This window comes from Clarias gariepinus, chromosome 24, assembly GCF_024256425.1.
Source record: "Clarias gariepinus isolate MV-2021 ecotype Netherlands chromosome 24, CGAR_prim_01v2, whole genome shotgun sequence".
In the NCBI taxonomy this organism is placed as follows: domain Eukaryota; kingdom Metazoa; phylum Chordata; class Actinopteri; order Siluriformes; family Clariidae; genus Clarias; species Clarias gariepinus.
The window spans coordinates 17,521,061-17,657,500 of NC_071123.1; the positions used below are offsets into that span (position 1 = coordinate 17,521,061).

General features: G+C 39.0%; 3 protein-coding genes across 11 annotated transcripts; 2 read left to right on the forward strand and 1 right to left on the reverse strand.

The window, feature by feature from the left end:
- The first annotated feature begins 45,177 nt into the window (after positions 1–45,177).
- Positions 45,178–52,484, forward strand: lhx1b (LIM homeobox 1b). Its single transcript, XM_053485718.1, has 5 exons — positions 45,178–45,760; positions 47,473–47,696; positions 48,204–48,478; positions 51,003–51,171; positions 51,526–52,484. The coding sequence occupies exons 1-5, from the start codon at positions 45,591–45,593 to the stop codon at positions 51,876–51,878; spliced, it is 1,191 nt and encodes a 396-aa protein (XP_053341693.1). The 5' UTR covers positions 45,178–45,590; the 3' UTR covers positions 51,879–52,484.
- Positions 52,485–54,212: 1,728 nt separating this feature from the next.
- Positions 54,213–69,431, forward strand: aatf (apoptosis antagonizing transcription factor). The gene is made up of 12 exons (XM_053485809.1): positions 54,213–54,315; positions 54,901–55,074; positions 55,810–56,196; positions 56,478–56,615; positions 60,060–60,177; positions 60,274–60,505; positions 61,660–61,824; positions 61,921–62,004; positions 62,241–62,308; positions 62,648–62,728; positions 63,388–63,459; positions 69,162–69,431. The coding sequence occupies exons 1-12, from the start codon at positions 54,231–54,233 to the stop codon at positions 69,205–69,207; spliced, it is 1,650 nt and encodes a 549-aa protein (XP_053341784.1). The 5' UTR covers positions 54,213–54,230; the 3' UTR covers positions 69,208–69,431.
- A 541-nt stretch (positions 69,432–69,972) lies between these two features.
- acaca (acetyl-CoA carboxylase alpha) lies at positions 69,973–112,088 on the reverse strand. Of its 9 annotated transcripts, none has more exons than XM_053485801.1 (55): positions 111,956–112,088; positions 109,208–109,439; positions 103,148–103,280; positions 102,797–102,935; positions 102,340–102,449; positions 102,145–102,226; positions 101,961–102,059; positions 100,766–100,872; positions 100,553–100,663; positions 100,004–100,213; positions 99,711–99,881; positions 99,097–99,258; positions 98,785–98,948; positions 98,538–98,688; positions 98,347–98,450; positions 97,386–97,613; positions 97,087–97,237; positions 96,601–96,735; positions 96,247–96,393; positions 95,883–96,071; positions 95,601–95,701; positions 95,408–95,496; positions 95,091–95,215; positions 94,874–94,987; positions 94,674–94,787; positions 94,219–94,308; positions 94,008–94,126; positions 93,234–93,257; positions 90,944–91,081; positions 90,299–90,442; positions 90,071–90,173; positions 88,535–88,642; positions 88,390–88,446; positions 88,135–88,179; positions 87,905–87,946; positions 85,952–86,167; positions 85,653–85,808; positions 85,362–85,565; positions 83,311–83,466; positions 82,795–82,941; positions 82,430–82,699; positions 82,208–82,305; positions 82,001–82,121; positions 81,810–81,920; positions 77,964–78,107; positions 77,736–77,856; positions 76,673–76,769; positions 76,179–76,275; positions 75,952–76,087; positions 75,685–75,862; positions 75,481–75,593; positions 74,334–74,488; positions 74,079–74,249; positions 72,660–72,796; positions 69,973–72,158 (listed from the first exon to the last, which is right to left on the reverse strand). In XM_053485801.1, exons 2-55 carry the CDS (start codon positions 109,408–109,410, stop codon positions 72,032–72,034), a joined length of 7,164 nt encoding a protein of 2,387 aa, XP_053341776.1. In that variant the 5' UTR covers positions 109,411–109,439; positions 111,956–112,088; the 3' UTR covers positions 69,973–72,031. The 9 variants fall into 9 exon arrangements, with proteins under 9 accessions (XP_053341776.1, XP_053341775.1, XP_053341780.1 ...); XM_053485800.1 differs by having other exon boundaries at positions 85,341–85,565; XM_053485805.1 differs by lacking the exon at positions 90,944–91,081.
- Between the last annotated feature and the right edge of the window lie 24,352 nt (positions 112,089–136,440).

A 136,440-nucleotide genomic window follows, 5' to 3' on the forward strand; every position in this document is an offset into this window, starting at 1 on the left:
TGAGACCAGAGCTTGGCCTAAATACAAAACTCTATATGTGGTGGAAAACTGACACTGTGCATGGCACAGCGGTGATGCTTTTCTTTACAGGGAATGGTTTGGATTAAAGCATATTCATGTGTTCGAATGGCCCAGTCAAAGTCCAGACCTAAATCCAATTAAGAATCTGTGGCAAGACTTAAAAATTACTTTTCACAGATGCTGGGGTGGACAAAGATTTCACGTCCTAGATGGTGAAAGCTGGTAGAGATGTACCTCAAAAGACTTGCAGCTGTAATTAAAGCGACAGGTGCTTCTACAGAGTATTGACTTAGGGGGGCTGAATACAAATGCACGCCACACTTTTCTGATTTTTATTTGTAAATATCATTTATCATCTTTCCCCTTCCACTTTACAATTATGTGCTACTTTGTGTTGTTCTATCACGTAAAATCCTAAATATACAGTGGAAGTTTATAATACATCATTCCAATGTTTGTTCAGTAATGTTGCAGTGCACTGTACCTCATAGTCTGGGATAAATATCTTTACCATGTACACAATTCATAAGGCGGTATAACACACACCACAGGTTTGACGTATTGTATTCAAATTGTATTAACCTTACTATAAATTACCTATAATACAGAATTTTGCTAGAATATTACATAATAATACATTATAAAGTCATATATTTGTGATTTATAATGCATTGTGCATTTACCTATAACTACCCATCTTACAGTATATCAGGAACTGTAACCCATTTCAAGGCAGGAAAATATGATAGTGTATATAACATCTAAATTCGTCTTGAATGTAATCTGCCAGTGCGTTATTATGCTGCATCTTTTGGCACTGACCTCAGTGTGTCCTTCAGGAGGAGGGCTGTCACGGGCCAGGGGTCACATGACTTCACCAGGAAATATGGCTGTCCTCAGCGGCAAAAGCTGTGCAGAAGAGTTATGAGCGCTTTCATGGGATGCAGAGATGAAGGCAGAGGTCAGGGATATTGATGGAAGCCAGTCTGCGCTCCTCATCCCTCTGAGGCAGGGAGCAGGGTGACAAGGGCTCTCTGTCAAACTCTTTGGCATGCAGGTTAATGTATTAATTGTCTAGTAAACAGGGCCTTGGAAGACCGAGACTTTCAAAGACGAACAGTGAACTGGAGGAAGAGACAGTATGGTGAAAGCGCAACTAGTTCTTCTCTGTGTCTTGGGTATAACACCGAGATTAGAGAAGATAATGAAGGCAAGGTTTTTAAAGAGGTTTTGAAATGTTGAAAAGTTGTATAGAGGAAGGATATTCTTATACTCTAGGATACAAACTTTAAAGGCCAAAAGCATGAACTGTTTTACTTCAGTGGCTTGAAAGATATATAAAACTGGATCGTCATTGATATTGAAATAATTCATCTAAAGCTGAGTGATTTATTCATCAAGTTTCATCAAGGTCTCCTAAACCACAGCACTACAAACATCTCAATTCTTTTAGGACAGAATTAATTTTTTTGTAAGTACTTCTGGCTGTGCTCTTTCAAACTTTTATATAATCTATAATAAGGCTGTACTGAACGTAATGGGCATAAGCTTTTTTGGTAGAAGAGCTATTTTCCTATACAAAGGTACTACTCAACATACAGTAGTCATCATAAGAGATGCATCGAGGAGGGAATTAAACCCAGACCCTGAAGGTGCAAGGCAACAGTCCTAACCACTAAGCCACCATACCACCCAGTCAAATCATCCTTCAAAATCCCATTTCTCACAATTGATGGCTTCCCACTGCATGACGTTTGTCTTTGTCTTCAATGCTGGTTTCCCCATGTTCAAACGTCTTCATCTATCTGTGCACATTGCTCTCGTCAGTGGTGTCATCTCAAGAATAATTCTGAGGCATAGTTGAAGACCATCAACTGCAACAAAGTAGATTTTTCCATTGCATTTTTGTATAATGTTCAGTCCAGCTCTTGTACGATGTCTTATAAGGCTGATTATCCATATCATTTTAAATCAATTGTAAACCTTGTTTCTCAGATGTGAGCTTTCAGTCAGCTCCAAAACAGTCAGCTCTCTGTCCATAAAACTAAGAACCATGCACCTACAGTACACTGTTATTGTAACAGTATACGACCTACTAAACTAACAATAAAATCAGAATTCAGCCCACTAAACACAATGGCAAAACACTAACACATAAATTTTTATTGAACACACAACAACAATAAAAACAAACAAAATATGAGCTCACCAGTGCTGTTTTCTTGAAAGCAAGGTCTCTCCTTCTTTCCGAATAAATAGAACAATAAGCCAGTCATACAGGAGATCCTTGGATATTATAAATCCAGCAGCATGTACACTTATTTCAGAAATGGTTGATTGTTCGGGAATTTCACCAATAACCATCTCTAGTTTCTTAAATCCAAGAAGAAAAAATGTATCGACAGATTTTCTTCCTATAGCCATCCAGAACTTGTAAACTCTCACGCCTGATCACATCAGCTACATCTACGCATTTGGCAGACGCACTTATCCAGAGCGACTTACATTTTTTATCTCATTGTACATCTGAGCAATTAAGGGTTAAGGGCCTTGCTCAAGGGCCCAACAGTGGTAACTTGGTGGTTGTGGGGTTTGAACCTGGGATCTTCTGAACCGTAGTCCAATGCCTTAACCACTGAGCTACCCCTGGCCCCAGCTAACTAACTTGGAAAACTCCCATGATGCAACTGTAATTTCACGATAGACTGGACCTCATAGTTAGATGGCAATCTCTGAAAGAATACTCATACTCGTCCAAAATAAATACATTTTTCAACTCCATAAAAAACTCCATTTAGTTAAATGGCAGGAGCCTTGCAGGAACCTCAGAGAAAGCCTCTAGTGATGAGCAACCACATATATATTGCCTGAATTATTCCTCGCACCCTCAGGTCCTGAAGACAAAGAAAAGGGGAAAAGGCTTGTAGGAACAGAAATGTTTGTAATACAGAAATAAACATGTGATAAGGATTTTATTTTTTTTATTTATTTGAGAAATCTCAAAAAAAGTCTTTGATGGCATAAAGGTGTCACCAGTGTCTAAGACTAAATAAATAAAGTGGTACGCAGTGTTGCCTTGCCTTGCACCTCCAGGTCCTGGGTTGGATTCCCACATGGGGTCTGTGTGCATGGAGTTTGCATGTTCTCCTGTGCTTGGTGGGTTTCCCACCGGGTTCTCTGGTTTCTTCTCACAGTCCAAACACATGCATATTAGGCTAATTGGTATTTCCAAATTGCATGTTTAAATGTTGACCAAAATCTGATCACGGACGTACAAATGGGAATAAATACAAAGGTCACCATTGGCCTCCACAGCAGTCCCTAGTTGGACTACAGAGGTTCCTAGATGGGAACTAATTGCTGTTTCCAAATTGCCTATAGTGAGTGATTGTGCGCCCCACAATAGATTGAGACCCCATCCACAGTGTACTCTGTCTCATGCCTTGAGTCTACCGTAATAGGATCCAGGCCTCCTGTGACCATTTTGTGGAAGGAGTCTACAGTCTTAATGCCAAGCTTTCCAGTTTCTTAGTGTGGACTGAACATGATGAGACTTAAAAAGCTCTTGTATGGTTGCTCATTAAAAACATTCTCTGAGTATTAAAATTAAAGAGGCAGAAGAAAAAAAAAGAAGGAGAAATTGTTGACGTGCTGTCTTGGTGCAAGTAATAATGTGCCATAAAATGAATGTTTCAGCTCCTGAGATTGTATTGGCAGGCACATCTAATCAATCTGCTTCTGCGCAGTGTGTAACTCAATTGGATTTCTCCACGAGGCAGAGCAACGCTTCCCTAAAATTCAATTATTGTTTCGCATTATGTTGCTCGTTTCTACTTATGAGTAACCAGCTTTGGTGTAAATACATGGACAAAGTGTCATGATTTATTTTCTGCAAAGTGTTTTTGGATTTTTTTCCTCCTTTTTCCGTTTTTCAGATTCTGTTAGAATAAAGCCTCGATTTTAAAACGAAGCGTTATCAAGATCTCCTCCATTACATTTATAATTTAAATTGCAATCGATTGCACATTATAAGGAGTTATTATAAAGAATAACTGAAGTTTGTGAAAAAGACCACACCTGATGATTCATGTTTGTTTTTTTAATTAACTTCCAGTAAATTCTCATCTTCTTCTACTGTCATCTTTTTTGACCCAAAACTTTCGCCAACGGACGTTATTAGCGTTCTTCTTTCTGTAACATTTAGTTAAAGCATGGCCTTCTGTCAATCAACAGCTTCGTTTTCAGGCACTACAATGACGTCCACATTTTGGTCAACGCATACATTCATAAAGAATTAACAGCATGATGCTAAACCTAAGCCAGCCTCTGTCCTTCCTGTCGTACCATTGAGCTAAGTATCTCTCAAAAGCGCTACTCTGTTCTGAGTACCATCAGCCATGTGTAATTGCCTTAATTGTGATAAGTTTGTATCAGTTTGAGTGGCATCAGCATGTCAATGAGGCGTCTCTCTCTCTCTATTGGAGAGCTCTTCCTGTTAATTAGGCAGAATTGATTCGAAAGAGTGATGCTGATACTCCTTAATCTACTAATTAATCACAGGTGCATGGGTAAATTAAGAGCCGTGCCATTTTGACTTCATCGAAAGCAGTCAATGCCGATAGCTTGACAAGACAGGATGCGGGGGGAAAAAATACTATTCACAAAACTAGAAAACTACAAAACATTATCTGCAATGGTCAGCATTAAAACTAAACAAGGGTTAAAACCAGTCGATTCGCACTGAAGCAAAACAAAATGTTTTTTTTGAAGAACCAATATGGAGCAGGAAAACCACCGTGTAAGTGCACTAACAAGGCAGCAAACTGCCGCAAATTGCCTGCCATTCACAATAACAGAATAGGAGGCTGTTTGCTGTTAGCAAATGGCGAGGTGATTACAATAGATTGCTACTTCTGTTCCACGCGCTTCCTCTTCACCTGTACCTTCGCCACCACGTGATGCACGGTTCGGATGGCCTCCTTTGGAATAATGAGTGTTTACACAGCCATGTCCCACCACTATGCGTTACCAACATCCCATCATCCACAATTATGCCACTTATCGATTGTGCCACGTTCTAAACAGCACTGACACACACCGCTGGTCATTTAAGCTGTTGAACGGCGGAAATTTTTTTGGGAATTGTCCCCGCCTAAATGGCACTTGCTGTGCGTTCCTTAAACTATAATGCATCCCATAAAGAAGGAAGACGTACGACGGTAATTTTCCCTGCAACAAAGACCAGGCAGATACAAAAAGTGAACAAAACAAGTGAGCAACTCTGGAGAGGAAATCAGCGGAGTCTATAGGATTTAAGTGGCCAATTTGGGGGGGCTGTTCTGGGAAAGTAGGCAAAGGTGTTGTAACCTGAGGCTTGTCGTATTTATGTCTTTGTATTTTACAGAAGGTTTTACTGAAGCAGTGATTGGAAAACTGGGTAAAGACCTGTTTTGCCAACATGTTTGAATGAATTACAGACAGCTTTGTTTTTATTTTGCACTGTAGTGGTTAGCTCTGTCCATACACGCATCTCTACTCTTGAAGCTTGCTGGGGTTCTTCATATGGTTGTGTGATGTATTCACTGTTCTGTGGGAACCTTTAAGTCTTCCATGTAGAACCTTCCAAAAATTCTTTCTTTTACCTTAAATTGCATGTTCTTTCCAGAAATGAACTTGAATTTGGTACAAGAATGCCTTCTTTTGGATGAAAACCCAGCATTAGTGCAAGCATCTCTAAGGATCTGCTGGAAAATTTTGTAATCTCTGGTTGTGGTTGCAGAAGACTTGGCTGAACTTGTTTGCTGCCCCCAGCAGGACAAGCAGATAGCAATATAAGCTGCCCCTCCTGAAATCAAGGTTACATGCTTGGAAATTACTAAATCTAGAACCCTAAATGGTTACTAAAACTTCTTAATGTAGAATCCTACAACATACTGTATGGGTATCTCCAAGGAGAACCTGGAGAACCTAAAATCAGTTAAAACCATCAAGTCTCCTTCAAAATTTGAGGTGGGGCAGGCTCCAGAGAATAATGCCCTGCTTAGATCCCCATAGAGCCACATCTACAGTGCCATGAAAAAATATTTGCCCCTTTCTGATTTTACCTTTTTTAAAAAAAAAAAAAAAAAACTTTTTTAGCCATTGCCACTTAAATAACTTAGCTCATCAAACAAATTTTAATATTACACAAAGATAACCTGAGTAAATAGAAAATGCAGTTTTAAATGATGATTTCATTTATTAAGGGAAAAAGCTTTTTGAACCTACCTGGACATAAATGATTTCACAGCGCTGTGGAGGAATTTTGGCCCACTGTTCTTTGCGGAATATTTTAATTCAGCCATATTAGATGTTGTTATGGGTTCTTTTATAAGCTCCTGGATTAGTCGTCATTGTGCTAATTTTTGTAGGCCAGCCATTCCTGGGAAGGATCCAAGTTTTCTCCATTTGTGGATAATGGCTCTCACTGTGGTTTGCTGGAGTCCCAAAACCTTAAAAATGGCTTGGTAACCCTCCATAGACATGTCAATTCCTTTGTTTTTATATTTGGTCTTAAATTTCTTTAAACCCTTTTGCTTTTTTTAGATCTTTTAGCAGGCTTCACTTTGTCAGACAGGTTCTATTTAAGCGATTTCTTGATTCAACAGGACTGGGTGTGACAAGTAAAATTTTACTCAGCTTCCCAATAAATGTGGGTAATCACAGTTTATTTATGATTTAGCAAGGGAGCAATGACTTTTTATGTACGGCTAGGTAGGTTTGGGCTTCCTTTCCATAAATAAATGAAATCATCATTTAAAAACTGCATTTTGTATTCACCTGAATGAAGAACATGGGGAATATTGAGACTCTAATAGAGTGTTTATACTGTATCACGCAGTTGGTTTGGGAAGATTTAGGGATACTCCTGAAGTAGCTTGCATTGAGGCTTGGATTGGCTAACTCAAATGCCAAGTCTAGTTTCACAGTGACTTTACAAATACTCCAAACCCAATAGGCTACAACATCACAGACTTCTTATTTCTATCCCCTCTGATGAAACATTTATACCTGTACAACAAGTCAAGGGAAGAGAGTGCATCATGAGCACTATTCACAATGTGCGAAGTTTCCACTCTAATAACAGAGACACAAGCAAGTGCCACCACTGTGATGTGTATCATTATTTTACAATTTAATTACACTTTAATGGCATGCACTGTGTGTCTGAGAGTGTGTGTATTTAAACCCTGGTAGGGGTGATTTTACTCCAGGCACAGAATGTTACTGTAAATAAAGAGTATGGGAAAAAAAGCAGGAGTGTGTCTAAATGTATAGTATAGTATAGTATAGTATAGTATAGTATAGTATAGTATAGTATAGTATAGTATAGTTATTAACAGAAATATGCAGTATATCATTTGTCTGGATCAGAATATTTTTTTTTAAAATATACGTATATTGATATTGTGATGTTTTCCGTTAAGGGATAATGGAAGGAGTCTCCAGTCTCAGCAGTGTTTTTTTTTTGGAAGAAGTTCCTTTTTCTTAAATATGTGTGTTCTTTAATAAATGAAGCATTCTCCATATTGTACCAGGTATTAGAGGTCTGATTATTTTAGTGGCTAGCACTGTCGCCTTGCACCTCAGGGTTCTGGGATCGATTCCTGCCTTGGGTCTGTGTGCATGGAGTTTGTTTGTCCTTGTTTCCTCTGGGTACTCCGGTTTTCTCCCACAGTCCAAAGACATGCAGCTTAGGTTGATTGGGGTTCCAAAAATGCCCGTAGATTTGCACCCCGTCTATGGTGTACCCCATCTTGTGCCCTAAGTTCGTGGGATAGGATCCAGGCCCGCGTGACCCTGTATACAGGAAAAAGCTGCATAGAAGATGAGTGAGTAAGTGAGTAAGTCAGTACATCCTGCTGTGATTTATTCCAATTTTTTTGAACAATTGTCAAAGGGCGCACAAGGAACAGGAACCTGAGATTGGTGATAAAGACAGATAAAATTTCAGCTGCCATACCACCCATTTCGCATGCACCTAATGCTTTTTGTTGCATAAGAGATGACCTTGTGAGGTAACATTGTTCTCCAAGCATACTGATTGTGAACAGAGCTTGATAAACCAGTGACATGCCGAGACTCGGACAATAGCATCTGTATGCATCGTCCCACTTGGCATTTAGAGAGCGTAGGCTCTGTGGCATTGACATGTGCATTGGGTTATTAGGCTAGAATGCAAGCAACCCTGGGGAGAGATGGTACACAGTGGGGAAACGGATAATATCATATCTTTATGCTTAATCGAAGCCAACGCATTGTTATTATGAAGTACATTAGAGGGTTAAGGGTTTGGAGCGGCTCCCCAGAGTGCTCAGTCAGAACTGTCAAATATAAATATGAATTCTGTTTAGAAAATAATAAACACACTGGGTCATATTTCACTCAGACGCTGTAGCGTGCACATGTGTGAGAAAATGAATTCTGTGCTATATAGCACATAACATTGGCACAGACAGCTTTCGTAACGTTGTTCACGACAACGACATTAATACAGCGGCATTAAAGATAAACCAACATATACACAGATTTCTCTCACAGTCAGAGCTGGCAACGCTGCCATCAAGACCTTAACACAAGCCACTAATCCCTGTTGATGCGTCTCCACTGGAGCCTGTTTGGGATGAGAGTCAACGCCAACCAGTTCAGCACTTCCTAGACCCTGTGTACATCTTGACCGTATATCCTGATATGACTTATCCTTGGAATTCCCTGCACTCATCAGTGGGTGCTTACACTCCTTACTCTTGAATCTACATTTCCTTATCAATTTCACTACAGTTACATAAAAAAAAGTTTTGAACTAAATAATAAATACCTGAAATGAGAGTCTATATCTCATAATACCCATTTGCAGAAAAAAATGAGCAATTCCTCCCACTGTTGCAATTATTGATATTGCATAGTAAACTATTAAGTTTTTTTTTTTTTATTAAAATACAGAGGAGGTTGTTTAATATAGTACTCTTAATGGAAGGAGCCACCAGTTTCAGTGCCTATTAATGGACCAAACTTAATTTTTTGTTGCAATTTCAGATTTTTCGGTAAAATCAAGTTTTATTGTCTTTTAGTCTTTAGTTTATAACAGTAAAATCAGCTTTTTATAATATAAGCTTTTTTGGCGTATCTATGTAAATATGTGGAAAATTATGTCATTCTTTAATAACTAGAAAACTGTAGATTTTGAAAATTCCTGTGGTATAAGTTGCACAAACCAGTGATTTTCTTTTTTGCTTGCAGATAATCAGCTGTTGGTTATACATAAGTTTGGCGACATCGTTGCTTAGTACTTAAGATTCTCGCTTTGGACCTGGGTTTGATTCCGGCCTTGGGTCTGTGTGCCTGGAGTTCTCCAGTTCTCCTCATTGTGGGTTTCCTCCGGGTACTGGGTTTTCGTCCCAAAGACATGCAAATTAGTCTAATTAGCGTTCCCAAATTGCCTGTAGTGCAACATATTTTTCTTGAGTGGAAATTCAGCTTTTAAATTAAGTATGTTAATACAACAAAATACATTTTGATTGCTACCACACCTGCTGTTAACAAATACAGTAAATATTGTTACATTATGTACTGTATATGATTTACATCTTCTAAAAATTGTAAAAATGGTAGAATATGCTAGAGATCTTTGAATATTTGAATAATCATGTGATGCCACATTTAATTAAAAAGCTTATAATTCCAGCCTCTCTTTGTTGCATTCTAGCGCACATTCCCTCGAATCTATTTTGTCTTACTTACTAAATGGCAAAAAACATTATGATCACAGTCATTTCAGGAGCAGAGTTGAAATCCCCTTGCTTGACATCGCCACGTTTGTGATCTTTCTTCACCCGGCCTCTGTTCGGCAACAGGATTATGCCTCAAAGTCATTTTCCCTGCTTTTGTATCTTAATAAAAAGCTCTTGTGGCATTTAAGTCTCTTTTAGCTTGTTCTCATGATCCCTATTTGCATACAGCCAAGGAAGGTGCCGTACCAACAGGTCGGTTTACAATAGCACGAGCCGAGTGTTGCCATGCCGACAGGGACCTCTGTTGAGACCCCCAGGGAGGGCCTCCAGAGGGTGTAGGGATCGCCCGGATTCTCCTTCTTTGAATCGGGATTAACCCGATACACCCGGCCACAATAGTAACACATGTCCTTGAATCTGCTGCCGGCCCATTCAGACCTGCATTACTGTGTTTTGTAATAAGGATTACCCATAATGAGCCGTAAGGAGTTAAGCTTGAATGAAGACTGTCTTAAGTGGGTGCCCCCATTGCATCCTGGGCCCTTGTGTGTTTGAACACAAGGTGTAATCCTTTTCAAACTCAAAGGTGGGCCAGTGGTATGAATATAGATCTGCCAAGCGCATTGTGGAGAGCTCTCGCAGCCATCTGCCGGCCTGCTTTTCACCTGCTCCCATCCCTCTCTCTCACTCTCTCACTTTCTCTTTTTCTCTTCTGTCCCCTTTCTCATTTTTTTCTTTCTTCCTTTTTTTACATTGTGTAGGAAGCTTTTGATGCAAATCTGATCATGATCGCTATAGCATATGCTGTATTGAGATTGTCTCAGTATAGTACAGATTCCCAACAGCCAGCTCATATTTAAACATTAAGCATTTTTGGTTAATGAGGAATATAAAGTTTGTGTTAGTCGTGGGTTGTTTCCTTTTACAGTGAAGGTGCCAGGTCAATGTAACATTGCTTACTGCAAGGGACCCAAAAGGGCTTTCTGATCGACCAATAAGAACTAATAAGAAAACTGCAATTTAACATGATAAAGAAATGTATATAAATTAGTACCTTAAACATTACATAATAAAAAATGATGTTTAAGTCAAAGCCGGGCTTTGATTGTGCAGAATAACAGAGAGCAGTTATGACAGTAAAAACTCCATTTATTCCTCTATATATTCTCCTGCTACACTAATGCACTTATCCCAATGTTTCACTAGTGCTTGGACACCTTCAAGGTAAAAAGATTTCTCAGTATGCCACGGGGGTGTGTAATGTGCATGTGATGTTGGTAAATGATTATATGCACAGTTCCCACAGACAGATGTGTCGCTTCCACAAGTTCACTGAATGTTCATAGGAATGACTACAGTGGCAGTGGCGGCCGGTCAATAAGGCATGCTGAGGTGCTGCCCCCTTAAAGTTAGGCAGAGAAGAATGCTACTTTAACATGTAATTATTTACCATAGGAATGATTTATTTTAATAATGTAATAAAATCATTTAGTCACAATATTTCTTAATATAATTTATTTACAATAAAAAAAAATCTATAATTTATGTTCGTGTACGCAGGGCGTCAAACAAACGAGTGTCTATGTAGGGACGTAAAATTTTGAAAAGCATGTGATTTGAGGCTGAGCTCTAATTGGCTTGATCAAATCATCCTTGGGGTGCAGCACTGTGCTTCCTGAACCCTCCCACTTTTGTTCTTAGCCAATCAATATTGCTTGGGCTTATGTGATTGGACCATTCTCAACCAGTCTTATTAACGGTCAGCAGATTGTTAGTTATTGTATTGAATAGTGATTGATGTGGAAGCCCACTAAATATGAATTACCAAGGAATTTCATCACAAGTTCCAGTTTGACTTGACTATAAATGGACATGAATGCAGATGGATAGAGAGATCAAAAATGTGAAAGTAAAATATAGGTCGAATGTACTGTATATGCTACATCCACTTCGCACTAATATTGTTCCCACTTTCCAGACGTTAGTTTGTCTGAAATTTGCCTGCATCAATAAATTTCAGTCGCTTTTGTTCAGTTTTCCCTGCGATTTCTTTCACCTCACGTCTCCGATGCTTCATTCAACCTCTCACACACTGATGGCATCGGACATCCCAAGTGTCTGCCTTCCTGCTGACCCGCTTCATTTTAATATCACTGTTCATCCTGACGCCTGTCTCCCTCCTCTCCAATTACCCCGGACTTCAGAAGACATTTATTGGAAGATGGAGATTGGAGACGATTGGTATGCCATTAGCCTGCTCTTCACTCTGTCCTGCCCTCTCCTTAAAGCCAGAGACAAGAGAGACACGAGTGTTTGTAAACCTGAAAAATGTATTATTTATCAGATTTACAAAAAATATATATTCTATGAAGTAACATTTATGTATATTTTTTTTATATAATCAAACCTAATAATCAGTTGAAAGATGTAACAAGATGGCATCAGTCCATCACTAATATAAGCTAAAAGAATTTATTCTTATTGGCTAAAAGCTACATGGCTTATAAATCTGTTTTCCCCCTTAAATTTCTCAAATAGCAAAAATATATATCTGCCTTTATCTCTAATAATGGTTGCTCAAGTGTTTTATTTTTCTTCCTTTCTTTTTTATTTTACATAAATCACAACAATAGCTGAAGATAACACCAAACCAAACTAGCATGAATCAGCATAAGTAGCATAGCATTAAGCAACATAAAGTCACCAAACAACATGGAAATGAAACAAAACTATTAGAAACATCAGCATTTTACTTAGATGTGATAGTAAATAATGAAAAATAAACTATTTGTAACTAGATGAACAATGAAAATACACTTAGCCTCAACAGCTAACCATGAAACCTAAAATCTTCAGACAGTATCAGCCGCACATAGCTTTAGCATCACTTTATTGTCGCAGTCCAAATTAGTGACTAGTCTAGAAGATGGATCTTCATCTGACCCCCCCCAGTTGTGTAATAACTGGAGAATTTCAGTGCACTTTCCGAACGTGTCTGCTTTACTCTTCCACGTCACCAAGTGAAGGAGAACTCGAGCGTGGCCTTGACTCGGACTCTAGTAGACGCGTGCGATGTGGGTTAATCCCCCGAAATCAGATAGCGTCCTACAGCTGTGTTCGTCTGATAAAACGTATCACAGTGTCAATCTAAGTGCTAATTTTTTGAAAGGCCCGAGCAGGTGCATTAGCTTTAGCTGTTAGCAAGAGCGCACTAGGTATTGCATTTAGGCTTATAGTTTTAGTTTTGTATCATGTTGAAATTCCCAATATAAACCTGAATTTATTGCAAATTGTAGTACTGTTTATAGTAAAATAATTAACCTTTTTTGGCGGGGTATATCTTCTGGAGTACTAAAGATCATATGGGATATATTCTGAGACTTCTTAAAAAAAAAATTATGTTGCTAAAGTTATTTTAAGGTCCCATATTTTATTTTACTATACTTATATAATATACTATACTTTATTTTACTTACTTATTAACTTAAATAAGTTAGCATGGGTAAAAGATATCCCCTAAAGACAAATATTTTAATGGAGAATCATCTGCCTATCTGAAAATAATCTAAAAAAGAATTTTACATAATAGATCCCTTTAAAAAAAATTATAAATAATGTTTTTAAGAGATCTATTATGTAACTCATACAAACACCAATTAGCCTAATCTGCATATTTTTGGACTGTAGGAGGAAACCCACCATGTTGGGGAGAACATACAAACTCCATGCACCAGAGACAGGAATCAAGCCTGGTCGGGAATCGAACCAGAACCCTGGAGGTGCAAGGCGACAGTGCTGACCACTACACCACCGTGCCACCATGAGATAACCAGTTTTCTTACATTTTTTTGTGAACGGCTGACCATATTTCTTCTCAATTCAAAATCTAACTATTGAGTTATTTAACTATTGAGTATTGGGTAAGAAATCTCCAGTGCCAGTGCTTTATAGAACTATATTTTCCTCCACAGGAATATTTTTCAAGACAGAACAATTTTTGCTTCCCAGTTTCTTGATAACGTGACAAACTGCGTTTTGCGCCGTCAAACTCGATTCTTTACTTAGCGCATTTCCAAAACAAATAATACCAGATTAACAATTAACTGAACACACATGGCGCATCTACATCTGTCTGGTTTTATTTGGCTCCAACCCCGGGCACTGTTTATGTATACAGACATTCCACCTCCTCCACGAGCGTTTAAGAAATCCTCAGATGTCTGTGTCAGACGTCGTCCTCATCCGATGACTCCCCCCTCGCCCCGCGATCGGCCATAATATCCTATTAATGAACACTCTAAATTCAAAGTCAGCTGCTCATTTTGCAGGCACTTGCCGAGTTAAGGGGAGGAATTGGCCTGTCTTTATTAATACACAGATGAATGAGAAGAGCCGCCGGCCAAGGGCAGGCCACCGCTTTTAACTACCCTGGCTTTTATGTATGATTGTGGATCGGGACGTTACCGAGATCGTCTCCGTGCATCAGGAACCCATGGGTTGCTTCTGTCACTTTTCTTAAGTAATGAAGTTGAGCAGGCAAGGCCGTTTGCATCACGCTAGACACACTAGCTATCTGCTCTGCCCTCTCTCTCTCCTTGAGTGCTGCCTGGTCTATTACGCCTTGTCAAATCGGCTCGAGATGGACATTCTCCCGTGGCGCTTTTAATCAGAGGTGATAATGGGCACGTTATAGACCGCAGGCCCATTATTGATTGATTGAGACGCAGGAAGCTTACCATGATGTCTACATATGATGTCTACGAAGGTGCAAGCTGCCATGAAAAGAGGTGACACCGCTGTATGTTGTGCGGTGATGCTAAATAATACTGTATATAGTAGTCATGCATGTTATATTGATAAATCAATAAGTTATTTTACAGATTTAAGAAAGCAAAAACACAAATGTCATTTTGTAAAAAAGGACCAGATGGTTTCTCCCTCACTTTGTAGCGTAAAAGGTTGAACATGATGTATTTCCGAGTTCCGTCTTAACCCGAGTGCAGAATCACTCGTCAACGTGTAGCTGCTGATTTTTTTACACTGTAATTTGGACCAAGGCTTCTAAACCAACACTCATGCACACACACACACACACACAATGATTCGCTATTCAGCTTTGTCCCTGCTGCTCTCAGGGGAGCCGTGGTGTGAAGAGACAACAGCAGTCCCCTTATCTGGGGAATCTCCAGAGTGTAGTATCAGCCCTGTGCAGCACATACACACACACACACACACACACTCACACACACAGAAACAAACACACACGGCGTCCTCCTGCCAGTCAGCATGAGCTCATGACACAATCTGTGTTTGGTGAATCAGCTCTCGCGCATCACCTCACACACAATCCATCTTTCTCTCTTTCTCACTCTTTCGCTTTCCGTCAGGAAGTCCTGAGGCGCTCAGGCTCCCCTCCAGACGTAGACCTACAGCTAATCAATGCGCCGCAAATAGTTTTATTGACAAGACAAATGTTACATCTGCATCGCCAGGCGAGGTTTGAACAAACTGTGTATACAGAGCGAAACGACTGGACTGCATGAATAACAGTATAACAAGGAAAGGGCAAAAAACAGTACATGATGAGAAGAAAATTATTATTATTATTATTTTATTTTGAAAAAAAATTTGCAATTGGAACAATCTTTAAACCCAAGATTTTACAGAAGATGTAAACACAGTTGGCATATTTCTTCTACATTATTGGTGCTAAAAAGTGTCTCACCTACAGTCGATCATTTTCTAATAGGATCATATAACTCTATTTTTCATAATACTTAATGCTTCTTATCTGTCAGTCCATGCTTTGTTTTTTTTTTATTAATATGCATAGACATAATTTTTTTTATCAGGAAATTATCAGAAATTTTAAATACAATTTCATGCTCCTTTATGTAGTGTCCGTAACCTTTTCAAATTAAAATCTTTTAATGATCAATGATCATAATACTTAATGCTTCTTATCTGTCAGTCCATGCTTTGTTTTTTTTTTTTTTATTAATATGCATAGACATACTTTTTTATCAGGAAATTATCAGAAATTTTAAATACAATTTCATGCTCCTTTATGTAGTGTCCGTAACCTTTTCAAATTAAAATCTTTTAATGATCAATGATCCTAATTGTCTTTCAGATGAAAATAAAAAATACATTAGATTTTACATGAAAAGACAAAAACCTGAAAAAGTGTATTATTCTAAAATGCAAAATTTTTAAGAAATTGCAACATAAATTTGACATGATTACAGTCATTACAGATTTCTTTTTTTTTAATTAAAAAATCCAAAATTTTGCACAGAATGCTTTAATTCAAGCATATTTTCTATGTTATATGTAAAACATAAAAAGATAAAATCAGCACCAATACTGTTTTTTCGCCGTGTGCCTTAGATGTACTGTATATGAGGGTGAAAAGGGGGCGTGGCCTTTACAAAGATGTGTAAATAAGAACATATGACTAGGAGCTTGAATTAACGCAGCTGAAGCTGATTCACACTGTGCGTCCATCACCACTTACATGATGATTCTATGATTCCCATGGATTCAGATTTGATTCAGATTCACTCGAATCTTCGAAGTCTTGAACGAAGATCCGCCATCAGTGAAGAACTTGAGGTGGTTTTGACGCAGGTATTAAGAGATTTTAAAAGTGAGACCATGGAAAAACTAATCCTAGGCCCTGAACATGTCTTGGCATTAATGTTCCAAGTTGAGTTTTTGCTCAGCAGCGTGTTGTGGAGTCTCTCTGAAGCAGAGATACTGGAGTGAAGTGCTGTTATCGGAGCTCCTCCATCCCTCAGTGTGGGAGTGTGAAACTGCAGAGCTGTCAGTGTGTTTGGTGCTCAGCTGCAGAGATGCCCTATGAGCCTTCATTTCCTTCTCTATTATGTGCGTATGTGTGTGTGTGTGTGCACATACACGTTTGTGTGTGCCGAGCGCTAGAGTTCGACAGGGAGGCTTAAAGCTCACACCTGCTGAAGGAGAGTAATGAATGTAATATTCAGAGTTGGGGTGAGTTTTTATTTTCCTGGAATGATTTCTCTTGATCATCTTCTGAAGGAAAAGAGAGAGAGAGAGAGAGAGAGAGATGTTTTTTCTTTCCAAATCTCTGTCAGATTTTACATGCTAACACTAATGTTTTTTGTGTGTTTGTTAATCCATGACGTATTTCCTCCAGACATTATACATAAAAAAAATAATAATTATTATTATTTTTAACCATTTTTTGTGTGTACTTGTGTGTATTTGTGAAAGGTGTATTTATGCTTGATTTTTCTTCGATACAGTAGATATTCCACCTTGTTCATGTTTACACACTCTGTATTTAACATACATAAATCGAAAATATAGACTAGAAAGGAATCAGTCCTACCCTTACTACCTTTATATAAATTTGTCGTTTTTTATTATTGGATGCAAATCCAATTATCCCTTGCTGCAAATGGGAAGGTTTAGAGGGTAGAGTCAGACGATAGCCGTCTCCTCCTGCCTGATCAGGGTTGAAACCAAAGTCCATCCGTGTGTTTTTCGGAATGGATGCACGAGGGACGTTCAAGTCAAACCGGGACTTGTGATGAACTTTCTCGTGAAATAAAGGTGTAAAACTGTTTGACGTGTACAGAAGACAATACAGTACTCTTGGCCTCAGTAAAACACTTCAATGTTGCAGGCATTTTAAAGAAGAGCGAGCACATCTGCGAAAGAGACGTAGGACCTCTATGCACAATCATGCAGACGGTTATTTCCACATGTTTTAGACGTTAAAGGAGTTCCTGGGAGGCCAGTGTTTTACATATGAGGCAGGCAGTCTGCTCATCAGAAAACGTTCTACCTCGATGGTTTCCAAGCAGGAGTGAAATGCTGTGATAAGTGCATTAGTGTAGCAGGGGATTATATAGAGAAATAAAGGTGTTTTTACTCTAATAACTGTGTTCTGTTATCTTTCACATTTCAAAGTCCCTGTTTGATTTGAACATCCTTCATATTTGTGAAGCCAATAATTGTGCTGTAGAGTGGAACCGCAATTCTTCAACACACAATCTCAAATAAGGAAATATTTGTTACCAGCAAATATGTTGATGTTGATGATTAAAATGATGCGTTAATGTTAGTTGATTCTTAAAAGATGGGGAAGGAATGGCAAAGTCATGCGACAAGGACTTCTTTTTAAATTAACATTACAAAAAAAAAATGATGGGATCTTCTTTAAGACCCTAATATATAAGAGGGGAGGGTGCTATCACATTTTACACCAAGTCTGATCCGTCGGCAGTCATATCTGTTAGATATACGGTCATATCCATTACTCCTCATCTTTCACCTTCCGAACGCTCTCTGATGGTCTGGAATAATTCAATTAACAAATGACCATCTATATTTGATTAAGGCTTTAATAATCGCCGGCCCCGGCCAGATAACTTTTGATAACGGCCCTGCGGAAGATAATTCACTTTTTAAAGTAATTACGTGGCTCTATTAAGGCTCCGGTGATGGACTTCTACCATTCATTTGTAAGCAATTTGTAGCCTCTTTAACACCAAGTTACTTTAGCTTGTGGGATTAAGCTTCAATTCCACCGACTTAATGGACTTTTAATTAAGACCATATTAACGTCATGCTTCAGGTCGTTAATATATTTATGTGAATGTTGGCATAGTTATATTGTGGAGAAGCTCATAATTAGGCTATGCTAAAAGAATACACCAGAAATAAGAGACTAAATAAAAGTTTAATGCGATAAAAAAAAAAAAAATTTAAAAACAGAGCAGTTTGTCCTTTCAGCTAGTGGACAATTTTCTCCAAATGTCTCACTTTAAACATGTAGTAAAACTTTATACAACTAATCTGTATGGTGGTAAAAGCTTCTTTTTACAGCATTGTGCCCAAGCATAGGTAGTCACCACATTAAACCAATGAATAAATCATTTTTAAATGTCCAATATATATATATATATATATATATTATAGCGCACTCAATTGAGGCATGCATGGCAAATTTATCATTTTAAAATATTTTTTTATGTTTATTTATCAATTAGGTGTCACAGTGGCTTAGTGGTTAGCATTGAGCTTTCACCTCTATGGCAATGGGTTCGATTCCCGCCTCTGGTCTGTGTTCATGGAGTTTGCATGTTCTCCTCATGCTTGGTGGGTTTCCTCCCACAATCCAAAGACATGCATATTAGGCTACTTGGCTTTCCCAAATCGCCCTTAGTGTGTGTGAATGTTGACTGGAGGCTCAATCACGGTCGTAAAAATGGGAATAAATCCAATGATCACCATTGGCCTCCAATGTCCATAATTGGAATACAAAGGTTCCTAGATGGTTGAATGAATGGATGGATGAATGGATGGATGGATGGAATTAGCATTTAAGGAAGGAGTCTCCAGTGCCAGTGGTTTTTAACAGGTTTTTCCACCACTGGATGGAACGCTTTGCTGATTACAAGATGACTTTTAAAAAGAGACACCACTGAAAGTCATAGTATTTATAGCCGCTATGACATAAGTGATCCTTATCTCATAGACATTATGCATTGGTAAAGGTACATAACTATAAATTTATATATATAAAAAAAAAAAAGCATGAGGTTTTGTTCAGTAAGAAATGAACTTTTAGTCAGTGGTGAATTGTTGTGATGGAAGACGAGTCAATGATTTTCAAAGCATGATTCTAGTGAAAGCCGGGCTTGGTTAGAGTATAATCTAAATAATACAATGTACAGAAAAAAATCAAAAAAGTCTTTTATTTTCTAAACACATTTCAAAAAACATACTGTAAACCACAGAAGAAGAAAAAAACAGATGTGTGTGAATCAAATTTTAAACCATTTCTTTAACCATTTTTCGTGGCGAAGACTTAAATGACTTAATTGCGGATGGAGAGTAAAAGGCGTTCTGTGGGGAACCTCGTACGGGAGGAGGAGTGTGTAAAATAGGGGGATGCGGTGCTCTGGATGTGCCCTGCTGGGTGATGCATTGAGGGCTTGAATGAGAGGCCTGGAGGCTCGGCAGGCTCTGGAGGACCCTCAGGCTGGATCGGTGCAGCCAGGTTTCATCAGACACATATGTCTCTGTCCCAAGCTATAGAGAATGAAGATCCCAAATGGAAAAAAAAAGAAAGAAAAAAATTATTCTGAGGTCAGGGTAGAGGATCTGCTGTTTCATTAACATGCTTTTAAACCGTGGGTTAGTCACCACATGCACGGTGTCACGTACTCTGTATAACAGGTGGATCCTGAGACATTGTTCTCCATCTGTTTGGTCAATAGGGTTGAACAATTTTTATGTAAGACTTGTTAATAACAATAAGCAAGGATGAGGAGGTGTGAAGTGTTTTATTCTCCTTAAAGCACAGCAGTGATTTAATTTCTATATGTATTAGACTGGCACATTGAACCTTTTATCCAGTTATAGTTATGTATGATGTTGTGGAACGCCCACCAAATGAATTAAGTCCTGTTATCACTTGGGCCTATGCCGTAAGAAATGTTACCATGGTAGTCCTAATTGAATAAATACCACAGTACAGTGCAAATGGTACTTATTTGCTGTATAAAAATAGAGAGTTCACTATGGTTCGGAAGGTCCCAGGTTCAAACTCACACGACCACAAAGATATCACTGTTGGGCTCTTGATCAAGGCCCTGAACCCTCAACTGCTCAGCTGTATAATGAGATTTTTGTTAAAAAATGTAAGTCGCTCTGGATAAGGGTGTCTGCCAAATGAATAAATGTACATGAACTGTAGTTTGGTATGATTGAACACATAACAGGATACTGTCAAAAAATATGTCATGCATGTTTATGTACCACCATGATAATATGGCACAATTTAACCTGTTTCGGTACCGTCCAAAAATCAATACACAATACTTTGATGAATACCATAATATTAAGTGAGTACCACAGTGGCTATATATCTGTTTATTTAGCAGTTAGATTTACAGACACAGGCTTTAGTGGTTAGCACTGTCACCTTGCCCCTCCAGGATGTGGTTCCAATTCCTACCCATTGTTGTGCCCCAATACTTGCCATGGTGTTCATCAAACTACAGTGATACACACCACATACTACCACAGTACCCACTGAGGTGCCATAGTACCAATGCTGGTACGCCATCAAGTCCTACAGTATGGTGCCTACTGTACCATGGTAAAATCTGTAAAGTACCTTGGTAATACTATGGTATATTATGGTATGTACAGTACTATAGTTTACCCTACATGCCATAGTAATATGAGACAGCATTTACAATCAATTGATGGTGTTATAAGGAAAGCACTTACATTCAAAAATCCTTCAAAGCTTTAAATAAAGGTCAACTTTTTCAATGGAAAACGTCATCATACCAGTAATTCTGCATGCTTGTTTGTTAAGACCAATCAGATGTTGCAATTCAACAGTAGACAATTTATATCAGCCAATTCAATTTTCTTTTTGTTTCGCCTATCTTTATTAAAAATAAGTAAATTAGGTAACATTTAATGCTAGTGAACTATAATACATATTTACTGTAAATTATTATAATATCGTACATACTGTAATATAACATAACATTAATCCAGTGCATGGGCTCATTTGGGTGATGCTTTAAAACAAATCAGCATTGAGGTAGAATAGAACTGAGATGAAGGTTAAGGGTCTTTCTTAAGGACACAACCATGGCAACCAGGCAGTGCTGGGATTTGAAGAGTGCGAGTTCAGTGGTGGAAGTGGCTGGATCGATGTAAGCGAGTTGAATCACAGATGAGGACTCACCACCACCAAACTGCAATGAGTGTGTCCTTGAGCAGGACGCTTCACCTTCTGCTCAGTTGCATCAACTGCAAGTATTTTCCTGTAAATGTGTTTACACTTATGTAATTTTTTCACATTTTTTTTTTATTAGCAACCCTGTTTCTGTCAATTGTGTATTATGTTGAAAAAGTTTTCCATTTTTCCTTTTCATACATCATTTGATTTATTTCATGGAATTAAATAATGTGTATTCCATTTGAATAAATATTCATACCTTGGTTTGACATTGCCTTGCTGTCCTCATTTGATGCTGTCGCATTTTCTTCCCACTTCATTTTATGCACCGTACTCTGCAAAGGTCTTAGGCACATGCATATAATGGTGTAGACCAATTAATTTTGATGCACTAAAAAAACAGTAAAAAAAGAACAGAAACAAAGTCAGTATTTGATGTAACAATTCTTTGAGGATCCTTTAGTGTCATCATCTATACCGTTTTATTCTGTGTACTGAGTCACGGGAAGGCCTGGAGCCTATACCAGGATGCTTAGGGCACGAGGCAGGGTACACCTTGGACAGGGTGCCAATCCGTCACAGGGCACACACTCATTGACACACTACAGACAATTTGGGAACGCCAATTAACATAATCTGGATGTCTTTAGACTGTGGGAGGAAACCAGAGAATCCGGAGAAAACCCACTAAGCATGGGGAGAACATGCAAACTCCATGCACACAGACCCGAGGTGGGAATCAAACACGGACCCTGGAGGTACAAGGTGACAGTGCTAACCACTAACCCACCATGCTGCCAAGGATCCTTTAGTCCCAGGTACACATTTGTGCAATTTTCTAAGGAAATACTAAAAAGCTACTGTTACTGAGCATCCTGCAGAACCAGCAACAGTTTACTGTTGTACCTGCTTCCTTTTTGCATGCAAATTACATTAGCTTCCCTTTTGTTGTTTGTTTGAAAAGTTGTTGCTTATATAATGTACTGCTTTTTTTCCGGCATTCAAATATTTTTCTGAACCATTTAATTTTGTGGTGGAATATTGATGTTTTGATGAAAATCTTTTTTGTAAAAATGTTTTTTTGTAATACCTCAATAGTAAAGACATAAAATTTTAAAGAAATTACAACGAAGTTTGTACAAAAAAAATGCAGAGTGCATCAGAATTTTGTACAGTACTGTAAGATCCTTATGATAACCATCCGCTAGATCTCATCCTGTTTGAAGACACTGATCAACTTCAATTGGTCAGAAAAAGAAACATTACGGAGAATTGGGGAGGGGAGAGGCAGGTATCATCAGGATTTGGGTCTGAAAAGGTTCAATTAATAAATGATTGGATAAATTGAAGGATAAATCAAGGAACCCAACATACTGTAGAAATGCTTTTTTCTTTTTCTTAGGCTGGTGGTTAAGTTTAGATTCAGACATGCACCTTAACCCATTAGGCTTAATCGTTGTGTTCATCATCTCCAATAATTTCCTATTCACACTGGCATGTTTTGAGCATCATGTCTGCGAATAGCCTTCAGTGCTCACGTGAAGACCTCCAGCTCCTGCGAGATTAAAAGCCGATAACGGCGGCCGTGTTGACATTCCCATTCTAACTGTGACCAATTAATGACGGGCCGGCTAAAAGAGCATTTCATTAGGGTGTTTGCGCCCTTGGCCATGCCGCTCAACTGCGAACACTCAGCAGAAAATAGATTAAGACATTAACGCCTGAGAAGCCGGAGGCACTGAGGAGACGAAGCCCGAAGGCTCGGTGCGCCATCGTTCATCACACGGCTGCTTTAAAGGGCTGATTTATTTGCTCATGTTTTCGAAAGGGATGGTGCAGGAAACTTGGATTTTCTCGAGATGCTGAGAAAAAGGAAGTTAAAAGCCATGAGTGGGGGTCTATTGCTTCTCTGTCTAACTTTGCAGAACATTTGATTGCCCACTTTTCTTTAGATACACATCTAATGCGTGTATAGCCGAACTACACTGAAACTGAATGACTGTAATAAAGAAACAGCCTAGTATGGACATTTTACAGGATCTCAGAGATGAGTTGCTGTAAGGTGGTGATGTGAAAAAAACAAACCTGGCTGAAACCTACTGCCAAAAAAATAATAACTATCATGACTGGTGTTTCGAGTCAGAGCGTGTCATCTTCTTCCGTCTCCTCGTCTCAGACGCTGACGTTTCCCACATTCTTATTCACTGTGTTGACCCATGAGAGAGGAAATAAATAGAAAAGAAAGGAGTAAAAGAATAAAGAGAGAGAGACAGAGAGAGAGAGAGAGAGAGAGAAGATGGACAGAATGATTAACAGGGAGAGGGCAGATGCAGGGATAGAGAGTGATAAAGAGTCCATCACGGGCAGATAAAGAGGAAATGAGAGAGATAGACAGGGACACATATGTAGAAAAATTGTTACAAGGGCAGAGAGAGAGAGAGAGATATGGTCTGATAAAAAGGAAGATAGGAAGGACAGACAGAGATAGAGAAAATCAAAAAGGGAAGAGGGGCATGAAGAGGTAGACTTGACATGGACCTACCAATGGAAAATGAAAGAGAGAGAGAGAGAGAGGCACAGGGATAGGAATATGAAAAAGTGAAAAAAAAAAGATATGAGATCAGAGAGAGAGAGAGAGAGAGAGAGAGAGAGAGAGATACGGTGTGATAAAAAAGAAGGAAGGAAGGAAGGACAGACAGAGATAGAGAAAAGAAAACTGAGGAGAGGGGGAAAGAGGTAGATTTGACATGGACCTACAAACGGAAAATGAAAGACTGGTTGAGAGAGAGAGAGAGAGAGAGAGAGAGAGAGAGAGAGAGAGAGAGAGAGAATAATGGAAACATAAAGAGAAATAGACAGGCACAGGGTTAGAAATATGTGAAAGTGAAAAATATATAAGAATGTAAGAACAGAAAGAAAGAGAGAGAGAGAGAGAGAGAGAGAGAGAGAGAGAGAGAGAGAAATAAATATCTTAAACTGGACGGTGTTGTGGAGGACAGACAGGTATGTGCAAAAATAGAAAAAGACAGAGAGGAAATGTTGACAGACAAAAAGATGGAGAGACCAACCAAGGCAACCAAGGGAGGAAAAGAGAAGCAAACAGAGAGACGGAAAAAAAAAACAGACACATGCACAGGGGTAGGAAAAAACAGACAGGATCAGGAAGAGACAGGAGACAGAAAGAGACAGAGAGCTCGACAGGTAGAGAGAGTGAGAGGGAGAGAGAGAAAGAGAGAGAGAGAGAGGTGTCCAGAGTGTGATAAAGCTGCTGATGAATTAACGTCTCACACTGAGAAGATGAGGCGGCAGTAGAGATTGTGCAGAATGTGTGTGTATATGTGTGCGTGTGTGTGTTAGTATATGTCTGTTAATGCAATCAAATGGAATACAAAAGCTATACCTCATTGGAGTAATCTGGAGGAACACAATAATATATAAAATCAATATTATATAATAAAATATTTGAATATTTCAGAGTGTGATTGTGAGAGACAGAGAGTGAGAGAGAGAGAGTGCTTATGCAGGTGCGGGTATGCCTATCCATATGCATGTGTGTAAGAGTGCATGGGAGAGTGTGTGTGTGTGTGCCTGTGCATGTCAGGGTGAGTTTATGTTAATGATCAGTGAGAGGGCATGCTCTGTGTGTGTGTGTGTGTGTGTGTGTGTAAGAGAGAGACTCATGGCTTTTTGAATGAGATAAATAGCTTACAGATGGCCCACTCAATATATTGAAACGAGACATGCAAATGAGGGGGCGGGGCTTTCTCAAGAAGGGGGCCGTCCAAGCAGATGGGCACCTGTCTGTCTCTTGTCAAGAGAGACATGGAAGTGTGTTTACATTTACGCTTGGCCTAATGACGGACCTCTTCACACACACACACACACACACACACACACACACACACAAAAAAAAAAAAAAAAAAAACATAATAGACGTATAGACAGCAATTAACATGTGGCTTGCTTTGATTAGGACAAAAAAAAATAACATAATACTTGATGACAAATGTCGAATTCTTGATTTTGATGTTGATTAACTTCCTGATTTGTTACTGTTTCTATAGTAACAGCATACACAAAGGGACTTTGTATGTTAAAAAGATATATATGTATATATATATATATATATATATATATATATATATACCTATATATATATATATATATATATATATATATATATATAAAAATCCTCTTCTGTGGAAACTCAAGACCACTTCGGTGATTCGATCCAGCTGATCACCTCCCTGAGGTGAAAGGTCAACAAGGGGGCAAGGTACGAGCCAGCCTGCTCCGTATCCTTTGAGAGGACTCGCTTAGCAATTGGATAGTGTGAGAATAGGGGGCGTGAACTGCAGCTGATTCCACCGTCTGTGTGTATTGTTGTCCTGATTACCGACAAACTCTGCCCTCCTTCTGTTTCTCTCACTTTTATCTCTCTTGATCTAATCATCTCTTTATCTCGTTTTTCCGCCTCGGTTCATCCATCGCCGTCTGGGGATTGATCCTGATCGCAATATTTCTCTACTGAAATGTGATTTGAGAATTGTTGAGTTTGTGAATTGTATACATACAGTACCACTCTAGGTTATAGATCAATCAGTGCAATAATATTACCGTGGATGTAAAATCAGATTTCTGAAAAAAATAAAATAAAGACTGCGTTTATTGATTATTAAAAGGGTGTGCTGTACAATAATGGGTTTGCTATATTATTTCTATAGACCTCATTGTGGATAAGGGTCGATTATAGGAGAAGGACAACCACAACCAGACCAGTGAACATCATAGGACCAGATATTGACTGATAATGTTTTAAGGCTACAGATATCTTGGTGGCTGGCTTGGCAATTAGAAAGTCAACAAGGAGGCGGATGAACAGACACTGAGAAAGCTCAGGACGGCAAGTCCTCCTTGCACTTTTCTTTGCAACAATGTGCTACTGTAGTAATGGCAGTGTTAAAGTACGTAAGGCATGGAAGTTCAACCAAAAAAAATAAGGCTGTCCCTGTCCTGAGATGGCCCAGGACGGTGTTGATGTGGTTAAACCAACTACAGTTCAATGGATCCAATCTGGGCAGTGTATCACATCCTCTCCATGATATATTATTTTGATAAATACTGGTGCACCAGATTCATCCAGCTAGAGCAAGGTCTTGTTTATGAGTAGCTCACCTTTGTGCAAGAACATTATAAGCTTTGTGTTCAATAGCCTTCTTGACAAGTGCTGGTCTGCTGGTTAATTCAGAAAAAAACTTTGTCTAACTGTAAACTGATTAGTTTTTGGTCCAAATGGCCAATGTGTTTATTTCCAGATATTTTCCTTGGTGTTTCTTACATAACAAACACTAACTGGTTTCTATTTGAAGGTGTTTTATGATTGCCTTTCAGTCCCCGAGTGGTGCAGCGCTAGCGAGCTCGCCCTATCATCCGGAGATTGCGAATCTGAATTCCAGCTGGGAGTCTAAAGAGAGCTGATTGACTGAGCTCTCTCAGAGGAGAGGTATGGGAGGCGGGTCCCAACAGTGCACGAGTGAGCAGTTTGACAAAATGTGGTCGGTCGGCGCTAAGTAGAAAACAGATGATAGTCTTCACCCCCCCTGGTTGGGAGTTGTAGTTGGGAGAAATCCCAAGAAAATGTATAAAAATAAAATAGAATCGCCTTTGGTCTTACATTCTATTGCTATTATTAGTACAATACCAGGGTCACCTTTGATTACAACCCACATTGTGATGTCCAGTTCATGTGTGAAAGTAGTGTTTCTCATTTATGTGTTACTCATGCTCCCACTAACGCTCTTTCACAATCCGCCCTAGAATATGCCTGTGGATGAAAAACTCCATAGATGTGATAACCTGATCATTCAGTACATTCAGGTGGTCAGCTGACTTCATTTTATTACCACATAACGTTGCTGAGACTAGAACTGACCAACTGAAGCAACCTCAGATCATAACACCGTCTCCAGAAGCTTGTACAGTGGACGCCATGCACAATTGCTTCATGCGCTTCTCTTTTTACCCTAATGCACCCATCACTCCGGAATAGGGTCAATCAGGACTCATCAGACCACATGACCTTTTTCCATCGCTCTACAGTCCAATCATTATGCTCCCTAGCAAAGTGAAGCCTTTTTTTCTGATTTGTCTCACTAAGAAGTGGATTTCTTATGTCCACACAGCCGTTGAGTCTCAATCCAGTGAGTTCTCATGACATTGTGTGTGTATGGAAATGCTCTTACTTTCACTATTAAAACATGGCTATGGTTTTACCTTTAGATTTTTTTACCATGCACCTCATAAAGTCTTTAAGTGATGCCCATAGGTGATTATGTTTTTTCTCATTTCTGAACGTTCAGCGCAGCCCTTACAGGTTTTGTTAATGTGTTGACCAGTTCTTAACCCAATTCCAGTCATTTCAGATCCCATTAATTGTTTTCGGTGCTTAATACAGGCCAATTATTTGACCTGAATTAGTGACTTTATTTTCAGCCTGGCAGTGCATAATTAGCATTCCAGTCTAAAACTGCCATACCTCCATTATTAAAAGCGATTCAGGTTGATGGTCTTTTATGAACCTTTTCAGACAAGCAAAAGTTTCATCTATGTTTGTCCAAAATTCTCAAAAAAGCCTTTTTTTTTTATAAGTCTGTATCTCACTCACTCACTCACTCTTAGTCTATACCACTTTATTCTGGATTCAGGGTTGCGGGGGTGGGTGGGGTGGGGGGGGGCGGGTGGCTGCAGCCTATTCCAGGAGACTTATGACATGAGATGGCAATCCATCGCAGAGCACACACATACACACACACTGTGGGCGATTTAAGAACGCCAGTTAGCCTAACCTGCATGTCTTTGGACTGTAGGAGGAAACCAGGGTACCCGGAGGAAACCCACCAAGCACGGAGAGAACATGCAAACTCCATGCACACAAACCTGAGGTGAGAATCGAACCATACATACATGTTTCCATAATTTTCTTTTGATTGTGTAAAGCTGCTTTGCGACAATGACAATAGTTAAAAGCGTTCTACAAATAAAATTGAATTGAATTGAATTAACCACTAATCCACCGTGTTGTCTAATATTAAACCTATTTTTATGTGTTGTTGAATGTCTGATCACCGGGTCCTGCCACAACTACAGTACGAATCCCTCGTGTTAAAGGCCAAAAAACAGAACATTTCAGTAATGCAAAAGAATCTAAGTGTCTGCATAACTTTATACTAAATACCCCCAACTTTCACTCTTCTCTTTTTAATTTAGGTGTCAGATCTAAATGAGCAGATTTGTATACGGCCCACTGAGCATACAATTCTTTAATGACTTTGGCTCTTTGACTTTAGGTTTGAGAAACGTGATGTAGTAATCCATTCCATAAAAACGAGAAAAAAATATATATATATATTTGGTCATATAATAAAAATATAATCGGATATATTAGAAATTCCATCCCCATGAGCGGAATAACCTCAGTGATGACTGTGAGTAATGTTAACACGTCTGATATTCAATCGGTGTAGATTATATTTACCCAAAAAGATCCGGGATCTCCATTCACGGGAGGAGTAAAAAATTCCCAAATGTGATTATGGAGATGAGGAATTAGTGCGGAGATGAGTCGAGGCTAATGCATGGTAATGACCTGACAGCAGTGTTCCTGCCCCGGCGCCTTCATTAGCATATCTTCCTGAGCAGACAGGTGTGGAGGGGAAGCGTGGAGGACGGAGAGAACGCATGGAGAGCACGGCAGAGCGATAAGAGGATGCTGGGTTTGTGGAAGATGGTGATAATGTAGGCAGGGGATGATCTCCTCGCTGTTTCTCTCTCTCCCTTTCCCTCACTCTCTCTCTCTCTCTGTCTTTTTCTATCTGTCTTTCTTTTTTTTCTTATCAGTCATGGGCACAGGCTGGAGAACATGCAGACGGAATGTGGTACGATATAAAAAAAATTTACAGCATGATACCTGAGCGACCTGATATCTATCACGGCTTCCTGTATTTTCGGTGAGATGGCATGCAGCAATGCAGCTGTGGCGTGAATAGTGTATTACGTGTTTAGTAGCTATTTAATTCTAGTGCACATTAAATCCATTATAGACATCAGCAAAAGTATAGGCACCCTTTACGAAAATGAGCAGAAATCAATGCAGAAAATGTGAGCTTGGACAAGCCACAGAATAGTGCAATTTACATTTTTTTTAAAAAGCAGATTGTTTTTCTTAAATATGTTTCAAAACTATTGGCACCCCTATAAATACACAGTGATGCCTAACGTCAGACTCTCTTGGAGACCCAAACCTCTTATTAATTTTCACATTCACAGCTATTGACTCTGTATGTTTGGCTGATGCTTGATTTTGGTTAAGATTTCTTGCTCATGCACATAACCATGGCAAGTTTTCTGTGTTGATGTTTGGGCTCTGCAACTTTAACAGCTCAACAGATACTAGTTGCAATCTTCTGGACGAGATCGCTGCGGTGATCCTTGGCGTATTTAGTCGAGCTAACAAGAAAAGCGAACTGATATTTTATTATCATGAACATGAAAATGTTTTCATTTAACACAACTCTCCACAAAAGTAGAAATCAAGCAAAAGATTTATTTGGTGTTTTTTCATCTCTCCATCAGATCATATTCCTGTCTGACATGAGTAGAACCTGGTGTGGTCTCCTGATGTTGTAGCCCATTCACTTTAAGGCTTGACAAGTTATATATGTTCTGTGATGCTCATCTGTTCACCACCTAGGTAAAGAGTGTTTATTTGGCTTACCATAACTGTCATGTCACAGTAGCTTAAACCAGTCTGGTCATTTTTCTCTAAACTCTCTCATCAGCATTATTCTTCTACCTGCTCTTTTGATGTTTTTTGTTTTTCGCACCATTCTGTATGTATAAACCCTAGAGACTGCTGTGTGTGAACAGACCTGAGTTCCTGAAACACTAAAACTGGCACGGATATCCATGTCACAGTCAAATTCACTGAGATCACAGGATGAGCCTTTTCACCTGCTATGCACAAAACCAGTAACACATCCATACATATATATGCACACATGCAACCTCCCCCAGTAAACTCACACAATTTCACACACATTCATTCAGAATATGATGAACTGTGTGTAACTCCACCATGCTGTGCAACAACGGATAAATCATGAGCATTATGTTACGCTCTAACACACAGACACATACACACACACACACACGCGCACACACTCCACATAATGCATCATTTTATCTGCACCCTGACACATTCTGTCAATTTCCAGCACACAGTCCTTTCTCGTAATTCATGCCTGACTGCCCAGGTGCTCACGGCTCCTCAGATACAATCACCGCATCGACGAACACGGCGGCCCAAATCGACCCGCTTCCTGGCCATCAATAAAACGAACAACACGGCTGGAGTCCTTTAATAGAAACCGCTATCCTTCATTATGCCAATTGATCATCGCATACCCACGCCGTTATGATATTATAGGCCGCGTAACCGTATCATTACAGACCACCAGGGCGTTTGTGTCATGGATTAGATGTCAGCGGTTCAGGATTACGAATAAGATTAGACCGGGAACACTGTACAGTGGCATGCTATTGAATTTAACATGTAGTTAGCATTGCTAACACGCTAATGTTGGATAGATCGGCTATTTCTTCAATTGAGCCAAGTGTCTATTGAAAAAAAAAGAATTCTCCAGTGGTTACTTTAGCATCATTGAGTCAATTTTTTTTTCTCCCCAAACAACACATTTGAAGTACTGCATCAGATTCTCCAAAATGTTTAAAAAAAGAAACAACTAATTTCCGTATAAATCGAGAAATAGCTGATCTAGCCAACATTAGCATGTTAGCAATGCTAACTCCACGTTAAATTTAATAGCATGCCACTGCACGAAGTGAACCTGAGACCACTGATGCGTTCTTAAACAGTGAAGGATGGGTTACACTTCATATTGTACAGTTTAATACTGTTTATTGCTCTGGGTATCGATTCCTTATGTACAAAAATTTAGTTTTATACTGTAGCATTTATTTGCATGTGACTAAGACTAAAACTAATTTGATCTGACTTGTAAAAATTGTGATTAAAGAAATAAATGAATGTGTTAAAGGAATTTGGATTTTTTTTGGGGGGGATCAAGAAGAAAAGGAAGCCGCTTTCAGTTTCACCTTTAAAGCAGCCGTTGAAAAGAGAAATCATAAATTAAGGTTAAGTGAGGTTTAAAGTCTGTTTATTTCATATTTTATTTTATTTACATGTCTTAAATTTTTTTTTTATGTTTTCATCTGAAAATATATGATTATAGTGTAGGAAATTGTGGCTGGAGCAGATTATCTGCATTTACATTATTTCCAATGGAAAAATGCATTTTGCATTACAAAATTTCTCCTTAAGAACTTGCCTCTGAGAAACGGATTATATTCGTATGCCGAGGTAAGACTGTATTTTTTTGCCTCTAATAATGTCAGTAGTCAGTAATGATGTGACTGTTATAAAAGAGGTATATTATGTTGAAGTGTTTTGGCCTGTCTGTACTTAAAAAAAAAATTAAAGGAAAAATATTTGTATTCCAGAAAAAAGCTGAATATTATATAATGACTGGATTTTAGACAAAAAACAAATGGAAGCTGCTGGAATTTGCATGCAAAAAAAAAGTTTGTTGCATATAGTCAATGTGCATAATATTGCATATAAGTGCAATAATCAATGTGCCCAAAGGATTGTGGTTGGTTTTGCAGGATGCTCAGTAAAACTTAGTAACTGATTTTCTTTTAAAACTGCACAAATTGTTTCTGAGACAAAAGGAACCTTAAAGCATCATCATGTCAATTGCTGACTTTTAATGTTTTATTAATGTTTTAATGTTTTATTAATGTTTTATTAATTACTGCTTACTGGGTTTTATGGTTTTCTGGGTTTTTTTTTTTTTTTTTTCGAAGACATCCTTGCTCTTTAACATAGAAATATATGAATCACTAGAACATCCATTTATAATTATAAGACTAATTAGTACATTAATACATTGCATAGTTGGGCCTGTAATCTTAACATGCCTTACAAAAAAAAACAAAAAAAACATGGACCTATAACAAGCAATCAAAAAGAAAGGAAAGAGCTTTTAATCGCTTTTTTTCACACCCCTGACCACTGGGTGAGACTCTGGGAGCCACTGTATCAACTGCCGCTGGTATTGGGAGTTAATCGGGCGTGAGGGTGTGTGAAGACTCCATCTGGACGCCGCTCCGGGGCCGAGGGGGCGAGCGACTGGCACATGTCGGTGAATGGTGGGTGTGTGAGGGGGCAGTGCCCAGCTGATACACCCTCAGCTGACTAATGGGGGGGGGGGGGGGGGGGGGGGGATGCGGGTGAGTTGGTGGGAGGTGGTGTTAATGTGTATAACTTTTACGGTCTCGTTTCTGTTTCTGTTGTCTAGCAAATAGTAAACAGACTGATTGAACAGACAAAGATAAAAGTGATATGGTCTTCTGAATTTTTTTTTTATTCTTCTAATATTCTTTCCAGTTTTGTTTTGGCATTTTACTAAATTGTGTGCACAATTGAGTCAAACAAGCGAGCAAGCTAGAAAAGCATCTAGTTACATCATAAATGCTTTTAAATTTGTTTGCTTGTTTTACTAAATAGTGTACATGTTTTAGTGATAAATAAAAACAAAAGGGATTTAGGGCAAAAAATATGATGTGACCAAAGATATGATGCAACAAATGAACCCAAAAAAATGTTGCATTTTAATTCATTAAAGATGATTCATCCCAAATGTTTACATTTAAAATTTTACAGTTTGCTTTTTTTGCAGTAAAATCTGTTTATTCCAGTTCTATCGTTTCTTCCCATTTTTACACCACAAACAGTCATATAAGACATTTCACATTTCACTGCATATCATACTGTGTATGGTTGTGTATGTGACAAATAAAATTTAAATGTAAATTTTTATTTGAGAAATACCGTAAAACACCTGATATTGCTTATTCAAAAATAATCAGCGTTGTGCTGTTGTGTGTTGGTTGCTGTTGGTGTTTTGGTGGTTTGATTCCTTCTATACCACAGCAATCTTCCATCAGTTACAGTTTCTTTTACCAATTAAAGACCCAGCCATCATGCTCTTATTTCTATAACACCAGTTTGTTTTCACATATGATTTAGCTAAGCATTTGTTTCCTTACCAGCCTCTCTGTGTCTCTTTTTCTCTTTTGTTGATTGTTGGTAAAAAATAAAATAGTTGAAAAGTGCTGACACTGGAGACTCCTTCCTTTCTTAAACGTTAAATACACGTCTTTACTTTAGTCTTTTCGCATTACAGCAGCGCATTTTAATGTAACTGTATCATTTTTCATTTTTCTATTATTTTTTGTTTTTTTACTCATAAATAAAGGGCCCACTAATGTGACTGATGTTTAAACGGACATCCACTGACCACTTTGGTTAGAAAGGCGCTGTACAGAGGGATGCGCTATAGTACACTTGCTTTCTCCATGAATGTCCTGTATACCATTTTAGCAGCGGATGAGAGGATGACTGATTGATCCTGGGACTTCTTCTGGAACCAGAGGGTGGGGGGGGGCTGATAAGCGGTGTGTGTGTGTGTGTGTGTGTGTGTGTGTGTGTGTGTGTGTGTGTGTGAGAGAGAGAGAGAGAGAGAGGAAGAGCAGGGGCTATCTCTGTGCTAGGGGTCACAACCTATCAGAAAATGGTCCCGATTACCCTTTCTGCTGCCCTTTTTTTCATTGAAAGGTCAAAATCAGAGGTATTGAGGCACTGACTGCTGCACTGTGCTGTTCTCTCCTGGCTGTCTGAGTGACAGATTTCCTTATAAAACATGCGCAGTAGCAATATGCAATAGCTGTAATAGTATGAGTTATTGTAATCTGATTTCAACATTTAAACAGTATACTACAAAATATTACATTTGATTAAAGTGTGAAAACTTATAGATTTAACTTATAGAAACAATAGACTAGTAAAGCAGCCCCAAAGGTGGTAAAAATCAGCAGTCAAAGATAAACCCTCATTATTCACGCCAGCTAAATGGTCTCTAAATCAATCTTCATCTTCATCAACACACTAAAAAAACTTTACACAGAAAAACTAAACAAAATGGAGCATGTTGAAACAGGAAATTAAGCAAGGTTTTCCCGAGATTCGTATGACTTGTGCTAAAGCAGTTGACCAGTTGTATGAAAGTAAAATAAGGTACAACGTACCTTAATATGGTATGGTCCAAATATGGTACAACGTCTGTAATATAAGTAAGTTCCTGTTATTACTTATTTTTTTTACCAGCCATACTTTATTTCTGTCTTAACATTAAAATGTTTTTAAAAAAAATTATAAAACACACACACACACACACACACACACACGCATATACACAGCACTTGTGTAATGTTATTGAGGACCCAAAGAAACGTTGCCAAGCCTTAAAATATACATTTTTTGTTTTACAAAACTCTGAAACTTAAACTTCCTCATTATAAACAATTCTGTGTTATTCTTTTTGCCTTGTACCAGGGTCAGTCACAAATTATCCGCACTCTAGCTGTAGAATTAGTTTTAATTAAAAGAAAAGAAAAAAAAGACAAATGCATAACTTTTCATAACATAATCTCATTGCTTTTTAATGTCCAGCTGTTAACAAGCTTTTGTATTCTCTCGTTAAAAAAATGTCACAAATGCAATGCTTTCTTCAATTCTTCATCAGAAGTGAATCTTCGTCCTCATAGGTCTGCTTTCAGGGAACCAAAAAGGTAAGACTCAGATGGAGCAAGATCAGGACTACTGGGAGGACAAAAAATTATTTTTTTTGCAGAGTGACAGTGTGTGCAGACTTGCATCGTCAAGATCACGATGCCCTTGGATATCGATCCTCGGCATTTAGAAGTTAAGGCTTCAGCTCTTCAATAAGCGTCTCACTATAACGAGCGTTGTTGATTGTTGGACCTTTTTCCTGATAATGTTCCAATACTGGCCCTTGAGAATCCCAGAAAAAAAGTGTACATTTTCTCTGTCGGTGATTGAGGATGTTTCCGTTCCATTCTCTGCCGTTTACTCTCAAGCTTGTAGTGATAAATGCATGTCTCGTCACCAGTAATGAATTCTCACCAACTCTTACCTTCCTTGGAGTGTCAATCCAAATTTTGTTTGCAGATATCCAAAAGCTTCTGTTTACGTTCCTCCCTGACTTGTTTCTGCACCAGGTACACCCTCATACCATAATAAATAAATGAATCACTGCATGCTGCTTTTTTGTGTGAAAAAGTAGGGCGTCCAGCTATATCAGCATCATTTTCTTGATCTGTACTGCTTTAGTTCTACATATAAGTGTGCATTTTCTCAAGGGATACATTATAATAAAAGAGTTCTACTTTCATTACTTTCTGTCAACTAATCCTTACTTTTGTAAACCGTTAAGTGTTTTTTGCCGGTGATAGGTCCTCGGAAACCTTATTGTACTCAGACAAGAACTGGCGATGTAACCAAGGTCCTGATGATAACAGCATGCTTAAAAATATAGGTTAGGAATTCTTAATAAAAGCATAAAAAACGTATGCGGTTTTAAGAACTTTGTGCAACAAACCATTATTATTTATTAAATTAAAAGTATTTATTGCTAAACATTTTAAATCATATTTTATATTTTTAATTCTTGATATGTTGTCTAGTTTCTGTACATAGCAAATTATGAAGCAGGTGGTAAACACACAGCTGTATATTTCTAAAAATATATAGATTTTATGGTTTTATCTTATATATAATAATAAATCTGTAAAGTAAGCGTGTCTGTAAATTGAAGATATTTGCCAAAAAATTAGTTGGGGGACGTAAGAACACATCAAGACGGTTTTTGGAATTTTATTCTGTCTGTTTGTCTGTTTGTTTGTGCACGCATCACATAAAAACTACTGAAAAAATTTTAATGTGGTTTCACAGGTGTATTTGGCAGAGCTTGAGGTAACATATAGGCTTTGTTTCATCGCAGATAGCTCATGAAAAGAAAAGATATGCTACTTTGAAATTTAAATATAAAATGCCCTTATCATAAAAAATCGGCCTTAAAAAAAATCCTGAGTTTATTTCTAAATTTAACAGATGGCGCTATACATTTTTTAATATATATATGACCATGGTGGGACTTTTGTTCAACATTTGTATTTTGTCCATTAACAAGGAGCAAAATAGTATATGATGTAAGGTTTGGTGAGTAAAGCAAAGGCGTGAGACATATCTTTGGACTCCCATCATTACCTTCAGGGTTGGTCAACCGTGCCGACACACACACACAGCACTTGCGATGACTGTTAGCCCCATACAAAGCAACTCAGCTGGCCACCACTCCCCTCTTGACAAAGGTCTGACCGCCTTGTCCGTATGCAATTGTCTGTGTGTTGCCTTGACGCATCCCCTCCTCCTCGCAGTCTGCCACTCTGCTCCCACTCTCTGCCAACTGCTCAAGGCATGGCTCCGGCTCCAGGGCCTCGGGTCCGCACTCGGCTCTCCCGGTCAATTAAATTCAGATTGAGGATAAATGATCTGCAAATTATGTCCCAATAAGTGAGTGAGTGGAGTGTAGTTAGAGACTAGCTGGTCACAGCCGGAGGACACCGCGTCTGTCACGGCTCTGTCTGTGGGGAGCCGGGAAATGAAACAGACGGGGAAGAAAAAAAATGAATCTTGGAACAGTGATGTGTGTGTGTGTGTGTGTGTGTGTGTGTGTGTGTGTGTGTGTGGGATGGGTTGCTGGCTTCTTGTTAAGAATGTTAAAATAGCTCTCTCTCTCTCTCTCTCTCTCTTTTTGTACCCAAAAAGATGTTGAGCTTAGAGAACCATTTAAGAAATTTCTTCCGAGATGTAGAAACGATGACTCTATTTGTATAATACATTTACAACCTAAAATCAAGTGTGAAACAGGCACCAGGACTTACAGAAAGGTAGACCAAGTCCAATGTCTTTTATGGATCCGTTTGAATCTGGACCGGTAAGGGATGTCACACTGTATGTTCTTCTCAACCCTTGCGACTTTTAAAATCATAGATATCCCAAACACTTCATGTGTGATTTTTGCACCTTTTTAAACCACTAAATACTAAACAACTATAGAAAACACCAAGTTTAAACTTCAAGTAACAAACAAGCACAACTCAGCTTTTTACTCTTTTTACTTTCTGAATTGATTTGAGCAATGAATCATAACACATTTGTACAAATTCAACCTTGCAAGAGATGCCAGACAAGGAAATGTGTGACATTTTATCCGAGCTGCATCCAGTGGCAGGGGTTTGGGTGTGAATCAAACCCAGGCGTTCTGCACGGTAGGCGAGAAACCTACCACTGAGCCACCAATGGCCTAAATGCATGGCTTTTATGTTGAATATTGTTCCGTTTCAAATAAAACTGCTCCAAAAGATGAAACTCTACCCAGTTGTCTATCTCAGGTTTTGATCATTTTTATCAGGTTGAGTCCTTTATGGACATGAATCATTGGTCAACATTTAAGCAAGCAAGAAGTTTGTGATGCTTTTTTGCTGTATTTTATAAAAATGAAAAAAAGAAAGCACAGTATCAACAGTAGATTATTTTATCAATTATGTTTACGTGACTTATCCCTGTGTAAGTTAACAACAATGAAAATAACAATACTTGCCCCGGACTGTCTCTTATATATGGGAGACAAATTCTTTGTTTCGCAGCTAATTTTTCTTGCTATTTGAGTGTCGACTGTGTATTAGGGCATGCGACTGATCATGTAGACAGCAAGAGAGACGGAGAGTGAGAAAGAGAGTATGAGGCATGTAACGGCTCTTGTCCCCGAGGGTATGATGACACTAAAGAGGTACATGGGGGAAGGGGACAGAGGGATCTCCCTCTGCGCCATTCTGTCCTTTTACAACCCGGCAAAATAGCCTTTTAATTTCACCCAGCGTCTGGGCCGTCTGCGAAGGCGCATGCATCAATCTCCATCATCAACATGCTCTAGGCGCTGGGTCTCGAGGGATCTTTCCCTTCTCTCATTCTCTCTCCTCCATCACTCTCTCTCACTCTCTCCTGCTCTTGCTCGCTTCAGCAAACCAGGACTGACCTGTAGAAAGTGTGCATATTCTTTACCTTTACTTGGCTCTCTTGTGTTTTTCACTTTTTGTTTCTTTATTAATTTACTAGCCTATGCATTAGCTTAGCTGCAGACCCTGAGCTTTAGCATATCAGTATTTGTTTTGTGCAGAGCTGTTCTGCTCTTGGATGGGTTGAAGATGATTTCAGCAACCACCACAGACTCGAGCGCAGCAGCTTTACATCATCTAGTGAGACAAATCTGTGGGCTATTGGCAGATCTGAGAGAAAGCATGTCAATACGGATTATAGTTAAGCTTCTGCTCTTCTCTTGGGGTGCTTCTGGCATGGGCTTTCCCATGAATAGTGAAAAAACAATACAAGAACAAAAGATACTGATAGAAAACTGGTAAATATTTCATTCAGGGTTTCTGCCTTAAGATTTTTACAGCTATTTGTATGTAATATTGGAGAGGTGCATCAGTAATGCCATTTTGGGGTTGTTACCCAACAGACATGTCACATCAAAAACCCTTATCAGTCTATTGATGAAGAGAGGAAGAGGAAGATGATGTCTAAACCTATGAACTATGATTTCGAAGCAATACAGAAAAAAATTGAGAATGGTTACTCTCAGAGATCTGATGAGCTCTTATGATCTATAATATTTAGTCTAACTCTTCAAGTTGTCCCTACAGGGGAACCTGTATTTGTTCAGTGTAGAATCATACAGCACTGGGTTTTATTCTTGATGATGAATTAAAGATGATTCTGGTTCCCGAGTGGTGCAACAGAAAAAACATTCTCCCAATCTTAAGAAGTTCATGTTCGCATCTTAAACTTTAAGAATTCCGCAGCTGCTTATTGGTGCAAGTTCCAGAGAGTTAAAGTAGCCATGGTTTCTGGTTGAGAATGACAGCATTACTGTCTCTACCCAGTCAACAATCTTGGCCATCTATAAGTTAATGGATCTGAAAGACGGCAGTTAGTTAGTAGTCAGCTCCGGGGGGGGCGGGGTCGGTAGGGGTTGTTACAAGTAGGATCTCTTAAGAAAGTAAGAAGACCTGCTAGCATTCTAAGGGATTCCAGTGTACTGAAAAATGGTTCAGCTGTACAGTATATGAAAAAAAGTTTTTGACAAAAGGGCATTGATTCATATGATAACTGATAGTCAGGATTTCAAAATCTACCTGATGAGCACCTGGGGTGAGGCAGAGACATAAGCACCAATTCAGTAACAGAAAAACCTTTTTTTGTCATTCTCTGGAAGGCTATGGTTTTAAAGCATTAAAAAAAAATATCATCTGTGGTCGGATAGTAAACATATAAATGTTAGCTAGATGAACAGAGATTGACAAAGATACAAGATTGAGAGGTTAAAGTTATTTGTGTTGCATTCTACCTTTATGTGTATTTTCAACCAATAACCACCTCTAAAATCTCATATACTGTATCTCACTTCCTTTTTGGAAGGGAACAGCCAAAAGACAAAGTAGACTGTATCTCACTTCCTAAACACCTGAGGTGGTTTCATTGATTGTGACTGGCTGGAGGATTTTATACACCAGCTGTGACAGTGGTGCAAGCTTTAAAACAAATCACAGTGCACTTTGGATTTGTACAGTATAATCATAAGTAAAATGAGTTTTTTCCATAAAAACAATCTTTATGGAAGGGTTGCATGTTTTTTGTTCACTTTTACTGTTTACCGCTGCTTTAAAGTAAGTGATGTGATTCATTAAATGTTGTTTGTGTATTTCATTTTAAAAATCTTTTGATGTTTACTTTGTGACTTACAAAAATTTTAGCATTGCCCAATTGTTTTGATTTAAGGGTTATAAGAAAATATAAACATTTGGGTGACAACAGGAACTACTTCACACCAGCCCATATCACACCATTCCACCATTGATTTTAATCCTTTTCCACCATAATTCTTTATCTGACTTAGTTATTTTACCCCAAAAATCTTTGCTGTTACTATTACAGACCCTGTAAAACCCAGTCTCTCAGTGCACTATAGACTGTAATAGACTCATACTTACTTCCTGAACCAAATTGCAATCCCATAAGCACCATCCCTGGGCTGCACAGGTTTATTTATCAAATGTTAATCAATTGTGTTTTCCGCAAATGAGACTGGCCCCGCTGGGTTCTCATCTCATCATGTTAAGACCAATTAGCAGCAATTAACACGTGCTAATGGGATGAAGCAGGATCCAAAAAACAAACAGTGGGAGCTCCTGTTTGATTACTGTGCATTGAATAAAAGCAGCAGAGACACAGCACGATATAACATATTGCTTTGAGCTTCTGGAAAAGTCCGTCCACAAACTATTTCATGTTTTTTTATTCATCTTGATTTGTTTTCATAGCCTACTTGTGGTTTAAATTTGGATGTTGAAATTAATTTTTTATCCCATTAAACCTAATGCAGTAAGGCAGCAGTGACAAATAGTAACAGAAACATCTGACTTCCTTAACATTATACTGTAAGTAGTACATAAATAAGCCAATATTTTGACAGTGACTTCCTATCTCTATATTTACATCCAATCAAGTGATACACACTCAGACTAACAATGGGGGCGTTTATATGAACAAAAGGAATTGTTTTCCAAGGTAATACATAGGAACCAATGGTAACGCAGGTAAGTTCTAGAAAAGTTCTTATTTATCTTCAAATTTTATTTGTCACATACACAGTCATACACAGTACGATATGTAGTGAAATGCTTAACTTTGACTTCCTTTGACTTTAACTCATCAAATCCCAAGTTACATCCAATTAACATGCTGTTGCAGTCATGTGACAATCTGTGCATTTGTGAACCCATGACATCATTTCCAAAATAGTGGTGTGTCCGGGTAGAACATATGACAGAAATAGCCAATTTTAAAAAGCTTGTTTTTTGTTACTTAAAATAGATTTTGTCCCATTTAACAATGCTAATGATTTAATAACATCTTATATTTTACATATAACCCTTTTTTTGACACTGCATTTCTTGAACACATTGATTAAAAAAACTAATTAAAAATAGCATGTAAAATGTCTTCTATTTAGTCTGTTTTATATCCCCCATAATTTTTTGAATGAGACACTTGATCTTGGTATAAAAGTGTGTATCCAGATATTGTCTTTAGTGATATTGTATATATGACCCATATCAAGTCAGGCATTAATTTAACAGGTCAGTTTTGTGAGTGTGCAATAGGGGAAACTGTTCAAATTTTCAATTTCATCAAAAATCAGTTGATAAATATTATATCATTCTGAATCTGATTATCAGTTCAACAGAACTGAGAAAATACTAACCCTGAACATTGTTTTAAAGCACTTGAATGAACAAGTTACTCATGTTATGATAAAAAGACATGCTTTTTATTATTATTATTTTCTTTTGCTATGAGGCTGAGGGTTCCCTCATCCTTACTGCATCACAGAATCCTAATTTAAATATTCTAAAAATAGGATTTGTATATATTTTTCTAATCCCCTCCTTATAAACAAACTCACATTGGCCATACAGTAATACACTTGGGATCAAAATGGAGCTTATCAAACCAAGAATATGAATATTAAAATATGCATAATTTAAATCAATCAAAACCAAAAATGCAACTTAATACCTGATTAGATATTGGTTGTGGGGTGCCCCATAATGTTGATTTACTCAGATGGTGTAAAAATAAAATGTGGGCGCAAAAGTGTGTAAAATCACATGTAAATAAATAGAAACATGGTTTTTTTTAAATCACATCAAAATAAACAAATTGTGTAAATATCACACAAGACAAAATGATTAATTTGTAAAATAACATGAAAAAATTAGGTTAACAAAATCACATATAAAATTAGTAAGACATGCACTAGATGTAAAATTAAATGTTATACAGTATATAACATTTGAAGAGACAAACTACTGTACATGAGATTATTCACGTGATGTTTATGGGTCTTTTATGTAAGTGAATTTCTTCTGTTATACAAACCCCACCAATAATATACAAAAATGCACTAAATATTTTAAATGACATGATCATAAGAGGGGAACAAAACAGGAATGAGGTCATTTGTGAGAATTCTGGTCCAGTCTGGTCCTCTTTGGGCGAAGGACGGAGTTCGTTTTTTATAGCCCATAGATCACACAGAAAGCAATGCTTTATTCCTTTCTGCTGAGTGATGGATGGATAGATCACCAGAGTCTAGCATGTCTAGTTTTATGGTTGGAGTGCAAGAAGCGGATGAAATGTATGGCTAATATACATACACTTCAGAGCCTCAATACAAGACGGATGGTGGGAGTTCATTATGGCTACGGCTATGTCTCAAATCACATTTTCCAGAAATGCATACTACAGGAATTATGGCTTTAAATAATGCTCTGTGTTCACATGTTTTAAATATTATCTATATAAATATGATTGATATGCGCAGCACTACACAGGACTGAGTGGTCAACATCACACATATGAGATTTGCATCCTAGTGAAATATTCCTAAATTGTGTAATATAGTATATGAATCCCCCCTATAATTAATTCATATTCACATTAGGATTTTACAAAAATTATATTTTTCACAAATGATTTTCACAAGTTTTAAATTTTTACATGTAATCATTACACAATAGGGTATTTTTTTACATATGATTTTCTCATTATTTTAGATGTTACTGTATTGCCTTTTCAAATATTATTTTCCCGTTTTTTTTTCATGTGATTTTTATCCACTTAATTAGTTTACAACAGTGATTAGTTTTTTGTTTGTTTGTTTTTTTTACAATAAATTTGTTTCCACAAGGATTCATGAACTATACTGTACATGACATACATGATGATAGATAGATAGATAGATAGATAGATAGATAGATAGATAGATAGATAGATGTGCATTTATTTGAAAAAAACAAATATTTTGAATTAATTTCTGTGTATTTGTGCTTGCATGTGTGTGTGGTAGAGAAAGAGAGAGAGAGAGAGACATTAAACTGAACTTCTAACACGACTACGCGGCTCTAATCCCGTTAAGATCCATCACTCGGTGATATCCCGGGATATCTGCAGTGACCAGGAACCGGTTCCAGCTGCGTGCCTTCTGTTCGCTCCGTTATCTGGCGCTTCCCGGCGCGCGCACGTTTTGCCCCCAGCGCGCGATAACGTCTCGAGCGGTCTCCGTGCTCTGATCTTTACTGATTCCCTGCGGAATAATCGCGCAGTGACGCTCGGTGACGCTCGGTGGAAACAGTCGCGCTTTGCTTTTCCCACTGTAATTTCGCATATCATTGAACCTGCAGCTGGGTTACTAAAGCAGCACGACTGGGGGGGGGGGAATAAACATGAAGCCGACTCCTATGAAACGACTTATCATGTGAACGAGTTTAAATTAGATTGTAGTTAATTAAAATCAAAGTTTGAAGGACGGAGCAATTAAATAAAACACGTTCTTAAACAGTTAAAACGCGATGTTTATACACCAAGCATCTTTTATGTTATAACTATATATAATGTTACCTATAGCCTGAACATAATCACAGTGCTGGTGAAGAATTCCTTTCCAAACCGTTTGTAGAATTTAGGGATATAATCTAATTTCATTTTTATTTACATAAAATGTACAAAACTAATTAAAATCCCCTAAAAAACATATTATTATAAATATATACAGAAAGTTGGAAGTTGACTTATAGGCTATAACCTGTATGTCCATGTTTAGACAATAATATCGTAAATATTTATAAACAGTAAATATTTGGGTTAGGTACAAACCATACCCTAGGATGTATAAATTGCTGTATAATTTACATTATTATTATTATTATTATTATTATTATGAGGCAGCATGGTGACTTCATGGTTAGCTTTGCACCTATAGGGTTCTGGTTCCACTCCTGCTGATCTGCGTGTGTTGAGTTTACATGTTCTCCCCATGCTTGGTGGGTTTCCTCCGGGTACTCCAGTTTCCTCCCACAGTTCAAAGACATGCAGATTAGGCTAATTGGCGTTCCCAAATTGCCTGTAGTGTGTGAATGAGCTTAATGTGCCTGCAGCTTGGCACCCCATCCAGGATGTACCATGCCTCGTGCCCTAAGTCTACTGGGAAAGACTTCAGGGCTCCTGTGACCCAGTAAAGCAGTATACGATGAGTGAGTGAGTGATGGATATTATTATATTAATATAGCATTGTGTCCAAAAACTTTTCCTGTTCCAACTGTAGGATGGAAACTATGACTTTTATCAGGCTACTAGTGTAAAAGTAAAAAAAAAAAAAATGCCACTCTAGTCCTTGTCCCCTACACGTCTCGAACGCTTTGGTTCCGGTCCAAACTTGTCAGCTAGACGGTCCAGCGTGACTTCCAATCTGATTGGTTCGGGTCCAAGGTGGGCGCCCTTGTCGCCCAGACAGCTCAATTTCTGATTGGTCATGGTCCTTTGTGACGTCACTCGCTGGCGGTAGGCGGGATTGGAGAGGAGCCTCGTCCAGCTTGTCAGGCGCGTGCCAGTGTAAAAAAAAACTGTTACGGGCACGGAAGAGCGCGCGCAAAGAACTCTTAACGGGTTGTAATGCTATAGGTTTGAAGTATCAGGGTTTAACAGTTCAGGAGAGTGTTCAGTGAAATTATTTATGCACCTTTGCCTTTTTATCGTTTGGTTTCTGAAGGATGCAGACATTATTGGAGACAAAATGGGCGAATAACAACGCAAACAATAATTCTTACAACGTAATCCTACATGCAACGCTTTGGTAGACAATCTCATTTCATCTTACCACCTTCTTTCGGGATGATTTGGCTGTTAATTTTGCAGGAAACCCCTTCTGGGATGTTAAGTCGGATTTGATGATTAACTCCTCTCAAGGACTTCTCATCCACTTGGACTGAAAAAAAAAAAAAAAACAGGACCTTCTGCTTCTAACACCTTGTATTGAAATCAGCTCTCTGTGTGGCGTGGTTTTGGGCTCTCGGTTGTGAACATGCTCCAGTGCGCAGGGTGCGAGCGGCCCATCCTGGACAGGTTCCTCCTGAACGTGCTGGATCGCGCGTGGCACGCCAAATGCGTACAGTGTTGTGACTGCAAGTGCAACTTAACCGAGAAATGCTTCTCTAGAGAAGGCAGACTATACTGCAAAACTGACTTTTTTAGGTAAGCAATGAAGGAGAGAACGCACAAATTCTGAAGACAAGATACATGGACTTTTTTCATCTATACATTCAAATATGCCTGTATTGTGATCTTCAGTCTGGGAGAGTTCTTATAAAATAATCAATGTGCCATGATCACTAGAGCAGAACCATAACCAGGGTTATTTATTCAGAGGACCTTCTAATAAGCTAGATGTTTATTTAATGTGATATTTTTTTGTAGGTGACGAAAACTAACTAACACAAAATGTTCTTTATTTAGATGACAAAACATGGTGCTGTAAGGTTCTTTAAGAAATCATAAATTGTTCAGTATATACTGAATATCTTTCCATAATAATAATAATAATTATAATAATAATAATAATAATAATAATAACAGCAAGAATCTGTTTAAAATATTGTGTTTTTAAACAGATTAAATCTTTTCTTATAGAAACCAGAATGTTAAGTTTATTTATTTATTTATTTTTACAAAAAAATTATATAAATTTTGCCTAGGGTTTGAATGGAAGACTGATATTGTTTTTGCAAATATTGTTTTTGTCTTCCCAAAGAACCTTTAAAATTAACAATAAACCATAACAATTTGTTTGCTTAATCATTTATATTTCCTAACAATAAATAAAGAGAAAAAATGATACCAAAAACAATAATCATTACCACATTATTAATGTTTTTATTTACTTTTTTTTAAACAGCAAAAAATGGTTAAATAGTTTTAGCACCAAAATTTGTTCTTTTAAAAATTAATTAAATAAATAAATGCTTAAAATGTTAAATGGAATTAAGTTATTGTTATCTTGATATAATCCAATTTATTATCTTATTACCATAGGCTATATTCCTCCACTTTTCCTCCTTCATATATTTTTTCAGTTTTATATTAAAAAACGCAAAAAATAAACCTAAGAGAGAAATTGTTTTTAGGATTGTAAGGTGAAAATATGTTTTGTGTACTGTTTTTATTTCTAGCCCCTTGTAACTGCTTGTTCGTAACCACTCTTTGGATTAAAGGATGTGTGTGTGCTTAAAGCTCGCAAACCTTCACAAAAATCTATTTTTCCTCTCCATCACCAGCGTGCATGAAGCTGATATTTTCCTAAACACACTCATCCGTGTGTGTTCCGAGGCTGTGCGCTTTGTTTACACGGTGCGCCAAGGCGCGGAGGAGAAAACGCGATAAGAGGATTATAGCAATAACAAAGCAGCTCAAGCTGAACAAAAAAATAAATAAAATAAATCCGTCGCGTTTGTTTAAAAAAAAAAAAAGCATTTGCGTAAAAGTGCACAAGTGATACGACATGGCATGCGTTTCATTGGATTTCCGCTTAAGTAAATCCATCACAACAATCCAGAATTATTCTGTCAGTCACTTGGCACTTATTATTTTGAGCTGTCTACCAAATTAAAATGTTTTAATCGGTAAATTTAAACCTTTAAATTAAACTGTGCGTTAAATTAATTTTACGCACAGATTTTCGTAATGGAAATGATTTTTTTTAAATAATAGATATTGCGCAAATAAATAATGTCAGATGGCATAGAATGCACGTTTTCAGTTATGACTTGTTCACACCTTATACTTGGAAATATTTTCAGCATTTATGTGTTAAGCTTTCGAGACATTCCTCGTGCGTAAAAGATGCCCGAAAGCGCTTGATGCATTCTTTATATCCGCTGTGTTTACTGACCGCGTTCATTCCCATGCAGACGTTATGGCACAAAGTGCGGAGGCTGCTCTCAGGTCATCTCCCCTACTGACCTCGTCCGGAAGGCCAGAAGCAAAGTGTTTCACCTCAACTGCTTCACGTGCATCATATGCAACAAGCAGCTTTCCACCGGTGAAGAGCTCTACATCCTGGACGAGTCGAAATTCGTTTGCAAAGAGGATTACCTGAACAACAACAACGGCAAAGACGGAAACCTGCTCTCCAGTAAGCTGCATCATTTTGTTATATAAAAAAATATTATAGTCTGTATCACCAAAAATGCATAGTGCATCAAGGTTTTAGGAATGTATACTTATACATTTACTTATACTTCTTTATATAAATATTTCTAACATGCATTGTGCACGTGACACTTTTTAACAAAGCATGCATGAAGGGCTGCATGCAACACCTAACAGTATAATTAGCTCGTTTATGCCAATGTTTATGGAATACTTCAGCATTTTATTGCAATGAAAATATTAGTTAATTACCAGTGTTTATTGTCTGATTGGGCAGATTTAGGCCACATAAACAGTAAGTAGATTTTGTTTTTTTGTCTAAATTAATGTTTTAATGAATAATCTTGGCTGTTGAACGTCTGTTTATACTTTTAGTGGTGATGTATGTTTATTATTGCCTGTAGCTATAAGAAGAACTATACTATTAATATTTATATTTATATACAGATGATGATGATGATGGTTGTTCTTATTTTTATTATTGTGTCAGTAACGACGTGTAGTGAGCCGAGCTTGTCTCCGGAATCTCAGGACCCACAGGACGATGGGAAAGACTCGGAGGCGGGCCACCTCTCGGATAAAGACACGTGCAGTAACGAGAACGACGAGCAGAGCGCGGGGGCGAAGCGCCGAGGCCCGCGCACCACCATCAAAGCCAAACAGCTCGAGACGCTCAAGGCGGCGTTCGCGGCCACGCCCAAGCCCACGAGACACATCCGGGAACAGCTCGCGCAGGAGACCGGCCTCAACATGCGGGTCATTCAGGTAAGACCGAGGAAACATAGAGCCAAAAGCAACGGGGAGGTAGATAAGGGATCATCATCATCATCATCATCATCATCATAAAAACACAACAGGATCATCATCATCATCTTTAGGATTGGCATCAGCATCAACAGCAACAATAACAACCCCAAATATTTTTTTCCCATTTATGTTTACCAGTAAATACCTAAATAAATAAAATAATTAATTAAATCAAACAGACAATAAAAAGGTACTATCAGCTATGTTGTTTTAAAACATCTTTTGCTTTTTGCATAGTGTTTTTGTGAATTTAAATTTGCTAACATTTTAGATCAAACACAAGTGGTAAATTAATATAAACTAAACACTTTCTTTTTCATGTTTACCAACAAACGGAACATGTGAAAAAGCAAAACAACTAACAATAAAACAGTTAATAAAAACTGTTTATCAGCTACATGTTTTGGCTTTTATTGTGTCTTTCTGAAATTATGCATAGAGATTATTTATTTATTTTTTATTTATTTATTTATTTATTTTTTAAATCTGGGCATCAATCAACACAAAAAAGTTAAACCTCAAAAAATAACAAAGACAAAACAAACAAAACCAAGAAGCAGAAATCAAACAGCTGGTAAAACATGTACTGTAACTAGGCCTCCCACCACCACTACCACAGCAGCAGCAACAACAACAACAGTTTAAACATGTACTTTGTACTATATTAAGTACTATGTTGTGATTTTAATGTGTATTTTTAACTTTTTTTAAATGAGAAATAAGACACATTACCACTACCACAAAAATAAAATGAAATTCAAATAAAGTTTTCAGATAAAAAATATATATATTTAAGGGTCAAGGCCATTAGAAGCACTTATCTATTACTTATTTTTAAACTTTGATTTGTATGAATTTGTCCACCCTGAAACTAAAATTAGATAGCAAATTAAATCTGACACAAACAAGAAAAAGTGCTGCTTGTGTAAAGCTACAAACAATAACATGTCATGTGATTTATCATAATAACCTATAATAAACCTATTGGTCATCTCACATACTATCTCTGCTTTAAGCTTCACAACAGACCTACATAGAATAATCAGATTTCTATAAAATGATTGATTATAGTATGGCTGGAAATATATTAAAATAAACTGCTGAACTGAAGATTTTTTTTTTTCATTTAAGACTGACCTCAGTTTAATTAAAGGACTAGTTAAATGTCGTATCTGCATATTCCAGCCTTTTATCATAGTATCGAAAAGCTCAGTATAACCAGTAACATTAAAGCGATATCAAGTAAGTCAAGGTCATGCTTACATCTTAGAAAAAGAAAGCAACAAAAATAAAAATAAATCTATATTTTCACTGTGTAATGTTAAACAGATTAGAAATAGTGGAAACTAAATGATAAACAGACGATGCACTTGCTCACAAAAGCGAGTCGTGATGTATATAAGGCATACTGCTTACTCGTTGCTTTTCTAAATCCACATCAGCTTTGATGCTGGAGGACCAACAGACAGAATTAGCTCTGCTCACGGTCACAACCGAAATGATGGAAAGATGAGAACGATAACAAGAAGTGTAATCCATCAAATCCATCAACGCAGGATCGAATCATTGCATTTTTTCAAATAATAACAATGTCTGATTATTTTTTGTATGCAAAATAGGGGAATGTACTTGGCAGGCCGAGACGATCAATCAGTTTGTATGTTAATATGATGTGAAAAAAAATCTTTGTTTAATAAAATGGCATTTTTTTTTTTACATTTTTAACATGCAATGAAATGAAAGTACATTTGGGTATTCATGTCTTGAAATATTAAACTTTATTACATTAATAATTCACATGACATGAAAGAGAAAGAAATAATAAAACAAATAATAATCAGAAAAAAAGTGTTCCTGTTCCTTTCATGGCTTTGTCCCAAATCTCATGCTATTATTAACTAATTAAGTTACTTATGTCAAAATAATTTTATTACATGTGTAAGGATCAGACATGTTTGATCATTGCATCGATTTCAAGGCAGTGCATAAAACAATGATTGGTTATTGATTATAATTAAGTAGATATACAACCAAGAGGTATTTACAAAAAATCATATTTTGAAAATAATGTGTAAATAGGCTAAAAAAGAGATAAGCCCATAACTCTGTGATGTAAAATAGTGTTTTTAAATTATTCATTATTATTCTTTAATTAACATTGAAGATGATTACATATACAGTGCAGTGGAGTTGACTATAGTGTATGGTTCCAGGCCTTGACCAAAACGCATAATATACTGTAACATTGCTCTAAGAATCGAAATCAAATATATATAATATGGAAGCCTGAGGTACATAAACTAGTGTATAAAGCTTAAGAAGAACTACTCAAGTTAAAGAAGACAACTTAAGATCTATTAAAAAAATAAACAAGAGTGTACTTCTTTGATGAATTAATACCAAGTACGGTGATGCATGATTTTTGTATTGTAGCCATGGTGACCACCAACCAGTCGTATTTATTTATTCTTTTTTTAAACAGGTATGGTTCCAAAATCGGCGCTCAAAGGAAAGACGTATGAAGCAGCTGAGTGCTCTGGGGGCAAGACGTCATGTGCTGTTCCGCAGCGCGAGGAGAATAAGGGCACTCGGGGAGCGAGTGGAGCCTGCTGACCTCATGATGCCCAATGGCCACTTCTCTTATTACGGAGGTGAGATAAACTTCTGACGGCGAACATAAACATACAGAAGTGAGATAAGCTAAAATCTAGAAGTGAGATCTAGCTTTTTATAAATAAAATGTATAGCTTACATCAAAAATCAGATAAGAAATTATTTAACATCATTATCAATTTGAAAATTTGTACATATAAGATACATTTGGTCTTAAGTGAAGAATAGATACATACTTCTCTTTGCAGTCAGAGCTGAACAATTTACAAAATGCTGAAAAGCTCGATGTTTAAACTGAGCTCCTGAGCTGTTACCAGTTTTTCTTTCATTATTTTGACTCTTAAAGTGATTTTTTTGATTAAGTGAAATACCCTGATCATACATCTCTCCAGATTATCAAGGCGAATACTACGGACCGGGAGGCAACTACGACTACTTCCCTCACGGCCCTCCATCTGCACAGGCCCAAACTCCCAGCGATCTGGGTTACGTACCCTCCTCAGGCCCGGCTGGCACCCCGCTGGGTACCATGGACCATCACCATTCTGTCCATCACCCCTCCGGAGAGAGCCAGTGTTTTGGCGAGATGGTGCCACAGCATCCGGGTGACTCCCCCAGCCCAGAGCACAGCATCTCTGCGGACATGAGCGGTGCATTCACCTCGATCAGCTCGCTTGCTGCTAACGGATACAGCAGTCAGCTCTCTCAGCCTTCATCAGAAATGAGCGAAGGCACCGTATGGTAGCTTGGCTGTAAGACATTTCCAAATAGACTCAGGTTTAATAGAGCCTGGAAAAAAGATGGACCTGATCTTGGACATTTTTGATGGACATATTATGTTATGTATTTATCTATTTATTTAATGTATTTATCTATTTATGATCACTGTATGACTTTAATTGGTTTGTACATTTTTATTTATTCCTCTGGCAGACAATTTTATACAGTACAAAGCGCTTTTATTACAAATATTAAAGCAGAAACCAATGTCCGGTGTCGGTCACTGAACTGTTAAGTTCCATTGGTTGTCTGCATCATAACAGTATTTGCGAACAACGGTTCTGGTAATCAATCCAGACAGCAGCACTATTATTTGTCTCGCCGAGAACGGACTTATTTATTTATTTATTTATTTATGTCCATGAATACAAATGAGCCAAGGTATTTTAACGCTTGAAATTGTTTATTATTAATAAATGGTATATTATATTATAATCTTCTGATTTTAGCATATAAAAGATGGTGAGCAATTGCAACACATCTGTCTGGACATCATGTTCCTTTTCTTCGATTCATTCTGTATCAGTTGCTTATGTTATATAGTAAAGGAAATTTAATTTTCTTAGTTTTTTTTCAGTTGTCATGTGAACAAAACCCATGTGTGCAGTTGCTTTTTCTTATGAGCGCTACCAAACCTCGTGCCATTGAAAAGGACACTTTTAAAACTCTTTTTTAAAATTATTAAATCGAATTTTAACTCTAAAGACAAGGTTCCAGGAGTTTACTTGTAATGGAAAAAAAGATTGGATATTTCTCTCTATATTTGCTAGCTGGTTTGAGTTAGTTTCTGTCTTACAAACGTCACATTCTAGACAAATTAACAATACATTCATTAGAAAATTTTTACATTTAAAAACGTGTTAACAACCAGTTTGACAATCTGATTTGGCAACTGGTAGCTTAGACTAGGATGGGTTTTTTCATCTCAGACATAAATTTTGTAAAATAAGATAAATTTAATCCCAATTAAATTAAAACATTTAAACATTTCTACATATAAAAAAAAATCACTACAAAGCACCATGCCATTTTTAAACTTCAGGGTATGTTCTTTTCTACTTACTGAGTAATATTTAGTACAATTCACTCACTCACTCATCTTCTATACCGCTTTATCCTGTATTCAGGGTCGCGGGGACCTGAAGCCTATCTCAGGAGGCTTAGGGCACAAGGCAGGGTACACCCTGGACAGGGTGCTAATCCACTGCAGGGCACACACACACATTTACACTCTATGGGCAATTTGGGAACACCCATTAGCCTAATCTACATGTCTTTCAACTGTGGGTGGAAATCGGAGTAACCGGAGGAAACCCACCAAACACGGGGAGAACATCGAGCCTGGCTGAGAATCGAACCCGGACCCTGGAAGTGCAAGGAGACAGTGCTAACCTCTACACCACCATGCCGCCCTCAGTACAATTCAGTAAAATTTTATTTATATACAACTCCTAACAATTGACCTTGATGGAAAGCATCTTTACAGAATCAAAAGAAAATTACGGAAATGAGTGTGAAGAAATATGTATGGATCAAAATGATCAGATTGCTAAGAGCGACGGTGGCAAGGAAAAACTCTCTGAGATGGCAATAGGAAGAAACCTTGAGAGGAACCAGACTCAACGGGGAACCCATCCTCATAGTGTCTGTGTTATGATTTTTAGATTATGTTGGAGATGAACTGTCCCCAGGTCCCCACTATTTTGGCATTTGGCTGAGTTTTTTAGGCATTTGCTTACTAAAGTGACCAACTTAAAGCACATTAAATATGTTTAGCTTTGCAACTGGAAAAGGTGGAAAAAGTGTCTCCACGAGGTCAAAATCATTCACTCTTTATGTATATTGTGTATATCCTGTATTCGAGCACACTAAGGGCAATTTGGGAATGCCAGTTAGCCTCATCTGCATGTCTACAGTCTTTGGACTGTGGGAGGAAACCAGAGTCACCGCAGGAAACCCACCAAGCACAAAGAGAACAAAAAATATTTATAAAGATATTTTAAAAAGTTTCATTTTAGCGATAGAGGTTAGGATCAGGGTTAGATTTAGGTGTTCAAGAAATCAAGAAAGGTCCTATGTTGATCATACAAGTGTATTTATGCAGAAAAAAAACCTTTTTTATCCACAAGTGAACAACTAAACTTTTGCACACGTGTATATATATTCTTTATTCAAATAATTAGTGTTTTATGTGCACATTTAAATGCTTTGTGTACACAAAAACATTCGTACCACACAACTGGCGCACGGTTAAGGCGTCAGGGAGCTGGACGGCGCTTAGTGATGACGTACACAGCCAGGCAGGTCAGTGAGAAACATGGCCGCGTCCATATCGGAGCAGCTCGCGGATTTGTTGAATCCTCTGCCGAATTTCGCGGATCCTGAGGACGACCAGGATGACGGTATATTAAACAGAAATAGACACCGTCTTCATCGGCGCGTTAGGAGTGTAGTTTAATGCGTAAATAAGAGTCAAAATGATTAACTGCGGAAGAGTTGATGGAGCACGCTGGGAGTGCACGGGCTGTGGGGTAAAACCCAAACTACTCCCTCGCGTGTGTATAAGGGCACTACCGAGGGCAGGACTATAGTGACTTATGTACGCTATTAAGTGCGATATATATTCTGTAGTGGGTGCTTTGGCACACAGCCGATGATTTATTGACAGCGCTGTGTTAGTGTTTTAGTCAATCTAGGATTAAAATATGAATTTTCTTAAATTTGTATGGTTCAATTATTAAAAATAAAAAACATCTTGTTTTGTTCTTTACGACATTTTAACAAATTGTGTCACGTGGTCATTGATTTAATAAATAAATAAATAGATAAATAAATAATAAATAAACCAACACTTGACACAAAATGTAACTCTTTACTCAAACATGTTACATAAACATTAAACCTTGTTACAAAATCAAAGGGTCTGACTTTAAAGTTAAGATATTAATTACTATGTTTGTTTTTAACTTTTTTCGGTTTTGGCGCAGAAACCAAAGCCAGAGTCATAGACAAGTTTGATGAAGGGGATGATGATGATGATGAAGGTCTTGCATCCAGTGGACTGCGGAAGCGAACGGCTGCTTTGCTGGCAGAATCGGACAAACGCTATCGGGGCAAAGTGACATCGCGCAAGGAGCTGCAGCAGGAGTTGGATGGATCTGGTGTGTAAATGAAATAATCTTTTCACTCTGTGACTCTTTGTTACTCGTCAGATGTTAGAAATCCATATCCCAAACCAATATCGATTTTAAAAAGTTTAATGAGTATTAAATATAGCCTGTTCCTTATAATTCGCTTTCTCACTGAAAAAGCAAGCGAATCATTTAAACAATACAAACTAACTTCAAATACAAGCGTGTAACATTTAACTTTATATTAAATTGAAGAACACTTATCTCTGTCATCTGCCATAATTATTACTTCTAAGCAAACTTAATTAAAAAAATTAAATCCTACCACACAGGATAAATAGTTCAGAATGCGCCACCTGTAGAATTATAAAGAAACGGCCATGTTTTACTGCCTCAAACGCCTCCAAAGGCTCAAAACTCAACTCTACTCAACTCTACAGTGAGGGCGCGGGTTAAGTCACTGCATGCTTAGGGATTTTGTCTAATTAGCATTACCATTGGCCAATTTCGCTCACTGTTCAATCGACTCGTTTACCTCTTTCATTAACTTATAATTTTTTTTCATTAAACGAGTTTGAAGTGAGTAAATCATAAAACAATCGTTATTTATTGTGATTTATTAACTTAAATATTTATTTTGATTGTGTAAAGCTGCTTTGCGACAATGACGATTGTTAAAAGCGCTATACAAATATCGATTGAATTGAATTAATAACCTAATAGATTTCCCCCCATGTGTATTAAAAATTAACTTTTATGTTCTAGCTGATGATGATGAAGAGGAGGATGACCAAGATGATGAAGACATGGATGATGAGGAGGAAGAGGAGGATGAAAATGAGGAAGACAACCTGAGCGATGATGATGATGGTTCACAGTTATCCAGTCTGGTGTCAAAGATGAAAGGCGCTGACCTGAGCTTCCCCAAAGAGACAGACTTTCGCAAACTCACCGAGGGCATGGACGACCTGGGAGAGAGCGAGGAGGACGATGAAGGAGAAAGTGACGAAGGTTCGGAAGAGGAAGATGATGATGATGATGAGGAGGAAGATGATGATGCCGATGATGGTGCCTCGGGAGGTGTGATGACTTTCTCGAAGGAAAAGGTGGATGAAGAGGTGCAGAAAGGAAAAGCGGTGAAGAATCAGCTGGGTGAGTGGGTTGAGCAAAAGAAAGCAGGGAATTATGGGTTCATATGAATTTAATTTTAATTGAGCCATTAACACGAGATGTGTGTGTATGTATATATATATATATATATATATATATATATATATATATATATATATATAGTGTATTGCAATACCTGCTTAAAGTAAATTTGCTTTCTAAAGTGACCAACTTAAAGCACATTAAATATGTTTAGCTTTGCAACTGGAAAAGGTGGAAAAAGTGTGTGTGTATTTTAAATCGTTTTCCTTTTCACTCCACAGCTCTTTGGGACCTGATGTTGGAAGGACGAATTAAAATGCAGAAAGCGCTTGTGACGGCTAATCAGCTTCCTCAGCCTGACACTTTCCCAGAGTTCAGGAGCAAAGGCGGGGCCGAGTACGCTACCGCGCTGAAGAACGGTAAGTGCATCTGATATAATAACATTGGGTCAGAGAACTCGCTCTTTCAGTGATACCTTTGCGGACCAGAAACCAGTCTCGGAAAAACGTTCTGTCTATGTCTGTCCAGCCAGATCATGTCACAGGATGACACAAAACTGGCTGGACAAAATTTGATGCAACTTTTGCAGTACTTAGTTAGTTTAACCCGCACCATAAGTGAAATCAAAACGTTGAAAGCGATGTTATAAACAGTTCTGTGCCGGATTTAATAATCTGGAGCAAAGGCGCTACTTGCTCGATGTTAAATAAACACCTTCACCTGTAGAATTAAATTATAAAAGCTTAATTGTGAATAGTTTACTGGGATTAGTTCATATTTTTACTGCTGAAGAGTTTATGAGGAGATTTGTTTTTGGACTGAATAATCAGTGCAAGTGTTTCATAACACTCAGTGCTAAAGCTAAAGCTCTGAAGTCCTCAGGAGGGTAGAAACAGGTGTAATCTTGTTAAAAAGCAAACCTCTCCATCCCAGAGTTGTCCACATTTTATCCGTTTAATGTTATGGACAGTCCTGGAACTTTATTTCCTTCATATTTTTTTTCTTTAATGTTGTTGTTGGTCTTTCGGGTGTTCCCGGCAAGGGGTCGCCACAGCAAAACACCCAGTCCGCACTACAACTTGGCACAGGTTTTACACCAGATGCCCGTCCTGACGCAACCCTCCTATTTTATCCGGGCTTGGGACCGGCACTGCATCCAGTGGCTGGGGTTTGGGCACTGGCTGGGAATCGAACCCGGGCCTTCCGCATGGTTAATAGTCTTGTTTGTATATAGTCCTGTATATAGTTATGTGTGTGTGTGTGTGTGTGTGTGTGTGTGTGTGTGTGTATATATACACATACACACACACACACACACACACACGGAGAGAGAGAGACAACTTCCAAAAAATGTATATACACTTCAGGAAAAGAAAAAACTATTATTATTATTTTTTTTTACTTTTGTTTTTAAAACCATAGCTACTGATGGATTTGCGTTCTGCTGCTAAATGTCCTCCTGTGATTGATTAAATCTCGTTTTTATACACCAGGCAGTCCAGGCAGATTTCCAAACCGTCAGCCACCCCCCCCACCCCCCCATACTTTTATGATCCGAGGCCGCACTCTACGGATTCTTCACGCTGTGGACAATTAATCCATTTGTGTGCCTCCTTTCAGAGCCTGGCTGCTCCTCATTTGCATATTTATTGCCTCGCTCCTCTCGCCGGCGAATGATTGATGTGGGGCCGTCCTCCTGAATGGCGAGCGGGGAGAGAGGGCGGCGGCTTTTGCCGAGCTCGTGTACTTTTGATTAGCGCTGAAGATGATGGAATCCCTCTTTTCCCTTCTCTCTCCTTCTCTCGCTCGCTCACTCACTCGCTCTTTCTCTCTCTCTCTCCGTAATAATGGATTACAGGATTGTTTTCTTCTGATGCGAATTAATAACTGTTGACACAGGGACGAGTGAAAGCCCCGCTGCAGGTTTTCTCCTGTATGACTGGTGGGGGATGAATTTGTCAGATTGGCAGCCGCAGAGGGAGGGTGTACAGATAGGCTGCAAGTTTTTCTCTGTTTTTTTTTTCCCCCCCAACTTGCTTTTGTTTTCTGATTTGGTCTGACAGAAAAAAAGTGTTTTTGCATCCTCTTGTTTTTATGCTAACCTTCTTCAGAAATGGGAAAATCTGTTCGTCTATCCTTGCCGCATTCCTACCTATCTGTTGAACTATCTTTCTACTCAATCATTAGTCCATCCATCCTTGCATCCACCCTTCCACCTCCCAATCCATCTACCCCAGTGGACTCTTCTCCATCTTTTCAACCCAGTACTCTGCTGTCTGTCCATCCATCCATCCATCCATCCATCCACCCACTACTCTTCCCCATCTATTCAACCCACTACTCTGCTGTCTGTTTATTCATCCATCCACTTATCCATCCGACCATCCATCCATCTGACCATTCATTCACCTACTCTTCCTAATACTTCCATCCCTCCATCAGGAATCCATCCATCCATCCATCCATCTATCCATCCATCCACCACCACCCACCTACACTTTCTAATACCCTTCCATCCTCGCCACACACTTCAGCCACCTATTCAGTCATCCAGCCATCTGTCATTGCCACACTCTCACCAGCCTGTTCAACAATTTCTCTACCTATCCATCCAGCCGTCCATCCATCCACCCGTCCATCCATCCATCCATCCATCCATCCATCCATTTCTGCCACACACTTCAGTCATCCAGCCATCTGTCAATGCCACACTCTCACCAGCCTGTTCAACCATCTCACTGCTCATCCATCCATCCACCCAATTTTACCAACTCACCCTTCCTAATACCCTTCTATTCCTGCCACACACTTTAGCCAACTACTCTGTCATGCAGCCATCTGTCATTGCCACACTCTCACCAGCCTGTTTAACCTACTCATCCATCCATCCATCCATCCTTGTCCGATTTATTCCTGCCTATTCAGCTATTTGCCTTCTTATCCATCCATCCATCCATCCATCCATCCATCTATCTATCCATCCATCTATGTTCCCTTTCTAACACCATTCCACCCCAACACATACTTAATCATCCATCAATCCATCCATCTATTTATTCATCCAGCCATCTGTCATTGCCACATTCTTACCAGCCTGTTTAACCTACTCATCCATCCATCCATCCATCCATCCATCCATCCATCCATCCATCCTTGCCCCATTTATTCCTGCCTATTCAGCTTTTGCCTTCTCATCCATCCACCCATCCACCCATCCATCCATCCATCCATTCATGTTTCCTTTCTAACACCATTCCACCCCAACACATACTTAATCATCCATCCATCCATCCCTCCCCACACTCCTATCTGTTAGTCCATTTGTTTATCCATCTGAAAATCTGCTTTTACTTATCAATCGTTAATTTTTATCAAGTTTTCTGATTTGGTCTGACAGGACAGAGTTAAATTGTATGCAGTAGTTTTTAAGCTGCTTATTTTATTCAACATTTCTTCAAAACAGAAAATCTATATATTTTTTCGCTTGGATGGTTTCAGTGCAATAACTAAGGAATGAAACCACTTGGGGACATGTTGTTATAAGAAAATAATCAGTAAGTAACTGTTACAAGTCAGGAGTAAAATTTCACAATAATTCCATGTTCTAAAGTCTTTCATTCCTCTTATGCCACAGCAGTTTACTGCCACTTGCTGTTTTGTATTAATCAGCTAGCACCAGGAAGCTTTATTATGCTTTTTTTCTCCCACTATTCCTTTGGTCCAACGGTACAGTAGTATGACTATAAATCTTGGTGATGATGATATTTTTAGGATGGAACTTTACTTAATGGTGTGCGTCAGCCCTGTGATGTGAAACACTGGCCATGAGCAGTTATTTTATACCTCGTTTCTGTGCTTAACAGGCCACAAAGCTCTAAAGGCTCTACAGAGGTCTTTATTAGAGCTACAGGACCTGCTTTTGTACCAGAACCCAGAAACCAGAGCCATCTCACAGGGGAAGACAAGGGGACATGACATCAGGTAACACAAACCACTTCACCGCTTTTATGTCATTTCCTGATCATTATCGAGTCTGTGCATTCAGGATTAAAATGTGTGGAAACGTTTCTCGAACAGCAAATCGGAGGAAGACGAAGAGATTGATAGTGATGAAGGTGCAGTCGAGGAGGATGATGATGAGACAAAAAAGCGGCCTGTAAGCCGAAGCGGACCCTCCAAGCGGAAGTTGGAGATGACACAGTATCCAGAGTTCATGGCAAAGCGCTTTGCAGCCTTCCAGCCGTATCGTGACGCCACGCTCCAGAAGTGGTACGACAAGACACGGCTCACTACGGGCAAGAGCAACAAGGTAACGGGCGCTCGTTTTATCCTGAGATACTTAATGTGTCATACACTCATACATCTATCCATCCATCCATCCATCCATAGACCCTTCCATTTCTGCACCACTCCATCCCTGCCACATTCATACCTGTCTAGTCAACAACATCCAGCTATTGATTCATCCATCTACCCTCTATAATTTCTATCTATCTGTCCCTGTCACTCAGTTCAACCACCTCTTCATCCATCCTTCTATCTACACTTCCATTTCTGCAACCCTCCCGCTTGTCTATTCAACCATCTGCCTTTCCATCCATCCATCCATCCATCCATCCACTATTGCTAAACCATCCGTTCATCCCTACCACATACTTTAATGACATTCTCAATGATTCATCCATCCATTCCACCATCTATCTATCCATCCATCTCTGCCACATCCATCCGTCCATCCAACTATCTTTCTCTCTACCCTTTTTCTGATGCATCCATCCATTTCTGCCATACTCTTACTCATTTGTTCAACCACCTACTCTACCATCCATGCATCCATTCATCCATCTCACACTTCTACCTCCATATTCAATAATCTGCCTTTACTAATCATTTACCTTTCCTAATACCCATCCATCCATCCATCCATGGCACTCCTGCCAGCCTATTTAGCCACATGCTGAACTCATCTATCTATCCATCAACTATTTCTAATACTATCCATCCATCCCTACCACATCCTTCAATGACGTACTCAGTCAATAATCTGTCTAAACATCCAACCATCAATCCATCACACGCTTCTACCAGGCTACCCAACCATCCTTCTATCTTCCGACTCTTCCATCTAACCATTTATTTATCTGCTCGTCCCAGCCTCACTCCAATTTCTCAATTAGTCCATCTACCCATCAGTCCATTCATCCATCCATCCATCCAAAAATAGACCCAACCATTACTTTATTTATCAATCATTAATTTATACATAGAATTTAGTGTGTTTGTTTGTACATCTATCCACTCATTGTACCAGTTAACTATCCATCCATCCATCCATCCATCCATCCATCTTTAATGTATCTATCCATTTGTTTATTATTCTCTCATCCATCAATTAAACCAGTAATTATTTATTAATTAATCTCTTTTCAGTCTGTAATGCATGTGTTTATGTCTGTGTCTCAGGGCTTCGGTGCGTTTGAGCGGAACATCCTGACACAGGTGGAGCAGGTGCTGATGGATAAGGAACGCTTGCTTAAGCGCACGCAGACACGCAGGTCTGACTACAGGGTGCTGGGCAAACCCGAGCTCGGCCCCGTGACGGCACAGTCCAGCAGCACACAGCCGGAGGTACGCGAGGAACCAGACACACTGCACAGCTCAGTTCTGCTCATATATACTATCAGTATGTTTTAGACATCATTTCATTTGTCTTTGTGAACGTAGGCTGTGGAACCAACGCTCAAAGTTAACGCACATCTCAAAGATCTGGACGAGGAGATCTTCGATGATGATGATTTTTATCACCAGGTATGTGTCTCTCAAACTGCTAAAGCAAATATGGTACAACTATGGTACTGTACCCATTACCCTTACTGGAAATGGCTTTATAAAAGTAATAAAACACAGTCAGTTGAAAAAAAATGGACTTTGGGAGGGGAAGTTTAGCTCGGTTTTGCTCTGCGTGATTATTTTACTACAACAGCAGACGCTTACATGTTGTATTCCTCACACACTGCATGCTGTGCTTACTGTTCTGACTGCAGCTTCTTCGAGAGCTGATTGAACGCAAAACGACTGCAGCTGATCCTAATGACCAAGTCGCCATGGGCAGGTGAGTGTGCGTGTGAGAAAGAGCGTGTGTGTGTGAGAAAGAGCGTGTGTGTGTGAGTGTGTGTGTGTGCGAGTGTGCGAGCGCTAGTGTGTATGTGCAAGTCCACAGGCAGCATTTGGCCATCCAGAAGTGTGTGTGTTGGGTGTCAGTTTGTGTGTGTGTGTGTGTGCATGCGTGCGCGTGTGTGTGTGTGTGCATGCGTGCGCATGTGTGTGTGTGTGCATGCGTGCGCGTGTGTGTGTGTGCATGCGTGTGTGTGTGTGCATGCGTGCGCGTGTGTGTGTGTGCATGCGTGCGCGCGTGTGTGTGTTAATGCTCACCCTAGTTGTGTGTCCACAGGCAGTGGCTGGCCATCCAGAAGCTCCGCAGTAAGATAAAGAAGAAAGTGGACACGAAGGCGAGTAAAGGCAGGAAAGTCAGGTACGCCTTTACTGTGTTTGTGTTTATAGTTGTTTTATATGAGGACGGACACGTGACACTGAATGTAACGTAACGTGGCAGTAAATGAGATTTTACATTCACCTGCTCTCTCTCTCTTTTTCTTTTTGTGTTAATGTTTTGGTTTTCTTTCTTTCTTTTCTTTTTTTCTTTTCCTCTTTCTTTTTTCTTTTCTTTTTTTCTTTTTCTTTCTTCCTTTCGATTTTAGTTTCTTTTTACTACTTTATTCTTTTTCACAATATGCTTAATATCTCTTCTTTCCATTTCATTTTCTTATTTATGAATATTTTGATACCTTTTTCTTCTCTACTTGACATTCTGATCTAATTTTCTTATCCTCTTTTTCCTCTCTTCTTCCTTTTGTTTTGCTTTTTGTTTCCTATCTTTCTTCTTCTCTAATTCATTTTGCGTCATTGTTTTTTTTTAAGCTTTTTATGACCTCTGTTTCTTTCTTTTTTGTTTTCCTTCTCTTTTTTTCTCCTTTGCCTCATTAATCTTTTTCACTCTCTTCATTCATTTCTCCTTTATTTCTGTCGTCTTTAATAATTTTCCATTCTCATTGTTATATTTTTCTTTTTTACCTTTCTGTTTACTCTCGTTAGTTAACCCTTGACTATTGATTGTGTGTGTGTGTGTTTCAGGTTCCATATCCACAGTAAGCTGATGAATTTCATGGCTCCTATTGACCACAGCTCCATGAGTGATGAAGCTCGGTGAGTGAATTCTCTTTATTCTCTATACCTTTTTTTTTTTTTTTTTACACATCCATCTGTCTACCGTTCCATCCGTCCATCCATCCATCCATCCATCCACGCGCCCATCATGCCACAGTGGTGTTACCTGCAGAAGAATGCTCTGTAGAAGATCCACTCCATGATGGTTTTAATTTACATGAATTAAATGATGCAGCAGATTTCAGCTCCTGAAGCCACGCGGTGTTTGTCAGTTTAAGTTTGCATTTCAGTGATATATTAAGGGTCCTGTTGGAGAGGGGTGTGTGTGTGTGTAAGCGTGTGTATGTGTGTGTTTAATTAATGGTGCTGCTCTGTCTGTCTCTGTCTTTCTTCAGTGCCCGCCTGTCAGCTAACCCTAATCCCCCCTCAAACAGTGTGCTGGCAAATCAAACAGCCTCGCCCTCGCTCTGTAGATATACATTCATTAACACACACACACACACACACACACACACACACACTGTGCTGTCTTGCAATTTTCAGAAATAGTTTTTTTTGTGTGTAGACACAAAGGAAGCAATTTAAGTCCTTTTCCTTTTCTGTTTTTTTTTTCAACTTTTCTCCTTTTGTTGCGATCACTTCTCGACAGTAAATAAGAATGAAATAAACAATAAAAGTACGACGTGGAAAAGTGCAGGAAGAAGTTTTTTTTTATTAAAACGCAAAACTTCTAACATGAGTTTGACTTTCTCGAGCACGAAGCTTCAGTCTTGTCGATGAAGGCCGAGTGTGACAACAGGCTTTACTCTTCTATAATCAGCTCATCTTGGGCTCCAGTCAGCTCTCAGGTGTGTCTGTGCTTTGACCGGAATGAAGGCTGTAGCTACAGCAGTCCTTTGTGGATAAGATAAGAAGACCAGTGAAGTTTACGGTTTCATTATGGATTGACCAGCAGAGTGAGTCACATGACCACGTGCATGTTGTAACCACGTGTTGTCTTTTACATATTATGGCCCTGTGCATTATGTTACGTCTGAGGTGTAACATCACACCCAGTGGTACCCCTTATACATCAGGGTCTCGCACACAGCGGTACCCCTGATGGCGTGGCGGTACACTGTACACGACATTCCATCTGAAGACGGATGCAGCGTTATGCTGTACATGGCATTACCACTGATGACGATCTGTTTCACTGTACAAAAACGTCACCTCAGGTGACGTTAGTAATGCTATATAAAAATGTTACCTCAGATGATGAGCTACGCTGTACAAAAGCGCTACCTCAGATGATGCGAGATACGCTGTACAAAAATGTTACCTTAGATAACGTGAGTGCTGTACAAGAGCGTTACCTCAGATGACATTAGCTACGCTGTACAAAAACGTTACCTTAGATGTCGTGAGCTAAACTGTACAAAAGCGCTATCTCAGATGATGAGGTATACTGTACAAAAATGTTACCTCAGATGACGTGAGTCATGCTGTAAAAAAAGTTACTTTAGATGACGTGAGTAATGCTATATAAAAATGTTACCTTAGATGACGTGAGTAATGCTATATAAAAGTGTTACCTTAGATGACGTCAGTGGTGCTGTACAAAAAGGTTACCTCAGATGATCTAAACAGTACAAAAATGTTACCTTAGATGACGTGAGTAATGCTATATAAAAAAACTTTACCTTAGATGATGAGCTAAGCTGTACAAAAATGTTACCTCAGATGACGTGAGTAATGCTGTACAAAAACACTACCTTAGATGTCGTGAGCTAAGCTGTACAAAAATGTTACCTTAGAGTAATGCTATATAAAAATGTTACCTCAGATGACGTGAGCTAAGCTGTACAAAAATGTTATCTGAGGTGTGAAGTAAGTAATGCTGTACAAAAAAGTTACCTCAGATGACATAAGCTACGCTGTACAAAAACGTTAACTCAGATGACATACAGTGAGCTACGCTGTACAAAATTGTTACCTCGGATGACATTGGCTAAGCTGTTCAAAAACGTTACCACAGATGACGTGAGCTACGCTGTACTAAAACGTTACTTCAGGTGATGTAATGTACAGAAACGGTACCACAGATGACGCGAGCTACGCTGTACAAAAACGTTACCTGAGAGGACGTGAGCTACGCTGTACAAAAGCGTTACCTCAAATGAGGTGAATAATGCTGTACAAAAGCGTTACCTGAGAGGATGTGAGTAATGCTGTACAAAAATGTAACCTCATGTGACATGAGCTAAGCTGTACAAAAATGTTATCTCAGGTGTAAAGTGAGTAATGCTGTACAAAAAAGTTACCTCAGATGACATTCAATTCAATTCAATTTGTATAGCGTTTTTAGCAATTTTCATTGCCGCAAAGCAGCTTTACACAGTCAAAATTATTTAAGTTTGTTTAATGTGAATTTGTATGAATCAAAATGGTCAGTTTGTCCCTGGTGAGCAAGCCGCGGGCGACAAAAGCTATGCTGTACAAAAACGTTACTTTTGGTGATGTAATGCTGTACAAAAACGTTACCTCCGGTGACGTGAGTAATGCTGTACAATAACGTGATCGGGATGACGTAAGTAATGCTGTATACAACGTTATCTCTGATGACGTGGCGTTATCCGTACACGCCATTTCCTCTGATGACGTGAGTTACGCTGTACAAAAACATCACCTCTGAAGACGTCCCGTTACACACCTACGTTACATGTTAGTTTTTCCTTGTACACAATTTTACCACTTACATGGTGTTGCTTTATATATTGTATTGATTCACCTCATACTTTAAATACTTGTAGATTGTTTGATCTCTGCCTGATCAGGTGTACAGTGTTTTGCCGATGATGGCGTAACCCTGTTCAACTTGTAAATGCCGTCTTTTGTACATCGTCAAACTAAGTTAAAGAACTTAAAATATTGCCTTATTCCAGTAGCTAGTTATCTGGAAAGGCTGGTTGCTGCGTAGCGTACACACACACACACACACACACACACACACACACACACACACACACACACACACACACACACACACACACACACACACACAGGTTACATAATCGCTGCAGATTCTGCACACTCCTCTGCTTTGCTGCACGTGGCCACTCATACGTGGACCCGATTTCACGTTTCTGAGCATTAAAGGCTGCATTACAGTCACTGTTGCTGCAGAAACACCACTGGTCCTCACACACCCGTACACTACACCACCTTCAGCTCCTCAAGTCCGTCTCGTTTTAATGACGTGATAAAACCCGAGTGTGATCGGTCGAGGTGGTGTCGGAGAGCGGGATGAAGGTGGAGAGAGTCAGGACCTAGAGGAGAAGAAGGGGTCGATGGGCCGAGAGGATTTTCTGAGAGGCCGAGGTGACTGACGGATGCAGTCTGGTGGTCACAGTGTGCTCATTCTCTCAGCTCAACGAGGAGAATTTTTAAGCCTTTATCTCCAGGATGATCAAGAAGAACAGAACAAGGTTCTTTCAGGGAATTCGTTTTTAAGGGTTCCGTCTCATCCATCAGTGCATGAAAACCAGTCAGTTATAAGGGAAAATCAAATCTCGGAAAATGAAATCCTTTAATCTCTCATACGATTTCCTAAATAAAAAAAAATATATATATCTTTTTATTAAGTCACAAGATTTGAGGACATGTGACACATTAGAGAACATCAAACACTTTTATCTTCGATAGGATTGGAAAGAAATGAGTGACGTCATTCACTGTACATCCACCATAAGAACTGAGCAGTGCAGTAAATGACTTTTTTGGGTTGGTAATTCATTTTAAAATGTTTGTCACATGTAGAGTTTTTTTCTCTTTTTTTTTTTTTTTAGCGCTTGTCATGCGAAAAACAGAAACACAGCGTGACCTTTTCTGTTCGCACCCTCTCGCTCGCTTTCTCTCATTTACATAGCTATCAATGAACTACAGTAATAATAATGATGTATGGCAACGGCATCAGCCGGCTGACCACTGACCTTTGCAGGAGTGGGATTCCAGGTGACCTTTTCCACGCACACACACACACACACGACTTTTCTTCCACTCCCCCATCAGCGGAACAGTAGCTGTGTAGCCCCTCTCCAGCGACACGGACCACTGGCTCCATGAATGTTAATGTGGCGCTATAGAACGCACACACACACACATATACGCATGCACACACACACTGTAGGTATTCCACAGTGGGTTGTGATTAGCACTCTGCATTTAGTTCTAATGGTGGCTGGTGATGCATTTTGATATGGAATGGTTCACTGCTTTCCTTTTTTACTTTGATCCCCTCTGTGTGTGTTTGTATGTGTGTGTGTTGTGTGTGTGCACGCATCCGTCTTTGACCTGGCTCTGTCAGAATAAGAACTTATGCATTGTATAATGCAGAAAGCGCTGTAATCCTCGCCACTTCCGACGCATTCAAAACAGGGATTGAGGATTAAACGGCCCGGCCCGGGACCTCGGGATGTTAGCTTCCACCTGTGTGTGTGTGTGTGTGTGTGTGTGTGTGTGTGTGTGTGTGTGAGAGAGAGAGATGGTGGGGGTGTCAGGAATACCCGGTACGTAACTGTGCTTATAGGTTTTAATAAGTGTCCTATGAAGATTCGGTCCAGAGACGCTTGTTATATCATAGCTTCTATAGGATGATGTTCGATGCGCGTTTTTGTTCAGCGCTTCACTGCCACCTAGTGGCCGTAATTTGTAGGCCATTTAAAGCAAGCACTGGAGGTTTTTTGACAATTTGCGCCTGATCAAGGAGAATCACTAAACAGTCACAATGTACAACTGGTTATTTCTATTACTCACCCTGTACGATCACCAGTCAGCTCTTCACTAACACACGACAGCTATCAGGAGGACCAAGGTTAAAGGTCAAAGCCTGGTTTATGCTTCTGCGTCAGATCCACGCTGGGATTACATCGTAGGCTACCCTCACATTTCAGCACCCACTTTATTACATGGTGTCCAGGAACTATAGTATTGGATTTACGTGAGAGTAGTCGATAGTCGACAAACACATGGACGTGATGAATAGGACACGTGACTTTGCATTGTTAAAGATGTACAGCTGTTATCACTTTTGTCGCCAGCTATTTTGACAATGCCTGTATGTTGGGTTATACTATCAGAACAGTAAATCTTCTTGTTGGAGCTAATAGTTGTTGAACAACTTTCCCTGAAATTACTGCATCAAGGCAGGGGTCAGTGCGACATTTAAACAATTGAAAAAAAAAAAATCGCACGGTTCATGTTCGAAAAACCCTCCAATGTGGCTGATTTACAACAATTTGTTTACTTGTGTTATTCTTGACTAATATGACAAATATGATTATTATTTTTTTTTTAATGAGTAAGGGGGCAAAAACTTTCACACCACTGTGTGTGTATATTGTGTTTCCATTTTCTGGCCTTTCTGTTTTCTTTCTTCCTGTATTACAGTCTTTCATTTCATGTTTTTTGCGATTCATTTTCCCCTTATTCCCAGTTTTATTCTCCTCTTCTGTCTCTTTATTTGTCTCTCAGATTTTCTCTGTCATTTTTTTGTTGAAGATTCTTTTCACATTTTTAATTTTTGTTTTTAAACAAGGAATTCACACGTCATTTATGAGATGGTGGTTGTGATTTTGATACAGTATGGATTGCGGAACTGTTCTATATTTGCCAAAATTTCACGTACTCGTTTGTAAACATTGTTTTGTAAAATTCTGTAAATTGAAAAAAGTTTTATAAACTCATGTTTTCTCTGCGTTCAGGTCCGAGCTGTACCGGTCTCTGTTTGGATCGCCGATGCTTCAGTGATTCTGCTGATGGAGATGGAACACACGGAGGAACACCTACACGTCCATCATTCTGACTGCACGTGCAAAAAGACATTGCAGTGAGCTGGACTTGTGCAAAGCAGCTGAAGTTTGGGAATTGCTTTTAAAAAAAAAACAAAAACTTTTTTTTGGAACATTTTGAAAACCAGACTTTATTTTTAATCAGCCGAGTCTGTTTGTAATAAAAAGTGACCTTTTTCCCACAACATGAGCGAATTCTCAGAATAGACTGTGCTGAATTTCATGCACTAATCATCTCTGATATTTTTATTTTTTTAACCTTTATTATTATTTTTCAATTTCTAACAATTGATCAAAAACTCATCAGATTCAGTGTTGCCTCCCTGAGGTTGATTATTTTCCTGAAGCAGCACTTTCTGAAGTGTTTTATTCCTCTTATTTTCATTCTCCTTTCCATCTTTAAACTCCGTTTTCAAAACAGGTTACCGTTTTCAGGGCTTTGCTTTTTTGTTTTTATTCTTTTCTAGCATTCCTGATGTTTTCTTTTCTCACTTTTCTATTTGTCCTTCCATGCAGTCTTATTTCTGTTTCTCCTTTTCTCATTTCCTGTCTTTTTCTCCATTTGATTCTTATTCCATTAAAATCCTTAAGCCCATGAACCATTTATTTTAACTTTTTTTCCTTCATGTAATTCCTTTTTTTTTCTTTGCTCAATTATTTTATAATTTATTTTTAATTTCAACAATCAAGACACAACACGCTCAATAACCACAAGACCCCTGAGTAGATGAAGTTGATTTTATTAAGTTAAATTCAGTGATCTCACTTTCGCCACAGTAAACACACACTCCTCTATTTAGGTCAATCCTCCAGCCGCTCTCCTCTCATCAGTAACTCTAATCAATAACATTCGAATGTACAGACGTTATTACACATTCATTTCTAATCCATGTTTGTGCAAAAACACCAACCTTTCACAGAGACATGATATAAACCCAAACACTTTCAAGTCCCGTTAATGATCTTATGATGATTCTGTCCCGACTCCATCCATCCTTTTATTAGGAATTCTCTTGCTTTAATTTATTAATCATAGTGTATTTTTCTAACTATTTTAGTCTTTCTCAAAAAAAAAAAAAAGTTTCAAGCACACGTCAGCAAAGTTTCTAAACAGAAATAGGTTTTCCCCCAAACTACATTTTCAGTTAATAAATTACATAATGCATGTCTTTTTGTTTATATATATATATAAAAAAAAGCTAAACTCCAAATTGTGCGTACAACACTAATTCTTTGACAGACACGTAAAGGGGTTGAAGGTAGGGGTTAAGGTGCGCTGGGAGATAAGCGGGGTTATGATTGTACTGGCTTTTAGAAGCTGTGAGTGTAGTGTTTAGGCTTTATATTATTTAGCAATATTTTTTTTTTAAATCCACCAGTTTGGGCTGCTCATACATTCTGGGGGAGAAAAAAATAAACTACAAATTCAAGACATCTCAAATTCTGGACTTATCTAAAATTCTCTACTTATCTCAAATTTCTGACTTATTAGCTCAACAATTTTTAACTTTCTTACAAGTTCCTTAGCCTAAAATTTTAATAGAAATTTGAGGAGATCTTAAATTTTCATCTCAAATGCACAACTTGCTATAGAACATTTCTGATTTATATAAATTCCTAACTTTTCAAATTTTGGACTAATCTCAAATTTTTGACTTAAACTCCCCAATTACTATTTAAAATTCCTGACTTATCTAAAATTCCTGACTTTTGGACTATTCCCAGATTCCTGACTAACTTGAAATCTTTACGACATTTTAAATTCCATACATCTCTTACATTTTTGGCTTCTCAAATTCTTGACTTATCTCAAATTTTGGGCTCATCTCAAATTTCTGAATTAAGATCTAAAACATACGACACCAACTTATTTGATTTCATTTATTAGTTTAAGACTAGAATCTAGTTTAAGAATCTGCCAAATTATTTCCACTTTACCATCATAGCCTTATTGTATCAAACATCTACGACAGCAAGTGGAAATATTTAGATGAATTAAGCTCTTAAGACGATGAGTTTGACTTGCGATAAACAGGATTAAAAGAAATGAGAGAATGAGTGGTAATCACTTAGGATCTTGGGATCTTTCTCTTTTTTTTAAATCAAATAAATAAAAAAAAAAAAGATAAGCATTCAAGATCTTGAGATAAGGAGTCAAAATACTGAAAGAAGTAAACGGTTTTGAGGTAATTAGTGATGATTTATGAACAGCAAGTCAAGAGCTTGAGATGCAGAGTACGATTTTTGAGGTAAGCCACGATTTTGAGGTAATGATTCAAACTTTCTCCGTATTGCTGCATACTGTATATAATGCTTTATTATTTATTTTACATTTCTACCTGGTGGAAAGGGACTACCTAAGTAGCTTCCGAAGCAGCTGCATGTTTAAATTTTTTTAGAGCCTTTAAAAAAAAAAAAAAAAAAAACACAGTGAAGTCAAGCCTAAGGGATCATAAAAGATAAAAATAAAGATTTGTTTTTTTAAATAACATGACACATTTCTCTTTAACTAGAATCAGTAACATTTTTTTGTTTGTTTGGGAATGCCATTGGTCTCTGCTTGTCTAGTTTCTAGTTCGTATTAAATTTACACACTAGGATTAACGTGCAGTTCTACGACTTGTTCTTCCCGAGCTGTACACAGTGGTCTTCATCATGAAGCTTTACCACTGAGACGAGTGAAGGACGAGACATTTACAGTCCAGAGTCATAGCCATCGTTTCGTTTGCGACGACGTGTCGGCTCCTCTCGGGCTTGCGGTGTGTGCGCGAGCGCGGTGGTGTTCAGGACGAGTTTGGGCCGTCCATGGTGGAGAGGATGCGCACCACCTCGGTCCGCTGTGTGGGGGAGATGTGCTGCGTCATGTGCACGATGGAGTCCATGGCCACTTCAGGGTTTGCCTGAACCAGACTGAACAACGGACAGAGAGAGAGAGAGAGAGAGAGAGAGAGAGAGAGAGAGCAAAAGAATAATAATAAAAAAACACATTAGAATTTCATAGACGTCTTATTTTTCTTCATTTGTTGTTAATTATTAATGTTATTACAACAATGGAAATATAGCAACAGGGGTAAAAAAGTAGAAAGAAAGATATTCTGTCTACAAAAATAAACACAATGCAGGTAGAAAAAAAAAAAAAACATGTTAGAGAGTGAATAAATTCTAAAGTGGACCAGAGTGAAGTACAGATGGACAGGCAGGTGAACAGAAAAAGAGAAAGAAACAGACGCCTGGATGCATGTAAGAACAAACAAAGACAATCAGAGAAAATAAAAGGAATGTGATGAATGGATAGATGACTTTGGATGTCCCTCCAGACCCGTGTCTAAGTTAAATCAGAGACCAGTGGAGAAATAAAAAAAGGCAGGGGGTGTACATTAGGAGATGCGCCGCGACGGCGGGTGACGGTACCTGCGGATCTGTTTGAGAATGTGGTCCCTGCGGATGTACTTAATGTTCTCGTCAATGAGAGACCGCGCTCCTTCCTCCTCTGTCAGCTGCCTCTCCAGCCACTCCACCACGTCCTCGTTACTGTCCCATAAATATGCCTGAGAGCAAAAACACACAAACACACACAGAAAAACGATCATGAAACGCACCAGGAAGTCTTTTAAACCTTTAAATCACTTGTGTTTACTGATCATCAAAGCCCAAATTTTTTATAAACTGCTCTCTTGATTTAAGATGAGCCCAAGCTGATTTGGAACAAAGCTGGAAAGGTTTGCTAGTAAAAATAAAAAGGAAAAAAACTAAACAACAACAAAAAAAAAAAGCACAACCTGAGCTCACAGTCGACGGGAACATTTAACGGCCTTTATTAATCACGTTTAATCCGTTTGCTTTTAATTAAGAAACAGCATGTTGCTCTGCTATCTGCGCGTGCCAGGAAGGAGATTAATTGCGGCTTAAGATAGCCCGCTCTGATTGGGGCTAATGCATCAGCCGCTTCAGCCACTGTCTCCTTCCGCGGATACTCGTGAGGCGCCGGCGGCGTCTGGCACCGCGCCAGGAGTGTGCGTGTGTGTGCGCACGCTATGTCCCTCACGCACAGACTCCAAAATTGCACCTTTAATTTGGCGGCTTAACCGTAGACTGAGCAGAATATTTATTTATTTCCATTAAAAATATATATTTTAAGCTTTACCATTTTAATAATTTCTAGATGCTGTATGTTAAAATAGACAACATTAAAATTTTTTCATTTATACAGGTAGTCCCTGACTTACGAGCATTCGAGTTACGAATTTTAGACACATACGGACAGCGGCGGTTCTACTTCTGGTTAAATCACGGAAGAAAAAAAATACACACCAAAATATATTTACAATATTCAGATATTTACAATTATATACAATATTTTTTGTGTGTAAAATGTGTGTGTGTGTGTGTGTGTGTGTGTGCGTGTGTGCGTGGGTGTACGGGAACAATTAATCGATCTAGAAGCAAAATGATACAAAATGTCTGTCCCGTGAGCCTGTCCTGATGGTGAATAATTCTAATATCGAAAAAATCTTAACAAAACAGAGTTTACAGTCCAACACAGTGGAAAACAGCTCTGAGACAAAACGGCGTCCGGGATTCCCCTCGCGATTTAAAGGCGCAGAGACAACATTTTACTGAGAGATTTATTTCCTTAGGTGCGATTGCGGTTTTTGTGTGGGGAAATGGCACAGATTTAGTCAAGTGGATCAGTATGCTTCACGTTGTATATTAGTTATTAGTGTCAAAGGCGTAAAGGACTTACCTTTGTCGGACTTAAGAACAAATCGGACTTACGAACGTGCCCTTGGAACGGAACATGTTTGTAAGACTGTTTTATTTTTTGCTCACCTTTACGGCTCCTTCAGCCTCGACGAACCAGCGCCGGAGCATGGCCTGCGCCTGGCCGTCGGTCAGCTCGCAGTTAGCCTGCTGGATCTTCTTCTTCACCGTGTCCTCCAACAGGAGCCGCCGCAGGCGCCAGTAAAAGAACTGCCTGGACGTGCGCCACTCCAGCACATCCTGTTGGTATGGAACAAACGATATTTTTATTTTGGGTGCATGTAATTATTTCTGCTTTCTGAAAAAAGTAAACGAAGGGCTCACGGTGATGACGCCTTTCTCCTGCATGCGTCCCGGCGTGTCGTGCAGGTCTGCGAACTGCACTGCTACTTGGTGGTAAATGGGCAGCAGGAACTCCTCTCGCTCCTTCAGTTTGCTCTCCAGCTCCTTACGTTCTGTCACGTTCAACTCCGGGGTTCCTGTGCGTGCACACACACACACACACACACACACACACACACATATATATATATATATACAGTATATAAGAGGATTAGCATTAAGGAAAGAAAACCACGCCATATACAATGATGCATATCACAATAAAATGTGAGGAAATTATGAGGAAAAGGAGTACAAGAAAAAAAAAAAGGAGTTGGCTGAGGCAGTACCAAAGGAGTACTTTTTTTTGATGATGCTACCATGATGCCAATAAACAATCTCTGCTAGTTCTTTCTCAGCTTTATTTTTCTCAGAAATGTCTCTGTACATATTTAATGAGAGAGCAGGGACCTGAAAATACGCTGGATTTGAGGAATGATTTAGAGATATTTGTTGCAGTAACTTTTAATCTGTTCCACCTGCTTTGCCTCAAACTGCTTGATGTCTCTAGTAAAAATAAAACGTCACTTTCTCAAGTTAATTTGTTCAAATTAATATTATTATTAGAATAAAGGAATCATTGCTCAACGACAGAGTGTCTGTCGGCAAACTGGAATCTTTTTCTTTTTGCACGACTTTAACAAGCAAACCTCTTTAATGACAAGTTTTTTGCCTCCTTTTGCGGACGTTGTGTTGTTACTAAACAGATTTATCTCAGTCACTGCTGCAGCAATTTTAACTTTTTCATTCACGGAGGTCATTGTCGCAGTACAGTTACTGAAGAACGTAACTAAACTTGGACACTGGAAAAAAAAAAGGTTTACACGAGTGCGCACACACACATGGTCACAGTGTTATAGTAAACAGTACACTTGCGCGGATATTGACTATACCAGTGTGCACGCACACCGAGACCGAGCACGGGCGGTGATTACCCATAATCCCACAGCGCAAAAGGAAGAGAAGTACCATCGGCTCAGTTGTGATCACGTGACGCTCGGCAGACGAACTGCTTCATCGAGTTAAAAATTATTTAAAAAACTTTCGTCTTGCCACTTAAAATTTACTTGCGATATTATTAATTACTCACCAAGTCTCTCTGCCAGACCCATGTATACGGGATCGACACGCCTCATCGTCTTAACCAGATCCTTCTTCCGAAACTTGATCTCCACCGTTCCCTCCGGCTCCAACACGCCTCCACTGCAGAAAACAAAATTTTTCATACAATTTCTGTGTCGACAAACTGAGACGGTATTAGGTTTTACAGGAGTGCTGCGAAAGAAGCTCTTACCGGCTGTCCTTGTCTGCGTACATCTCCATGTGCCGCGGGTTGATTGTGGGGTCGATGACTACCCATGATCCCCCACGGAGCTCGGCTTGGGGCGGGATGTAGACGAGCACCGGCTGCCTGTACTCCCTCAGTCCGTCCACGATGTACGCGCCGAACTTCAGCACCTGGTCGTACATGTCTACGAGCGAGACGCACACGTGGTGTTCAGAGAAATAACTCAACTTTCGCATGCAACAGTGCATTTTGTTTTATTCCCAAATGACAGACCTTTCATGCCCCCAGAGAAGCCTCTCCAGTTGGCGAACACCATGAGAGGGAGTCCCTCCCGGTTCAGGTCCTTAATAGCCTGAGCCGTCTTGAACGCAGAGTCAGGGAACCAGACCTGACCAGCCTGCTGGATGATCTAAAGAAGGCGAGACATACACGTAAGCTGAGTCTGCAAGTACAGCAGCTGTGAGAGTGCGTGTGTGTGTATGTGTGTGAGTGAGGCTCACTTTGGCTTCAGAGTCCAGATTAGCCGGGTCTGCTGGGATGGACAGCTCGACCGTTCTCGTCTCCACGGCGACCACGCCAACCGGGATCCCTCCCAACCTGCAAACACATCAGTACTCAGATTTATTCAACAAAAAAAACAAAACAACTCTGTACACTCTGACCCGAGGCAGAACAACACAGGACTGATGGAGAACTGATGGTTTGGGTGAAAAGCTTTTAAAGTGGGCTAATGAGAGCTGGGTATGTTCCAGCGAAAATGCTCCAGGGCTGGAGGTACTGAGGTCAGAGGTCAGTGATGGGGAGAGAGAGAAAGAGAGAGAGAGAGAGAGAGAGAGGGAAGGGGGGGACATAGCTTTGAAGAAGAGCTTATTACTAATTATTAGGAAAACTGTGCTTGTGCTTCTAACGTAACCGAAAACAGGAAATAAGTGAAAAAAACAGTAAAGCTTGTGCCTCTTGATAAGATGGCAGTGTGTTTGTATACAGAACTTACCTGGCTCTGCCCACCACCACACTCTGTGCCCACGGCTGCATCATCTCTATAAACGAGCCTTGGTCGAAGAATCCACTCACCCACGCGCCTTTAGGGTCTGAGAGAGAGGAAATGAATGGACAGGAAGAAATAGCGAGAGAAAGGAAAACAAAGGTCAGAGAGAGACAGAAAAGCAAGACAATGCGAGAAACAGAAAGGCAGATGGAAAGACAAAAAGAGAAAAAGAAACAGAAAGGAAGTCAGTGAGAGGGGAGAATACACAGAAAGACGAACAGAAAGAAATCGACAGAGAGTGAGAGAGAAAGGCAGAGAGAGACAGATAAATAGAGAGAGAGACAGAAGAGAGACAGAAAGACGGTGAGAGCAAGCAGGAGATAGAAAGGCAAAAATAAAAAAATGATCCTCTATATAACATTTCCTTTCCTCCTGTAATAAAATAGACACGCTTGTTGCAATAGTAGAGGATAAAAATGTTAAAATTTAGTCAACATAAGCATGAGGTGTGTGTGTGTGTGAGTGTAAGTCTGTGATTTTACAGCATACTGTACACATCCACATATACACGGTAGTGGCTTAACTCCACCATCGCTCAGTTCCACATTTTCACTGTTTAATACAGTCATATGTATGTGTATGACGTCAGCCCGAAATTAAGCTGTGCGTCTGGGCCCGAGGCCGCGTCTCTCTCTCTCTCTCTCTCTCTTTCACTCTCTCTCTCCGCTGTAATTACTTAGATGTGGAATCTCTCCTGGCGGTAAAGCCGAGCGAGGGCCGTCCATCGCAGCCTTATCTCTGTGAACCCAGAACCTGAACATCTTACAGCGAGTCTACAGTGATCTACTGGTGCAGTTCCTGACCCAATACACACACACACACACATACCTCTGATATCTGATTCAAATCCTTTCAAACAAAGGAGGAAAAAAAACAGCTTCCGAGTCCTTATGATCTTAACATAAAATATAGTGTAAATAAAATCTCTAGACCTTAAAAGACCTTTATAAAATTCCTTCTACACTCATTTCATACATATATATATATATATGGTATGCCTGAGGCTCACTCTGATTGGCTCGTCCCGCCAGCATCCACCGAGGGTCATATGGTGCTTTGGTGGGTATAAACTCCACCGGCCGGTCGATGGGGTCCTTGGCTGCTAAGAGCGGTACGGGGCTCGAAGTGTTCTGAAAAAAGAAAATGTTTTAAAAAATACGTCTCTTAATGTGTCTATATGATGGATCAAAAATAAATAAATTGAATAATTAGTGAGCGGTGGGTGCGAGCCTTCCACCTTGGGCATGTAGGACAGCCAGTGCAGCAGTGTGTAAACGCCCTCGAAGTCGTCGCACACGGTGGTGTGTGTGACGCCGTTGTTGTGCATGATCTGCACGCCTCCCAGCTGGTTATTAGACGTGTAAACCTCACGACCGAGCACCTGCAGTGAAGAAAAATTAATAAAAAACAAAACAAAAAGAGAGAGATCTTCCTCAAAGTTGTTTTTAATATTCTACTCAAATCCTCAGAAATTATAACTGTTTATCTGTTTAGACTGTGAATAGTCCGTTTTTCCTGCACCGGCACATCTTACCTGGGTCAATACCATCAGCGTCACGTCAGTGCCCGAAGGCTTCCGACCCGCTGACGCTGACTTATTTACAGCCCCGAGGAGCGGGAAGATCTATTCTCGCTATTCAAGCGTAGTCGTTAAAAGCTCATAAATGACGCCGCCGGAGGACGACACCATGTTTAGCTATCGAGCGTTTACCCTCCAAATGTAAGCACCTGCCTGCAAGCCAAGACAGCTCATAAAGAATAATGAAAAGGGGTCATGGTGTGCTCTGACCTCCCGGTCACGCCACTGACCTGACAAACCCAAATAACACTTTACACGCCATAACTTAAACAACATAAATGTCTGTTTTACATCCACAGTTTAAAAGGAAGCAGGAACGATCCTGCTCAGAGCACACACCCTGTTAATGATTTCTCTACGTGTAGGACTGAATGAGAAACAGCTCGTTTAGAACTACTAGGATTGTAAGACGTAAAGAGAAAAAAAGGTTAAGGAGCCTTTTCTACATTTTGAAATGGTATAATCTCACGATTGTAGGAAATTGTCTGGAGTTTGGTTGTGGCTCGGGAGAAATCACAGCCATCGAAAAAACAAACAAAAAAACTATTCTAGCATACTTAAAAAATTGCAATGTAGTCTTTGATTAAAAAAAAAATCATATTAAGTTGTAAGTTATTTTAAGGTGGATTGTCGAGGTTCTTCATGACTTCATACACAGGTTGCTCATGCTTCTTTAAAAAGTAGAATCAAAAACTTAAGCCAAATTCCTTCAATTTGCTTCCAGTTGGTCTCAATTTCAAATCACGATTACTCAAGAATTGTTGTGGCTCTGCTAAGTGCAGAACTGCAAACTGATGTGAACAAGCTGTGCAGCCTTTTGATCATTCAGACAACATGTGCCATGTATTACTGTAGAGCTCTACCTGTGGACAAAACATGTGATCTCACTAATTAGTTCTAGCCTATCAGCAGGCTGAAGAACTGTGCTAATTAACTGAAAAACTAGAAAAGACTGGCTATGTGACAATGATATTCAGATTCTATAGCTAACGTCTCGGTCTTCTCCAGCACCAATGAGAAAAAAAAGAAGATAACAAATTATTCTTTTTATCTCGATTTTCATTATTGTAAAAAATTTTTAGAATGTCATTAAAACAGCGAAGTTCACTTTGGTCTCAATACTCTTGAATTCTAAGTTATTTTGTATTGTTTAAATGCTGCATTTGGTTTTTAAGTGAGAAAACTAATGTTATAAGGTATGAGTTACATTTAATTACTAATTATTATTAGCTGAATAAAATTTTGGTATACGATTTTCGAGTTATGGCAACTATTTAAATGGTTCAAGGTCTTAAAATTTAACAAAATCTGAAAAAAATAATATCGAATTGGGATATTTATAAAATTGTGGAATAGAATCGCCATTTTAATAAAATCAGAATAGTAAAATTGTAAAGTGAATTTTCAGATAGGACCATGTAACATTCTTTTTTATTATATTTAATGCTTCTTATCTCCTGATCCATGCTTCATTTTTCTTAAATTTGCTACACATTTAAATTTTTATCAGATAAAACGAAACACATTTGTTGAATACAATTTATATGTCCTTTTATGTCTGTAGTGTCCATAACTTTTTTCAAATCTTTTAATGATCTTAATTGTCATTCAGATAAAACTTGGTCGATTTAGATTCCACATGAAAAGAAACAAACCTAAAAAGTAGGGATGCACCGAAATTTCGGCCGCAGAAAATTTTCGTAAGAAACGTAAGAAAGCGCCGAAAATAAAAGCCGAAATTGTCGCCACGCCTCTCCCATCCTCCCGTCTCGTTCGCGCTGTCATTACGCATCAAACACGGAGTATGTCGGCGGTTTGGAAGCACTTGGAAGCAAGTTTTGTTATTGTTAAACAGCCTTATTACTGTTATTTATTATCAATAACAGTTTGATTGCTTAATTAATTTGTAGTTTTTTTAATACAAACAAAAAGAAAATATTTTAAACGTTTTTTAATGAAGCCATTTTTGGTTTCGGTATCGGTTTTCGGCCAAGTGCATCCAAAAATTTCGGTTTCGTTTTCGGCCCAGAATTTTCATTTCGGTGCATCCCTACTAAAAAGAGTTTTATTCTAAAATGTTACATTTTTAAGATATTGAAGCATGAATTTGACATGGTTACAAACACTACAGATTTAAAAAAGAAATAAATTTTGCATGGAATGCTTTAAGCTACAATTTTTACAGGTCATATGCTTATAGAAACTTACACCAATTTTAGTATCAATATTTTGAATAATTGTCGATCTAAATGATTATTGTTTGAAGCGAGACAGTACAACACTGTAAAATGGCCATTTTTGAGGCTCATATAAAATCATCTCTCCAAAATGGTTGAAATTAGCAACTTGAAATTTTTAGGGAAGCAAGATTGGTCACTTCAGAAGTAGCTTCTTTGGCACACACATTTTCTGTATTATATGTACTGTAGAACATAAAAAAAATAAAAATAAATTAGCACCAATACTGTGTTTTGTAGGGGGTTGGAAAGAAATCGTAGCAGGTGTTGGCAAATTAGTAGCAAACCATGAGGTTTTAGAATATACTTTAGGTACGCCACAGACCAAAGTGTGAAACGTGTTATTTTTCACCACAGTAAAATTAATAAAAGTGTCAGAGATAGTTTGCCCAGGAATGATACAGGTGCCCTTTTCTCCCTTGATGCCTCGGGCATCAACCCATTTCTATGTAAATAACAATGCCAATCTTTCTTTAAAAAAAAACAAAACAGAACATTAACACTACCAGACCTGCAGGACCAGAAAGAAAGAAAGAAACGTGGAAATGGAAATTCCCGAGGAACAATGGTGTGAAAATGAATGGCCAAACAATTAAAAATGTCCACAAAGCAGAGGGTGAAGAGCCTAAAAACGGTTGTGATCGAGTCATTTTCAAGAAAGACATACAGTTGACTTTCCTAAGCAACTTCATTACAATCCTTATCACGAAAGTGTTGATTTATTAATCGCACAAATGAAGCAGCAATCTATCGAGACGTAGATGAGAGGAATGTGATTGGGAAGAAAGTGAAATATAAATAAATAACAAAACAAAACCGGTCCTACGCCGTCACCATGCTGCACTCCACGGCCTGAAATTTACTGATGCAATTAAACAGGGAGCAAATTAAACTGGCCTTATCTGCCGGGGCAGCGTGGAAATTTATGCATGTGAGCAAACAGTTATGACGGCCATTTGTATACGAGAGACTAAAAAGGGAAAATGGTTTTCGCTGCACAGATTAATATGCGGCGGCTCAGAAAGCGGAACCGATTATAGAGCATAGTCTCAAACCTGTTTCGGCGTTAGGGTCGGAGTAATTCCCAGACACGGGCTGGATCCGTTTGTTAATTCTCTGTTTTTATTTGAGTTAACTGATTAGTGGATGTGGACGTGGAGTTTGTTAATTGTATACGCGCTGTAAAATTCCATTCTTTGCTTAAATTGTTTGGTCAGTTGGAAGAAATCCGGGACAATTGGGAAAGGCTCTAGCCATAGCTACGCACCTTGTTGAGGGCTCCGGCTCCGGTCAGGATGATGTGCGAGTTCTCGACCTGGATGGTCCTCTGGCCGAGTCGCACCAGGTATGCGCCGATCCCGATGGCCCTACACGTCACCTGAGCAACAAGACGATGCTCGATTACAAGCAAATTTTACTTTACAGACAGATATCTTTATTAAATAAATATTTTAGTACCAGATTCATGGTGATGATCTCTTCATACGCAAGTGAAGATTCTCCAGCGATCATCCCTGAGCCTCTCAGGTTCTCAACACCTAAACCCTCCTCCTTTCCGATGATGTCTGTGATCTTATACCTGGAGACACACAAACAATAAGTTGATTTGCATGACAAGATCAGTCGAATAAATAAATAAATAAACAAACATAATCGTGTGCACACCTCGATTCCCCTTCGTCTTCCACATGCTCGCAGTGCACGGAGTTCAGCGCCGAGACCTTCTTATAGTCCTGAGGTGTGAGGTACAGGTACTTGAATCCCTGCAAGAGAAAACCAGTTAAGTTCCACGTGCATTTTCCGAGCTCCATATGACGTACGCCCGCCAGCGCTATTTGAACTTGAGCTTATTTCCTTTAGATGTATTTTATCTCCTGTGTGTCCCACCTTGTACGGGTCGGCCGGGTCCTGCCAGGCCACGTGGAACATGTGTCTGATCTCCTCTGCCAGTCCTATTCGGGCGCCGCTGTTGGCAGCGATGTAGATGCGCGGAATGCCGCTCTCACGCGCCATCTCCGACGCCTGCTGGAAGAGGACGTCTTCCTGCGGCCCGAACGAGCCGATCTTGTGCGTGATGTCGTTGCTGATCACAATGATGTCGCGGCCGGCAGGGTACTCGGGCGTCCGGAGGGTCATCCGCCATGCCACCATGCCGATCTAAAACATACAGTTTCCTGAATTTCACTTTACCGCGCATTTAAAGTTTTTTATTTTAATTTGTTAAGATTCTAAACAGTACTTAAGGGTCTGACCTCGTTGCCCCCGGGGAGGCGATTCATCTGCACCAGCTGACCCTGAGTGTCCAGCACCAGCTCAGTGAAGGTGAGAAGCTCGGAGGGTAGTGGGCACTTGGGCAGGTGAGCGTACGCATCCATGGACTGCCACAACTTTTTCAGTGCCTGAATGGATGTAAGAAAGACAGAGGGAAGGAAAATTACGAAAAAAATGGAAGAAAGAAAAAAAAAAGAAAGAAAAACCACAGCACTAAATTATGCTTCCTAATACGTCTGGAATAAGACAACTTGCGTTTTCGTTATACAGCATTGCATGAAATAAGATATATTGATTAATTAAAAATTCATATTAAATTAAGATCTTTGGGTATTTATGATTCATTTTAATTGTTTTATTATTTCCACTCTGAATCTTGTTTTTTAAAAAAATTTTTTTAATGTAGATGTTTTCATATTAATGCTTTTGCTGATCTTTATTATAATTATTATTATTATTATTATTATTATTATCATCGTTATCGTAGCTGAGCGTACCTGTCTGAACATCTCGGGCAAGTCGTAGACGTAGGTGGTGCCGAGGCTCTGGGCCTGAAAACGTTTGGACTGCAGCAGGTCTTTCGTGACATATGGTGTGTTGATGAGCATGCCATGAAGAGGCCCCTGCTTGTCTCCGTACGCCTGGAACATGATCTGGAAAAAAATAATAAAATGAAAAACAGTGCTATAAAGGAATAAAAAAAAGAAGATACACTGGAGTAACCGACACTGATGTCTGGGCTTGAATATGAAACACAGACTGAGTTGAAGCCATTCTTTCAGCAGAAAATATAATAATTTGCAGTAATATTGGACAATAATTAAAAATATAACTGCAAGCAACGATGGCCGGGCCAAAGCACCCTGTGCCATCGCCACACAGGCGCACCAGAAAGACAGTGGGCACAGTGGATACAGGCATGTGATCACCATTATGACATCAATTTAGAAAAGGGGGGGATTTTGTTTAGATCTCCAAAAAGCCCAGATGCTGCGGGGAGAAAAACATCACACTATGATGTCACACAAAAAGTTATCAGACATTTTTCAACAGAAGTTTAAGGTGTTGTCAGAGCTGACCCGTTCGAGAGATTAATAATTCCTCTAATGCCACGCCCAGGGCCAAAACTCTCAGGCATCCTGATCCTCTCTGCCATTCTTCATGACTTTTTAAACTCCAAAAAGCCCTAAATGCCGTGAAAGAAAATCCTTAAAATAACAGGAGTGCCTATATGATGACATAGGAATGATGTCATAGTGCTTGGGCCCTAATGATCAATAGAAGGAAAAAAATAAATATACTAAATACAGTACATGTTTGACTGCTTTGACATGGACACACTACAAAGATTGTCACAGACCATACATGGTTCTCAGGATTTATATTACGTGTGTAAGAATGTATGTTAAAATAAAGAAGAATAAAATAAAATCACTATAGCAAACACACTGTATTGTATAAACATTCAACACAGACGAGGCTGATCCTGTGTCCACGCCCATCTTTGGCAGACACTAATGAATATTAATGAGTATGCAAATACATCGGTCACATGACTAGGTGTTGAAACAAAAAAAGATTTATGGCAGATTCTGTAAAAAGCTTGATTTTTTTTGTGAGTTGTCTCTGTGTCTCCCTTGATGGTTGAAAATTATAATGAGGTCTCAGGTCATGTGATCTAAGTGCCATGGAAGAGAGATCGGGCCTAACTAACATACTAAAAACACAGACTGTACAAAACACTCACTTATCTTCTATACCGCTTTATCCTGTATTCAGGGTCGCAGGGACCTGGAGTCTATCCCAGGAGGCTTAGGGCACGAGGCAGAGTACAACCTGAACAGGGTGCAAATCCATTTACACATTACGGACAATTGGTGAACGCCAATTAGCCTAACCTGCATATCTTCGGACTGTGGGAGGAAACCGGAGTACCCTGCATGCAAACTCCATGAACAGAGACGGGAATCGAACCCTGACCCTGGAGGCGACAGAGCTAACGAGGCCAGGGGTAGCTCAGTGGTTAAGGCATTGGACTATGGTTCGGAAGATCCCAGGTTCAAACCCCACAACCACCAGGTTACCCCTGTTGGGCCCTTGAGCGCGGCCCTTAACCCTCAACTGCTCAGATGTATAATGAGATAAAAATGTAAGTCGCTCTGGATAAGAGCGTCTGCCAAATGCCTAAATGTAAATGTAACCACTACATGCTGTACAAAACAATTCTAAACAATATTTTTTTATAGATAGATGTGCAAGGCCAAGAAAATAATGGCATGACTCGTCATTTTTATGAATAGTCTTCTTATTTATTGTGTACTTGACAATCATGGCGTGGCATCATGACGATAAGACCTACCTCATCTGCTGTAAAAAGAAAAATATGAAAAAAAAATCTTGCCTGATTAAAATAATAATTTTAAATAATTTGTTTTACTATCATCATCATCACTAATTATTTTCATCCTTGTGACACTGACGACATTAGTGTGTACATGTGTTTGAGCGACAGACGTGTGAGCCCCACCTGACGGTCACTGGGCCCCACCTGTCCCGTGCGAGAGTCCGTGACCTCCTTGTACAGACTGATGTCCAGGTAGTAGCCGCTCTCGTTGGTCAGGAAGAGGCGGATGGGGATCTGCTTGCCCGTGGGCGTGAGCCGGATGTTAATCTTTAGCTCGGCCTGGAGCACGCGCAGCTTCCATAGCCGACTGCCATAACGCATCACCATGGAGCGTACAGACTCCTCGATCTGAGACGAAACAGACACAGTGTTTAATTCTCAGAGCACACAGTGAATCAGGGGCTTCTATTTGAGCAACGTACAGTACTGAGTAACCTTCGAGGGATCCATGATGACAGTGGGGACGAAATTGAGGAAGATGTGGTTGCAGTCTGTACGAACTGTGGTGTTGTTAAAGGCCACCTCGAGCTCGTCCATGGCTTCCAAGAGCAGTCTCTCAGCCTCGTTGTGCAGGTACTCAAAAGAGGCTTCCTAAAAAAAAAATTTTTTTTTTTTTTTTTTTTTTTAAAAAGCACAAAAAGTCAAGTAATACTACGTTAATTTGCACTACATTAAGAAAGCAGCGTACAACACTGTACAAACGCTACCAAGTAGACTTAAAGTGTGTCCCGCACCTTAGTGACGAGGTCCGAGTGGCGGATGATGGCGCGCACGAAGAAGCGGTAGTCGGTGACCTCTGTGCCCACCTCCACGCGAGCGGCGCCCAGATAGAGGTGCATCTTGTGGTTGGCACACGGGATGGCGGTGAGCGCAAAGTTCCGCATGCGGTTCAGTTCCAGCTGGAAGGCCAGCGCCGGCTCCAAGTGCCTGTAGATCCGGTCCTCCTCAAACTGGAAGCACGAACAAAACAGTCACGGAAAAACTTTTCATAAACGATAGCTGCGAGATGGAGAGGGTGAAATTAGTCGTTTTAAATTTGGAGTGTGCGACGAGAGCAGAAAGTGGTGCAATCCACCCGACGCCACCCCTGCCCCCTTTACGCCCTCCCCCCCGCAGCGCTAATAGCAGGCTAGATTTAGTAAATGTAGGTAATCACAGCTAGCTAATGGACGTCATCTCTCTCAAATGGGCAAAATAATTAAAAAGTTCATTAAAGTAATGAGCTTTGGTGGAACCATTTTAGAAAACTATCACAGTCAGGAGGAGCCATTATCAAGCATGATTGAGAGGCTATCAGAGAGAGAGAGCAGGCGCAGGAGGGAAGGACCGCCTCCACTCTAGCGTTATTTCTGTCTAGGCTTTCTGGGTGTTCGACTTTACTACCAAAGGGATCAAACATAAAGACTTTCGATAAATGGGTGTTGAAGATAACAGCTCTGTTACGACCTGGATAAAACAGAAACTTTAGCCCTTTAAATAGAAACGAGTCACGACCTGGTTTAAAAACTGTTCACTGTCTTGGTCCTAGAAAAGGAAACACCCGATAATGAAACTGACCACGGTTCCTCTTTATTTCTTCGTCATTATTTCTGACTATACCTCTCTCCCTCATTGCATTTTTCTTTTTGGTCCATTCTTTTTTCCCTCCATAACTTATTTTACTTTTTAATACTTTCTATCCTCTCTATTTTTATTCTTCCCCCTTTCTCACAATTTCTTTATCTTTCCTCTTTCATTTTTTTTTTTACCTTCTTTCACATTTGTCCTTCCTTCCTTGATTTTCCTACCCTCATTCTTCCTTTATCCTCAGCTTCATTTACTTCCCTTCTTTCAATTTTTATTTCTTTTTTTACTCATATTTTTGTTTTTCATTCCTTCATCACTCCATTTGTCCCCTTCTCCCCATTTCTTTGTCATTCCTTTCATTTAATTTCTCCACATTTGCCCATCCTTCTTACCTTTCTTCCTAATTTCTCCCCTTTTAAATTTTTTACTTATTTCTTTCCTTTCCTTTTTGTTCATTTGCTCTTCATTTCTTCCTCACTTTGAATTTTGTCCTCCTTTTCCCCATCTCTCTATTTCTGTCTGTACTTTCTTTTTTGTTCTTTCTCCACATTTGTCTATCCTGTCTTACTCTTGTATTTCTCTCGTTTTGTCTTCTCATTTTTTTCATTCTTTCCTCTCTCTCTCTGTCCATCCTTCCTTACTTCTTCACATTTTATTCCACCTTCCAATCTTTCTCGAGTTCCCCTCTCTTGATTTCTTTTTCTTTTCTTCATCACTTTCCTTTCCATTTAACTTCTCTTTCTTTCCTCCCCATTTCCCTTCCCCCCTCTTATTCTTTTTTCCTGTCTTTTCCCCTCTCTGATCCTTCTGTCTGTTTTTCCTTTCCATCCTCCTTATCCTTCCTTTTATTTTTTCCTGCGTTTCTTTTCCCTCTTTGTCTTCCTTTCTGAACCTTCTTTCCAGTTTCTTTTTCCTTCTGTCCTTCCTTACTTACCCCTTTTCTTCATTCCTGTTTTTTATTTATTGAACTTTAATAGTAAAGTGAATCTTTTTGACATCCCTCTAAATCCCTTCTTTCAAAATGTTTATTGCTTTAATGCAGTTCATCATGTGATTGAACCTTTAACCTGTCAGCACTAAAAACAAGACAAAGTTGTGTTGTGTCAGTAAAGTAAACTTACCTTGTCTCTTGACCGGAAGGTGAAGAATTTTGGGAACTCCCTCTGTGTTAAAAATAAATGAATAAAATCAGTTACCTCGATAGCAACACTCAAGCAATTGTTCGTGACTAAAGTCAAATTGTACGGTAAATTAGTCAACTGCAATCGGTTCAAGCTGAAATTACAAGCTGAGAGGAGAACGGTATTTGCAGATCTGTTCTCTTACATAGAATACACACAGAAATACTCACATGGAACCTCTGGTCCACCTCACAGTTGATCTGTTTCCTGAAATCCTGTTAGTAATGATATCGAGACAGCAAAGGGATGGAGAGAAAGAAAGAAACATGCAATGGGACGGGTAGATTTGAGTCAGAATTAAGACTGTTTTTTTTTTTTTTCATTCACATTTTTTGGATCATTTTAGTAAAGCACAGACATGAAGAACGAGCTGGCGGGACAAAAACGGATGGCGTAATGCATCCTGTGGAAAACGTAGTTCTCACCTTTTGAGCCACGAGGAAGGTGAGCCGCCGGATGCCATGCTCAAACAGCACCGATTTCTAAAAAGCAAGAATCGAGAGTTTTACATGAAGCAACCGGAGAAGGAGATGAGCTTTAAAAAATTATAGTCTGAAATAGTGGGTTTACCTTGGACTGCGTGAACTCCCGGAACATGGCGGCCAAACCGTCATCGTCGATGTCACTGTCGGTCTTAATAGCAACGTTCAGGATGTGGATGGGTTCATCCAGGGTGCTCTACAAACAAACCGGACACCGCTATGAACATGTGGGAGATCTTTTCCAGGATACTTAAAATTTATTTCAACACACCAAGATCTCCCTTACAGCCTGGTGACAATGAATTTTCTTTCTTTTTTTTTTTTCAGTTTTCAACATTTCTTCCACTACAGTATCAACAGGCTTAAAAAAAAAAAAAAAGTTTTGGAATGTAGCTTCAGCTGAAGACAATCAAAAGTTATTATAGTGTAAATATAAAAAAAAAAAGAAGAAGAAGAACGGTTTGTGTCGATAAGTATCAGAATTTGGTAAATATTTTGATTAAATTTTTTTTTTTTTTTTACAATTTTAAACAAACAATCAAATAATTTGCTCCTGCTACACAGGATGTGTGAATAGTTCAGAGTGCCACCTGTAGGACTATAAAGGAATGACATTTTTGGCACCTCAAATTTAAACATCATAATTAAAAAAAACAATTCTGAAGTGAGTGTGGTGATTAATGCCACACAAAATAATTGTGACACATACCATGGTGTGAAAAAGTGTTTTTTTGCATGTTTGTCACACCTTAATTCTTCAGATAAAATTTAAATATTATTCATATTAGATAACAAAAGTAAACACAACATGCAGTTTTTAAATGAAGGTTTTTATTATTAAGGGAAAACAAAATCCAAAACTACATAGTTGCCCACTAAGCCTAATAACTGGTTGGGCCACCCTTAGCAGCAACAACTGGGAGTCTGTAAAGGTATTTTGGCCCACACAGCTTTGCATAATTGTTGTAATTTAGCCACATTAAGCATGAACCACCTTTTTAAGGTCATGCCACAGCATCTTAATTGGATTCAAGACTTTGACTTGGCCACTCCAAAGTCTTCATTTTGTTTTTTGTTTTTTTAGCCAGAAGTGGACTTGCTGGGTTCCCAAGTTCTCTGCAGCGTGAGATCACAAACTGATTGCCGGACATTCTCCTTCAGGATATTTTGGTCCACAGCAAAATTCATGGTTCCATTTATTACAGCAAGTCTTCCAGGTCCTGAAGCATCAAAACAGTCCCAGACCATCACACTACCACTACCATATTTTATTGTTGGTATGATGCTCTTTTTCTAAAATGCAGTGTTACTTTTACGCCACGCATAATGGGACACTTTTGAAACACTTTTTCACAGAGCTATGTACATGTAGTTTTGGATTTTGTTTTCCCTTAATAATAAAAACCTTCATTTAAAAACTGCATGATGTGTTTACTTCTGTTATCTTTGGCTAATATTTAAACTTGTTTGATGATCTAAAACATTAAAGTGTGACAAACATGCAAAAGAATAAGAAATCAGTAAGAGTGCAGACACTTTCACACTGTAACTGAACAGATTTTGCCCACATCTCTACAATTTGACTGCTGAAATAAGCATCAGACGGTCTAACAGGGCTCCTCACCTTGTTGTCTTCCTCTACATACAGGACAGGGTTTCCCCCATCGGGGAAGGAAGGGCTAGTGGGTGGAGAGTCTGAGAAACAGCTCAGGACATCGTTAATGTTCCTGAGAATAAGAAAGATAAAAAAATAAATAAAAAAAAAGCTTACACCTCAAACAAATTACAAAAATTTTAAGTTAAAATCACAGTCTTGCAGTTACTCATGAACAAATCAAACACACGCAATCACCTGGTGAATTCCTGGAAGGAGCGGAAAGACACCATGGCTCCCATGCGCTGACATGGCGGGGTAAAGGAGGTGTCCAGAAGAACGTCGCTTACGCTGGCCACGTGTACCATGCCATAGTGATTCAAGTTTGATGAGAAGGACATTCTAAAAGTGCAAACAGACACACAAACACACACAGGTATCAAACCTGGTCTTAAGTCTTTGTGCCCTAAAAGATGTGAGAATGAACAGCTTTGCTTCCTTAGGAACTGCTTCAGTTTAGTACTAGTACTGTATATAATCTCTTAAATAGCAGCTCTTGAAAGCAGCTCATAAGAAGGCAAACTACAGGTGAAAAAAAAAAAAAACTTCCTGCAAACTCGTCAAATTATCACTACAAAATGTTTTCCAAATTAACGCGAAAACAAGCCATGACTTTGGTGTTAGTCAAATCGGCACCTTATATCCCGTAATTCACCAAAAAGAAACCTTAATATCTCACCATCCCTTTCTACGTTTAGGATAAACAATAATCTCGATCAATTAATTTTTACACAGTGTTAGAATTGTTTAGCACTGTTGAGCGCAGCATCCTTATACTGCTTTCAACGGTACCTCGGATTTTTAAAGCTTCACTCTTAACTCAGTGAGCCGTTCTCATTCTACCTGTACACAAGGTCATTAGATGAAGACTGGCTAGCCGTAGATGTGTCAAGGCTAGTCGTGGCAGTTTTATCATCATCGGCTATACATGTAGCTGCTATAGCTTTAGGTTTGTAGTCCAGAAGTGGTACGGAGAGTTTCCTGAGAGAACAATTGCACAGAGTAACATACACTCAGCAAGGGGCATGTCCCAATTAAACTCAATAATTAAGACACTTAATTCAAACCCAGCATGATGTCTGGACTGTATTACACACAAACACAACAATAAGCCATGCTAAATTAGTTTTGGAGTCCTAACATCACCCCAAACACACTTTAGTTTTTGAAAGAGAGTTTTTAAGAGAGGAAGAGAGATTAACATTTTTATGTGAAAAATCAACATTTTACATAAAAATAAGCATTGTCAGGGAATTTTTTTTAATATAGAGCTGAAAATAAACACTAGGAACAATAAGCTAGCGAATGATTGAAACTGTTGTTAGCTAGCACACTGAAATTAAGTTTATCAGGTAACACATTTTTAAAATTGATACAACTTCACAAATATTTTCAGCAAAACTTAGCCAACTAGATGGCATGAGCTAAACTGAAAAAGTTTGTTCTGTTCATAACAATTTTAAATATTGCTTGCTAATGTGTACTAACCTGGCAAGATTTATAAGAAGATTTGTACATGTTCCTAAATATTTACTGACACAGCTAGCCAGTTGGCTAAAATAAGCTAATCTGAGAGGATTTTTTTAACTTTAAATGTTTAGAATGTTGCTAAGCTACAGTTTAGATTTTTATTTGTAAAAACTTTCAACTTTACAATTATGTGCAACTTTGTGTTGGTCTATCATGTAAAATCCTGATAAATAACTTTTTACCTTTGTGGTTGTAACGTGACAAATTGTGGTAAAGTTCAAGGGATATGACTACTTTTGCAAGGCACTGTAGTAAGCTAGTTTCAGTAAAATGACAGGATTCATCAATAAAATCAATAAATAATTATATCTACTGTTAAACATAGCCACTATAACCACTATACAGCCATTATACCCAACATGACAAGATGTCTACAAGGATTTCTGTCTAATTCATAAATATTTCACTAATCACTAATAAAGTCAACAATCTTGTTAACATGAGCTAAACTGACTGGATTTTGAACAGGATATTTAGGTCATAAAGGTTTATATTTATGACCTAAATATCCTGTTCAAAATCCAGGTATTTACTGGTAAAGCTAGCCAGCTGCTTAGCATAAAAATACCCAGGAGTATATTTCAGTCAAATAAATAATATTTAAAATATTTAGAATATTTGCTGTGAAAGCTAACAGATGATCTCCATAAGGTAGCAGAAAGAAATTTCTCAAAGGATTTCTGTCATATTTATAAATGTTCACGATACTCATGATAAACCTGTCCTGCTGGCTAACATGAGGTAATCTGACAGGATTTTTAGGATATATTCATTAACATTCAGTAAATTTACTGCTAAAGTTATTAAGTTCATTAACAAAGACCAAGGCCTACACGTTTTATGACAGGATAGCTGTCGTATTTATAAATATTCAAAATATTCATTGTTAACGCTAAGAATCTTGCTAACATGAGCTACTTGCTTACACTTGCTAAACTTACTAACACTTGCTAACCTAATAGGGTTTCAAGGAGAATTAATATGTTTATATATTTGTGCTCATAAACATTAAAAACTGCACTGTTGAAGCTAGCAAGCTGGCTAACATAAGCAAATACTGACAGGATTTTCCAATTCATTTATTTATTTTTTTACACCTTTAGAATATTAACTGATTAAGCTAGTTAGCTAAAGTTTTCAAAATCACAAATACTAATAATATTTACTGCTTAAGCTAGCCAGATGACCAAAATAAGCTAATGTGACAGAATTGTTCAGAATTCAGAAATGTTTACAATGTGTAATGCTAGACTTGGCCACATACAGAAAATAAACCAATATGAAAGGATCTGAAATATTCATAGATGTTCATGTTACATAAGAAAAAGCTAGCCTTTTGGCTAACATGAGCTAATCTTTTAGGATTTCTATGGCATACTCAAATATTTAGTAATTTTACTGTTAAAGCTAGACAGTTACCATTATTAGAGGGAATTTAAAGTGTGATTTTAACTAATTTACCTCAAAAATCATTGAAAGCCCAATCTTTGTGTCCACAGCATAAAATGCCTGGGCGTTTTACACCGTTGCTTTATAAGACTATGTCATCTGAGTCTACACTACTACACAAACTGATTGACAGTAGAAAGAATGTTTACTGTACCTGTTTAGAGTGGGGATGTTTCCTCTGCAATCAAACAACATTGATTACTGATTGGTTAGTTTCAGGCCGAGAGGGACAGGAGGCAGTCTCGAGTGCTACACTAATTTTCGCTTAAACATTTTACTTATTTTTTTAGTAGATACGAAGGATGGATTAACAATTATACAGCGGTTCTTTATTTTATGTGTTAAAATGACCAAACTACACCACGCTAGAGACTGCTTCCTCCTCCCTCGCACACACATGCATCATTCACAGCATTTCAAGATTTCAAACGTGTTCATTCGAAAGGAAATCTGTCAAGAGTGAGGCATGCAAAGAAATGAAACATACATGAGCACATGCTTTACAAACAGGCAGCCATTTATTTATTTTTTGGCTGCATTGGTAAAAAAAAAATTTGTTTGTTTTTTTTTAATCTGAAACCAAAGAGTGGCACTGGTTAAGCAGAGCCAATCAAAGTGCTGAGCATGCAAAAATCTTATTGGCCCCGTTTAGTTAGCAAGCAACACTATCTAAATTAAATACCACTATTAAAGCATTTGCGTTTACATAAAAATTATTCTGTAAGAAGTTATTAATAGAGCGCATATACCTTAATGGTGGAGGCGGAGCTTAGCTTATGTTTATGCAAAGTTAGTGATGAACATCCCTGGGCAATTCACCCCTTGCCTTTTATCCCTATTCTCCTTCAAACTGTCAACACTAAAGTGGCTTGAATTAGGGTGGGTGAAATAGTATTTTAAGGATTCAAAGCATAATATTTTGGGGCACCTGTTTGGATGCGAGGTGGGCAGCATGAACTGAAACTCCACGATGCACGTATTGTCCCTTAGCTGTCTGTGCTGGACGCTGTTGAGCTCGTACGCTATGTACGCTCTTCGAACATACACCTGATGAAGACAAGAATCCTGATTCCTTAAAAATCTTTCTAAGAAAAAAAATAATAAAATAAATACGTCATGCAAGAAGTACCTTCACGTACCTCTAGAGCGGCCATCCGGACCACCTGGTTGCTGTGGTAGAAGAAGTTGGGCAAAACGTCAAAGATGGACGTCTCGGACAGAATGAGTTTCTAGACGATGAAAAACGAGAGGAAAAATTATGGGAGACAACTTGACGTCACATTCATCAATCCAGCGGATTAATGAACGACTTCATCAACAGACTTTTAATTAAGCCTCATGTTCCGTTTACTACTTTGGAAAGAAAGTACTAATTTAGGTCACACCTGTACGTCAAAATTATAAGTCATGTAAACAATATTTATAAAAATGTATACCCTTTAATCCTCTCAGTCTTAATAAAATCACATGGGCCATGGAAATGAGGTTTCCCAACAGAAAGTTCCACATGTGACCAGCAGATGGTGCCACAGTCTAAAGATTTCACTCATTCCACTGCACAAAGGATTCAGCAATCGAAATAGTAGATGTGTACCTGCAGGTTCTCAATGCAGAACTGATGGCCGTACATGTCGATGGCAGAGAGGAAGATGGACTCCACCTGGTTGTGGCGCAGTTCGTATGAAGGCAGGTGAGACGCGATCAGCACCTTCGAATCGAAGCCAGGAGAGCTTTAGTAACTCATTCAAGCAGCTTCCCTGAAATTGGTTCTGTTGTGTGTGTTTGTGTGTGTACCTGGCGGGCACGCAGAGCCACTTTGGCGTTGGTGGTCTTGCTGAGCTGGGTGAGCTCGGTAAGAATGGCCATGAGCTCATCGGTCAGCGTGGGGTCCCGCCCACACAACTGATCCTAGAGACGAACAGAGTGAGATAAGAAGTTGACGAATCGAGTTGAGGTACAGTAGAATAACCCGTGTGTGTGTGTGTGTGTGAAGGGGCAGGTGTGTACTTACAATCAGCATGGTAACCAAAGAGTTCTTCTTGGTGACTTGTGCATGAGAGAAGATGTAGTTAAGCACGTTGGCCATGTCGCCTTTGTTTTCCTCACGCAGCGTGAACACACACTTGTCATAGTGACCTGAAATCACAGAAAGATTTTCTGTCCATTATTCTTCACACACACCCACACCCATGTGTCCATTTTGGACAAATATCTCTAGCATTTATTAAAGGCTCGGTTACAACCTGTACAGTTTTTCAACACAGAATAGACATCAACATCATTATTATTTGTGTGATGTTTGTCTGTATGATGAAGAACACAGCTCACCGTGCTGAAACTGCACCTCCACCTTCAGGTACTGCCTGAGTAAATCCATCACCACCGCCCTCATGTGGCCGCGGATACCGCTGCGATATCTACGGATGCATTTGTTTGGATAAACACGAGTACACGAAACTATTGGAACAGCAGTTTGGATTTAATAAGAACGTGTGTGTTGTTTGACTGTATTGTAACTGACTTCTGGACGAGCTGCACAATGCTCTGCGTGTTCATAAAGAAGACCTCGCGCTCCGACTTCCTGTTTAAGGTTGCTGCGTGGCTGTCTAGGATGCTGGCGATCTGACACAGAAAAGCAGGAACGATGATGATGAGCAGCGAAAGCAATACAATCATGTTTCATTATTTACACTGGATGCATATAAAGCAAAAATTATTTAACAATAAAATAAAAAAAATAAATGTTAAGAAAACACAAAGTCCGAATGTGTGTGTACATGTGTGTATTCATGAGTGTGTGTACCTGTTGGCTGGGGAACTGGCAGAGCACAGAGGTTATGTTACTCGCATACTGCGCCATCTCCTTTTTGATGGCCTTCTCTACAGCTGGGGGGATTCGACCCGATACGCTCGTCATGATGTCCTGCAGCTCCAGCAGGGGCAGCGACGGATCCCGCAGCGTCTTCATCAACCGCTCCACCCACTCCTTCAGCTGAGTAGACACACACATGGTTTAGCATTACTATTATTATTAACATCACTGTTGGAAAATGCTGATATTGACTTATTTTGCGTTGGTGTGGGAGAGACAGAGTGTGTGTGTGTGTATGTGTGTGTGTGTGTGTGTGTGTGTGTGTGTGTTGTGTGTGTGTGTGCGCGCGCTTTACTCTGCCACTGAAGAAGGGTTCGGGTAGGCAGTAGCCGTTCATGATGTGCACCAGGTGGTCCAGAGTGCTATGAAAGACTCGGTGCAGTTTTTCTCCCCTGAGAGCCACGGCCTGGACGATGGGTAGCACTCCGGTATGCAGCTCCGCCTAGACCACACACACACACCAAACACACAGCTAAATATTTTTTACCTCACACCTTCTAACCCAGTTTCAGTCCTAATATATCCTGAATTTGCCATGTAACAAGTCCAAACGACCAGGGGCGGAGCTTAGGTTTCTATTTTATTTAATTAGTTACATCATGTAACGAGCTGAAATGTAAAACAGTGGGAAAACAAAACAAAACCCTACCTGCTGCACCCTGCTGGGGTCGTCCAGCTGCAGTTTGGCTATAACGCACCCCGGTTCCAGCACGGCTCCTGCTCGCTTTACGTAGTGAATACATCCCGACTCTGCTGCAGTCAGCGTCATCACCATCTTCATCACCTGGCCATGCACACACGCACACACACTTTTAAAAGCATCTCTGCATCACATAATGAAAACTAACCATTAAGCAATTTCAACTCATCAAAAGCAACTGTTTTCCAAGAGAGGGGAACTACTTAAAGCAGCGGTAAGTAAGCTTGCTTGTCCTGTACACATTTCCTATTACACATGAATTATCTGGAATTAATTCAAGAAGAAGAGGAAGAAAAAGAAATCCAGCCCCGGAGCTCTGAATAACGTTTCAAGACGTGACATAAGCAGCTTTATTTTTTTCTTCCAGGTCCATTATATGCATAAATCACTACTGTAGCTGCAACAATAGCACAAGAACACTTCGCCCACGCATACCTCGATTTCAGCGTAGCACTGGCCCGCGAACACATGACCTCCGTCCTCCACCGAGTACTGGATGAGTTTACCAGCAGACGGAGAGCGCAGCAGCGACGGGTCGTTCTCCTTCTCAAACACGCACGTCTTGTTACCAATGGTGATGCGGTACCTACATGAAAAAAAGCACACGCTGAAAACAGCCCACACACACACACACACACACACACACACACACACACACACACACTCCTAGAGCTACTGGAGTCTCACTGCCTCCAAATCCTAAATACAAAGAGGAGTCAAAGTAAGAGTCGCACCGGTCCACTTCCTCCTTCATGTAGGTGGTGTAGCTGCTCCCGTCGTAGGACAGCAGCAGACCGCCGTCGCTGAGCCGGTGCACGTCCACTTCCACTGACGAGCTGTTCATGATGAGCACGTAGGAGTTCGGAGACTGACGAGTCACCTTCAGCACGTACTTTATGCCCTCGTAGATGAGTTCCACGTCGACCGTGTTCACTAGTGTATGGGCTGCCAACACCTGACCCCTGCAGAGAGAGAGAGAGAGAGAGAGAGGGGAAGGGAGAGCAAAAGGAAAAAGTAGAGGAAGGACAAAAAAATATAGAAGGAAAAAAGTTGAGATGAAAGAAAGAAGGAAAAAAGGATCAAAAGAATGAAAAGAAAGAAAGGCAATTAAAAGAATACGTAGAAAGGAAAGAATAAAGAATAAACAGAGGAAGGAGGAACAAAAAAACGAAAATTAGGCAGACATAAATCAAATGAGGAATGAAAAGATAGAAATAAAGGATGGAAAAATTAAAGGAAGGGCAAGTGAAAGAGTAGGAGGGAAAGAGAGAAAATAATGGAAAGGAAAGGCAAGAAAATTAAGGAAAGAACACAATAAGTCAAAAACAAAATTTAAAGATAGTAGCAAAAAAGAAAAGGACGTAAGAAGTTATTAAAAGTAAGGATGTGAAAAATACAGAGAAAAAGGTACAGTAGAAGCCCAGGATGGAAGAAAGGACAACAAATAAGAAGAAATATAGGCAGGCAAATATAGAAGAACAAAAATAGCGTGATGGCAAGCAGAGTAAAAAGAGAAAAGTAAAGAAAAGGAAGATAAAAAAAAGTGAAGGAAGGAAGAAAGAAATGGAGGGAAAAACGGAAGGAAACAATAACGTAAAAGATAGAGGCTGAAGCACACGTTAAACAGTAGGACAGAAAGTGAGAGATTCGAAAGACAGAGCAGATTTCTCAGTGCTTGTAGGAGTAAAGTCTCACCTCTCGAGAGAATGCAGGAAGTTGGACACGCTGTTTCTGAAGTTTACATCCGCCACATGCAGCGCGCCACTCACTATCCCCAGGATGGTGTCCGGACGCTCAGCCTACATAACGGAAGGACGGTTTTTTTTCTGATGAAATGTGTGTAAAAAGTCTTTATTTAAGTCTACGGTGGTGTAAAAACCTGTTACCTGCATTTTCTCAGAGATGAGTCGGTCAAGCCAGCCCGTGTCGATGCTGTTGTGCTGGAAGCTTTCGGTCTCCAGCAGCTTAATCAGATACTCCACGGTGGTCCTGAAGTCTCCTCTGATCGAGAGCTCCTTCAGAGCCACCACCAAGTTCCTGATTTAAAAAAGAAAAGAAGATACTGTAATTAAGATTATTACACACACACACACATTTACACGCAGTTGTACACGGTTACAATATCAAACGTACGAGATAGCCTCTTCACGGTTTTCCCCCCAGGAAAAGCAGTGACCAAACTGTGAGTCGGCGAACTCGTGGAGCCCCCCGGCGGCCGCTACGCTGAAGTAACCCCAAACGTTCTTGTTGCTGCGGAAGTTCAGCTCCTGCACCGTGCCCGAGCTCGGCTTAAAACCCTGAGGGGGGTAAAAAAAAAAAAAAAAAAACAAGCAGCTTTTCCCTCACATCCTTCCTTAAGTAAGGTATGTTCCTTGTAGTAAATAATCTTAGCAGTCACATATTGTGTGCTTAATGTATCCTTGATATATCGACATACACACGTACCTCATCAGGGTTCTCGCTGGTGATGCGAGCTGCGATGACATGTCCTCGCGGGGAGGGGGCGGTAGAGAGCGCTTCGAAGTCGATTGGGGAGTCTCCCCATGGCTGCACGCCGTACAGCATGCGGATGTCCTTGATGCGGTGCAGAGGGATTCCCATGGTGATCTAAGACACACACGTGCAAAATAAATCCACTTTCACACACTGCTTTATTAGCAGAGAGTTTGTTAGCTGTATTCTGGTTTTCATAGTAACGCCTTATATGGGGAAAATTCCTAAGAGTATTATTTTCTGTAATACTTTTCCGCTATGATCCCTTACTCCCTTTCAGTCTAACAGCATTAACCCTTCTCCCAGATACACACTGACCCGAGAGCATGCGTGACCTACAAGCAGAACAATACGCGCATGTGTGTTACAGAAAACAAGCTGTCATTATGTCTATTGCAAAACTAAGTGACACACACACACACACACACACACACACACACACACACACACACACACACACACACACACACACACACACACCACACACCACACACACGGTGACCCACCTTAAATGTACACTAAGACATTATTACACAGAACAAAGGAACTCTCTCACACACACTCACCTGCAGCTGTGCAGCGGGCAGGTTCACATCAGCCACCATCTCGGTGCAGGGGTGTTCCACCTGCAGACGCGGGTTCAGCTCCAGGAAGTAAAAACTGCCATCCTGACTGTAGAGATACTCGACTGTTCCTGCACTGACGTAGCCCACCATCTTGGCCAGCTTCACTGCACACTGGGAGAAACACACATACACACACACACACAAATCATTACTAACGGTTTCTAACATAAATCTGAAACATATCCCTCTAATGATAATTTACTTATTTATTTTGTTTGTTTCTTTGTTTGTACCCGCTCCATATTCTCGAAAACGTCAGAGGTGGCGATGGTGGCCGGCGCCTCTTCTATGATCTTCTGGTGCCTGCGTTGAACCGAGCAGTCTCTCCCGAACAAAGAGATGGCGTTGCCGTACTGATCGGCCAAGATCTGCACTTCCAGATGCCGCGCATGCTTGGCGAGACGCATGACGAAGATGGGCGACCCGGGCACCTCCGTTTGCACCTGCAAAAAAAAATAAATAAATAAAAATCTGCTTTTAAAGTTTAGGTAAAATTTTATTAGTACTCAATATTTATCTAACGTCACATGTCATTTTTGTTAGCTCTTAAGTTGGATGACGTTTAACTTAGCTAGACCTAGCTATCCAGTTAATGAATGCTAGTTAAACAAGAGTAAACCTGGCTAACGATCATTAACTTAAATCCCATGGCTAGTTCACCATATCAGAAATAAATGTGTTGTAAGCAAAATAATCAAGTGTCGTAATGCATCCAGTTGCAAAACAGAGTTTCCCTTGCATAATTTTTAAATGTAATGCATTTTTCATCCTGCACTTCTGACCTGTCGGAAGAGATTGGGGAAGTCATCTCCACTGTTGACCTTGCGGATACCTTTCCCTCCTCCGCCCTCGGAAGCCTTGATCATCACCGGGTAACCCACCTTCTCTGCAGCCTGTCAGACAGAACGTGCAGGTTAGACGTGATAGCAGGTGGCAGGAACTAGCCTAAGGCATTCAAAAAATTTCAGCTATGCTGTTGTGAATGTCGAGAGTACCTTAAGCCCGGCCTCCACGTCCTGGATGCAGCCCTGCTCGTAGAGCTCATTGGGTACGCTGATGATTCTCTTCTTTGGATCATTTTCCGACCACTCTACAGTTAATCCTTTTATTATATACAAAAACAGATACTCTTAGATTTTTGTGGAATGGCTTCTTAAATTTGGTTTAAACAAAAATCTATTTTAAAATTTGGGGGTTTAACAATGACTCAGCATATGCTGTATTTAAGATTTAGGGGTTTTATGTGGACCTAACCTGAGCTACTTAACCAGTTTGGGGTTTTACGTTACCTCAGCCCAAGCTATTTTACCATTATGGGGCTCTATATAGACCCGACTCAATAACTGTCTCAACCTACAGTATATGGACTCAACCCAAGATATTTTTGCATGATGGGGCTCTTTATAAACTTGACCTAAGCTATATTAGCACTTTGGAGCTCTATATGGACTTAACATGAACTATTTTAGGATTATGTCAAGTTATTTTATTACTTTGAGACTTTGCGACTTGACCTAACATTTCTTCTTTTTTTTTGTTTTTTCCATTACAGGGAGTCAACCCAAACTACTTCTGCATTTTGGGGCTCTATATGGACTCAACCCAAACTACTTTTGCATTCTGAGGCTATACACATGGACTCAACCCAAGTTATTAAATGATTATGGGGCTCTATATGGACTCAACCCAAACTACTTTGCCATTATGGGGCTCTATATGGACTCAACCCAAACTATTTCTGCATTTTGGGGCTCTACATAGACTTAACCCAAACTATTTCTGCAATTTAGGGCTCTACATAGACTCAACCCAAGTTATTTAATGATTATGGGGCTCTATATGGAGTGAACCCAAACTATTTTGCCATTATGGTGCTCTACATGGACTCAACCCAAACTACTTCGCCATAATGGGGCTCTACATGGACTCAACGCAAACTATTTCTGCATTTTGGGGCTCTATATGGACTTGACCCAAGGTTTTTTTTTTTTATTATTGGGCTTGACCCAGACTACTTTGGCACTACAGGGCTCTGTTTGGACTCTTATCTACATATTTTAGCATTACAGCGCTATATACTGTATAGACCCGACCCAAGTTACTAGAGTACTAGACTCGACTCAAGCTTTTCGATTTCTGATGCAACAGATTTTTTAACTTTTTATTAATTCCATGTGAAAATCACCACACCTGTTCCACTCCATGGTAGAGTGGGAATGCCGGCCGTCTGAGCCACAATGGACGATGCAATCTTGTCTCCCAGAGCCCACATCGCCTGACTGGGAGGCCCTATAAACCGGAAAACCAGAAACCATCAAAACAGACCTTTAGGCATCATTAAAATGCTTCAGATAGACATTGTGAGTAGACGAACCCATGAAGGCGATGCCATGTTTATGGAGGAGTTCTGGGAGTTTTGGGTTTTCGGAGGCGTGACCCCAACCAGCCCACACCGCCTAGCAACGGAAGAGGATTCATATTAACAGAAAGTAAAACTACCTGAATATAAATTATAACTGTAGAAAAATAATTATTTTTAATTAAACTTTACAAATTCTATAACGAATACCTGAACTGGAATACGCTTAGCGATGTCCAGAATGAGCTCCGCGTTGGCGTAGTTGTTATTGTTGGTTCCTCCAGGGACGGGTACATAATGATCAGCCATTTTTATGTACTCTGTGGGTAACGAGGAAAAAAGGAATGTGTTGAACCACTTACTTGGTTCTAGGTACGTTATAATAGTGTGCAAAACAAGTTCCTGTTGCTAGTGAATGGATGAGCCAAAAACATATAATCTGTTCGGATTGAATTCAACAAACAACCTTGAGGAGACCTTGTCCATTCATCAGCGGAGACACTTCTTCTTTCACGTCACTAATCAGTAGCTCTTTCTGTATTAATTAGGCCACGCTCGGCCGTGACAAAGCCAGGCTGTACTGTATAAACTGACATAATATATTCAGCCTTGCCAGTGAATGGCATACATTCTTTTTCCTTTTCGTTGGCGTGTATCGTTCCCTCACCCGCATTGGCCTTCAGGTCCTCAGGGGTGACCATGACGACGAAGCGGATGGCGCGCTCGTTCCGAAACATCTCGTACGCCCAGCGCCGGATGGAGCGCATGCACTTTACAGCAGCGATCCCGTTATTAGCGATTAGCACCTGCAAAATGCATGCACATATTAAACAGGGTGCCTACGCAGAGTTCTATAGTGAAGTTTTGTTCAGGGTCACTAGGCAACATGGAATGAAATGGATGAAACTTGCCTTGCAATTTCTCAGAAAGAAAACAAGCATGATGCTCAGGTTCTAAACTGGTTCCTTTTAAGCTTTCATTCTTAATTAACCCAGATTTCCAACGTGATGCAATTTACCTTCTCGATGACTTTGTTTCCTCCGAAGCGGGTAACGAACTCGGCAGGTGAGGCCACAGTAAAGTCCCTGTGCAGGTCTACACGTCTGCGGTCACGCCCCTGCTTTACCAGGTGCAGACCAGACATACTGGGCCTTAAAGAAAATAAAAACACCAACATAAGTAATAAACTTAAACTGAAGTAATAAACTAAGTATGATGTCATTCATTAAAAACGTCTTAGACAGGTGCGGCTCGTATTAACAGATATCTTATACAGGTAAACATCAGAGTGCTTACTTTGTACACATCCAAAGCACTTGTATATCAAAGAGGATTTCCCAAACTAAATATAAAGTGAAAATAAAACAAATGAACCTGCACTTTAACGAGAGGAGACTTGTGACTGGTGTGAGGGAGACGAGAGAGAGGAGGAGGGGCGTTATTGTGTAGGATGACTTTCACCCTCACTAACGGAATCACTCTGTTTTGTCACTGGAATCTTTTATCTTTTGTGTGACTTTAACAAGGAACCTCTCTAATGACACTTTTGCTTTTGCCTCCTTTTAAGGATTTCACAAAAAATGTGGTGATGTGTCATCATTCAAGAGATTCATCTCCTGCACCGCTGCAGCAATTTTTAACCTTTACTTCAGTACAGTTACTGTACACCTGGACACAAAATTAAAACAAATGCTGTAAGTGTGCACACACACACGTGGTCATGACGTTACAGTAAACAGTACACACGCGAACGGATGCTGACTATACGAGTAACGCACATCCACTGACTCGTGATTGCGTGAAGCTCAGCAGGTACTATCGAGTTAAAAACTTGGACATTTTTATTATCTTGCAAAACACAGTTACCCACAAGTTACCCACACTCTAGGGTTTTATTGTTATATATATATATATATATATATATATATATATATATATATATATATATATATATTACAATTATATTAATTAATTATATAGCTCCACAAAATTCCATAAAAGGAAAAGTTGAAACCAAAACACCATTGAGCCGCACTCAATCTTCGCAGTAAGCTTTCGAAAATCATATGATGTTAAGCCGAGGTTTATCTTATTTTTTTTTTAAACAGGATTTCCATGAACACCCTTCCATGAACAATTCTTTCTTGTGTAAACACGATTAATTAGTTTCATGTTTAGTCTAATAAATGAGGATCGCTGTTCTGAGTATACGTCATACACTAATACTTTCTTTTAGGAAGTAAAGGCTTCAACTTTATTACTTTACTTTTCATTACTTCATTACTCAGTTTATGAGTAAAGCACTCAATGAATTTATAACTTAGAAGAAAAAAAAGGAGTGAGAATCCAGAAACTGTGTGTGTGTGTCTGGATTCCGCATGGCCTGATATTACGCTGTTACATCATCACTGGTATGCTGGTAAAAGGAGCCACTGAGATAGAGGCATGCTGTGATCCTCAGTAACCCCTAACACACACACACACACACACACACACACACACACACACACACACACACACACAGAGAGGTCTGTCTGTCCTCTACTTGCTCAACACACATGCTCCTGTCCGCCAATAGGAAAGACTGGAACACAGGGAGGGTCTCAACCTCGCGCAACAGGAATTTCACGACTTGCTGAAACATACAGTACAGTGGAAAAGATTTAGGAAGGTGTGGGGGGAAATTATTTAAAGTAAGAATGCTTTTAAAAAATATATTTTTTTTTCAATAACAAAAACATTTATAAATAGGGTGCATGACTAACTAGTGTTACCAAGCAAATATTATTAATTTCTTATGGATTTTGAAATACAGTCATTAACTGAGACAGAAGCAGCTGTTTAGGAAGATTAAAACTGGGTGAGGAACAGCGAACCGTGCTACTAAGGCGAGGTTGTTGAAGACATATTTACGTCACAGGTCCATACACATCCAGGGCAAGACTAAGATCATGTCCATACATAGCTGGGGATTTTAAAAAACATATTTTTCTCCTTTTTTTATTTTATTTTATTTTGTCTGTACAACCTACAAGTTAAAAATATATATTTGTCCAAATAAAAACACAAACCTCCCTGTTAAATGCAGTCAGGACACTCTAATAAACGGGGTTAATCACAATCCTCGACAAAATTTCATTATCTATTCCGCCATGTAGAAGCCCGACCCGGCCTCGTCCAGAACCGCCGTCGTTGTCTGCAGGGAGTTTTGTACGTAGCCGCAATGAGCTTCTTTCATAGTAACATTCAGGCTACAATCAGATCCTCTGTTTGTATGTACAGTATGTACAGTACACGCGTGTAAAAAGTACAAAAAGCAACGTTAACTGTCCTGCGATGGATTGGTACCCTGTCAACATTAACGCTGTCACTAACTTACAGTATGTACGTCCACTATTGTGGATATAAAATATCCTCATAAACAAAGCTGACGTCAAAGCAAGCAGACTAGCACACAGACATCATCTGCACACAAGGTGACGTTACAACAAGACCAAATCTCTGTTTCTCCGTGTCCACGCCGGAAAACCGGAAAAGTTACGGAAAATCTTCACCCCGGACGGAATTTTCCAAACGCTCCATTCTCAACGGCTCTTAACTTCGTTTGCATGTGGATGAAACGCCAGGATCTCAGATTAAAAAAATAAATAAAATACCCAGCTACGTGTGGACATAACCTGAGAACAGCAACAGGATACAAGGTAGTTACTGTATACTGCATCAGCAAGGTCTCATCCCAGGGACTGATTTCACAGCAGATTGGGGTTTCAAGCTGTTTTGAAGAAGAACAAAGAAACTTCATGTAGACTAATGGCAATGGAGAGGTCGGCCCAGGAAGATTAATGCAGCAAATGAAAACATGTCATGCTTCCTTTTATCTACACTCAACAAAAATATAAACGCAACACCTTTGTTTCTGCTTCATGAGATGGACTTAAAGATCTAAAATTCATTCCAGATACACAATATTACCATTTCTCTCAAACATTGTTCACAAATCAGTCTAAATGTGTGATAGTGAGCACTTCTGCTTTGCTGAGATAATCCATCCCACCTCACAGGTGTGTCACATCAAGATGCTGATCTGACATCATGAGTAGTGCAGTTGTAGTGCAGGTGTACCTTATACTGCCCACAATAAAAGGCCACCATATATATATATATATATATATATATATATATATATATATATATATATATATAGATAGATAGATACATATATATATATACACTCAAAAAAAAAAAAAAAAAAAAACTTTTTCATGACTGTGTATTTCAACAATAAATGTTGTAAAAAATCCAAATAACTTAACAGATTTTCACATCTTCACAAGGATTTAAAAATGTTTTCCATGCATGTTCAATTAACCATTATCAATGAATTAACATGCACCTGTTAAATAGTTGTTAAGACCTTAACAGCTTACAGAAAGTAGGCATTTAAGGTCACAGTTCTAAAAAAGCAGAACACTAAAGAGACTTGTCTACCGACTGTGAAAAACACCCAAAGAAAGATGCCCAGGGTCCCTGCTCATCTGCATGAATGTGCATTAGGCATGCTGCAGGGAGGCATGAGGACTGCTGATGTGGCTAGGGCAATAAATCGCCATGTCCGCACTGTGAGACGCCTAAGACAGCGCTACAGGGAGACAGGAAGGACAGCTGATCATCCTCGCAGTGGAAGACCACGTGTAACAACACCTGCACAGGATGGGTACATCCGAATATCACACCTGCGTGACAGGTACAGGATGGCCACAACAACTGCCCGAGTCACACCAGGAACACACAATCCCTCCATCAGTGCTCAGACTGTCCGCAATAGGCAGTCCATGAGGAGGAGATGCACTGCAGTACTTCAAGCAGCTGATGGCCACACCAGATACTGACTGGTACTTTTGATTTTGAGCCTCCCTTTATTCAGGGACACATTGTGAAACATTTTTAGTTTATGTCTTATGGTGTTGACTCTTAGTGTTCATACAAATATTTACACATTAAGTTTACTGAAAGTAAAAACAGTTGAAAGTCAGAGGACGTTTTTTTATTTGCTGAGTAATATATATATATATATATATATATATATATATATATATATATATAGTTTAATTACACTTTGCACATCCTATATAATTTATATCTCGGTAGCTCAAAAAGTTAAGGCTGTGGGATCCTGTTTGGAAGGTCATAGGATTCAAGCCCCAGCAACACCAGGTTGAGCCCTTGAGCAAGGCCTTTAACCCTATCTGCTCCAGGTGTGCTGTATTCTGGCATATCCCTTGACCCAAGCTGGTGGCTCAGTGTGCTAAGGGTCTGTGTATATAAAACACTAATATTTTCGAAAGCATTCTTACTTTTGATAATTTTTTATATATTGTATACATTATTACAATAACTCATGTCATTAGATTAGTGTAGCTCCTACTAAGGCTACTGGTTCAGCAAATCTTTGGTAATTAAACAGAAAACATGAATGATTTAGTGAAAAAAAGGTGAAGAATTTAATAAACGCTGAACACAGAGTGCGTTTATTACTGTAGCTGCTCATGCTGCAATATAGATACCTGTATAACGCAACACACTGATGATAAACACAGATAGAAGTGCCGTATCTATCTAACAGAAAGACAGTGACAAAAAAAAAAAAAAACTATGTGAACCTTTTGGAATTTCATGATTTTCTGCATTCATTTGTCATAAAATGTGATATGATATTCATACAAGTCAAGAGTAATGACAACTATAATGTGCCTAAAGTAGTAAACACAAAAAAATCTGATCTTTCATGTCTCTATTGAGAACAACTATACAAATCTCAGTGCTAGTGGAAAAAGTTTGAAGGTGTGGACTTGAGCTACAGTACTCTGACAAAAAAAAATGCTCAAAAAACTTCAATTAATAAATCAATAAGTGTTGACTTACATAAAGCTGGAAAGGGTTACAAAGTGATTTTAAAGAGTTTAAAAGGACATCCAGTCAAAATGACCCAAAGATCAATGAGGTAAAGAAACAACTCCGAGTGACAGCCAAAGGTTTGAAGGCTTCATTGAAGCTGTGCATCTGTGTTAATAAGTCTACAGTATGTAAAACATTGAAGAAGCAGGGTGTCCATGGCAGGACACCACGAAGGAAGCCACCGCTTACTTAAAAGAACATTGCTGCATGCCAGAAGTTTGTGAAAGAGCACATTGACTCTTCACAGTGGTATTGGTAAAAAGTTTTGTGCACTGATGAAATTGCAAAGATTGAACTATTTGGAAAGAACACGCACATGCGCCTGCAAAAAGGGCCTGCTTTTGTTGCATCAGGGTCTGGCCAGCTTGCAGTCATAGAGGGGAAGATGAATTCTCAAAACGTTCTTCAAGATAATGTGAGAATGTCTGTACGTCAGCTGAAACTCATGCAACAGGACAATGACCCGAAACACTGAAGCAGGTCCACAAAAGAATGGCTCAACCCAATAGAGACAGTATGAAAGGACTTGAAAAGAGTCATACACTTGAGATGTCCAAAGAATATGACAGACCTAAAGAAGTTCGGGCTAAAATGGGCTTCTGAATGATGTGCAGGTTTGATCCACAGCTACAGCTTGAGGTTATTGCCGCCAAGGTGGCGGGGTCTCCAATAAAGACATAAAAGATCAGAATTTTTCATGTTTTTATTTTAGACACAATATATTTGTCAATACTCTTGACTTAGATGATCAGATCACATTTAATACCAAATTAATGTAGAAAACCATAAAATTCCAAAAGGTTCAAATCTTTTTTTCTTGCCAGTGAAGGTAAACTGAGCTGAATCTTTTCTTTCAGCCACACACTCCCACCCACCCACCCCTGAGGGGCCCAACAAGGTATAGATCTTACTGACATACCACTGTGTTTTTAATTAAAATACAACAACAAAAACCTTTAGACTGACATGGCTAGATTTTTGCCCTCTGCCTTATGAAACCTGCTCAGGTCAAACCTGACACGCAGACCGACGAGACCATCCGAACGTTATCTAAATGACCGCAATTAAGACGTCTAATGACAGTGAGACGAGGCCGCGAAAACAAACAAACACAGACACTGACCTCATGTTGTGCAGCGGCCCATCCAGGCATTCGAAAGTGCTGTCCGAGCTGAGGGACGACGGAGACTCTGAGCGCTCCTTGTCTTCCACCGACAGCTCCGACTTGCCCAGCGTCTCATCCTCCGAGTTGTCCTCCGATACGGAACCGAGGATGAAGTGTGAAGCGGCCAAGGGCTTCTCCGCCGGGGCATCCTGCTCCGCCATGGCCGGACGACACTGGCAGGCTCCGAACACTGATGGCGAAAAGAAGGAGGGATGGATGAATGAAATATTCATGGGTGATGAAGAAAAACAAAACACTCAAGTAATACTTGGGAAAGAAAAAAAAAAGAATGGCTCCAACCTTCTTTTTTTTTTATAGCCTCCTCTAGAGAGTCCTTCAAGCACTCAAGGTGGAGAATTTAGAAATGAATTTGATGATATCTCACGTAGCCTTTACATTTTGGCTAAGTTTAGCCACCCACATGATGGGGTGTTTAAGTCCCCACCTTGTTGAGGCAGACCACACCTTATTTGGCTTTGACTGGATGGAAAACCAAACAACTCAGTGTGGACTGAAGGTCACTACTGCATCATCATCCGATCAAAACCAAACGCTGCAGAAATGAGACGATTCACAGAGTCTTAAGTTGAAGGACATGCTTTTGAACAAAATTGTCACTCTGAACTTTCTATACACCTTCTGTGTCACAGTCTCTTAAAAAAATGTGAAATATGGCTCAAAACCAACCAATAAAACTAAAAATAAACCTGTAGTTTCATTCCTTCTACATATTATCACTAGATTGTACTGTGCAACATGTTCAGTACAGCTTCATTAGTACAGCAGACATAAATAGTATTTTTTTAGCAAATATAAATAGATTTTTTTTTTTTTATTAAGAGTCAACATTGAAATGTTTACGGGTGGGAATCTCCTCTTTACATACACTAATCCTATAGGGACAGGAATCATCAGGAATCAACTAGGTCACGATAACTACGTCCCAAATCGATTTGCGCTACAATTCTATAACTATCAAGATTTTATAAATATCTTAATTCAATATCATGATAATATATTGTTTTTTACAATGATTTTTTTTTTTTTACAAATTTAAACCTTTTTTTAAGTAAAAAAATTCGTCCCGTACCACACCTGATGCCTTACTGCCTGCTAATGTGTGCATTTTTACCACGCCACCTGTAGGATTGCAGAGAAACTACAACATTTTACAGTTTTAAATGTCAAAAATATTCTTAAAAATCAATTTCCGAAATAAATTGGGGTAATTCAGAAAAAAAAGCACCCGATGGATTTTGTTATACTCCTCCTAGGAAATTTATACGATCGCCACTAAACCGGACCGAAGTAACCCAAAGACACTGAGGATGCAAAATTGTAGAGAGATTTTTGATATCTCAAACGAGTCAGTCGTGACGATGCCTTAAACCTATTTTGAAAAATGATTGATAACTTTCTGTGTTACGTTAAATTGACCGACACGTTCATTGACATAATAGTGTGATCCTTTTTTTCGAGCATCTGCGGCCTGCTCTACACACATACACCACAAAAGTTACACTTACACAACACATCTGTCTCACACACGTACACAGGCATACATTACACACATACATACTCACCTCACATCACATCACAAATGTTAACACACACTCTTACAAACTGACATCAGCCCTATAAAGTGTGTGACGTGTGCAGGTTGTGCGGTGCTCCCTGGTGGCGATGGCACAGGTGCTTGGGCCCGCTCATCGTTGTTTGCAACTATTATTATTTTATTATTTTCATTTTTATTACTTTCAGTTATAATACCAATGCATTACACTTTTTTATTTGTATTTTTTATTGCATGATATTCAAGTCATCTATTTATTTTGTTGTTGAACAAATTTGCAACTTATTAACTACTACAAAATTATACCATTATACCAATGAATATTAAGTTATAATAAATTAATTGATAGTATAATTAATTAATATTAATTGTAATTAATATTAATTATACAAAATATACACATAATTATACAAAATATACACATAACGACGATAGAAAGTTCATGACCTCATCCTGACCAATCAGAATCAAGAATTCGATATAATATGAATATATTAATATTCATGAGCAGTGGGCGGTTCTGGTGAAGAAAGACAACCGTAACAGTACCATTCGATTGAAATTAATACTGTAAGATGAGACTTTCAGACTAAGAATATCACTTAAAGTTACACTCGAGACACGAAATCATGTATTTTTTTATGTTAAAAATTAATATTTAAAGTTCCTAAATCTCAGCGCAGAGTGTGACCTCAACACACACACACACACACACACACCTTGCCGAACCTGACAAACGGGTCCACACGCGTGTCTAATGTACAGCAGGCACAAAACGCACACACACACTGCTACGTGTGGCTAATAAATTTATAAGATTGTGGCGAATAAACCGTTTTTTTTTTTGTTTGTTTGTTTATTTGTGTTGTGTGCGCGTGCAGGAAAAAATAACGGCGTTACTGCTTTAAAATCCAAATAAATAAATAAATAGAAAAATAAATAAATAACACCGCCAACGACGCTTGCACACATTTTAAAAATGTGAAATGCAAGAAATTATTGCTTTCCCGAGTTTACGGTTTATACTGAAATTTCTACTGACTCTGAAAAGATGCGCGAGACGCCTTTTAAAAGCCGGCTAACATCCAGCTAGCGCTTCTCAGCTAATTTAACCTTAACATTATTTTACTCACCGTGAGAAATAAGTCGGCAAGCTATTCTGAAGCGATATTCCCGACGAATTTAACACACGCTTTATTTCTCTCAACCTCCAAACAGCAGCATGTCTGGTCCCCCTAAAGCCTCACTCACTCTGACAGCGCGACATCACAGTGCTACGATACGGAAGCGCTATCATTTAAATCCCACCCATATTCAGGATTTATCACTGCGATTGGTCCACACTGAGGATTCACGCCCCAGAGACGGTCTCTGATTGGGCGCTCTTGCCAGTCATTCACAGATCTAGGAAGCGTTAAGCCGGAATATGAGTGGAAAAAAATTAACACGGCGTTGAGGAACGAGGTTACTGCAGACCGTCGAACTATGACCTTATAGAGACTCACGCCGCAACTGTGAGCCAATAGGATTTCGGATGGCAGGCAAAGGCGGGATCCTGGATGCAAATGAGCAGAGGTGTAACCAATGAGGAAGAGGCTTTCGAGCGCCGCGTGTTTGTGCGCGGTATGGCCTGATCCGACTGAAATTAATTCATAAATTAAAGGTGACGGGACATAAGGATGGAGGGAAAGATGCTCAGGGAAAATGGTGACAGTCAGATCCTGATATCATTCTCAGTTTGTTTTCAAACTGGTTTTACCTTTATGTATGAAATATATACTTAATGTAACAAATAATAAATAAAAAATCAGTTCAATATTAATATTAAATGTTAAAGGGGGAAAGAAGAGTTACAAATAATTATTAAGTTTTAATAGCATTAGGGAAATTTCTGTACACACACAGGAGTTTGAATTAAGCTTCTAATACAATGTGTTTATTTATTCGGCCTGTTGGCATATTAGTTTGCACTGTTGTCTTGTCTGGGTTCGATTCCCTCCTCAGGTCTGTGTGCATGTTCTCCCCATATTTAATTGGCTTAATCTGGGTACTGTGGTTTCCTCCCTAGGTTAGGCCCCCAAAGTGACCACTGTAGTTATACCCATTTTACAACCATGGTAGGTGTACACATGCATTCACACACTATAGGCAATTTAGAAATGCTAATTGGCCTAATCTGCAAAAAAAAAAATTGACTGTGGGAGGAAAACCGGAGTACCCAGATGAAACCAACCAAGCCCGGGGAGACAATGCAAACTCCATGCACACAGACCAGAGGCGGGAATCGAACCGCAAAGTACAAGGGGACAGTGCTAACCACTGACATTATTTAAACCAGGGATTCATAAATCCATTACTGAGCATTTGTATTTTACTCTTTAGCAGTTGTTACTGACCTGAAACTCTTGGTCTCTCTTGTTTGAGCATCACTAGTGCTGGGATGCCACCATTGGGGTCTTAGGAAAGGCACCTAACACTTTGACCTATACAACCTGAGCCAGGTTGTGACAGTAAGGGCATCAGTCATAAAACCTGTCAACGCAACATGTGTCCAATGTGGTGACCAGTAGGATAAAAGGGACAAAGCCCAAGGGGAAAAAAATGGTGTTATGTATGCTGATCTATTAATAGGTGTGCTGATCTATTAATGCACTCACAACCCATCAACCCACATAAACTACTTGGGTATTGAAGGATATGTTGGTATCATACTGAAAATGATATTAGGTCTAGTTACTCTGCCATCGTGTTTAGCCTAACAAAGAGTGGTGACTTATATTTTTTATATTTTGTGCTGCTGATTAAAAGATCTAATCCCGATAATTTCAACATATAACCTTTATCTTAGCTCAATGGTAATTTGCTTTGAGCAAATAAAAAAAGGAACATTTAATGTCAAAATGCTTCATCAAAGAGCTGCCTTTAACATAGTGACCCACATGCACTTGCACAATGATGTTCAGTACCTAATCTCTTGGAAATATTATATATCTCTAGCTAACTGTAGATAGAGCCGAGTCCTTCTAATATTGCAGCACCTTAGACCTGTGCTCACCCAAACGTATCACACAGACGCCGTCGACTATTGTGTAAAGAGTTTGATTAAGAGCGTTGAAATATCACTCTTGTGCAATCTTGATATTAGGTACAAGCTCAGCTCAAAGTTTAGAGATCATGCAGACATCACCTGTTCAACAGACAGATTAAACTGGCAGCAAGCCTTAAAACCTTAAAAGGAAATATGTTGGCCAAGCAAAAATATACATGGCGACATTTACCTTAGATATAACCAGCAGAAAAAAAAGGCTTACTTTCACAGTCATGCGTTTTTATTATCAGATGCACGTCAACAATCGGCATCATCATAACAATATACAGGGGTCGGACAATAAAACTGGAACGCCTGGTTTTAGACCACATTAATTCATTAGTATGGTGTAGGGCCTCCTTTTGCAGCCAATACAGCATCAATTCGTCTTGGGAATGACAGATACAATTCCTGCACTGTGGCCAGAGGGATTTTGAGCCATTCTTCTTGCAGAATAGTGCCCAGGTCACTACGTGATGCTGATGGAGAAAAACGTTCCTGACTCGCTCCTTCAAAACACCCCAAAGTGGCTCAATAATATTTAGATCTTGTGACTGTGCAGGCCATGGGAGATGTTTAACTTCACTTTCATGTTTATCAAACCACTCTGTCACCAGTCTTGCTGTTGTATTGGTGCATTATCATCCTGATACACGGCACCGCCTTCAGGATACAATGTTTAAACCATTGAGTGCACATGGTCTTCCAGAATGGTTTGGTAGTCCTTGGCAGTGAAGCGCCCATCTATCAGAAGTATTGGACCTGGGGAATGCCATGATATTGCAGCCCAAACCATCACTGATCCATCCTCATGCTTCACCCTGGGCATGCAACAGTCTGGGTGGTACACTTCTTTGGGGCTTCTCCACACCGTAACTCTCCCGGATGTGGAAAAGACAGTGAAGGTGGACTCATCAGAGAACAATACATGTTTAACATTGTCCACAGCCCAAGATTTTCACTGCTGGCACCATTGAAACCGGCATTTGGCATTGGCACGAGTGACCAAAGGTTTGGCTATAGCAGCCCAGCTATGTACATTGACCTGATGAACAGTTTTGATGGAAACAGGAGAGTTGAGGTGGATATTTAAGTCTACAGTGAGTTGGGCAGCTGTGGTTTTATGTTTTTTGGATACAATCCAGGTTAGCACCCGGACATCCCTTTCAGACAGCTTCCTCTTGTGTCCACAGTTACTTCTGTTGGATGTGGTTCGTCCCCCTTGGTGGTATGCTAACATTACCCTGGATACCGTGGCTCTTGAAACATCACAAAGACTTGCTGTTTTGGTCACAGCGAGACATGCATTAACAATTTGTCCTTCTTTTGATCTTTGGTATGTCACCCCTAATGTTGTGTGCATTGCAAAACTGTGCTATTACTCTGCTAATGAAAACTTCACACTCTGCCCCCACTGGTGGAATGTGCAATTAATGAAGATTGGCCATCAGGCTGGTTAAATTTAGCCATGAAACCTCCAGCACTAAATTGGCCAGTGTTTTAGTTTCATTGTCCAACCCCTGTAAGTGTCACTGATAAAAAAAAAAAAAAAAGAAAAACAGTATTTTTTGAATATTGTTCACACTTTTATTAATGATTGAGATCATCAAACAAATTTAAATATAACACAAAGAGAACCTGAGTAAATACAAAAGTATGATTTAATTTGTTATGGGAAAAAACCTAATGTGAAAAAAGTAATTGCCCCCTAAACCCCAAATAACTTAACTTAATAACACGCTTTTGCAGCAACAACTGCAAAGCGTTTACGATAACTGCTAATGAGTCTTTCCCACCGCTGTGGGGGAATTTTGTTTTAATTCAGCCAAATTGAGGGGTTTTCGAGCATGAATAGTCTTTTCAAGGCAATAGCATAATACTAGGCCACTTAAAACCTCCTTATCAATTATGGCACGTCATCCAGGTCCTGAAACTTTTGCCACATCAATCTACAGAATATTTGCCCAAAAATCTTGGAGATAATCAGGATAATCTTTTGGCATATTTTGTGACAATATATGGTGTTTATTTTGGTCAGCAGTGGATTTTGCCTTGAAACTCTCCCATGGATGCCATTTTTGCCCAGTCTCTTTCTTATTGTTCAATCATAAACACTAATCTTACCAGAGGCAGGAGAGGCCTAGTAATTAATCTTTAGTTTAATTACAAACTGCATTTGGCATTTATTCAGGTTATATTTGCGTTATATTTTAAAATGTGTTTGAAATAATTTAATTTAATTTAATTTAATTTTATTTTATTTTTTCATGTAAAAAAAACTAACGCTAATTCTCATTTTGAAGGCCTTTGAATCTGATTTGTAAAGAATAAAAGAATCAACACTATGACATGAAGTGGACACAATGTCCTCCTAATTTCAGATCATGTTTGTACATTTTGTTTGTATATTACCAAAGCACACAGTTTAGTAATAGTCTGTGTGATAACTACTTTCCCCTGTTTCTGTTTATCAGATAGCAGTTTGACCCGCAAACGGGCAAAAAATATGTTGGATTTAAAGCCAACATCAATACCTGAACCTGCTGTTGTCCTGGATATGTCCAGGTCAAAGTTAGGAGTTTATAGGAGCATTATAAAAATCATGATTTACACATATCACCAGTGCTTTCCCTTTCTAAAAGTACATAACCTACATCAAAAAACATCATATTAGATTGTTAAATCATTGTTCACATCACGCAGGACCTGTCATGGTCCTGTCACATCAACACCGTGGTGAAAAAGGCCTGACAGCGTCTCTACCACCTCAGACGCCTGAGAGATTTCAGACTGCCCTCCAGGGACTTTAACCCCTGCACCATAGAGAGCAACCTGATGGGAAACATCTTAACCTGGTTCAGGAACAGCACCATGCAGGACAGACTAGCTCTACAGAGGGTGGTGCGATCAGCTGAGCGCATCATCTGCACCGAGCTTCCTGACCTGCACTCGATCTACAGCAGGCGGTGCTGGACCAAGGCCAGGAAGATGGTGAAGGACCTCAGCCATCCCAACAATGGACTGTTCACTCTGTTGCGGTCTGGGAAGCGATTCCGCTCCCTGAAAGCCAACACAGAGAGACTGAGGAGGAGTTTCTTCCCGCAGGCGATACGGTCTCTCAATCACACCACCACACAGGACTAATAACATCTTTTTTAAACATCCAAAATTATGACTCGGTCTCTTTGCACTCATCCGGGACATTCATGGACACTTATGGACACATTCATGCACACTTACACTTACATATTTATATTTTTATTTCTGGATCACTGGACAAGACACTTTAATAAGACACTTTTTATGCATATTTGCACACCCCCAGGCATTGTTACTTCTTTTTTTATTTAATTACACTAAATTTCTACATTTCTATATTTGACACTAAATTTCATTTTTTCCCCTATATTTTTTATATTTTGCTATATTGTTCATAATGTCCTTATTTGTACAGAATAGTTTTATTTTTATCCTAGTTAAATTTATTTTCTACTGATTTTTTTTTATTAATATTTATTTCTTATCTATATGCTTTTATTTTAAGGTCACCGGTGGTCGTATAAGCATTTCACTACATATCGTACTGTGTATGACTGTGTATGTAACAAATGACATTTTAATTTGAAATCATTTAAAAAAAAATAAAAATGAAAATTTTACAAGTGAAAAAAACAAACACTGTATATTATATGTGGAGAATTATTGTTTAACACTGACACCCAGTGGTCATATTTACTGCTTATCCTCTACAGGGTTACTTGAAGACTGGAGCCTATCTCAGGGGAGTCGGGGCACAAAGCAAACGGGTAATTTGGAAATGCCTAATCTGCATGATTTTGGACTGTGAGAGAAAACCGGAATACCCGGAGGAAACCCACCAAGCAATATGCCAATCCCCCCCATCCCCCCCACAGCACCTGAGACAGAAGCTTCGGCTCTGGAGGTGCGAGGCCACAGAGCTAACTATGCCACTTTGCAGTTACATTTCTAAAATATGGCTGCCAATCATATACACACTTCACATTTGTGATCAATATATTGCAATCCCTCTTGTTGCCATTTTACTCTTAGCTAAACTTAAGCGTCTTGCGTCGCTAGATCCATTTTTACTGCGTCACATGCCCCATATTTATCTGATGTGCTCCAGTAAAATCTCAAGTTCGAGTTTTAACGAGCTTCTATTCAACACTTGTTTTATTTAGATTGATAATAATTTTCTAACCAACAATGTAAAAGCAATTTAATAAAAAATATAAATAATAATAATTAAAAAGGCACTCATTGTTATAAGTGCATGCGCATGATCGTAGCCCCAAAACAAGAAATATTAAGCGGGATACGACGATGGGACTCGAACAAAAAAATAATAATACATTTCTTATTTCGACTCAAGTATTATTGACTTTCGTGGATGGACATTACAAAAATGATTTAGAAAAAAAAAATCAAGCTAGCTAGCTAATCTGACTTTCTTGCAGGTCTGGCAAATGTAAAAGCTTGAATGAGCTTATATAAAATTGCTCAGAAAAGTGATCAGATTCCATTTAGTTAAGGAAGAGTGGTTTCCTCCCACAATCCCAATACATGAAAATTAGATTAACTGGTGTTCTCTAATTTCCTGTAGCATGTAAAGTATGTGTGCACCCTGTACTGTCCAGGGTTGCCTTGTCTTCGGGGATAGGAGCCTATCCCCTATGACCCTGTCCAGGCAGGATAAGCAGTATAGAAGATGATTAAATGAATATATTAACACGTGCTGCCCACTTCATTAGAAACACTTGCTAACTTATGCTGATCACATGACAGCGGAACAATGCATCAAACCATACATATACAGAGTAAGAGCTTCAGATAATGTTCACATTAAACACAGTGTGACTATGACTTTGTGTGAGTTTATGACTTTATCCATGGATCGATTGTGAAACTGATCTGGTGAGGTTTGCACTCATTAGCACGGTTTGTACGTGCAACAGATGTATATTGATAAATAAAAATAAAAATATGTGTGATTTAAATGAGGGGATTGGGGACGCCACTAGAGCTTTATGTCTAGCAGCGCTCCTGGTCCTTACTGTATATGGCTGAAATGACCGATAAAAAGCACTTTGACTTTAAATTTGAAAGATTTTTTAGGAATATTTTGGATCGCTATGGATGAAGTATTACAAATATTAAATTCAGAAATAGAATTTCTTTTTAATAATACTGTTCCAACAGTAATAACAACAACAACATAGAAGAACAGACATTTTACAGTATACACGAAGTTCTATAAATAACCTGTAGGGGTCACCAAAGTCCATAAAAGTCATGCATGGATCAATGTTGCCTTTTAAAACCAAAAGATGTCTGTGCTTCATTCCATTTATGGGCATGCAATAAAGAAAATGAGGGTGTTTATATATATATATATATATATATATATATATATATATATATATATAAATATATACACACACACAACATGCAAGAAGAAAACACACCCGTATATTTTTATGTTAAAGCATATACACCAAACTTTGTTACCTTTATTATGACTACTATCATTTTATTCTTTTCAGACAAAAATAGACACATCTTTAAGCATAATTAGAAATAAAAATCCCAAAGTCTGAAATGTTGGTCATTTAGAGGATGGATTTTAATAGATAAAATACCTAGAAATCTTGTAATCCTCCTTTCAACCATTAACAAAATTCTAGTTTTATTTAAAGAAAATCGTAAAACATCAGCAGAGTCATGTCCTGATCGACTCAGACCTTAAAAAAGATGTCATCATACTGTTTGAAGACCTTTTAAGAAATATCCTTTCATTGCATTCAAGTTGTTCTTAAACCTGCTAAAGCAAAGTCAACAAAGTATTAATAAGGTATCAATAGCTAAACTTTATTTGTAATGTAAAGTAATGTAACAAAAATATTGATGCATATATGTAACAAATGTAACAAACTTTGATGCATATATTTGAACATAATCCCCTGGGTGTCCTTTTTTTTTGTGTGTGCATCCTAATAATGGTTGTAATGTAATGGGGCAAACAGCAGAGTTTAGAAACTGTGTTTTCAATTAAAATGACTCTAATTTAATTGAAAGATTCAGCATGGGGAAAAAATCTCCGATATTAAATTAGGGGAAAAGAAAAACAATAAACTCATGGCCATAACCACTGTTTTTGAGAAATAATAACAACAATAATCATCTAATCATGATTATATTATTTATTTTTGTATATCCCTTCCTTCCAGCAAAGCTTGGACAAACAATTAACCATGTGCAATTGTAATTATACCGAGTCAGCCCAAGAAAAATTTATACACACTTAGGAAAAAGAAAAATAGTATGATGTATATTATATTAATATAATATTAATAATATTATCATATTATTATCATAATATTATCATATACATTACCACTCAAATATTTGGAATAACTTTTGCTAATTTCTTTGTTTTTGTTTAGTGATTTATTTTTTACATTTTATAACAATACTGGGGATTTTAAAACTATAAAATAACACAAATGGAATTAGGTAATTATGTTACAACAACAACAACAACAACAACAACAACACCAACAACAGACATTCGCATTGTTTTACAGTGTAGAAAGAAATAAAAATCAGGAAAGACAATGGAGTTAGAAAGTGATCTCAAATTTATGAGTATATCAAAATCTAATGTATCGCAATACCATTAACGGCATGCTAGCTTAGTGGTCAGCACTGTCACCCTGTACCTCCAGGATAGTGACTGCTGATTGAAAAAATTATATCGAACATCCACATGCTTAGATCTTTGATGACATACTGGGTTCTCTGATAAAACAATAGCACTTTGGTTATCCTCAAAGATTTGTTCAGGTATATACAGACCGTCATTTTCAATACTATTTAACAACTGTACAAGGTACATGCTTTCTTGTGTAGTTACAGCCAGTGCCATATACTCTGCATCACATGTAGATAAAGCAACTGTGGACTGTTCCTTTGACTTCCAGAAGATCAGAGGACCATTCTGAGTACGACTAAAACAATACCCTGTTGTACTCCTTCTGTCATTTGGACCTGTCACCAAGTCAGCATCACTATATAGTTTAAAATTTTCTTCTCCGTCGAAATATAATCTATTCGATCGGCTTCCAGCTTTTCTTCTTGGCCCATAACCTGTTGACGCAGCTATTTTTGCTTATGATAACCGGTAAATTATATTAAACTATACGGAGGGGGGAAAAAAAAAACTGGACCGGAACTGCCTTTTTATTTGCATATGACAGGTCACATATCACATGAGCAGTGTGAGAACATACCTGATACAACTGTTAACAAGCCCATTTGCACGACTATGGCAGGAACATTATATTATATATAAAGCATTAAAACATGTGAAAAAGTTTAAAGGGGTTGAATACTTATCTTTTTAATCTACTTGTTTTTTAAGAAGGGGCTATTATATATATATATACACACACACTACCGTTCAAAAGTTTTAGAACACTTGCAAATTTCTTTGTGTTTGTTTAGTGATTTATTTTCCACATTCTACAACAATACTGGGGATTTCAAAACTATGGGATTAGGTAATTACATAACAACAAGAAAAACAACAGTTGTTATTTAAAGACACAGAGGTCAGCCTCTCTGTAATAGTTCTTGCAAGAACAGTATTGTCAAGTGCATTTGCAAAATCCGTCCAGCACCATAATGAAACTGGCTCTCATGAAGGCCGTCCCAGGAGGGCGAGACCAAAACCTACCTCTGCCGCAGACGAGAAGTTCATTTAGAGTTATCAGCCCGAAAAATGACCAATTAACAGCACCTCAGATTAGAGGCGTTATGAAGTCTTTACAGAGCAGAAGTAGCAGACACATCTCACCATTAACTGTTCAAAGGAGATTAATGCATTTTTTGGACGCCTTCAGCATTCCTTTACAATGTAGAAAGAAATAAAAATCAGGAACCATCATGGAGTTAGAAAGTGACCCCAAACTTATATATAATATATATATAACTATATAATAATTATATATAACTTATATAATATAACTATATATACAACTATATATATAATATAACTACATATATATATATATATATATATATATATATAGGGCTATATAACTAGGGTGAATAGTGGTAAAGTGGGACAGTTAAGCTTAATAATTTATATCTTTGCATGGATATGTTTTTATTACTAAAAATCAACAATGAGTTCATCATTAGCAAGTATGTGATAAAAATAAATAAATCTGTGGCTATGACATCACTTCCGGGGTGTGGCACATCATATTTAACAACCATTTTCAGAAAGTGTCCCACTTTACCACTATTCACCCTATATATATATATATATATATATATATATATATATATATAGCGCCTTCCTCTTATATACTGTATATACTTACTTGTTTGCTTGTTTTGGCTGCACATGAGATTAGTAATTAGGAAGTATCATGGGGCACATTACCTACACAGAGTTTTACATAAAAGAGGAACCCGTTTCGCCCAGTCCCAGTGGTACCAAGCGCCCTTATTCGTAATTCCTGATTAGCATTCAGGTTGGATTCACGGGCACGGTAGCAAGTGCTCAAGCAGTAGTCTTACACTTGGCCTCAGTGCTGCCAAAGAAGCCCTCTCACACCTTCACCAGACTTCGGCTTTGAATTGCTGGAAATCAAGCGGCTTGTAACACAAACGCCGGTAGGGTATCACGGGCGCGAGAGTGAAAAGAATCTGTGTTAATGTGCTCGGCCATCACACAGTGAAACATATTGCTTACAACCAGCACAATGACTCCAGGGTGACTTAGGTTACGCGTTCCTGCCAAGCGGCGGAGTGTTACAGTGAGAGCACAAGGCGCCATACTGCGATAAGGAGAGGTGGAATAGTGGATGAGTCTCGGATTTCAGCCGTCATCCAAAAGATGCTGATGGACGTGCTTGAATGAGGCTTTTGATGCACAATTCCAGCTTAAATAAAGTGGTCAGCTAGTGCTGCACCGCCCTGAAAGAAGACATAGTAAGGCCAGATTGGCTGATTAATACTGAACAGTCAGGGAATTAAACACAAGCTCAACACTTGGAATTTAAAGGATGCTCAGGAACTCTTTTTAAACCTTGGTAAAGATGGTCTTGTTGTCTATTTTAAGGTGAATTATGTGAGGTCTCATACTAGTTAGAATTAGGAGTTGATAAAAAGCCTCTCATCCAGTTGCCTGTAAAAGCTCCAGCCCCCTGTGCCCTCGGATCTACAGGTAGTGTGAGATTTCACACGCCTGAAACATGGCGCGGACTCTCTAGTGTCAGGGTGGCAATGTTCAGAGCAACAGAAGAGAGAGAGAAAGCAACTGTGTCCTTCAAGGCCAGCAGATAAGTGTCAGGCTACCTGGGGTGACTTTAGAAAGCTTGATGAAGTCAGCCAGCATACATGCCCCTGCTGGAATCCGTTCAAGGTGCCATGCTCCATAAACAGGGTGCACATGGAGAATGCTGTGTTCAATCTGGTGTGTTTTGTGATTGAAACTCACGGTGAACATGAGTGGTACGTTCCAGATATATGTCACTCCCAGCCAGAGCTGAGACGATCTCCAGCAATTCTAGCAATAAGGGGGGGTTAGACTCTGAGAACTCGTAATAGATACCCTTATGTCAGCCGTGTCTTGCAAACCCACCGAAAAACAAGGACTCCCATTCACATCACCCACCCTCCCTCTGCCAACTTTCCATGAATAAGTAATCATTCCATCACGGAGGCGGGCAGTGCACTTGGACCAGACCATTTTATATGGCAGCCGCGAGTAAATCGATCCCTTCCCGGTGGAAACATAGCCGGTGAGTGTCATGACTTGAGCAGCGCGGTAACCCTAGCTTTGCCTTTCGCTCTCGCTTCTCTGTTTACCTGTCACGTCGGGCATACTGCTTTACCCACACTGAGTGGCAGCTCACGTCGCCTTCCGCTTAATGACACGTTGGAATATTTAATTGCCGACAAGATTGAGAAGAAGTGAGCGGCGGTAACTGGAGACGCACCTTTTCACCAAGAAAACGAAGGCTAAGAAGGCAGCTTGATCCCTGCCTATTGTACCACAGCACACGCCATAGCTTAACATTTGCTTCGGCAGATATAGGCTTTCAGTTCTGATCGAGTAAAGAGAAAAGAAGACAGGGAAAGGAGACGGAGGCATACAAGACTTTGGTTTGTTAGGCGGGGGTTTGTGATCGCAGCTTTTCGTGATACCAGCTTTGTTAGCATGGTTTCACACGGAAGTGGTCAAGTTAATGAAATGGATTGGAAGTCTAAGATAAGAATTTGCAGTCACACTTGATGTGTTGAAAAGTGTCAAAAAACTGCCCAGCAGCACCAAGATGACGGAAGATCTCAATCTATTTCAATAAGAGCAAATAAGAGGCTAGAATCAATTTATCATCATCAGCCTAAATCGTCAAAGATCTATTTTACATGAAATTAATTATCCTGAAAGGTCTAAATTTGAGTATTTATTATATATAAAATTATTGTAACCAAATAACCTGAAAAGAAAGACAAGACCAAAACGTTTTTCTCCAAAGTGTTTTAGTTTCCATTGAGTTTAACCACATGCAAAAAAAAATATCTATCTGTATTTCCTGACTTAAACCAGAAGCAGTCCTTGACATGTTCCCCTGTTGATGATTCTATAACGTCGCCATGCTAACGTTCCCCAGGCCCTGTTTCGAACCCCCTTTAAGCCAGCGTGAATGAGCCAGTGTCGGCAACATCATGGTAGGCGTATTGCTTTCACTAGAGAGGCGATAAGATATGGCGAGGTATCGCACACCCAAGAGCACCGGCACTCAGAGCACAATAGCTGCTGCGCTTTCTCCAAAGATCCGCTTACAGCATCTCTGTATGTTGGGTCTCCAGCTCCACACTGATAAATACTGCATCCTGCCATGTTTGCGATCAATAATTCACTTTCTTTCCAACCGCCACTCTCTCTGTACGAAACAACAACAAAAAAAATTACCTTGTGTTCGGGTACCTCATGGTTTCAGGTGTCTAGGTGATGCGGCAATACAATGAAAAGGGATTAGTGGATATTTTCCGTCATGATAAAGGTGAGGTTAGATCCCTGATTATTCTGATTCTTTATGCACATATGTTGCCATGAGCAGAGTTTTTTTTTTAATGAATTGATATTGAATGAAGGCTTCAGTAAAGCAACCACTGAAAACCCTTTTACTACGTGTCATAAACCCAGCGCTAAACCGCAGTTTTGAGAAGTTTTCCCCAGACTGTAAGAAGAACTTGCACTTGACCTCGCCACATTTCCGAACCAGTGAATATGGCACTGTGATTGCAGCTCAGTAGAGTGGAAAGCTCATGCAGCGAAGGCAGAAGGGAATTTTCGACACAGACTCGACCGCCTTTTAGATCAATACTTGTCTCCAGAGATCTGTTGGCCTCCAACAAGAGCGGAAAAGTCTGTGATCTCATTAAAGAAGTGAAAGGAAATGTGCAGGGTTTATGATGAAAGCCTGGGGTGGAGGGTGGGCTGATGAGGCTAGATCTCATCCCTAATACCCGTCTGGATGCTCTGCTATTAGAGTGGAAAGTTGAAATGTCCTACATAGGTAATATGTGTTAATGTCTAGTTTGGGAAGCTTAACAATAATGGATAATGTCATAGTAAAACACTAATCTTTCAAATTGAGGTGGTTCTGGCACATCACTTGCTCCCATTAGAGCTGTATCAGACACTTTCCTCCTAGACTGAGCCCTTGGACCTGAACCTGTCGAGGAGATTATTTTCTACAGTTGGTTGAGGAACAAAGCTGAAATCCATGGCCATGGCTAGAAGTCTAGACTGACTTTCCCAGCCTTTGACTGTGACAAGAAAAAAATGGAAGGGAAATGTAGGAATGAATTTTCCTGATTTCATTTCCCTGGACAGATGGCATGCTCATACTGGCCTCCATAATGCTTCTCTTCAAGTTTCAGTTGAAAAAATGAGGATTGTCATAAAGCCTCAAATACTCACTCAGAGGCTGACATGAACATTATTTTTCCCAGGTGTAACACGGTAATTACTGTTACCCAACATAATGTATAGTAAGTTCCAACTGTTACAGCTGATGATTAGAGCCAGGTGTGTGAACACTGACTGTCTGAAAACCTTAGCAGTGGTGAATCAAACGGTTATGGCTGTGGGTTAGCAGTGGTGGATCAAAAGGTTAAGGCTGTGAGTTACTGGGTTACTGATCGGAAGGTAGGGGTTCAAGCCGCACCACCCCCAAATGGCCACTGTTGAGCCCCTAAGCAAGACACTTAAACCTGTCTGCTCCAGGCGCTGTTTATCCTGGCTGACCCTGCTCTCTGCCCCAGCTTCATGTGAAAAAATGTCATTGTGCTGTACAAATAATATATTTTTTTCTTTCAACGTACCCTTTACACTTACAGCAACTGTAGATGGTCTTAAACTAAGGATGACTTATATTTATTTTTTGTACATCTGAGCAGGTGATGGTTAAGGGCCTTGCTCAAGGGCCAACACTGGCAACTTGGTGGTGGTGGTGGTGGGCTTTGAACCTGAGACCTTACAATCAGTAGTCCAATACCTTAACTACTGAGCTACAGCTGCCCAAACAGCTCATTTATTGGGAATGGTTATTTTAGGTGAAATATCTTTATTTCTTAATTCCTTGTCCACTTGCCAAAGTAAGAAGAACAGGTTCATCTGTCTCTTTCCTTTACAGAAGCTTTGTTAGGCATGACAGGAAAACCTGAGGGGCAACACCCTGCTTTTCCACATGAGTGCATCTAGGCCAGGACACTCAACCTGAATCACATTTACATTTGACAACTCACCCCCATTGGAGAAGGCCTCCACCATGATGCCCAGAGCGTGGGTAACCATCACAAAGTCAAAAGCGCATAGGTGACTTTCATGTTAAAGTTCCCCAAAGACCTTGTGATCAATCTCTGCATGGTGAAACAAGACACAAATATTAATCAGAAGATTGATCTATTTTTTAGTTAGGTGTTCTGGGAAACTGTACTCATGCTTGCTAGAGAGTACACCAATGAGGTGCAGAAATTGATTTGAGGAGCAGTTGTCCAGGGAACATTCTTAGTCATCTACTTTCTGTGACTGATTTTAAGATCTTAAACTTACTAAAGCCTTGACAAAAATAATGTCAAAGTTAAAAGTTGTCGGTACTGTAAATTGTAAATTTACAGTACTGACTGTATATTGTTAAAGCATTACAAATATTTCCTGGGCAAACCAATAGAAATGCAAAAGAAATAGGAAATTTACAAATCACACTTATTCTGACATTTCTCCTCAACCCCTAACGGTTCTAATAAACAAATAATAAATAATAGACTAAAAGTGGTTAGCACTATGGCCTCGCACCTCCAGGTTCCAAGTTTGATTACCGCCTTGGGTCTGTGTGCATGGAGTTTGTTTCTTCCCCCTGGTGGGTTTCCTCCGGGTTCTGCGGTTTTCCTAACAGAGTTCAAAGACATGCAGATTAGGCTAACTGTTTTTCCCAAATTGCCCACAGTGTGTGCATGAGTGTGTGTATGTGTGTGTCCAGCAATGGATTGGTTCCCTGTCCAGATTGTACCTCGCCTCATACCCTAGTTGTTCTAGGATAGGCTCCAGGCCCACTGTGACCCTGTATACAGGATTAAGTGGTATAGACGATGAGATGATGACATATCAAATAATAAGATTGATTATTTCCCAATACTGGTATATCCCATTTTTTCTCTTCTCATACCCAGGGATTTTTTTTTTAACATAAGAATTTTCCCATTATTGATGAATGACAAAATATGGCTAGAATTTTACGGACATCTATATGTAGGCCTACCTCAAACTGTTTCCAAAAATAATGCTGTTTGTACAATTTCCCCTAGTTGGAATTTAAGCTTTGAATGCATCTCAACCTCAACCTCAGCCTCATTAAACTTGATTGGAAATGTCAACTGCAACACATGCCTGCTCACCCAACATCACTAACCCTCTTGTGACTGAACAGAAGAAATCGACACACTCCAAAATCTGGTGGAAAAACTTTGTTTAAGAGTGGTGCTTAGTCTGTCACCCAACGGGAAACATAAAAAAGACAGAAAAAAATCGCAGTTTGTCTTTTGATAAGCTAAAGCACTTTGCTTAAATCTATTTATTTTAGTGCTTGGATTATTGTGGAGATGTCACTACTGTTACCAACCTCTGCTCATGAAACCTCATTAACTAAACTTTTTCAGTCCATATACACACACATTATGGTCAACTTGACGAACACCCATTTGATTGAAATTCATGTCCTTGGGCCGAGCCTTCATCCTGATAGCAGGTACAGGTAGAATGTCTGTCTACTGACATTTCTCCTCCCCCCCTCTTAGCTCATGCTCTCACATACATATCACATTTGAGGGATCCTTGCCAGTGGGCAGGATTGCCATTTGCACATATGTAAGCTGTCGAACTATATCGGGTGGCGCTTTTGGATAAGATCTGAACGACACGTTCCCCAAGGCTGCTGGCCTTTTCTGTTCAGTGACGGCATCTCCAACACCAACTTCAGCAAAGCCTGTGGTACCACAAGAGACAGGGAAGTGTTGGCCTTCAATGGATGGCTCTTGGACTGCATTTCCACCTCGCTGCACATCCAGGGCTCTGACAGACGTCGAGATTTATTTGCAACTCACACCCTGGGCGGCGTGGCCATTTTTTTGAGGCGGATGGGAAGTGATAATAGCATGGATCTAGTGGAGTGTGTGTAATGATGCAGTGCTTCATATGCCAGCTGTCAACTCCTCTTAACGTGTCAGGACTCGCTCTTCAGTGCCAGTTCAAGTCTTCGGGCATGCTTCCTCTAAAAGCATTAGAGTGCAACGACATTAAGTCTTTGATTGCCACGATGATTAACACATTCTGTAATGTCGTCCTTTGTAGAAAACTGTTTTTTTTTTCATGCAATTAAGATGAAGGTAGGTTTCAGCAGGCTATCACCTGAGTTTTAACTAAACATGATGTGATTACATCTGAAACATGAAACTAAGTGAAATTTAGTATGTGATAAAAAAATTAATATTGTGACAAATAAGTATATACATGTACAAATAAATCCACATGCACTACATGTGAAGAACTAACGTGAAAATATAAATTATTGGAAACAGATTAACCAAGCATTTTTCATATAAAAAAAAACAATCATCTAAAAATTTTTTCGGAAACTAAATAAAAAGAAATTGAGGGGGGAAAAAAAATCACGTTTAAAAAAAGGATATTACTTTTATATTAAAATACATGTATTCTATAGTGTAGGTCATTGATGGCTCAGTGGTATGTTTCTCGCCAGCCATGAGAAAAGCCCAGGTTCAAATACATTTACATTTAGGCAATTTAGGCAGATTTAGGCAATTTCCTAATTCTCGATTTTACCGATTTAGTCAATTCCCACTCAATGCTCAAACCCATGGATACAGGGCTGGATAAAATGGAAGTCAGGAAGGGCATCCAGGATCAAATCTGTGCCAAGCTGCTGTGCGGATTCGATGGTCCGCTATGGCAACCCCTCAACAGAAGCAGCCGAAAGACCAACAACAACATTGTGTTATTATTGTGTAATTTGAATATTGATATATTTCTATACAGTAATACTGTACTCAAGTTAATGTAAGCAGCTTCATGCTTTTATCTATTACAGGAATGTCTGTCAAGGATCCCAACCTTTCAGGCCGAATAGCTCTGAAGAGTTCACCTGTCAGTTCTAAAACCACATGGTGTGACGCCACTGATTGAGCATGATGCTTGGCTTTCAAGGACGCCACCCTGACAAATCTGTCTGTGCTCACCTGGCATATTTCCATGCCAGTATAAGCATCATCAGTTTGAATGCATCTGCTTAGCAGCTGACCTTCACTTATTCCAACAGGTCATGTTTGTTAATTCTGGGAAGGTGTTTGGAATTTATCCAGGAATGTCTGGGCATTTACTGCAACCTTTTGATTTATTTACTCCACAGCTGGCAAATTTGATCCAAAAATACAAAGTGAAATGTCAAAGCTCAGGGCTTTAAAGATGCTCTGGATAGGGACACTGTGGGTCATGTGAGCTGGGGGGACAATGGCAATCATCCGTCACACATTTTTATGTTTTAAGGGTCCTTCTTGAGTTAAATGCAAGAGAGACTTTTGTGTTTGCTCTCTACCATTCTTCATACTCTTTGTCCTTTATAGGGTCGCAGGGGGCCTGGAGCCTATTCCAGGAAACTCAGGGCACTAGGCTCCAGGCCCCCTGCATCATTGCATACAGTCACACTGTTTACACACTAGAGGCAATTTGCAAACGTCAGATACATAAATCTGCATTTCTTTGAACTGTGGGAGGAAACATGAGCACCCGGAGGAAACCCACCAGGCATAGGGAGAACCTGCAAACTCTATACACGGGAATTAAACCCAGACCCTGGAGGTGCATGTCGAGAATACTAGCCACTATACCACTGTTCAGGCACTAATATTTTTTTGTGCACACTATTAAAAAAAGTCACATTATTTGAAAAACAAACTGCAACATTTACTGTATTGATCATGTTTATTACATTATAATAGAGTGCAACTATGCATCTCTGGTATATGGCTCATTTTAAAGGCCTCCTATTATACTATTACATTAACAAGTTAAAGATAAAAGAATTCTGAGCTCCCTAAAGTATATCTTAGTAGTTAATAAATACTTTTGTTTCTGTTTCTGTTCCAACTCCAAATATGCCATTTTAATGTTTATGTAAATGAGCTGCTGTCGAGCCGCATAGATGAACAACAACCTGGGGTGGGTTTTCCTCATATGAGGTCAGATTACGGAGATAATCTTACTTTTAAAAAAAAATAAAAGAATGGAAAAATGTTTCCCCTTATGTTTCCCTCATGAGAGTCATCTAAAATCTTAAAATGACTGAAAAGTGAATTTTGCATATTTGTTCACCTTTAAAGGAAATGCAATGTTTTTGGAAATTATGATGCTAGTAGTGATAAAAATTATATAATCTAATCAAAATAGTTTTTTTCAGACTTAAATTTATAAATAGATTAATCGCATACACGTATTCACACGATTTTTGTACATACCGGATGTATGTGTGATACAAAGCTGAGCCTTAATTGAAGGCAAACATACTGCATGTTACTGAAAGAGGATACTGTAAGTGGGTTAGTTTAGCCACTTCAGTAAAGTAGACATCCAAGCCAAAACAAATTAAGTTTTTATTGTTTTGTGATGTGACTCTAGCAACACTAACAAAGTGTGGAGTCCAGCCAGAGTGAGTGTCAAAACAAGAACCACATTGTGCTGGAAAATGTATTGAAAAAATGCAAACAATTATCACACGAAAATATCAATTTTTCCCCCTTTTTTAAATAATTTGTCAGCATCTGGCTTTAAAATATTTTATTTTTTTATTTTGCATCATTCAGTTGGCTAGTTTGAAATGTGTTTATTATTATTATTATTATTATTATTATTATTATTATTATTATTATTATTATATTTTACTAAAATGTAGAGGTAAAGAAGCTATTTTTAATTTTAAATATTCTATTTAACATTTAGTTTTTTATGTTTTGTTCTGAGGCTTTTGTGTAAATGAGGGGGGCCAAGCATTGCTCAGCAGCTTCAGTCTCCATTTGTTTGGGTTGGTGTCACCCTGGTTTAACTCATGGCCATGGCTCCATAGTCACCCCCTCAACACCCCTTCATCCACCCAACCTCCAATCTCAACTCACTGCATTGTAGTCGAGGCTCTTTAACCCTCTTTAATGGCTCTGGAGCCACCACAGAGCTGGAAGGGCAAGATTAGGTTCCCTAACAAGAAAACGGTGCAGAGTGTTCACATAAGTTGTCTTATAACACACATAAACCGTATACCAAGCTGAGATTAAGAACTGTTTCTCAATGCTTTTCTTGTAAGATAAACTTAAAAAATAATTCTGAAAGAAAAGTACTTTGATAAAACATTGTCTGGCAAAAAAGTCATACATTCTAAATTTCATTTAACTGAGTTGAATATTTTTTACAGCATAAAAATCAGGAAAGAAAAACTCCATAGATGTTACCTGCTCATTTAGTAAATCCAGGGTGTCAGTTGACTATGCATGATGGGTGTCATCCCATCTCTTTGCAACAGGGGCTATCTACCTTTTACTATTGCTTAAAAGTTTAGGCTTCATGCTCCTTAAAACATTTAAGTCTTATTTTGTCCAATTTTACTAACAAGTTGTGTAATGGTAAACACTGTCGACTGCACCTCCAGGTTTTGGAAAATGGGAATAAATACAATGGTCACCATTACCCTCCTTAGTCCCTTGTTGGACTACTGAGGTTCCTAGATGGATGGATAGAACAAAAGGGATTTCATATGGCCACTGTTGTCCAATGGTGGACCCTTGAGCAAGGTCCTTCACCCCCAAGTGCTCTGATACCATTGGGGATACAACCCGACTCCATAAGTAACTGCCACAGAAGCAACAGACTGTGGAGTATCCATCGCCCAATGTGCCGAATGGCATGGGGTTGGACCCTATCCCCCCATCTCCTACATTATTACTATATTGTCATATAAAGACAAATGACAAGCTACCCTATATAGAAAGGGACGTCATAGCACTGTGGCCAATTTTGAACTTTTTGTAACTTTGTAATTAGTTTCATACAAATTGAGTTATGAACGTATTGAATTTGTGTATCCTCTTATCACAACATACAACCTGAAATAAAGACGTGCTATGCTAATGAAACTGGGGCTGAAGCCTCTGGTGATCTGATCTGAAATAGTCCAATCATCACATTAATAAGGAAGTGATGCCTCGAATGCATACTTCCAATAACACATGTGAAAAGTCTCCAGTGAATAGGTCGTGGCTTTCAGGGTGGCCTCTCACTGTCTAAACAGGAGCAGTAGTGCAGGACTAATGTGGTAAAACACACAAAACCACAGTGCCTCTGAAGATGAAGGAGACCACCTGTGTGTTGAAAAGTCGCTGAATCGTGTTGAGGTGGCGTTGCTGGCGCATGCCCAAGCTGAGAGAAGAAAAAGGAGAAGCCACAAAACTCAAATTATTTGTGAAGCTGAGGGAAGCTTGATTTGACTGTAAACTGAGTGTGTGAAAGCTTAATACGGGTTTAGTTATTTATGATTAAATGATATAAGATAGATGATTGTACAGGTATTCAATATTAAAATGGTTGGATTATTTTAAATTCTGTTTAGCTGGGATTTAGTTTATCTTTCATATTTAGAACTTGTTGTAATACATTCTTGTTTCTATAGTAACAGTAATAAAATAATTGAAACTTGTGCAATGGGGACTCCATATAGACACATAAAAAAGTTTAATCACTGATTGTTTTTTTAATGAATTGCTTAATTAACATACCTAAATAAACATGATTAATCTTAAATCAGAACTTAAATAAAATATTTGGTAAAATATTTTCTGTCACAGTATATAGTATACAGTATATATGCTTGTATGACCATGCATGACCTAAAATCTACAAATCTAAAAAATATAGAGAACTTTATTAAACTTTATCACTTTGCTGTAAAATTGACACTATGTACAAGTAATAAAATATGATTTATTGTATAGATATGTATAAAATATCATAAAATAATATAATAATATAATTATTTTATTTTATTAATATAATATACATTATTCATTAATATGATATGACAATAAAATATATATATATATATATATATATATATATATATATATATATATATATATATGTAAAAATATGTCTAATATATGTATATATTTATATATATAGCAACATATTATCTATAGCAATACTTTTATTATTAAAATATTTATACAAGTTTTATTTATCCTGAAGTGTGTATATTATTATTATACATGAGTTGTTTTGGGACAATATGCACCTGTGGTTTAGTAACAGTAATTCTTAGGACACATCACACCATTCTGTTGCTGATCATTTTTCTACAGCATCACACCTGTTTTCCAACATGGTGGAAATATCTTGCAAAATGGCATGGTGGATGATTGTGTAGGATAAACATTCAATAAACTGGCAACTATGATATTGAGTTTAATAATTACCATATTATGATGATTTTTTAGTATGATACACTTTATATTCCCAGGCAGAATAAATTAATAATGTGCTCTTCGTATTATTTGTTGTTAGGTTGTATGTATTGATTGTATTATTGTCCACACCCATGCCAACCAACTACCACTTCCTTTGTACCCAGAAAGAAAGAAAATCCAAAATAGCTCACACTTGAACCATAAACATGGCACTTTATTTAGCAGGAGGGTGGATGAAAGCCGCTTGGCCATTGGAAAGAGGCTTGTGCATCTGCTTTTGCTCGTCCTTTGTGTATTATTTCTGATGAATGAAAGGCAGTGTCAGCACAGGTGGAGTGTCACAACAGGCTTTGACTCTCGGACTTATCGTGCCAGCCGACAATGCGTGCCGGTCCCTGCGTACAAAGGAGGGCGTACGGGAGAGAGAGGAAGAACAGCCGCAAATCAAACATTCGTACAATATTACCGCCCCTTTCTCTCTTTGGCCATGCTTTCAAGAGAGATTCGCTTTTTCCAGCAAAGGCAGAGACAATTGAGATGAACAATTAGCACTAAAATGCTGATTAAACACTGCAAATGCACCCGCTGTTGTGTAGTTGTGTAGCGCTCTGGCCCGACCTTTTCAGTGTCCTCGAATGTGCTGTGCGCTTCAGGCTCCATGAAGTACTTGAGAATGTGTGTGTGTGTGTGTGTGTGTGTGTGTGTGTGAGAGAGAGAGGCCTAAACACAGAGGTCTGTGGTTGCCTTTTGTTTGTGGCTGTTTGTTATAGCGTGGGCTGGACTTTCTTTTTTTCAGGGTCTGAGAGTCCTGGTGTCTCCATTGGCGTGTTTGCTTTACTGTCTCGCTTCGAGTAGGGGGGAGCAAACAAATGTCGAGATGTCAAAACAGTTTGCGTGGAAAAAGCCTCCGCTAGCAGCATTTTAATGTCATTTAATGGCACGAGATTCCAAATCGCTGTATTTGTGTGTCTCGTATTGCCAGGCAATGGAACAGCCAACGTAATGATTTGACTCTAAAAGGAAAGAATAAATCTAAAACCCTTAAGCTTTCATTGGTTTCATGGTTGGGCGATTGGCTTAACTACAACAGAGTGTTTAACTGTCCAAGTTAAAGATTTTAGTAAGATAAGATCCATAACTGTTTAAGCATTTTATTTAAAAGAAAAATATTCACAGTGCATGTCCAGCAACTGACAGTCAAATATAATAAAAGTGAATTGAAACATTAAAAAAAAATGTTTTGCAAGAGAACAAAAGATTTCAGGAATGGCTGTTAGATTAAATGAATTGACTTTATGTTACACTGGATCGCATCACATCACTCCATTGCTGATTATTTTTCCCCAAAACCTTATATTTGAATATGCTTTTAAAATGTAATATTACAAGAATAGATAAAAAATACAAGATAAAGAATACAATATTACATTATGTAATGCATTTAAAAAATTTAACTTTTTGGCAAATTCCTGGTATAAAAAGAAATAAAACAGTTTGTTAGTTGTTCTAAACTCATTGTTGATTCGTCTCAAGAGCTTTTTTGTGAATCAAGGTTCAGTAGATGATTTATCTGTGTTGGTTGTGACTTGGTGTTCAAATTTGACTAATGCAGATGTTTTTTTACTGTAGTGATATACAATTTGTCCTGGAACTCGGAAGCATTACATTTTAGGTCCAGTCTTCCTATTTCAATATTAAATTTAATGTTAATATAAATAAATGTAGTATTAAAATATTTATATTTATAAGTTTTTCTTTTCCTGAAGTGTGTACAAATTTTTTATTTTATTTTGCCTTACATTTTACAAAGCCTAACATGCAACTGCCTTAAAATACAAAAGTGAACACAGCAGGAAAACATATATACAGTATGTTGTGGCCATTAAGAAAACCCAGTGACACGGTGGACCACAGTTAATGAGCAACCAGAAAAAAAAAACCTACACACATTGCACAGCGGTGAAATCTAAGGTGGATATCTGTACTATTTGCATTTGTTTCTCTATTAATAACAAAGCCACAACTTCCTGTCCTACCACTTCACTTTAACCTCTTGAGAACTGAAAGTCCACATATGAGGTCATTGCATTTTCCTCCCAAATACACTGTTCTATATATATCCTTGTAAGAGCCTCATCTGAGGACTATTGGGTATTATAATTTTGCCAAACATCTTTTTGTTTTGAGACATTCGTTTTCGTTTTACCATAAATTTCACAAATAAGCATTATATAAATACTTAACGAATTCATACTTTACTAATATAACATAACATAACAATATATTAATACATGCTCTAATCCTTAGTTTTAAAGGAAAAAACATCTCAACAGCTTTTAAGCTTAGTTTAAACATCTTGTTACCTCACTCTCCTAATTAATACTGAGACCTGCACTGTACTGACGTATA

Bases quoted from the DNA above. Each gene is read 5' to 3' on its own strand.
- lhx1b (XM_053485718.1), top strand. From the start codon at position 45,591: ATGCTCCAGTGCGCAGGGTGCGAGCGGCCCATCCTGGACAGGTTCCTC. The intron at 45,761-47,472 runs GTAAGCAATGAA...ATTCCCATGCAG, and splicing joins TGCAAAACTGACTTTTTTAG to ACGTTATGGCACAAAGTGCG. The intron at 47,697-48,203 runs GTAAGCTGCATC...TTATTGTGTCAG, and splicing joins AGACGGAAACCTGCTCTCCA to TAACGACGTGTAGTGAGCCG.
- aatf (XM_053485809.1), top strand. From the start codon at position 54,231: ATGGCCGCGTCCATATCGGAGCAGCTCGCGGATTTGTTGAATCCTCTG. The intron at 54,316-54,900 runs GTATATTAAACA...GTTTTGGCGCAG, and splicing joins TGAGGACGACCAGGATGACG to AAACCAAAGCCAGAGTCATA. The intron at 60,178-60,273 runs GTAACACAAACC...TTTCTCGAACAG, and splicing joins ACAAGGGGACATGACATCAG to CAAATCGGAGGAAGACGAAG.
- acaca (XM_053485800.1), bottom strand. From the start codon at position 109,410: ATGGCGGAGCAGGATGCCCCGGCGGAGAAGCCCTTGGCCGCTTCACAC. The intron at 97,614-98,346 runs GTGAGACTTTAC...CTCTCTCTGCAG, and splicing joins TTCCTGCATTCTCTCGAGAG to GGGTCAGGTGTTGGCAGCCC. The intron at 90,443-90,943 runs GTAGAATGAGAA...TTGCACTTTTAG, and splicing joins TCTAATGACCTTGTGTACAG to AATGTCCTTCTCATCAAACT.